Source organism: Scleropages formosus, chromosome 7 (genome assembly GCF_900964775.1).
Source record: "Scleropages formosus chromosome 7, fSclFor1.1, whole genome shotgun sequence".
Taxonomy (NCBI): Eukaryota; Metazoa; Chordata; class Actinopteri; order Osteoglossiformes; family Osteoglossidae; genus Scleropages; species Scleropages formosus.
In genome coordinates, this window is record NC_041812.1 from 28,583,293 (window position 1) to 28,705,188 (window position 121,896).

The window sequence follows — 121,896 nt, forward strand, 5'->3', positions numbered from 1 at the left end:
TACATCACTTGTCTGTGATGGTGACGCCTCGCTCCCAGACGAGTTGAATGATTTTTACTCACATTTCAAAGCACAGAACAACATGCCAGCAGGTAAGACCACCCCAACCCCCACAGACAGGGATCTTTGTCTGTCTACAGTAGGTGTCAGGAAGACTCTTTCCAGAGTTAACCCACAGAAAGCTGCGGGTCCTGAAAACATACCTGGCCAGGTACTCAGGGAACGTGCTGCTCGTCTTGGAAATGTCTTGCAAATGTCTTCACATCTTCAACATTTCTCTGAGCCAGGCAGTTGTCCCTGTGTGCTTCAAGATGACCACAATCATCCCTGTGCCGAAGAAATCATCGGTGTCCTGCCTGAATGATTACTGACCGGTTGCACTCACCCCTATCATCATGAAGTGCTTTGAAACACATAAAGAGCAGTCATCCTACCACACTCACCCATTCCAGTATGCCTACCGTCCCAACTGGTCAACAGAAGATGTCATATCTGCTGCCATCCACCTTTCTTTGACCCATCTGGATTAAAAGGACAACTATGTAAGGATGATGTTCATTGACTTCAGTTTAGCATTCAACACAATTATCACTCAGAAATTGTTTACAAAGTGGAGCCTGCTATGACTGACCACCTCCCTCTGCAACTGGATCCTGGACTTTTTGACTGGGAGACCCCAGTCCGTCAGGATTGACAACTCCACCTCCAGCACCATCACCATACTGAACACCAACGCTCCCCAGGGCTGTGTGCTCAGTCCACAGCTGTTTACCCTGCTGACTTATGACTGTGCTGCAAAGTACAGTTCAAATAATATCATCAAGTTTGCTGACGACACTACAGTTGTGGGATTCATCAACAACAATGATGAGTCAGAATACAGAGAGGAGGTGAACCAGCTCTCAGAATGGTGAAAAGACAACAATCTATCTCTCAATGTTGATAAGACTAAAGAGATGACTTCAGATGACTTAAGATGAAGAATTGACTTCAGGAGGACCAGAGTAGACCACTCACTTCTGCACATCAATGGAACAACTGTAGAGAGAGTCAAAAGCTCCAAGTTTCTTGGTGTGCACATGACGGAGGACCTCTCCTGGACTCTGAACACCACCTGCCTAGCCAAAAAGGCCCAGCAGCATCTTCACTTCTTACGGAGGCTGAAGAGAGCCAAACTCCCCACACCCATCCTCACTACATACCAGCATTGTGGACAACCCCTCTCACCTTTCTTATGGACTCTTTGCCCTGTTGCCATCTGGCAGGAGGTACAGGAGCATCTGTGCCTCCACCAGCAGACTCCACAACAGTTTGTTCCCTGAGGCAGTCAGATTGCTCAACACCCTGCTGTCTCCCAACACTCACCTGGAACAGTCATACAGCTAACCCAGCACTACATTACACCACAACTGCCTACAGCTCACAGCCATACCAGTGTCTACGTCCTGTCCTGTGTATTTATTAACTGTGTCATGCTATGTTCTGTGTTGCACCATGGCCTCCGGAGAAATCACATTTCATTCCACTGTATACAAGCTGTATAGAGGAATGACAATAAAAACAATTTGAACTTGAAATCTCTCTTTCTGTTGATGTAATGTGCTTTTTGTATTGTTCTCTGAGATACGCATTGCTTTGGAGAAAAGCATCTGATAAACGAATAAATCTAAATGTAACTTTTTTCTTTTTTTGGGTGGTGTTACCATCAAAGAAAGCTTTCAGGACATTCCAGTGTTTTTCTTTTTTTTTTCTGTTTTTTTTTTTTTTAATACAACCAGACATCATATTTATTTGTTTCCTTTTCTGGAGCACATGAGCAACCAACCACTTAGGAGAGAACAAACCCATTTTGAGCCAAAAGTCTTTCAGGGTCTGAGTTTTTAAGCCTATGAGGAGATACCCACATCATGCTTTGGTTGCATCATCAGAAACTTTTACAAAGGACTTTGAATGTCTTAAGTACATCTGATGAGCCAACAAACTCAGCTGCCATGTATCTCTGCCATTTTTAAATAACCCAGTGGAACTGGCAGTAACAGTGATGGTTTGACTTTTTTACTTGAAAGAAAAGGTTCTGCACCAGATAAATAATACTTAAATTTCTATCATGTGTATATTGTGGTATGAAAGTTTGATTCTATAGCTTTGCTATGTCTCTATGCTTATGTATTACCATGTCTAACTAGTGAAACGGCCTATGCAAGAAAGCGTCACATTCCAGGCAGCAGTCTGGTGCCAGTCTGTTCCTTTCTGTGTCAGCCTTTTCCCATAACATATCGGCAGGAATACAGATTTACGTAGTTCCTGTGAGACTGTGTGTAATGAAAATGATAACAACGGTGACGGCTGGGAGTGTTTTCATCAAAGGATGGGGGACTGGGGGGCACCTTGACCTGTCTGGGATGATGAAACAAAACATGTATGTCACCATGTTTGCGAAGAACTGCCCTAGAATACGTATAAATATCTGTTTGCTTAACTGCTGGGGTGTGACTCTCTCTGGGAGGCTCACCCATGTGCACATGAATAAATGAACTTTTCTGCAATCTGACTCTCTTGCTGAACTGAGTCTTTTCTTCCTACCACAGTATTTACACACACACACATTTTCTGAACCGCTTGGCCCATACAGGGTCGCGGGGAACCGGAGCCTACCCGGTAACGCAGGGCATATGGCCGGAGGGGGAGGGGACACACCCAGGACGGGACGCCAGTCCGTCGCAGGGCACCCCAAGCGGGACTTGAACCCCAGACCCACTGGAGAGGAGGACCTGGTCCAACCCACTGCACCACTGCACCACTGCACCCCCCACCACAGTATTTAGTAAATGCTTTTTCCCATTTCATTATTATCACTTGCTTTTTGCATGAGGTTGCTGATGATAAAGTTAGTTTTGTTTCTGGGCGAAAGCTCATTGTCGCACAGGGACTCCAGTATTCCTTCCACTAATTTAATGTCTGGATGTCTTCAGTATCCAATCAATTACCAGTAGGAAAAAGAAAGGCAAGAGCAGGCACCCCTGACAAACTCTGGTTCTGACTGTAAAGGCATCTGTGAACTGTCCTCCGTGGATCACTCTGCAAGTCACCCTTTCGTACAAACAGCTCATGATCTTTACAAGCTTGCCCAGCACCCCATAGTGTCGAAGTAGCTTTCACAGGGTTGTCCTGTCCACACTGTCAAATGCCTTTTCATTGTCAACGAAGTTGATGTAGAGAGGAGCTCCACTCAATCAATTCCTCAGCTATGATGCGCAATGTTGCAATTTGGTCCGTGCAGGATCTGTCCTTACAGAATTCAGCTTGTTGGTCTCTTGGTTGGGTGCCTACTTGGTCTTTCAGTCTATTCAGGATGATTCTGTTCAACACTTTTCCCAGGTACCGAAAGAAGAGTTATTCCTCGGCAGCTGTCACAGTTGTTGAGGTCTCCTTTCTTTGGAATCTTCACCAGGTATCCTTCCATCCAGTCTGCTGGTACGTCAGCGGGTGGAGCATGTCTACCATAATGTCTATATCTGTCTTCAGGGCTTCTGCTAGGATGTTGTCAGGTCCTGCAGCCATGCCATGCTTCTGATGTCTGATAGTTTTTCGTATTTCATTGCTTGTTGGTGGGCTTCAGTCAATGGGTAGGTCCTGTTCTGTTGGTCGTATGTTAAATGTCTTGTAGGTGGATTTTCCTGTGAGACGGCGGTCAGAATAGTGGACAGCAAAGGCACCAACTCAGGTTCTTGCCCAGTGGAAAGACAAGGCAGGCAAGACAAACAATCCACAGTGTGGTTTTTGGATCTGGCACGGCACTGAACAATGTAATCAAAGTAAAGGAACCAAGCAGCCCAGCTTGTTATGTGCATGCCAGCTCTATTGGTTCCTTTTGTAATCAGCAGGGTAGTTAAGGCCTGGTGGTCAGTCCACAAGGTAAATCTGTGACCCTGTAAGTATGTCCTCCACTTTTTGACGGCCTGAATGAATGCCAAAGCCTCTTTCTCAACAATGGAATACTTTCGTTTAGCTGGGGTGAGTGTTCTGGATGCAAAAGCAGCAGTACGTTCATGATCATCAGCACGTAACTGTGAGAAGACAGTACCCAATCCATAATCAGACACATCAGTAAAGCTGACAGCTGGCAGGTCAGGGTCAAATAGTGCTAGAGCAGGACTGTTCACAAGAAGCTCTTTGACTTCAGCTAAGCTGTCTTCAGCCACTTCAGACTAGCAAAATCCACTTTTATCCCAGAGGAACGAAAGCAAAGGCACCATTATAGGAGCAAAATTGGGAATGAATTTGTTGTACCAAGAGAGGAGACCCAGGAGAGAACACAACTAAACAGCATCCGCTGGCACATTGATTATTGCAGATAGGTGTTCCTGGTCTGGATGAATACCCTGTGCAGTCATTGTATGTCCTAGAAATATCAAGCAAAGCTTCCTGAAGTGACACTTTGACTCATTCAGCAGCAATCCAGCATCTTTGAGATGTTGCGGCACATCCTAGATAGTTTACAACATTCTGGAGTTCCTTAAGAATCACAGCCATTATCTTCTGAAACACGGACGGAACAGAAGTCAAGCCATAAGGTACCTGACAGAACCTGAAAAGACCCTTGTGTGTTATCAAGGTTGTGAGGTGCCTGCTGTCTTCATGGAGAGGTACCTGATGATACGCACTTTCTCAGTCTATGGTTGAAAACACAGTCGCACCTCGCAGTAGTGTCATCATCTCTTCCATATGCGGCAATGGGTAGCTATCCACTATAAGTGCCTTACTGGGCCCTTGCAAATCCACACACACACGAATTCCCCCCATTTTTTTCTGAACCACTACAACTGGAGAGCCTCACAGAGAGGAATCAATCCTTTCAAAGATGCTGGCATGCAGAAGTCAGTCAAGTTCTGCAGAAACAACATCCCTCACAAAAAAAGGTAAGTGACACAATCTGTGCCTCACAGGAGGCACAGAGTCAGAACTTTTAACCTTGTGTGTGAAATTTTTCACACAGCCCAGTGCAGTATGCTGTGATGGAAGGGTGGAAAGCACACCACCCGGAGCAGAGTGTGGTGGCAGCAGCACCATGTGTCCGTAAAATCGAAGCTGTCGTTTAATCAAGTCCATGCCTAGCAAAGCTGTACCATCATCAATGGTGAAAAAGTGAGCGGGACAAGTAAGGCCATATTTAGGCACCGTTGCAGGTAAACAGCCTAGACTGAAATTGGTTCTCGAGAATAAGTAAGCAAACGGATGGTCAGAGGCTGTAAAGACACAGTGTGAAAACACTGATCATAAACTTGTTTTGGTAAAATGGACACTATGGAACCAGAGACAACTGTGAGTTGAAGGGACATGGGTATAGCAGCAGGTGAAACTTATATGGCCACATCACGCAGCAGACGGTCCGTTGATCCAGACAGGTGGAGAATACAAACCTCTGGTAATTCAATTACCTGCACTGAACAAGGAGCAGAACGGCAAACTCACACAAAATGTCCAACCTTACTGCAGTTCCTACATTTAGCAGATGCACATGGACAGTTTCACGTGTTTGCAAGATGTCCATCAGAGCCACAACAGAAGCATATCCAAACTGATGGAGCAGGAGCAGGACCCTTTTATTGAGGCGCGTGCCTTGTAGTTGGCTTTGGTATGCTGTCGTCCGGATGCATGAGTAGCGTGTACGGCTTGTACCGCAGTAGAGTTGCTGGCAGACATCACTTTCGCCTGGGCATTGGCTGCCTCTAGCTGCGTGGCAATTGTAATTACAGTCTCCAGTGTCAAGTTAGATTCCAGTAATAATCAATTGCAGATATGAGTATTATCAATATTTTCGACTACCTGGTCACACAGCATATCATGCAGTTTATCAGCAAAGTCACAAGTAGTAGCAAAATCTCTCAAAGCAGCAATGTACTACTGTTTCACCAGATTTCTGGGCACATTTTCTAAAATCATGTTGTTCCACACGCAGTGGCGCAGTGGGTTGGGCCACAGTCCTGCTCTCCGGTGGGTCTGGGGTTCGAGTCCCGCTTGGGGTGCCTTGCGACGGACTGGCGTCCCGTCCTGGGTGTGTCCCCTCCCCCTCTGGCCTTACGCCCTGTGTTACCGGGTAGGCTCCGGTTCCCCGTGACCCCGTAAGGGACAAGCGGTTCTGAAAATGTGTGTGTGTGTGTGTGTTGTTCCACAACCACATTTCTTTTTCTAATGTAGTGGTCTTCTAAAGCTTTAATTGCAGCAGCCAGATCATCACCAGTATTAGGCAATGTATAAAACAGTCTCTGACCTTCAGTTCCAAGGCAGTGAAGGAGAAAAGCCCGTTTTCTTGCTTCCGGCCAGGAATGTCATTGACTAGCATGTAACTGTTAAACATCTTGAGCCACCTTAGTAGCAGTATGGCGGGCTTAGTGGGACAAAGGCAAACAGGACTTGGACACAAAGCATTCACGGATGCCATCCTCAGTCCTGTAGAAAAAACTGTCCTCGTCACCAATTTTGCTGTGTCAGTAAGCAAGGGAAACAGGAGAATTATTCCTCAACGATTTTAATAATGATAACAAACTAGCATGGAATCCACCATGTGCACACACTCGCTTCTCTACTATCTCTCTAATCACACTGCAAAACCCCAAATGCTAACTAACGGTACACCAATGCAAGAATACCACACAAGTACCTTGCTCATCGGTACTACAGCCGGAGGTGGAGATTAAACCTGCAACCATTGTGTCCAAAGGCAGTAGCGCTAAGCACTATGCTACCAGCAGTCCCCTATTAATGATATTAACAACAGGTTCCATGAGAATGGAAACTGCGGTTTTAAGTAATATAGCGAGGATTGGGTCTAAAGGACAGGTAGTACATTTCCTCGAGCGAATTAGCATGGTAATTCTCTCTATAGTAATTAAGTCGAAGGTACTGAAACAGTGTCATGGGAAACATAGAGACCTAGGACGGCTGGACCCAAGTGCAGCGTCGTTCGTCCGGAGACGAAGGATGAGGGCAAGTCCTTGGTGTCGGGGACAGGTGAAGTGTCAATCGATTGGCGGTCAGGGTCAGAGCGAAGATCCATGGGCGAGGTCAGGGGACTTAGAGAAGGGTTGGTCAAATGGCAAACAGGACAGGAACAAGGATCTGTGGATGTGGTTGGGAAACGAAGCGAAGAGTCAAAAACCGGAGGACGTGAACGAAGAGTTAGCTATGCTTGTGGACAAAGCATCACGAGAAAGGGTGGTTGTCCCTGACGAGATTCCACAAAGGTCTGGGAGCTGCGGAGTGTCTTTTAAAGGGTAGGGAGTTAGTCAGGTGCTGGACTGGTGTCAGGTGCTGTCGAATGAGTTGTGGGGATGGACGTGAACAGTGCAGATCTAATATTAGCATCGCCAGAACACCTTACACTGGCCTGGATCGATGTAGAGGGAGCAATGGATGTCCAGATAATTCTCTCAGTTACTGTTAAACAAATTCATCAGTTAAAATTACATTGTTTATCTTGGTATTTACTGGTTAAGTATGGTATTAAGCAAACAAATATGGATTTTCTGATTTTCATCAATTAGCATTGTGTAATATTCAGATCTGGAGTTAAAGATGCACTTGTAATTTTCTTTTTTTTTTTTTTGGACAATTGGACCAGGCTACATAATAAATGTGCTCCAAACATTTACACTCTAATTTTTTACATTTTTATTTTGTAATACCAGTTGATTCATTGAACCAGAAAAAGATTCTTACAATCCAAATAAGTTTAGTTTCTGGTGGAGCCACAGAATCTAAGGCAAATTTTATCACAGAATTATATTCAAAAATGATTTAATCTATATTTGCACTTGCTGCAGAATTAGATTTGCTCATGTAATCGAAAAATTTAGCAGTAGTCTTTCCATGTTGCACGATTTTGTTCGTACTATTGTCAAAAAACAGCAGCAGGTATAGATCAAAGGATAACAAGTAATGATCGGAAAATGTCTTGTTCATAGCAACTATATTTACATTGTGAACATCTACACCGTAAATTATTACAAGATCAAGCGTATGGTTACAGGAATGAGTTGGACCGTTAACTTGAGTAAAGCTGACAGAACTTAAGAGAGGCAGAACTATTAGCAAAAATATCCTACAACATGTCTATATGAATACTGAAATCACCAATTAAGATTTTGTCATGAATAATGACTAAATCAGGTATAAAGCTACTAAATTTGTTGAGAAAACAGGAGTACGGACCAGGTGAGCGATAGATAAATCTATTAGGTTTCTGCTTCAAATCTAGCAGTAGAACTTCAAACGTGGCAAAATTTTCACCATTTCTGGGGGTTATTTGTACTTCGTTATTAAAAAGAACTTGGACTCCACCTACACGATGTGCAGAGTGAGATTTATGGAAATAATTATATCCGTCTGGAGAGGCTGCTATTAGCAGAATCATATCGGACTCACTGGGCCAGGTATGAGGTCTGAGAGCTCATCTCTGTCCAGAGTAAGGCCATCTTATGCAGACGCCCTGTCTGGAAGTGGGACATCCATAGAAGAGGGCCTCCGGACATTAATACTTTGGGAAGAAGAGAAGGAAAAGACAGACATGGACTCAGGAATGGAGGCAAGGGCTAGATAGGCCCGCTGAAATAACAGATGTAAAATCATGCCCCTACCCTGGTGGGAGTTTTGAAAAGGTAAAAGAAAGCTCCACAACTAAGGCAAAGAAGTTTGAAAGGGAGGTTACAGTGCCAGAAGGGAAACTGCTCCCAGTCGAGTTCCCTTCAGATGAAGGCTGAGAGGAGCCCTCATCCCTCGAAGATATCAAGACCATGTGGGCGCTATAGACATCCCCGTTGACGTACCCCAGCAAGTACTTCCCAAAGAGAAGGACAATCGACACAAAACACAGAAGCATATTTGCTGGATGAGGACTTGTGCGGGGGCCACAGGGATGGAGGTCTCCGAGGAAGGGCATATAATGATGTGAACAATGGTCAGTTATCTTCATTTTAGTGTTTTAAAGGATTTTATTGTTTTTAACATCATATCTCAATGGCTGATTTTAAACTTTTCACTCAACTAATTACGTAAAGTGAACTGCTGTGTTTAATCAGCCTGAGTCTTGATCCTTAAACCTGTGTCTTTTTTTGGGAGAATGCCTCCTGGACCAGCGAAATGTGACTCTCTAAACAGTAAGGTTTTTAATTATAGATTCAGGCTGGGTTTTGGGGGCGGACATCATGTGGAGAAGTCAGCACATACACTTTTGTGCATCTGTGGTCTTGGTGGCTTGGAGAGCCCCATCACTTTGCATGAGCTGTCATAGGTGCTTGGTAATATGAAGTAACATAAGGTCCCAGGGCTGGATAGTCTTCTGGTGAAATTTTATTCCATCTTTTGGGACATCCTAGGTCTTTTTATAGGTAGTCAAGGAGATCCTAAGAGGGGACAATCTTATCAATAGCATGAGAGCAGAGGTTCTCTTTTTGTAGTACAGGAAAGGTAGCGAAGCCAGCCTTGCTAAATGGAGACTCCTCATAATGCTTTGAGTAGATGCAAAGATCATTGCAAATTTCTTTGCTGCAAAGATGAAGAAGGTAATGGTTGACCCAGTCAGTTGAGACTAGACTTGTGGGATGCCAGCGTGTTTGGTGATTTGAATTTTGTACCTGCTTCGAAAACGCAATCTCCTGGGTGGAGGATCCAAAGGTACCCCCTCTTGATCAGTCTGGACCAGGAGAAGGCGTTTGACCGAGTAGACAACTGCATCTTGTTTAACACCTTGAGCAAGCTGAGCTTTGGTCCCCATTTCCTGTGGTGGCCACATATAATGAAGTTACCATCAACAGCTCATATTCAGAGATTCACAATGTGCTCTTACCACAGAGTGGTGATGAAACAGCAAAGAGTGTCCAGCACAGCACAGTGTGCTGGGACCAGTCACTCAGCTAGGGCCTGGTTTGGGCATTTCAGTGTCCCTCTGGTACAGCACTGAACCTTGGCAAGTTACTTATTGAGTACTTTAGCAGCTGGAAAGATAGGGATGACTGCATCAGAAGTTTTTCACAATGTGCCTTCTCAAAAATTTGGGGGTCAACATCCTTTCGTAAAATACCACCAGAGCTAACTGGGAAGAATTTCTGACCAAAGCCAGAGAGAAAATAGAACTATGGAATACCAGGACCCTCTTCTTGATAGGAAAAATGTTTCGTTTGAAGGCTGACATCCTCCAAACATTGCTCTACTTTGCCCCGGTGTACTCCTTGCGCTACTTGATGCAAACAGGCCTTACAAAAGATATTTCTGATCACATTTGATGGGGGAGGTATGAATATGTGAGATCATGTACGTGCGGTCATGTACCTTTCAAAGAAGGAAGGAGGGATGCGCCATACCTCTCAAACTAAATTCTCTGCTCCTCTCCCAGCTATATCTAAAAGCTCTGATCAAAAATCCCCACCAGTACTTTGTGCATCTTTCGTTAGCCCTGCTGATGCATCATTTGGTGAAGTCCTGGTTAGACACCAGGCTGAATGCTGTTACCTGGCCTGTTCACTACAGCCATGCTGTAAAGTGGAGTAAGGCTATGGCAGCTGGGGTTGAGGTATAGAGCCATCTCCAGCACAGAGCCTTGTACAAAGCCCTGGTTGGGAGGAGAGCAACTCAAGTTATTTTAGGGCTTAAAAAGGGTATGTGGTTCAGGATTATGCCAAACGGGCTAGACCACCATCTGCAGGACTGGCACTGGCATTGTTTGCAAAGTAACTTAGCAGTTAATTTAGTTTCAAGTTTATTGTCATAGATACAAGTACCATGTACATGTATCATGAAAATCTTCCTGAATGCTTCTCCACAGACTATGGGCAAGGAAAATAGAAATACTGCACAAACAAAACAATGACAAACAAAACAGTGTCAATGACAGTGAATAACAACAGCAGCAATGACAGGAATTGTCACGTCCCACGGGGTCACTGCCCCTCCTGGTCAGAGGCGGCGCCACTCAGTGCCGCTAGTTAACGCTTACCTATCACCTCACAGTCTCGTAGGACATGTAGGTATAAAAGGAGCCAGCGGAGCAGAACTACTTGCGGATTCTTAATCAGCGGTTCTATTGTGCTCTCTTGGCGATTCGTAGTCTCTTGTTCCCACAATCTGTTTCCTAGGTGTGCATGTTCCATCAGTTCCTGCCTCTTGTTCTTCAGTCCTGGTCCATCGTTCCTGTCCGGTATTTCGTCACGTCTCGGGGTTGCGGTCATACTCACAGATTAGCGTTTCACTGTTCACCGTAGTTCAAACACCGTGTGTGTTTCCTGGTCTCGTGTTTCCTGTTTCACTTCCACCGTGTGTCTTACAATACGCACAGTACACTTTTAACATCACACTGCACGTGAAGTCATTTTATATTTCGTCTGTGTTTGGACGTAATAGCAATGCGCGTCCGTGTCGGACTCCCATCCGGACGCTACGGGAATAACAATAGATAATGGTAACAGTAGAAACAATAATGGTAACAATTAGAGAACTTAGAACGAGAGAATGAGAATGCTTAAGGTGATAGAGTAATTTATCAATGTGCTTGGGTGGAGCAGTCCAACTCTAGTTACTAAAGGTGACACATTGGTTAGTGTTGTATAGTCTTACAGCAGTGGGGTAAAAGCTGTTCCTGTACCTAGCTGTGCGGGTTTGAATAGACCTAAGCCGTTTTGCAGATAGCAGGGAAGAGAAAAGTGCTAGTATGGGGTGACTATGATCTCTCATGATGCACATCGTCTTTCTGAGGCAGCGTGTGATGTAGGTGTCCTCGACTGCTGGTAGCTGTGTGCCGATGATTTCCTGAGCTGTTTTGACCACCCTCTGTAGGGATTTCTTGTCCTGTACGGAGCAGCTGCCATCCCAGAATGTAATAAATCCTGTGAGGACGGATTCCACAGCACACCTGTAGAAAGTGGTGAGGACTGTAGTGGACATCCTGGCTTTCTTCAGATGCTTGTGGAAGTGGAGGCATTGGTGGGCCTTTTTGATGGTCGATGCTGTGTGCTCAGTCCATGTGAGTTTAACAGTGAGGATGACCCCAAGGAATTTGAAGCTGTTGAACCTCTCTGCCATGTCCCCTCCTACGTAGATGGGTGCCTGAACCGTATCCTGTTTCCTGAAGTCAATCACCAGCTCCTTAGTTTTACTGACATTGAGAGACAGGTTGTTGTCCTGGCACCACTCTGCCAGGAGCCTCACCTCCTCTCTGTAGGCCGTCTCATCGTTGTTGGTGATCAGACCCACAATGGTGGTATCCTCAGCAAACTTTACGATGATGTTGGAGCTGTGACTGGCCACACAGTCATGTGTGAACAGTGAGTATAGCACTGGGCTCAGGACACTTCCCTGTGGAGTGCCAGTGTTGAGGATCAGTGGGGAGGAGGTATTTCTGCCAATCTGCACATGCTAGGGCCTGTTGGTGAGGAAATCCAGGATCCAATTGCACAATGTGGGATGACAGTGTTAAATGCTGAGCTATAGTCTACAAACAATAGCCTTGCATAGCAGTTTTTATTATCCAGGTGAGCCAGAGTGGTGTGAAGTATGTGATATTGCCTCTTCAGTGGATCTGTTGTGGCGGTAGGCAAACTGCAGTGGGTCCAAAGTGTCTGGGATGATGCCCTTAATGTGTACCAGCACCAGCCTCTCAAAGCATTTTATTGCAATGGGGGTCAGTGCCACTGGGCGATAGTCATTAAGGCAGCTCACCTTGTTTTTCTTAGGAACGGGAATAATGGTGGTGTTTTGAAACAAGTGGGTACAGTTGAGCTTTTCAAGGAAGCGTTAAATATGTCTGTGAAGACAGAAGCCAGTTGCTCACTGCATGTTTTTAAAACTCGCCCTGAAATTCCGTCCGGTCCAGTAGCTTTGCAGATGTTGACTCAGCTAAAAGTTTTTCTCACCTGTGCCACAGAAACGGTGAGACCGGCGTTATCATGTACTGTGGGGATGCGCAGTGGGGGGTCTTTGTTCTTGAACTTGAAGCAGCCATAGAACGCATTCAGTTCGTCTGGGAGAGACGCAGCGGTAGCTGTCAATGACCGCCTTTGTGGTTTATAATCTGTTAATGTTTGGATTTCCTGCCACAGCCTACATGCATCTTGAATGCAGTTAAACTCTGATTCCACCTTCCTGCTATATTCCCGTTTCGCACTAGCGATGGCTTTGCGGAACTCATACTTGCTCTTTTTGTACACGTCTGTGTCTCCAGACTGAAACGCATAACTTCACGCGTGGATTTTATTTCAGATTTCGGCGGTAATCCACGGTTTTTGGTTGGGGAATAAGGGGACTGTTTTATGTGGTATGCAGACATTTACACAGAACCCGATGAAGTCCATGACCACTGTGGCATACTCGTCCAGATTGGAGGAGGAGTTTCTGAACATGTCCCAGTCCACGGAGTCAAAGCAGTCCTGGAGCCTTTCCTCCGTTTCTGGTGTCCAGCGCAGTACAGAGCACATCACAGGTTCCTCTCGCTTCAGTTTCTGTTTGTAGACCGGAAGAAGCAGAATCGAGGCGTGATCTGATTGCCCGAGGTGTGGACGCAGCAGGGAGCAGTATGCACCTTTGTATGAAGTATAGCAGTGGTTGAGGGTGTTTGAGCCTCTGGTGGGGCAGGAGATGTGCTGATGGTACTTGGGGTACACGTTCCTGAAATCGGCTTGCTTAAAGTCCCCAAAGATAATGAACAGTCCATCTGGGTGCTTGTTCTCGTACTTAGAGACGACGTGGTACAGTTCGTTCAGCGCACTATGCATGTTCCCTTAGGGTGGGATGTAAACTGCGGTCATGAGTACAGCCACGAACTCCCTGGGCAGGTAGAATGGTCGGCATTTGATCAGTAGGTATTCAAGGTCCGGAGTGCAGTTCTGTGCAATCACTTCCACATTTGTGCACCATGGGTTGTTAATAAGAAAGCATACTCCCCCTCCTCTCTTTTTCCCCGATGAATCAGTCCGATCTGCACGGTAAATTGAGATGCCCTCGGGTTGGACCAAGTGGTCCAGTGTGCTGATGGTGAGCGATGTCTCCGTAAAGCAGAAAACACAGCAGTTCCGTAAATCTCATTAAGTCGCCCGCTGAGATCATCCAGTTTGTTGTCCGGAGACTGAACGTTGGACAGGAAAATGCTGGGCATTGGAGGTCATAGCATGCGGCGTTTCACTCTCACCTGAACGCCAGTCCTGCGTCCCCGTTTCCGAGCTCGTGTCTTCTGTGTGGTCTCAGGTGGGACGCGGTCATGATGTTCTTCGCGGCAGAGCGAAGGTAGAGAGTTTGGCTCTCTAACGCTAAGTATTGCGTCTAATCGCACTGTTTCACGTATTTGCATTAAGTGTTTGGCGGTTATAGGTAATAAGAGAATAAACTGGCCGGAAGGACAGTGACACAAACAAAATAATATACACTTAACTAACAAGTCTGCAAGGAGAAGCAATAAACAGATCGCCTTGCGCTGGCACCATGTTACACAGTTAAAGTAGACCTGAAGAGGTACAAACTCACCAACCAACCACTCTGTCTCCAACTCCAGTGTGGCAAAAGTAAACTTCTTACACGCACATTTTGGGACTGCAGACAGGTGCAGGTGGACTAGCTTTCAAGACCTGCCTGAGTCGAAGATTGATCTACAGGTAGTTTTGATGTATAATGAAGTCCTGATGGGATGGGACTTCTATAAGGCAGTAGCCACCCAAGTGTGGTTGATGATCAGCATGACTGAGCAAATGCTTTGAGAGAACCAACAACCAGAGAACCAAGTTCATCCAGACAAGGGTAGAACTGGGCATCTACGCTGTGTACTACAAGACATTGAATAAGACAATTACCTCAGAAGCCAAGGAGAGGTGGAAGAGCTACTTTCAGCTGTAACCCCGCAGGTCTGTGGCAAACTTTCTATCCTGTGATAAGTAACATGTCCTTTAATGCTTACGGGACACCACAACTCCCGTTTTTGGTGTTTCTAGGTGTTTTGTTTTGTGGTGTCTTGTATTTTGTGTTAGGTCTATGGTTTAAATACTTTCTTTCTGTGTTTCTGTATTTTTGCTTCCTGTGCAGGTCCATTATCTATCATTGGTTTCTATCCCTGTCCTTCATCATTTACATTTACATTTATTCATTAGCAGACACTTTTCTCCAAAGCGACATACATCTCAGCAAAAATACAATTTGTACAATTTGTACAAGAGAAAGAGACATGGCTGCAGATATGTGATTCTTAAGTAAACCTAGTTTGTTACTTTCCACTTGATGCACCAATGTTCATCGCTCCAGTAGGTGTACAAAATGCAGAATAGATGAATCCTGGTAACCTCCCACCAATTTTTTTTTTTTTTTTAAGAATAAGGTACAAAAACAAACTATCACATACAGTGCCTGTGCCACGCCCACACCTCTGGGCCAACACGGAACACCTGGGACGCAACGCAGACTGCAGCATAAAAGGTTGCGTTGGACAACCAGCTGATGCAAAACCTTGATCTGCCTCCTCGTTAGCGACCTTCTCCAGCCATTTCCTGTTCCAGAACGCCTTCCCCGAACCCGTCCCTTGTTCCCCGATCTACTGCCTCCTTCGGATCATCGACCTCTTGCCTGTACACTGACCTCGCCTTTTGGATCCTCCCTGTTACGACGTTCGCACCTCGAAGACCCTTTGCCCGTTCTCTGACCTCCTCTCTTGGATTTCCCCGAAGACACCACGATTACCGCTCTGCACTTGGGTCTGCCGCTTCCCTCAGACGCGACCATGACAGCCTGGAGTAACGGCTGTGTCAAGGCCTATCTGGGGAAGATCATGAAGTTACAGTACATGAACATTTACACCACACATGAGCTGCAGAAATCCTGGGCGAAATTGATCCGGAAAAGATGAGTTTTCGGACCCTTCTTGAATGTGGAGAGAGTTTCTGCAGTTCTGAGTGACAGGGGAAGGTTATTCCACCACAACGGAGCCAGAACCAAGAACCTCCGTGCTTTAGCTTTCATGCACGGGGCCACCAATTGAGCAGAAGTAGAGAAGCAAAGGGGTCTGGCTAGAGTGTAGCAGTTGATCAAGTCCTGTAAATAGCTGGGAGCAGTTCTATTGATGCATTTGTGGAGAATAACCAGCGTCTTGAATTTGATTCGGGCAGCTATAGGAAGCCAGTGCCAAGAATTGAGTCATCATCAGTCCTTTTGTCAGTTCCTCCATTTGGACCAATCACCGTCAAGCTCCACCATCTTAAAAACCCCATCATTTTCCAGGTAAAGCCAGACTTCTGTCTCATGGTGCTTTTTTGTGTTTGCTTGGTCATTCTTTGTTTGGTTTATTGTTAGGATTAGCTGTTTATTGACTTTGTGGCACTGTCCTGGGGAAAAACTAGATAGATAAACACATCACGTGACCTACATATAGGGTTCAGCAGCCTGTCTAGACACAATTAGGGAGGAGACAGGCATTAGCCCCTGTACTTTTGCTTTATGGTTGATAGAGTAGGTTAGTTTCCGTGTCATAGACACTGAAAACCTGTTTCTTTTGTTGTACTTTGTTTTATAGCTAGGCTAGCCAACCAACTTGAGATAGTTAATTTGGTTTTCTGATGTTCTTTGCTTTGTTACCATCTTAGTTCCTTTTTCCCCAGGAAAGTGTCTTTACGTTCTGTAAATATTGTAAAGAGTCATCAAACTATCTGCAGAAATAAGCACAGCAAAAAGAAATTACACTTAGCACTTCTTATGTGTAATTTTGTTGGCCCCTTGCTACCACCGCCCACCTTGATGCTACACCCTAGCTACCCTTGGGATTGTACCATCCACTTTTTTTAATTGTACAGTTTAATATAACTTATAACACTTTTTTGCACCTTTAAATTCCCTTTAAAATAAGGCAACTGGTGTAGTGTGTGTTTATTATGTAATTTTAATAATGTTTTAGTGTAGTTTAGTTTTTATTATGCATGTGGGTGTTTCTTTACTAACCTTTATTCTTAATTTTTGTGTGTTATTTGGTTAGTTTATTATACCAAAAAATGTTCTAGTAGGGGCAGACATGCTCTTAAGGAACAATACCCAGAGGAAATGATAGGTAAGTGTAAGAGACGAGGCAGGAAACAGGAGAAGATGCAGTCGCCCATTGCTGTGGGCTTTTATTTGCCTTAGACAGCAGAGAAGTAAGGAGACAGGAAAGGGGGAGCAGGGAACAGGTAGAGAGAGGTTTTGTGCTGGTCGGGGGGCTGGGAGAGTCGGGTCGGTCGGGACGCGGGCATCGTCTCAGGGTTCGGGTCTGTAGTCGCCTCTGTCTGGTTCTCCTCCTCGGTCTCTTCCCCCTATTGCTGGGCACCGGGGAAGAAATAGGGGATGAAATCAGCCCCAGCTGTGGCTGCTTTGCCCCCATCTCCGCCCCCTCCCTGGGTGGCCTCGGTGTGCTACAGTAAGGTATACAGCAATACTCTAGGAATAAGGCATGGGACCATCCCTCTTGAGCAGCTAAATTGTCATGTGTTTCCTTTTCTTTACTTTCCTTTTAATATTTGAGCCTTAGGGTATTTTTTATGGAGGATTTAAGTATCCACTGTGCAGTATCATATTGACTGGTTTTAGTAAATTGATTATATCATATTTTACAGTATGCAAGATGGATTTCTTTATTGAAAAAGATTTTATTGAGGCAAAAGTGATGAATGGAGATAATACTTGTTGGGTTGTACAATCTGTGTCACCAGACATTTTCAGTGTCTTGGCAATCCATTCTGATCCATAGGAAAAAAAAAAACTCCCGGAGGCCAGTATTGTAAAACCATTTGGCGCCTCCCCATGGATATTTAATCTAGTGGTGGCCAGGAAGAAGTCAGGGGGGCTGTGATTTTGTGTGAACCTGAGGGCATTGAATAAGGCAATTATCTCATCCCCATAGTGGAGGAACTAGCCGCACAGTTTTCCAGATCCACCATTTTCCCAAAACTAAGCTTCAGACAGGGTTATCTACAGATCCCCCTCTACTCCAACAGTCGGAATCTCACAGCTTTCATCATGCGCACCAGTGGCCTGCTACACCAAAATGCCTTTCAGACTGAGCTCCAGCTGATTCCAGAAGATCATGTCTGCTATTTTCTCAGGCATCCCAGTGATGGTTGTATACTTTGATGACTTTGTAGTACATTCCCCAGTTGTTGCCTGTCTTGATGAGTACTTCTGCAGGGTGCTTGAGAGGCTGAATAGCCACCATCTTATTCTCAACGGTGACAAATGTATCTTCACCTTCATAAAAGGGCACCTTGGGTCTAGACACCAGCCTGTACTGAGGCCGTCTGCCTCCTGAGGACCCAACTCAATTTATTTTTATAGAGTGCTCTTCTCCCCTCCGTGAACCGCCACCTTACCGAGGTGGAGGGGTTTGAGTGCCTGAATGAGTCCAGGAGCTATGTTGCCTGGGGCTATATGCCCCTGGTAGGGTCTCCCATGGCAAACAGGTCCTGGATGACAGACGAGACAAAGTGCAGTTCGAAAAACCCCTTATGAAGAAAATAAAAGCAAGGCTTCCGTTTACCCCGCCCGGTATTGGGGTCACCGGGGCCCCACACTGGAGCCAGGCCTGGGGGGGGGCTCGCATGCGAGTGTCTGGTGGCCAGGTCTATGCCCACGGGGCCTGGCCGGGCTCAGCCCAAAGCCATGACGTGGAGCCGCTTTTCGGTGGGCTCACCACCTGCCGGAGAAACCGTAAGGGGCCGGTGCATTGTGATTTGGGCGGTGGTCGGGGCCGAGTGCCCGGCCAACCCAAACCTCGGGTGCCAACTCTGGTTTTTGGGACTTGGAATGTCACCTCACTGGCGGGGAAGGAGCCTGAGCTGGTGCAGGAAGTTGAGAGATACCGTCTAGATATAGTCGGGCTCACTTCCACTCACAGCTTGGGTTCTGGAACCACTCTTCTCGATCAAGGGTGGACTCTCCACTATTCTGGCGTTGCCCAGGGTGAGAGGCGGCGGGTGGGTGTGGGCTTATTAATAGCCCCCCAGTTCAGCCGCCATGTGTTGGAGTCTACCCCGGTGAATGAGAGGGTCACCTCCCTGCGCCTTCGGGTCAGGGAACGGTCTCTCACTGTCGTTTGTGCTTATGTGCCTAGTGGCAGTGTAGAGTACCCGGCCTTTTTAGAGTCCCTGGGGGGCGTGCTGGAAAGCGCTCCCACTGGGGACTCTGTCGTTCTACTGGGGGACTTCAACGCCCACGTGGGCAGCGACAGTGACACCTGGAGGGGCGTGATTGGAAGGAACGGCCTCCCTGATCTGAACCCGAGTGGTGAGTTGTTATTGGATTTCTGTGCTAGTCATGGTTTGTCCATAACAAACACCATGTTGATGCATAAGGGTGTCCATCAGTGCACTTGGCACCAGGACACCCTAGGTCGGAGGTCGATGATCGACTTTGTAGTCGTTTCCTCTGACCTTCGGCCATATGTCTTGGACACTCGGGCGAAGAGAGGGGCTGAGCTGTCAACTGATCACCACCTGGTGGTGAGTTGGATTTGATGGCGGGGGAAAAAGCTGGACAGATCTGGCAGGCCCAAACGCATAGTGAGGGTCTGTTGGGAACGTTTGGCGGAGGCCCCTGTCAGAGAGGTCTTCAACTCCCACCTCCGACAGAGCTTCAACCAGGTCCCGAGGGAGGTGGGGGACATTGAGTCCGAATGGACTATGTTCCACACCTCCATTGTCAGGGCGGCGGTTCGGAGCTGCGGCCATAAAGTCTCCGGCGCCTGTCACGGCGGCAGTCCCCGAACACGGTGGTGGACACCGGAGGTAAGGGATGCCATCAAGCTGAAGAAGGAGTTCTATCGGGCCTGGCTGGCTCATGGGACTCCTGAAGCAGCTGACAGGTACCGACGGGCCAAACAGAGCGTGGCTCTGGCAGTCGCCGCGGCAAAAACTCGGGCTTGGGAGGAGTTTGGTGAGGCCATGGAGGAAGACTTTCGGTCGGCCTCAAAGAGATTCTGGCAAATCGTCCAGCGACTCAGAGGGGGGAAGCAGTGTTCCGCCAACACTGTTTACAGTGGAAGTGGTGCGCTGCTGACCTCAACTGAGGATGTCCTCGGGCGGTGGAAGGAGTACTTTGAGGATCTCCTCAATCCCTCCGACACGCCTTCCGTAGAGGAAGCTGAGGCCGGGGACTTGGAGGGGGACTCGTCCATCACCCTGGCTGAAGTTGCTGAGGTAGTCAAAAAACTCCTCGGTGGCAAGGCTCCGGGGGTGGATGAGATCCGCCCCGAGTTTCTCAAGTCTCTGGATGTTGTGGGGCTGTCTTGGCTGACACGCCTCTGCAGCATTGCATGGAGTTCGGGGACGGTGCCTCTGTGCCAGACCGGGGTGGTGGTCCCTCTTTTTAAGAAGGGGGACCGGAGATTGTGTTCCAACTACAGGGGGATCACACTCCTTAGCCTCCCTGGGAAAGTCTATGCCAGGGTACTGGAAAGGAGAATCCGACCGATAGTCGAACCTCAGATTCAGGAGGAGCAATGTGGTTTTCGCCCTGGCAGTGGAACACTGGACCAGCTCTATACCCTCACTAGGGTGCTGGAGGGTTCGTAGGAGTTTGCCCAACCAGTCCATATGTGTTTTGTGGACCTGGAGAAGGCATTCGACCGTGTCCCTCGTGGCATCCTGTGGGAGGTACTCCGGGATTATGGGGTTCGGGGCTCGCTGCTACGGGCTGTTCGTTCCCTGTATGACCGGAGCAGGAGCTTGGTTCGCATTGCCGGCAGTAAGTCAGACCTGTTCCCGGTGCATGTTGGACTCCGCCAGGGCTGCCCTTTGTCACCGATTCTCTTCATTATTTTCATGGACAGAATTTCTAGGCGCAGCCAGGGAACGGAGGGTGTCTGTTTTGGTCGCCGCGAGATCTCGTCTCTGCTTTTTGCGGACGATGTGGTTCTGTTTGCTTCATCAAGTCAAGACTTGCAGCGTGCACTGGGGAGGTTTGCAGCCGAGTGCGAAGCGGCGGGGTTGAGAATCAGCACCTCCAAATCCGAGGCCATGGTTCTCAGTCGGAAAAAGGTGGATTGCCCCCTCCGGGTTAGGGGGGAGTTGCTCCCTCAAGTGGAGGAGTTTAAGTATCTCGGGGTCTTGTTCACGAGTGAGGGAAAAATGGAGCGGCAGGTTGACAGACGGCTCGGTGCGGCGTCCGCAGTAATGCGGTCATTGTACCGGTCTGTTGTGGTGAAGAGGGAGCTGAGTCGTAAGGCGAAGCTCTCAATTTACCAGTCGATCTACGTTCCTACCCTCACCTATGGTCATGAACTCTGGATCATGACCGAAAGAATGAGATCGCGGATACAAGCGGCAGAAATGAGTTTCCTCCGCAGAGTGGCTGGGCGCACCCTTAGGGATAGGGTGAGGAGCTCAGTCACCTGGGAGGAGCTCGGAGTAGAGCTGCTGCTCCTCCGCATCGAGAGGAGCCAGTTGAGGTGGCTCGGGCATCTGTTCCGGATGCCTCCTGGACGCCTCCCTGGGGAGGTGTTCCGGGCTTGTCCCACTGGGAGAAGGCCTCGGGGCAGACCCAGGACACGTTGGAGAGACTATGTCTCCCGGCTGGCCTGGGAACGCCTTGGGGTTTCCCCAGAGGAACTGGAGGAGGTTTGCGGGGACAGGGAAGTCTGGAGGACTCTGCTCGGACTGCTGCCCCCGCGACCCGGCCCTGAATAGCGGAAGAAGATGGATGGATGGATGGACGAGTGCTCTTCTCACACAGTGACACAGAGCTCTTTAACACAGACATAAGGCAAGAAAAATAATACATCAGATAAAGAAACATAGACGACAGCTGACTACTGACTACTATAATATAATGCTTTTATAGAGCTAAAAGTATGCCTTCTGGCTATGGAGGAAAGGAACAAAAACTCCCAACTGAAAATCGACTGAAAAAAAACCTCTGGGGGTCCAAGGGCCAGTCACTGTCCACCCTTCCTGGACATTCTAGATTAAGTAACAATTCTAAGCCAGTTTACAAGTAATAATGATATTGTTGCTATAAGGTAGCTTGAATTCCCAGCTCAGCATGGTACATCTTGTCCATCATGGCAGCTGGTCATCATCTTCAGTCAGCATGGGTATTGTCTGTGACCACCGGCCAGCCTCCTGAATTCTTATGTAGGGAGATAATTCTCAACAAGAGAAAGAGCAGAGTTAGTAATTTGTAACTTAAACAATTTAATATGCATCCGTATAAAGGTGGTAAAAACAAACACAGACAAGTGGAATTACATTTCGAGGTGAAATGCCAGAGTAAACATGTAAGTCTTTAGTCTGGATTTGAAGACAGAGACAGACTGGGCATTTCTGACAGTAACTGGTAGAGTATTCCACAGTTTAGGTGCTCTATAACTAAAGGTGCAACCTCCTACTGAGGTCTGATTGATCACAGGTGCTTTAAGGTAACCTGCATCCAATGAATGAAGATATTGTCCTGGGATATAAGAATCAATAATCTCATGAAGGTAAACTGGAGCAATGCCATGTACTGCCTTATAGGTCAAAAGTATGATTTTATAATCAACTCCAAATGCAACTGGGAACCAATGCAACGATTTAAGAGACGGTGTTATATTGTCAAACTTCCTAGGTCTAGTGACAATCCTCGCAGCAGCATTTTTTACCAACTGTAGCCTGGATACAGTCTGGTATGGACAACCCAATAATACAGCATTACAGTAGTCCAGCCTGCTTGAAACAAAAGCATGAACCAATTTCTCAGCATCCTCTCTACATAGGAATTGTCGTAATTTAGCTATGTTCCTTAACTGAAGGAAGCACAGCTTAGTCAAAGCATTTACTTCAGATACAAATGACAGCTTTCCATCCAAAAGGATACCTAAGTCCTTGACACAATCTGTACACTTGAAACTTCTACCATTTGTTGTAAAGACTGGCGTGATTATGTCGAGAGCTTTGGCATCACCACCCACCACAAGTACTTCTGTTTTACTGGCATTTAGTGAATAATGTCACCCAATGGTGGGGGCGCGGTGGCGCAGTGGGTTGGACCGTAGTCCTGCTCTCCGGTGGGTCTGCGGTTCGAGTCCCGCTTGGGGTGCCTTGCGGCGGACTGGCGTCCCGTCCTGGGTGTGTCCCCTCCCCCTCCAGCCTTACGCCCTGAGTTGCCGGGTTAGGCTCCGGTTCCCCGTGACCCCGTATGGGACAAGCGGTTCCGAAAATGTGTGTGTGTGTGTGTGTGTCACCCAATGGTAACATATACACTGAGAACGGTAATGGACCCAACAAAGACCCCTGTGGCACACCATACTGAACCGTAGTTGAGATAGAGAGGGTGCAGTCATCAGATTTCAGTAGAAATTATTTACAGTTAGCTAAATACGAGTCAAACCACTTCAGAACAGTACCCCTTAGTCCAAACAGGTTTTCAAGTCTACTCATTAGGATACTGTGGTCTACTGTATCGAATGCAGCACTCAAGTCCAGTAACATAAGAATAGAAATCTGACCAGCGGCAGAAGAGATAAGAGTATCATTAACAACATGTGTGAGTGCTGTGACCAGTACGGAAACCAGACTAAAATTATTTCCATCTTTGTCACATGTGATGCATCCAACAGAACATTTGGGGGCTATGCTGTCCTAGCTTTACAATGGAGTGAAGTGGCTCATTGCATTTCTCTTTTGCTCCCTAAGTCCTACAGAACAGAAGTACTTAGTGAGTGAGCAAGAGGCCCATGACCTGTGTCTGAGTATGAAAGATGTCATATGTATATACCTCTTTGAACATACATTCATGCTGTGGACAAATCATCAGTTTCTCACATGACTGCTCTTCACAGCAGGCATGGGACACCACCCATTCAGGCTCCACTGCTGGTTTTAAAGGCTTTACCAGTACAATTTCATGCTGCAGTTCACTCCAGGATGCAACAACATAGAGCCGGATCTTTTGTCCTGGTCTACTTCCATTCAACTTGCACAGCCTTACCCTGAAACTCTTGAGCCTGATCTTGTTCATATGCTTCACACTAGGATGTCCCTTATTTTGGAAGTTTCAAAATTTGTAGCTCTCACTTCTCCATTCAAGCCTTCTTGTTGGAAAAATAATTTATGCAAAAATTAGTTTGTTTTCACTATTTTTAAAGTGTGCTTAAACACTGTGAAATTTGTACCTTTATTTTTGTTGCTGCTATAAGTTGTCGGCACATTGAAATGCATTAATGATGTGTAATATTCACATACAGCACTTGATTATTCCTGCAACATTTCAGTTTCTATTGTTTAAACAAAACAGCAACACCCTTTTCTTCATTAAAAAGAAATACAATGCAAACATTTTTTTCCAACATTACTTTTTAACTCAAATATTGTGATCAGGTAATCTAATATAATTATAGTACGAGATGAGATCTATTACCTGTATTCATGAGTCAGTTTGTTCCATGTTTAACTGAAGCAATGCAAATACTGCTAGTACTATTATTCACATTAATGGTCTACAATATTCATTCACTGGCACTGGCAGAAGTGCCTGGACTCAGTGAACTGCCTGCGCTAAGTCCTTGGACAATAGTGGACTTTGTGCTGTCTGGATAGAGTTTCCTGTGTTCACTGATAACCTACAGAGTAAATTGTGTCTGTTCCTCATCTTTGGTCATCTTTGGTCAATTACGTTTCTGCATCCCAGCAACACCCCTTTCAGCTGTATTATTCAGGACACACAGTTCAAGCACAATTTCTTCCGCCATCAGTTAGTTCAGATTTTCTGCCCATGTCTCTGGATCATCTTGAAGAAATGAGTCAGGAATGGATAAAATATAGAAAAATTCTTTGAGTCCTTGGTAACAAATTCATGCAGTTGTTTACTTTAAATGCAAGCTACATCAATACTTATTCTCTTTGAAGAATCTTCTGGTACCTCTCTTTTAAATGCTGTAACCATTAACCTTTTTCCTTCTGCATGCAGCTCTCGGTTGAAGAAAGAGAGCGCAACAAAGTCCTCACTCAAGTACCAGAGCTGTCCACTTTTCATCATCAGTCAAGTTCATCATAAGTTTGCCATCCAAGTGAAAAGTTAGTGTATTGTTAGGGTCAAAGTAAGCTTTCAGCTGTTTCAGCTGACAACACTTCCTGTTTTGTGTAAAATAAGTAAGTTGGTAAGTTACAAGTAAAATAAGTAAGTTAGTAAATCAAGGCATAGCATTTATTTTAATACCTATTTTGCATGCACAATTGCACATTAAAATGTGGATGCATTAGGCACACCCTGAATGCAATCCAAATTGAGTCAAATTTGCAAAACATTTTTTCTACCACAAAGTCACTTTTTAGGGGGTGAGTATGATTTGGCAAAACTTTAATTTTCAAGTGCATATTAGGGACACACTTCTCCACACACTCCTCTGGTTTGATGTGGGTCCCACAAGGGACCTCCAAAAAGCCCCAGAATGTGACCCAGTACTCTTTCAGTTCTGTACCTTCATTACTCTGAGCTGATTCTCCAGTATTTCTGCTGACCTGGCTCTGTCCCACTGTGCTAAACATGAGCTCTCCTACTGCATTGACTTTGGTTTTGCCCAGGGGTCCTGAACTGTTACTCCTGTCTGCTTCCAGCACAAGTGTTACAAATGGCACATGAGGCCCAAACAGAAAAATTTGCCAGGATTTGGTGTGGTGACCTGGAATTGACAGGAACATCAAAACATTGTGAGGCCTGCCTGCTCAGAGGGAAAACCAGGGGCTCTGCATTACCACTACTATAACCCTTGGACAGGCCAGCAATGCCCTGGAAACTTCCACAGATGGGTATCTGTGGGAACCTGCATGGCATCTGATCCCCTAAGCATGTCCTCATTATATCCTATGATCTGCAGTCAAAATGGCCTGAAGTAGCCTCCACAGAGTCAGTTACCACTCGGGTTGTCACTACCAGGAAGTATCAAGCACCATTACCATTGACAGTGGTCCACAATTTGTGTCTGTTAAGTCTTTCTTGATTGACTGGGGCACCTGATATATTCACACCACCCTTTAAAATCCTAAAGTGAATAGAGGCATGCAGAGGCTGAACCAGAACCTCAAAAATGTTGTCAGAGCCCACCAGGCTGAGGGCTGCTCTTTTACAACTGCTCTGGTTTGCACCCTTCTGCACTACAGGACCATGCAGCATGCTACTACTGGTAGCACCTCTCACCCTTCCTATGCTCAAGCGACAGCTTCAGGTGCTCCTGGACAGGCTTAGAGCATACCAGGCTCCAACTCCTAAAGCGTGTGCCCATGGTAGAGTGGTGGAATGAAGAGACAGCTTGACAAGTCACACAGGCTGAAGCCATTAGAAATTATTGTCCAGGATCAGGTCCAAATCTGATGACCCAATCAGGAGAACAAGTTCCTGTCTTCTTAGTTTTCCCTCTACAGGTCACCCAGCCACTAGACTCATTCACCTTGCATTTCTCTGACAAGTCCCGATGGCATGCCAGCTGTGGGTGCTAGTGCCCACACAACCTGCTGCTGAGCCTGATGCTGTCCCCAGGAGACTGCCAGATGGTGTCCACTTTCTTGTGCAGGGTCCTGTTCCTGTGGGGGAGCAACCCATTACACCTTCCCCATGGCCAATCAGAGTGTGCTCCAGACCTGCCCGATATAAGGACTTTGTCACAAACTTCTAAAAAAAATCTCTTTTAATTCTGACTTAGTGTATTTAGTTTATCTTCTTTCCAACAGTCATTCACAAGGATGAACAAAAAAGACACAAGGCTGGAGGGGTTGAGTTCATTTTCCTTTTTTTCTGAGGAAAGAAGTGGTATATAGGCACACAGTGCCGTGTTTATGTTTTGGTGGCATTGTGCTATGGCACTAATGTGATTGCATTGGTGTTTCAGGCATTTCAAACAATCAACAGCAGATGTGTGTTAAACTCACCCACAAAGTCCTTGTCTTTTTGTGACACAATGCCTAGCACTAGCCCTGCCTCCACCCTCCAAGGTCCTCCTCCAGACCCTAATGGTGGCCATGATACACATTCAGTTTGCCCTGCATCCTTTTCAAATCATTTCAAATGATCATCGGTAGAAAACCAACAGATGACAGAGATCAGAGCTGTTCACAGGCATGTGCATGCCCTCCTGAGCACTTTGTCTCAAGTTCCATAAATGGAATCCAATCTCTTCTATCTTCCCACATCCTGCTCTCTGGCTACATTGATTTCTTCTAATGTAGGTTTGGCAGCATGGGACTAAGTACAACAAATGCTAACCACCTATGTTTCAGGCTTGAGTTCTTCAGCAATAAAGTACCACTGTAGCAAGTCTGTCAAAAACAAAGGTTGGGGGCTTTGACCTGATACAATCAAAACCACAGGCTTTTAATTGCATTTTTAAAACTGAAACAGTCCACAGTCCACATTAAAAAAAAAAGATACTTTTGAAAAATACAATGAACATACACCTATAACTATTGCGTGGAACACATATAACAGGAAATTAGCTTAGGAAATTAAAAATGCATGACATGAAAATGGTGTATGTCACGCCCACAACCGCACAACTTGCCTCCGCACCTGTAGACCATCAGGGCACGCGAGCATAAAGGTGTGTGACCAGAGTGGAGCAGATTGCAGAACCACCACTGAGTGACCGCAACCAGTGCCTCGTGTCCTGTGCTATTCTTGTCAGAGTTTCCCTTACCTCCTCCTCATGTTTCCCCCCTGACAATTCCTTTGGCTCCCTGACTTGTGCTAATTTTCTCAACTCTGACTCTAGCCTAACCCTTTTCGGAACATGTTTGTGAATCGCTCGAACCCAGACTGTCACCGACCACGCTTTTGGATTTTGGCTTTTGGATCCCCCGTAATAAAGCACCTGCATCTCAGTCCACCATGTCCATCTCCTAAATTCGGAATGCAAGTTTACTCCTTTTCAGTGGAAACTGAGATAACTAAATTAATTTATTTGCTTAATAACACTGTTTTAAATCTTGCTATGGACTAAATACAGGCAGCTCCCAGATTATGAATGAGTTCCATTCCTAAGTCTGTCTTTAAGTGGGATTTGTACGTAACTCGGAACAGTTAGGTACCGTTCGTCTCTAATGTCAGTTAGTCAAATGTTTTAGTATATAGTATATCATGTACCTTTCTATGCATAAAAAAACATTAAAAAAAAACTCCCAAATACACTAAAACATCTTTAATATAAGAATACACTAATAATAATAATACAATGGAATGATGTAATGATAATAATGATAACAATAATAAATATAACTATATACAGTATTTACAATAGACAGAAATAAATAATAAATGTTACTACAGTATTTATAATAGAGAGAGTGACTGTGTGCATGTGTGTAGGTATAAAACAACATTAAAGAAACTTTAACGTTTGCTTTTTCAGCGTTCATTTCCGTGGCATTTCACCATTTTCAGAGCGCTTTATTATTTCTGCTTTAGTTGCAGTCATGATCATTTTCCTTTTCTTTACTGCATCACATCACTTGCATCACATTTAAGCTTATGTACCATGGTTAGGAGGGTAAAAACACACACACACACACACACATTTTCAGAACCGCTCGTCCCTTACGGGGTCACGGGGAACCGGAGCCTACCCGGCAACACAGGGCGTAAGGCCGGAGGGGGAAGGGGACACACCCAGGACGGGACGCCAGTCCGTCACAAGGCACCCCAAGCAGGACTCGAACCCCAGACCCACCGGAGAGTAGGACTGCGGTCCAACCCACTGCGCCACCGCACCCCCTCAGGGTAAAAACAATCAGCAAGAAATAGATCTCCCATGGCACCTTGAGTCAATGACCCTGGATTTGTTTTTCTGAGACAGTCATGGTTAATATGGAGTGTGTTTAAGTATTAAGTAATGCTCTTATTTAAAATAAGACATAAATAACTCATCTTGTTGTAGGGAGATGTTGTCCCAGTAACCTCTTCTGGTGCAAGACAGTGCTTTCACAAAAGAACTTGTGTCGTCAAACAGTTCACAAGATCAGATATGTGTTAACTGGTATCTTTCTACACAGAGTAAAGAAGTCACTTCGACTAGCACTTTACAGAATGGTCTGGTGTTTTCTCAGCATTATAGGCTCAGTTGCACTTTAAAATGAACAAGCAGATTGAATCCAAACAAAAATGAAACCACTAAACTGTTTGTGGGCTGCCTGCTACAATACTGCTACAGTATAAGCAACCATAATCTTATCAAGAGATTCTGATCCGACTTTTGAAATCACAGGGTAATTAAAGTTACATCAAAGGGGACACTTTCAGGCAATACAGGATTTTAAAACTGAGAGAAATGTGTTTTCTGGATAACCTAATGATTAAATTCTTGGATCAGAGCCTTTTCATGGTGGAAAGGCTTGCATGATCTAGGGATCCCCAGAGCTATATTCTTGAGAGCAGTATGCTCCTGGTAGGGTCTCCCACGTCAACCAGTTCTGAAGTGAAGATCTAGACTAACATGATCCAAAAAAACCCTACAGCAAATGAGAACAAGGGAACGTTTATCCTGCCCAGAATAGGGTCACTGGGACCTACCCCTGGAGTAAGGGCTGCTTGGTGAGTGCTTGGTGGCCAGGCAGCCCAGGTAACCCAGCTGGGCTCAGCCCAAAAAGGCAACATGGGGGGGCCATGTGGGCTCACCACCCACAAGGTCCAACATGGGGGTTGGGTGCAATGCCTTTCAGGTAGCAGGAGGGGGCAGGGTGGTGCGTGGTATCATGACACCTCACGGCAGAAACTGATTCTTGGTACATGGAACGTAACCTCACTGGGGGGAAGGAGCCAGAACTGGTGCAGGAGGTTGAGCAATTCCAGATGGAACCAAACATTTATATTTACATTTACATTTACATTTATTCATTTGGCTTTTCTCCAAAGTGACGAACCTCTCAGCAAAAATACAATTTGTGCACTACATTAAGAGAAAGAGACATGGCTGCAGACATGTGATTCTTTAGTAAACCTAGTTTGTTACTTTCCACTCGATGCACCGATGTTCATCGCTCGAGTAGGTGCATGAAACACAGGATAGATGAATCCTGATAACCGCCTACAAAACTTTTTTTATATATAATAAAGTATACAAACAAACATTCACATACAATGCCAGAGTAGCGGCTGGGTAAAGGCTTATCTGGGGATGCTCATGAAGTTGGGGGGTGAGGTGGTGTAGAGGGTTTGACTGGGTCTTGTTCTCCGGTGGGTCTGGGGTTCCAGTCCCTGCTTGTGGTGCCTTGCAACGGACTGGCGTTCCGTCGTGGGTGTGTCTCCTCCCCCTCCAGCCTTGCGCCCTGTTTTGCCAGGTTAAGCTCTGGTTTGCTGTGACCGTGCTTGAGACAAGTGGTTTCAGACGATGCATGTGTGATCATGAAGTTAAGGTGCAGGAACATTTACATCATACATGAGCTGGAGAGATCTTGGGTGAAGTGGGTCTAGAAAAGGTGTCTTTTTCAGACCCTTTTTGAAATTATACAGACAAACTCCTCCGGGTAGGTGGTCTCTCTCCTACTCAGGAGATGCACAGGGTGAGAGGCGCCGGGCAGAGGCGGGTCTGGGAATACTCTCAAGCCCCCAGCTGGCTGCCATACAGTTGGAGGTTGTCCCGGTGGACAAGAGGGACACTTCAATGCGACTTAAGGTCGCAGACAGGAAAACTTTGACTGTTGTATGTGCTTATGCACCAAATAGCAGTTTAGAGTATTCAGCTTTCTTGGAGAGAGTGGGTGGGATTCTGGATGGGACCCCACCTACAGACTCCATAGTCCTGCTGGGGGACTTCAATGCTTATGTTGGCAATGACTAGGAAATCTGGAGTGGGATGACTGGGAAGAAACGCTTGCCCAATATAAACGTGAATGGTAAAATGTTATTCTGCTTCAGTGCTAGTCATGGTTTGTCCCTAACAAACACCATGTTTGAACACAAAGATGGTCATAAGTGTATTTGGTACCAAAGCTCCTTGGGCCAAAGGTCAATGATCGGCTTTGACTTGAGGCCACATGTTCTGGACACTTGGGTGAAGAGAGGTGCTGAGCTGTCAACCAACCACCATCTAGTGGTGAGCTGGATCAGATGGCGGGGAAAACTGACGCACAGACCTGGTAGACCCAAACATCCCTACCCTTACCAATGGTCATGAACTCTAGGTAATGACCAAAGGAATAAGATCACTGATACAAGCAGCTGAAATGAGTTTTTTCCACAGGGTATTGGGACTCACTCTCCATGACAGGGTGAAGAGTTTGGACATCCAGGAGAAACTCAGAGTAGAGTCGCAACTCCTCCCCATTGAGAGAAGTCGGTTGAAGTGGTTCCAGCATATAGTAAGGATGCCCCCTGGGCGCCTCTATTTTGAGGTATACAAGGCATGGCCAACTGGGATGAGGCCCTGGGGTTGGCCCAGGACCCGCTGGAGGGATTATATCTCCTAGTTGGCCTGGGTGCGGCTGGGGATCCCCTGGGATAAGCTGGAGGAAGTTGCGAGGGACAGGGACTTCTGGGCTTCTCTCCTCTCCCTATTGCCACTGCGACCCTAGAAGGACAAGCAGGCAAGAAAATTGATAGATGGATAGACAGCATGTATTTATTTTATTTTAACTAAAATCTCAGTATAAAAATCTTGCAGTCAGTAGACAATGGAAAACATGAAATAGTTGTATGGCTCTGGTTTCTATTTTACCTGCAATTCAAATGTAATACATTTACTTATTTAGCTGACACGTTTCACCAAAGCAACTAGCAATGTTAATTTACCCAGAATTATTTACTTATATACCGTATACAGCTGGGTAATTTTACTAGAGCAATTTATGGTAACAGTCTTTTCGAACACAGGAATCCAGTTGACAGACTCAGTCACAGGTGCTTCTTTATTCAAAGGGACAGGCAAGGGTCAATTGATTCATGAAGAACAAGGATAACCAGAGGAAGAAACCAGGAGGACAGAAGCAGAATGTCAAGGAGCCAAACAGGAGAAGCACAAGGTCTAGGGAAGGGACACAAAATGAACATGGAGTGCTGCGGTTTGCTCAGATGAGGTTCCGCACTCAGGAGCTTCTGGGCTGCCGTTTTATCTTTTGCCTCCTGTTTAACTGCAGATACGGTCAATTGGGCAGGTGGTCAAAGGCTGTGACAGTAACCCCCCGCCCCACGGACAGCTGCTGCCGTCCAACGCCAAGTAGGGGGACGACCCCAGGCACCAGGCATTAGTTGGTCCAGGTGATCCCTGTGGTAGTCTGAAATGAGAACAGGGTCCAAAATGTCCCGTGCAGGCACCCAACACTGCTCCTCTGGCCCATACCACTCCCAGTCGACCAGGTACTAGAGGCCCCCATGACGCCGTCGTGAATCCAGCAGTTCAAGTACTGTATTGGCAGGTCCCCTGTCCACCTGTACTGGAGGTGGCAGAGTGGAGCTCTCAGAGGTCTGGAAAACTGACATCCCACAGAGCTTGAGCAGGGAGATGTGAAATGTAGGATTAACGTGCAATCCGGATGTTAAGAGTAGCTTGTATTTGACAGGGGTCATTCAGTGGAGTACGTTGAAGTGCACAATATAGTGTGGACTGAGCTTTTTGGACGGGAAGTGCACCTTGAGGTCTCCGGTGGAGAGCCAGAGCCTCTGGCTGGGAACAAAGGAGAGGTGGCATTGGTGTTGATTTGCTTGCTGTTTGTACCATTGGGTGCACTGCTGCAGATGTTCTCAAACAGTTCACTGGTCTTTCAGTGCCAATCATCCACAGCCAGTATATTACTGGATCCAGCATGCCATGGGAAGAGGGTAGGCTGGTAGTCCAACAAGCATTGGAAGGGGAACATACATGTTGATGCATGGGTCAGGGCATTGTGCGCATATTATGCCCTGGTCAGAAACTGGGCCTACTGGTGCTGCTTCTAGGAGCAATAACTGTGCAGGTACCTGGCAATGTCTTGTTGAAACCATTCCACCTGTCCATTGGCTTAGGGGTGATATCTAGAGGTAAGACTGACTGAAATCCCCAGCTTGTCCCAGAGTGCCTTCCATACGCAGGATGTAAACTGGGGGCCCCGGTCAGACACGATGTCCTTAGGCAGGCCAAACATGCAGAAAACCTGTTGGAACAATGTTTCGGCCGTTTCCAGGGTCGTGGGCAACTTCGACAAGGGGACAAGGGAGCAGGCCTTCGAGAATCAGTCCACAAGTGTGAGTATTGTGGTTTCACCGTCCAATGGGGGTAGGTCCACCAGGAAGTTTACAGCCTTGTGGGACTATGGGCTAGAGGGCACTGGAATGGGTTAAAGGAGCCCAACAGGTTTCTGTGTCGGGGTCTTGACCTGGGAACAGGTTATACAGGTTTCTACATATTCCAGGATGTCATTCCTCCTCGAGGACCATCAGCATCACCCTTGTAGGAGAGGCAGTGTCCGGCGCTCGCCCGGATGCCCAGCCGCAGGGGAATCATGTGCTCACTGAAGGAGGAAGGTTCTCATTGCTGTTGGCACATATTCTTTGCCTTCGGGCTTTTCGGAGGGGCCAGGCTCAAGTGTCTGAGTGGGCCGGAGGTCTTGAAAGAACTACCACCGGATCAGGGCCACCACGCAGTTTTTAGGCAGGATCAATTCAGGTCTCTTGGGCAGTGGGTCAGGGTTATGCAGTCGTGAGAGGGCATCAGCCTTGGTTCTAAGACCCAGGCCGGTAGGATATGGTAAACTGGAAACAGGTGAAGAATAGTGCCCACCTGGCCTGGCGAGGGTTGAGCTGACAAGCGGTCTGGAGGTACTCAAGGTTCTGGTGATCGATGAGGACGAGGACAATGTGCAGCCCCCTCCAACCAGTGTCTCCACTCTTCGAGGGCCAGCTTGATGGCCAGCAGCTCCCGGTTCTCGAAGTCGTAATTCTATTCAGCCAGAGACAGTTTACGTGAAAAGTAGGCGCAGGGATGGAGCTTGGGAGGATCACCTTGTCTTTGGGATAGCACTGCTCCCACCTTTACTACTGAGGTATCTACCTCCAGTGCAAAGGGCAAAGTGGAGTCTGGGTGGCAGAGAACCGGTGCAGCTGTGAAGCGGTCCTTCAGCGCCTTAAAAGAATGTTGGGCTCTGTCAGTCCAGGCCAACTTATCTGCTGTGAGGGCTGTCAGGGAGGCTGCAATGGAGCTGAACCCCCTGATAAACCTTCGATAAAAGTTAACAAAGCCCAGGAACTGCTGAAGGGCCTTCACGGTTGTCAGTCTCGGCCATTCTAACACTGCCCTGGTCTTCTCAGGGTCCATGGCCACCCCCTCCCTGCTGAGGATGAATCCAAGAAAAGACACCTGTGGCTGATGAAAAAGGCACTTTTCTCCTTTCATGTAGAGGCTGTTCTGGAGTAGTCACTGTAAAACGGCCTGTACCTGCCGCATGTGCTGTTCCTGGGTCCTAGAGAAGATATCAGGGTATCATCGAGATACACTTAAACGCAGTCATTGACCAGGTCACCGAGCACATGGTTTAGGAAGGCCCGAAACACAGAGAGCCCATTTGATAACCCAGAAGACATAATCTGATACTCATAATGCCCCAGAGTCGTGCTAAAGGCTGTCTTCCACTCACCCCCCCCCCCCCATGTACCCAAATCAGGCTATACGCACTGCGGAGGTCTAGCTTCATGAACACTGTGGCTCCCTGCACCCGTTCCAACGTGGCAGTGATCAGGGGCAGAGGGTGAGGGTACCTGACTGTGATGGCGTTAAGGACTCAATAGTCTATACATGGACGCAGGCCTCCATCCTTTTTGTATCTAAAAAAGAATCCTGCGGAGCCTGGAGACATAGAGGGGCAGATGATGCCTGTGGACAACTCTTTGGTGATGTAGTCATTCATTGCTTTCTGTTCTGGAAGGGACAGGGGGTAGATCTAACCATGGGGTGGTGTGATGCCGAGGAGGAGGTCAATAGCACACTCCCAGGGTCTGTGAGAGGGAAGAGTCGCCACCCGGGTCTTGCTGAACACCTCACTGAGATCACAGTACTCTGGGGGGACCACCACCGGTTGTGCCCCCTCTGGACTTTCTACTAAAGTGGCTCGGAAGGGCAGAAGCAAACACTAGCACGTGCACTGTCCCCCCCCAAGAGACGAATTACCCGGTGCTCCACCTGAACACCAGGTTATGTCTGATGAGCCAAAGGAAGCCCAGGATGACAGGCGTGTCCAGCACTTTAATTAAGAAAAATGCAAGCTCCTCCTGGTGGCACACACCAACCGTCGGTTGCAACATGTCCATAGAAGACGTCACAACAACAATGACACGTCACAGTACCACTTTGGGATGTTATGGGTCCTAGTGAAGCAGATGTCCATAAAACACCCTGCTGCCCCAGAATCCACCAAAGCATGAGTATGTATCTTGTCCCCCTCCCAGGCAGTCACCACTAGCACAGTTAACTGTGATTCAGGTCAGCAAGCAGCACTGACTTGAACACCCAGGTGTGCTACTTGTAGGGGTTGGATGGGACAGGAAGCACGAAAATAGCTGGGAGCACCACAACAGAGGCAAAGCTTGTCCTGAAAGCAGGGTCATGTCTCATCGGGGGTGAGACAAAACTGTACCAGATCTACATCGGCGCGGACGTCACCCTGATGGTTTCTGCGACTGGGGAATCAATCCATGGTTGGGGGGTCTGTTCCCTGGCAAAATTATCAATAGTAACGGCCACTTCAATGAAGCGGTCGAGGTCCCAGTCCTCCCCGTGGTAAGTGAGCTCAGCCTGGATACGGGGCGAACAAAGTGGATGGAACACCACGTCCCTCCTGACCAGTCCATTATGGAAGCTGCCCAGCAGGGCGGTGGAGTTTCAACCACTTTTTTTTCACCCAGGATCCAGAACTCCAGAGTGTAGTCAGCCACCATTCCATTGCGCTGCTGGATCTGCATCAGGTGGTCCTTGGCAGCTTGGGCAGAGAGCAGGGGCATTTTGAACCGCTGCCTGAAGACTGTATATGTGGTGTCAGTGACGGTCCTCCAGACAGCGATGGCCCATTTGCATGCAGGGTGAGTTAAGAGGGAGAGCAGGTATATAATCCAGTCTCGGTCTGTGTAGTACATCTGTGGAGCACTGAAAAACACTAGTTTACATTGCATTAAAAACCCTTGTCAGTTGTCAGGCGAACCATCATACGTATCGGGTGCTGTTAAGCAGAGGTCGGCAGGGGGCGAGCGCGGAACATCACTGTTGGCGTCAGGCTCGAGTGCTGTGTGTGCGCGGTCCCAGCTTTGGGAATTCCCCTCTCTCAATGCATTTGTGTGAGCCCCCAGAGAGTCTGAATGATTCGGCACAGGGATTGTTCATTCGTTATCAGGTAAGGTAGAACCTTCTGTCATTGTGAACACAGGAATCCAGCCAACAAATTCAATTACAGGTGCTTCTTTTCTCAAAGGAACAGGCAAGCAGATGGTCAGACACAGGCAAGGGTCAACTGATTTGCGAACATTGTTCTGAGGGATAGGCAGAGGAAGAAACCAGAAGGACAGAAGCAGAAGGTCGAGGAGCCAAACAGGAGAAGCACAAAGTCTAGGGAAGGGATATGAGATGAACGTGGAGCACTGCGATTTGCCGAGACGAGGTTCCATACTCAGGAGCATCAGGGATCCCTTTTTCTCCTTTGCCTCTTGATTAGCTGCAAGTGCAGTCAGAAGGCATGACAGTAACTATCTTGTTCAAGGGTACCACAACCAAAGGTGAAATTTGAACCTGAAACAGTGTTAACCACTACATTTACATTTATTCATTTAGCAGACGCTTTACACCAAAGCAGCTTCCAATGAACTCTATGTAGTGTTATCAGCCCACACACCTTACTCACCAAGGTGACTTACACTGCTAGATACACTGCTTACAATGGGTCACTCATCCATGCATCAGCAGAACATACTTTCTCTGTCATTCATACGCTGTGGGTGAACCTGAACAGTATTCCTTTGGACTGTGGGAGGAAACCCACACAGACACTGGGAGAACATACAAAATCCACACAGACTGAGCAGGGATCAAACCCATATTTTCTCACACAACCCAGGTGCTATGAGACAGCAGTGCTACTTACTGTGCCACTATGCTGCCTACCACTGCACTACCAGCTGTCCCTGTATGCTCATGAGAACCTTCCTCAGCACTTGTGCTTGAAGATGTTTCAATGCTTTCCTGTCAAAACACTGCAGAATTTATGCAGTTTACATTTATCAAAGTTAAATATCTTCCTGTATGGAAACTTACATGATAATGGCCTCAGGAGAACTTCTGCTTTACAGTAGCACCATTTAAGTGCTGATAATGGGTGGTGTAAAGTGGAACACAATTTTAATGGTGAGGTAATTTAAATTCCTTTGCAAATGTTCTGTTGCTACAACATTCAAACCTATGAAGTGCCCCAAAGTATGAGCTCTGCATGGCAAACTAATACTTCAAATGGTGAATAATGTTGTAATAATGCAATTGTATTGTTTGTAGGGCCTCTGTTTTATAGCAATATTTAAGAGGTGAACTGATGAATCCAAATTTGTCATTACACTTCACCAAGTCAACTTTGAACAAAAGTCTCCCCTAAAAATTGTTGATTGCTTTGGTGAAAAGCTACATCTAACGTGCATAGAAAAGCCCCAGTATCTTAGCTTCTTGCCTTTGATTTTTCTTTATTTTTTTTTTTTTGAAAATGAATACATGTAAATAAGAATGAAGCTTTTGTAGAACAATAGATAGGAATTTTAGAAATAATCATCCTACAAATTCTTAAATTAAAAATTTAACGGCTACAGTACAGTGTCTTTTGTAATTTTGACTAAATAAATAATAAAAGAATCACAATGTACTACAGGGTGTGGTGGCGCAGTGGGCTTGGCTAGGTCCTGCTCTCTGGCGGGGCTGGGCATCGAGTCCTGCTTACAAAGGCCAGATTAGTTGGTTATGAATTTAATAGTTCAGGGTTCTGAAAAGAAATGTTTGACATGATGAAATGTGTTTATTTATATAAAAAATAGCCAGCCAAAAGGAAGTTGTTAATAGCTGTTCCAAACGTTTAGACGATTAACAGAATGTCGAACGGGACTTCTTGGCTCTGTCCAAGTTTTAATCAATGGAAGTCTTTTCCCCTTTTTGTGAATGAAAAACAACTGGAACATTTCGGATAAAAACTCTGGGGATCTGACGCTGTGATTGGTCTCAAGGCACCAGCTCCGCCTACGGTTGCTATGGGCCCTACTTTTCTTGAAGCGGATTGGTGGGACAGCGCAAGCCGAGATTTCATTCACAAAGTCAGGTCATTCATTAAGACAAAGGGAGAAATCTGAGCTCTTGAAAGAAAACGAAAAAAGCAACCAATGAGCAACTCCCTTGAGCAAACAACTGCCTCAAAGCAAGAAAAACGAGTCTTTTCCAAAGCAACACTTAAGTCTGGAAAGAATTTACATCAGCGTTATTATTATTGTCCAATAGGCACCATTTTACACGAACCAGGAACTGTGTAAAGCAGAACATTAGAATAACAATAAGGTGAGATGTGAATAACTCATACTTTATTTAGTCGACTACAATCCATCTTGTTCATCCGAAAAGGCTGAGATTGAAAAACATCATACTATGAGATCTTTCCTGAAATCTGAATAATGAGCAGGCTCAGTTTTGCTATAGAAACACTTCGATCAAGTTACGTTTTCATAATCGAGTTGTTTGTTATAAGCAACAAAAAAAAATGTGGAAATTATATGAAAGGGTGTTTACGATGTGGTGAACTTGTTCTGCTAGTTAAGATATGTGAATATATTGTTATTGGAGATGCTTATACATGCGGTTTACCGTTACGTATCTCAAGACTGAAACTTGCAATGCTTCAGATATTGTTAAAACATTTAAAACGTTGCACTAACATAGGACGGCGTTCGCTTTTGTGTGTGAATGAAGAGCGCATTTGAGCGCTAGATGGGAGGAGTGGCGGTGCTCGCGCTCCTTTGCCTTCTCTACGTTTTTGTGAATGGAGCTCATTACGTATGCAGCGTTCCTGCCACTGCATTCACTAAAGTGTAGGGCCCCGCTGCTCGTGTCGTTCGAGCCTCGCTCTCTCGCACCCCCAGCCCCCATCACCACCACCATCTCTCTCCCTCTCTCTCTCTCTCTCTCTCTCTCTTCAGGCTGCGTGGATTTAATGGAACAACAGTTTAAATGACCGCTAACGGTTAACGCATGGACTATAAAATGGATGGATATTTTGACCAGCAAGTGCCTTATACTTCAGCAAATGTAAGTGTGCAAAAAACGCCTTCAGAAAACTGTGTGAGCGAGTGTGTGTGTAAAACGCTTTTGCCCCATGTTTGCCTCTTCTCGCTGTCCTCCCGTGTGCTCGATCATGTTTGCGAACGAGCTGCTCCCTCCACGTTGTGTCCTCCCTACTTTTCAGTCCTTCGCGATCCACTGGGATGCCCTCGTCATTTTTCTTTTTTTTAAGCGCCGCCGTCACTGAAATGTTTTAATGCGCCGACTTCTCTTGTTTACTAAAAAATACTCCAAAAACCTGGAAAAAATACATCGTAGTCTAGCTGTGCAACATTAAGACGTGTTTTTATCCTATCACTACTTCCATATGAAAATCCATTTGTCTATATTTGTACTTTACATATCCAATTTTTAAGTAGCCTCTGCACTTGTTTTGACATTAGGAATTAGCAAGAGAAGGCAAGAATCTCAACAAGAATGTAATGATCCAGTCAGTGATGCATGAAACACATTTCTCTCCATTTTAAAATCCTGCACTGCCTGAAATATTTCCATTTACACCCAGTTTCACTATGTTTCAGAAGTCACAGGGAAATGGGGCCCAAAACAGACTTTTGATGGGCACAAAACGGAGATACATGGACACGGAATTACCCCCTCAGGAATCTGAAGGTAAAAATATGTCTTTTTTTTTTTTAATTTCTGCATTTTGCAAATTGAAAAAAAGGAAAAGGGTTCACATAAATTGAAGAAAAAAACGTTAAACTGGTTGCAATTCTGAAACTGAATTTAGAATTTTGATTTTTGGAAATATTCAATGATAATTAGTATGAGAGGCCAAACCCGTGTATAATATGTGCAATAACATTGATATTGGCAACCAGAGTGATTAACCAGACATTTTTGTGTACTTCCTTAGATCTTTTTCAGGACTTAAGTCAACTTCAGGAAACATGGCTCACAGAAGGTAAGGAGGACGTTAATGAGTGTTTTCAGTTTTCATGCTCATGTGATGTAGGTGTGCACCACCCTTATAGAGTTTTGAGTGCAGAAGACCAGTTTGTTATTAACTGCTTTGATGCTATACATGTGCAAGTTCTCTGAGGTAGCAGGAAGAATTTAATAATTTTGGGAAAAAAAAAAGAAAACAATTGACTTCTGGTGCAGGAAAGGGTTTTTTTATTATTTTTTTCAATTTCCTTAAGTAACTGTGTTGCATTTCTTATTAGCATTTAACAGCAATACTGGAGTCTTTTGAGCTCTTACTGCAAACAAGTTGATATATCCATTTTCCCATCCAGTTCTCTGGTTAAAATTGGTTAATTAAAGAATTATTTGAATGGCCAAAGGAAATTTGTGAAATTATTCACCTTGTAAACTTGCTACCAATTTGTGAATGGAGAAATGCTTGATTTTGTGCTTCTAAAGATCTTATTAAATCAGGGGTTGATCTTAACCGTCTGAAGCCTTAATCTCAATAAAGCTTTGTAGGTGTCTGGATTATAGCACATAGAAAGGATTACCTGATTAAGTCTCCTGGAAGAATACTCATTTTTGTCACAAGTATACAGTTTTGTATCAGTTTTCCAGATTTGAATATATTTAATGTAATAAAATCTTAATGTTGAGTGTAAATAATGTGGCTACTTCCAGAGAGAATGCATTTATATTTGAGTGTCCTATATATCTGCCCTGTGAAGCTCTTAGTTTTGCTTATAAGCATATTACATGAGCCACATTATGAGAATTGCATAATATAGATGCATTGCATTGGAACGCAACCCTTACTTTCATTTGTCATAATTTCAGATGTCTTTTACCAATGCCAACTTGGGTATTGTGTGTCTGTAGTATGTTACTGCTTGAAATTTGCTGGAAAATAGTAACTTGTGGATTGTTCTGGTTTTCTCATCGATCTTTTCAGAGTCTCTATGCCCTTTTTTATATGTGACAAACTTAGCTGACAAGCAGCAGGGAAGTACTTCTGTCAATTTGGTGCTAGTTGCTGTAACATCTGTATCAGGAAAGTACTTTTTTTATAATTGGTTTTATTGCTCAGTGCCTTTAGCTCACACAGTACTGCAAAGGTTGAGGTGGCAACTACAAATCTGGAGCACTGGAGTAAAGAGTCAACCTTGTAGAGTTCAAATTACATTAAATTACTGACGTGCAGTGGTGGCAAATAGAGTGCAAAGGTTGCACTTAAAAACAGATGTATCTAAAAATTTAACACTGCAAGATTTGATCAGTTAAAGGAATAGCTTTTTGAAACTGGCCTGTGTTTCCTGGTGGTTTAATTGAAGATATTATTGTGCCATTGTGGTTATAGATGATTCACGGACAGAGTCAACACAACCCTGGGGCGCCTGTGCAAATGACTGGGAAAACACAGGGCTTGGAATGTGTTTTTTTAAGAGAGAGGGAGAGTGCAGACAAGTTTCAATGCAGAACTTCAGCAACCTGTCCCGTCTTGCCCTTTCATTTTTCTTTATTTTTATGACTGAGACTTCCTAGCTCCACCCAGGATCTCCCCTGCTAAAGAAGTCATCTGAGGTTCTTCCTAACAAAAAAGGAAATGTGCACCCACAGACAAACAGACACGCTCTTGGTCTTGTGCTGACTTGAACTTTTGAGTCTTCAACAAGGCTGGAAGCTAACCACCAACACAAACATAAACTAAGCCTGGATTACGCATGGGGCTTGTCTTCTAGTCATAAAGGACTGACACAAATGAGTAAAGGACACTGTCTCCTAGACTGTCATTCACATTTTTCTGAAAACATCATATATTGTTTCCTGCATTTTGAAAGTAGTTATGGTTATTTATTGTTTGGAAGATGAGTCACACCAAGTACTGGAACTTAATCTAGTATCTTAGGTAAAAGCAAAAAGAAAATGAGGAAAACAAGTAACGATTTAATTGCAAACAAAGTACTTAATTTAAATTAGTTTAAATGTTGACTTTGTAAAATTGCCATGCTTCTGTACCAGAAAAAAGGTGGTAAAATTGTGAAAACCACATTTATATTATTTCCTATTTACCTGCCTTTTAGTTTTCCAGCTTCAGTAATGTTTTCACATTAGTTGGGGAAAATAAGGAGAATGCACAGATTTTTAATGATAACCAGCACTGTACTTGTCTGGATGAAGTCAGAGACACCAGACTCTGGCTCCCTGTGGGTCCAACAGGTACTATGTAACTAGAACTGTAATCTGGAGAAAAAAATGGAACAGCACTAAGTAGCAATTATAGTTTCTCTGATATCTCAGATAACAACATATACTACTTAGATAGATCATTTAGATTTATCTAAATACTATATAATACTATTTTATATTACTGAGATATATCAAAATAGCTATTTTTTCCTGTGGTGGAATTATTTACACCATCACATTTTTATTCTAGTTGGAATAAATGGACAAGCAGTTATTGAAATTGGATGGATCAGTTAGAAGTATTTGGAATGCCATGTCCCAGACAAGTAATAATCCCTGTGACAATAGGAGGCGTAACTCTGTCTCATCAGCCCAAACCCCCCCACACCTGTTCATAATCTGATAATCAACAACCAGCAGCTATAAAGTAGCAAAGAACATACCCAAGGTTGCAGATTCTTTATGAGCACTCTGCTGCCTTTCTTGCAATAGCCTAGCAATGCTTTTTTATCACTGGTTTCCTAAGTCTTGTTCCGTGGCTGCTTGTGTTTGAGTCCCAAGTTCTGTGTTTCTGAGCCATTCTGTACGCCTGTCCAGTTCCCTCGTTCTAGTCCTTTATGTCGTCACGCCTCTGTGCTGTAATCACATATTCATATTTCATTTATTGATGTTTGATGTTTATTATACCACATCTGCACTCTATTTTCCAGTTTGCACCATACACTTATAAATACACTCTGCATCTGGGGTCATTATACTTTACGTCCATGTCTGGACTTTACAGCAATACGGTTCCGTGTTGGTGTCACCTCCAGATGCGACATAGATCAGTTGTGTTTTTCAGTAGGGTTCACACCTGCCAATAAACAAAGTCTGGGACACTCTGTACAAAATATAGGTGGATGTGAGGTGTTGATGGAGTGTGGTGGATGTTAATGGGTGTGTATGGATTGTACATGACTGAAAACTGGGCATAGCCAAGGGTTAGATTTAATATTTCACTCCTGATTTTTTTTTTTTTTTTTTTTACAAGCTCCAATTCAAGACCTAGAAGTATTATACTGCTTTTGCATTTGAACGTATGCTTGGTGAACTCCATATGGCTTAGAGTTGAAGGACTGCCATCGATGTAGACTGGTGATCCTCCCAAAAATTTTGTTTATTACACTAAAACTAAAGAGAGGTTAAGCACTTTGCAAGTAAAGTAAAGGTTTACATGTGCGCATATTCACAGATAGTTGAGCAGCAGACAGCAAAGGTGGTTGGGAGTACAGTAGAGTGTAAGTGGGCAGGCTACTGAGGGCATGTTCAGATGTGAACATCATATAGAAGGTGTATGCTTTGAAATGCATATGGTAAATTGCTTTATGGCACCAGCTGGGATGTTTCAGTTTATTTTTTATAGGGTACTCTTCTCAGTTGAGTGACACAGCCCTGAACAATAAATATAAGTAGTACAGTTATAGAAATAGAGGTGATGTATTACTGAGTTGGAAAAGTAGGTCAGGCTGACAGCAGAGAAGATGAGGAGAGGAAACAAAAAAAATTCACAGTCACAATGAAGAAGAGACAAATTTCTGCAGGTTGAAGGGCCAGTGCAGCACAACCTCCCTGGGCATTCTGCAGATGTTAGTGGTGGTAAAAGCTTGATTTAGATGGATATTTCAAAACATTTGCGGCAGAATTGGTTCCTCATTGATGGGAATTAAAAGTTTGGAGAGTAACAAGTAGTATTTTGAATGGACTGTGAAATGGAAGAATGAAAGGTAATATGATCAAATGCTAAGAGAAATGAGCCAGAGGAGCTGCCCCAAAAGCCGAGCAGGAGGAGGGGGATTCCGAGTGACAGGAAAAAGGGAACTCAAAGCAGGACAAGAGAGAGCAGCGCTGTGGTGAAGATGCACATTATAACATCTGCAAGTGGAGCTGTCCCAAAGAGGAACAAGAAGGTAGCAAGGAACACACATCACACAAACAATGTCAGGAAGAATTGGGTGTGGAACCATTTTACAAGCAAGGTATTTGGGGAGGCAGTTACCAAAAGCATCCTGGTCTGTGAGGCAACGTAGAGTGCAAAACAAGACAGCATGCATGGTATGCAAGAAACAATAAATCACACTCACACACTGGCTGAAACCACTTGTCCTGAGCAGAGCTGTAGCGAGCCAGTGCCTAACCCTGCAACACAGGATGCAAGGCTGGAGGGGGAGGGAACACACCCAGGATGGGATGCTAGTCCAGCACAAGGTACCCCAAGTGGGATTCAAACCCTAGCCCTGCCAGAGAGCAGGACCCAGCCAATCCCGCTAGGCCACCATGCCCCCGCAAACAAATGCAAACTGAAAATAAAGAGGAGGTAGCTGAAGTAAAATGGAGAACAACGTCATTCAGCAGCAGACAAGCAAAACTAAATTCGCCATTTGTAGGCAATTGGGAAAAATAAAACCACATGGGTGTCAGTTGCTTCCGACCTCACCAGGGTGTCCTAAAAAACAATATAGCCAAAGAACGTGGGAGACAGGCCACACTAGTGAATTGGACTGGGTGACAAACATTAAGTGAGAGAAAATGTGTGGATGTGAGCCGTGATACCGGGAAACAATGGAAACCCCGATGAGCTACAAGTGGTGGTGAAGATAATGACAGCTATGGAGATGGCAGTAGAAAGCAGTTTGGGGGGCTCACAGCAGTAGGATCCCCTGGCAATGTGTGCAGAGGGGGAAGCACCGATACCAGGGCTGCCAGAGTCTCACCAGACCAGAAGGTAGGCAAACCAAAAGGATAAAGCACAAGTGACACCATGTGCAAGACGTGTCAGTTTGCAGTAAGGAGCACACATGGGGCATGGACGTTACTGCACATTTATATGTATTGAGCATGATTGACAGCTGGACATTGTCAGGGGTTTGCCTAATACTTCTGTCCTGAAGTTTTGTTTTTACAAACTCCAAGTGCATGCTAAGCTTGTCTTTTAGGATGTCTATTGGAGTGATTTGAGAATTTTAAATGTTATGCTTTGAGAACAAGCTCTTTTTTGTCCTTTTGCAAACACAAACACTGAAAGTTGTACACATGACATCCTTTCCATGTTGAAGACACTGTAAAACTGTATTATGTTTCTTGGATATCTGTTCATGGTTTAAGGACAGAAAAGCACTCTAACCCTTTTCTGATTTCATTTAAAGTAGCTCAGACCAACTGATCCAATGCCATAAATAAGTAATTTTATTTTTTAGGGCCAGGAGACTGTGGATGAATGTTTTCCTTACACGTACTTTATCTAAGGCTTATTTTCAGTTCTTGGTGTCAACAGTGAAAGTGTCTTGCTAAAATGTACTAAAATGTTTAGAAACCACACCGAAGTATTTGCAAAGCCCCCTTCTGCACTGAAACAGTTGCCTGTGCCTGTGTGAAAGGCAGCCCTGATTCAGTAAAAGAAGATGGTTTTATCTATAAAATATTTTTTTCATGTCACTGGGGCTGTAGGTAGCATAGTGGCTTGTACCACTGAATTTGGAATTGAAAGATCCAGATTTGAATCCACTTTTTAGTATAATACCTTTCTTCGACTACAAATGGTCCAGCTGTACACACACACATTTTCTGAACCACTTCTCCCATACGGGGTCGCGGGGAACCGGAGCCTACCCGGCAACACGGTGTAGGGCCGGAGGGGGAGGGGACACACCCAGGATGGGATGCCAGTCCGCCGCAAGGCACCCCAAGCGGGACTCGAACCCCAGACCCACTGGAGAGCAGGACCCGATCCAACCCACTGCGCTACCGCACCCCCCGGGTCGAACTGTATAAATGAGAAAATTGTTCAGAACTGATTTGCAGAATAAATGCAGTGATTTATTTTTTTTTTCTTGCCCAATGGTTTGGAGACTCCTCCGTGAACCGCCACCTTATCGTGGTGGAGGGGTTTGAGTGCCTGAATGAGTCCAGGAGCTATGTTGTCTGGGGCTACATGCCCCTGGTAGGGTCTCCCATGGCAGACAGGTCCTGGATGACAGACGAGACAAAGCGCGGTTCAAAAACCCCTTATGACAAAAAAATCAAGGCGTCCGTTTACCCCGCCCGGTATGGGGTCACCGGGGCCCCACCCTGGAGCCAGGCCTGGGGGGGGGGCTCGCATGCGAGCGCCTGGTGGCCAGGTCTATGCCCACGGGGCCTGGCCGGGCTCAGCCCGAAGCCACAACGTGGAGCCGCTCTTCGGTGGGCTCACCACCTGCCGGAGAAACCATAAGGGGCCGGTGCGTTGTGATTTGGGCGGTGGTCGGGGCCGAGTGCCCGGCCGACCCGAACCTCGGGCGCCAACTCTGGTTTTTGGGACTTGGAATGTCACCTCACTGGCGGGGAAGGAGCCTGAGCTGGTGCGGGAAGTTGAGAGATACCGTCTAGATATAGTCGGGCTCACTTCCACTCACAGCTTGGGTTCTGGAACCACTCTACTCGATCGAGGGTGGACTCTCCACTATTCTGGCGTTGCCCAAGGTGAGAGGCGGCGGGCTGGTGTGGGCTTATTAATAGCCCCCCAGTTCAGCCGCCATGTGTTGGAGTCTACCCCGGTGAATGAGAGGGTCGTCTCCCTACGCCTTCGGGTCAGGGAACGGTCTCTCACTGTCGTTTGTGCTTATGCGCCTAGCGGCAGTGTAGAGTACCCGGCCTTTTTAGAGTCCCTGGGGGGCGTGCTGGAAAGCGCTCCCACTGGGGACTCTGTCGTTCTACTGGGGGACTTTAACGCCCACGTGGGCAGCGACAGTGATACCTGGAGGGGCGTGATTGGGAGGAACGGCCTCCCTGATCTGAACCCGAGCGGTGAGTTGTTATTGGATTTCTGTGCTAGTCGCGGTTTATCCATAACGAACACCATGTTCATGCATAAGGGTGTCCACCAGTGCACTTGGCACCAGGACACCCTAGGTCGGAGGTCGATGATCGACTTTGTAGTCGTTTCTTCTGACCTTCGGCCATATGTCTTGGACACTCGGGTGAAGAGAGGGGCTGAGCTGTCAACTGATCACCACCTGGTGGTGAGTTGGATTCGATGGCGGGGGAAAAAGCTGGACAGACCTGGCAGGCCCAAACGCATAGTGAGGGTCTGTTGGGAACGTTTGGCGGAGGCCCCTGTCAGAGAGGTCTTCAACTCCCACCTCCGACAGAGCTTCAACCAGGTCCCGAGGGAGGTGGGGGACATTGAGTCTGAATGGACTATGTTCCGCTCCTCCATTGTCGGTGCGGCTGTTCGGAGCTGCGGCCATAAGGTCTCCGGTGCCTGTCGCGGCGGCAATCCCCGAACACGGTGGTGGACACCGGAAGTAAGGGATGCCGTCAAGCTGAAGAAGGAGTTCTATCGGGCCTGGCTGGCTCATGGGACTCCTGAAGCAGCTGACGGGTACCGACGGGCCAAACGGAGCGCGGCTCTGGCAGTCGCCGCGGCAAAAACTCGGGCTTGGGAGGAGTTCGGTGAGGCCATGGAGGAAGACTTTCGGTCGGCCTCAAAGAGATTCTGGCAAACCGTCCGGCGACTCAGAGGGGGGAAGCGGTGTTCCACGAACACTGTTTACAGTGGAAGTGGTGCGCTGCTGACCTCAGCTGAGGATGTTCTCGGGCGGTGGAAGGAGTACTTTGAGGATCTCCTCAATCCCTCCGACACGCCTTCCGTAGAGGAAGCTGAGGCTGGGGACTCGGAGGGGGACTCGTCCATTACCCTGGCTGAAGTTGCTGAGGTAGTCAAAAAACTCCTCGGTGGCAAGGCTCCGGGGGTGGATGAGATCCGCCCCGAGTTTCTCAAGTCTCTGGATGTTGTGGGGCTGTCTTGGCTGACACGCCTCTGCAGCATCGCGTGGAGTTCGGGAACGGTGCCTCTGGACTGGCAGACCGGGGTGGTGGTCCCTCTTTTTAAGAAGGGGGACCGGAGATTGTGTTCCAACTACAGGGGGATCACACTCCTTAGCCTCCCTGGGAAAGTCTATGCCAGGGTACTGGAAAGGAGAATCCGACCGATAGTCGAACCTCGGATTCAGGAGGAGCAATGCGGTTTTCGCCCTGGCCGTGGAACACTGGACCAGCTCTATACCCTCACTAGGGTGTTGGAGGGTTCGTGGGAGTTTGCCCAACCAGTCCATATGTGTTTTGTGGACCTGGAGAAGGCATTCGACCGTGTCCCTCGTGGCATCCTGTGGGGGGTGCTTCGGGATTATGGGGTTCGGGGCTCGTTGCTACGGGCTGTTCGTTCCCTGTATGACCGGAGCAGGAGCTTGGTTCGCATTGCCGGCAGTAAGTCAGACCTGTTCCCGGTGCATGTTGGACTCCGCCAGGGCTGCCCTTTGTCACCGATTCTGTTCATTATTTTTATGGACAGAATTTCTAGGCGCAGTCAGGGAACGGAGGGTGTCTGTTTTGGTGGCCGCGAGATCTCGTCTCTGCTTTTTGCGGACGATGTGGTCCTGTTGGCTTCATCAAGTCAAGACTTGCAGCGTGCACTGGGGAGGTTTGCAGCCGAGTGCGAAGCGGCGGGGATGAGAATCAGCACCTCCAAATCCGAGGCCATGGTTCTCAGTCGGAAAAAGGTGGATTGCTCCCTCCGGGTTAGGGGGGAGTTGCTCCCTCAAGTGGAGGAGTTTAAGTATCTTGGGGTCTTGTTCACGAGTGAGGGAAAAATGGAGCGGCAGGTCGACAGACGGATCGGTGCGGCGTCTGCAGTAATGCGGTCATTGTACCGGTCTGTTGTGGTGAAGAGGGAGCTGAGTCGTAAGGCGAAGCTCTCAATTTACCGGTCGATCTACGTTCCTACCCTCACCTATGGTCATGAACTCTGGATCATGACCGAAAGAATGAGATCGCGGATACAAGCGGCAGAAATGAGTTTCCTCCGCAGAGTGGCTGGGCGCACCCTTAGGGATAGGGTGAGGAGCTCAGTCACCCGGGAGGAGCTCGGAGTAGAGCCGCTGCTCCTCCGCATCGAGAGGAGCCAGTTGAGGTGGCTCGGGCATCTGTTCCGGATGCCTCCTGGACGCCTCCCTGGGGAGGTGCTCCGGGCTTGTCCCACTGGGAGGAGGCCTCGGGGCAGACCCAGGACACGTTGGAGAGACTATGTCTCCCGGCTGGCCTGGGAACGCCTTGGGGTTCCCCCAGAGGAACTGGAGGAGGTGTGCGGGGAGAGGGAGGTCTGGAGTACTCTGCTCGGACTGCTGCCCCCGCGACCCGGCCCCGGATAAGCGGAGGAAGATGGATGGATGGATGGATGGTTTGGAGAGTAATATTGGGTAGGGCTTGTACCTGTGGTTTGATCATATGGGTATGCTGGTCTCATGGCAGTGCCTGGGACAGGTGTGGTTAAACTTATCACCCTTTTAGGTGTAACCAATCCAGGGAATTCTCCTCTCTACTTGGGATAGAGTTTTTGTCTTACCGGTCTTCCTGTTGTTTGCCAAGCAATTCCAAGACCTATCCTTGAATTGCAATGATTTTTTTTGGCCTTTCTCACTGGGGTATAACCCTCACCCATCTTTGTTGTTATTTCGTTTGGAGAAACGATCTCCAAAGAGGGATTTCTTAAAAATGTTCCTGAATGACTGGACCCATACAATCCGGAAAATAAATATCCATCCATCCATCTTCCTCCGCTTTTATCCGGGGCCGGGTCGCGGGGGCAGCAGTCCGAGCAGAGTCCTCCAGACTTCCCTCTCCCCGCACACCTCCTCCAGTTCCTCTGGGGGAACCCCAAGGCGTTCCCAGGCCAGCCGGGAGACATAGTCTCTCCAACGTGTCCTGGGTCTTCCCCGAGGCCTCCTCCTAGTGGAACAAGCCCGGAACACCTCCCCAGGGAGGCGTCCAGGAGGCATCCGGAACAGATGCCCGAGCCACCTCAACTGGCTCCTCTCGATGCGGAGGAGCAGCGGCTCTACTCCGAGCTCCTCCTGGGTGACTGAGCTCCTCACCCTATCCCTAAGGGTGCGCCCAGCCACTCTGCGGAGGAAACTCATTTCTGCCGCTTGTATCCGCGATCTCATTCTTTCGGTCATGATCCAGAGTTCATGACCATAGGTGAGGGTAGGAACGTAGATCGACCGGTAAATTGAGAGCTTCGCCTTACGACTCAGCTCCCTCTTCACCACAACAGACCGGTACAATGACCGCATAACTGCGGACGCCGCACCGATCCGTCTGTCAACCTGCCGCTCCATTTTTCCCTCACTCGTGAACAAGACCCCGAGATACTTAAACTCCTCCACTTGAGGGAGCAACTCCCCCCTAACCTGGAGAGGGCAATCCACCTTTTTCCGACTGAGAACCATGGCCTCGGATTTGGAGGTGCTGATTCTCAACCCCGCCGCTTCGCACTCGGCTGCAAACCTCCCCAGTGCACGCTGCAAGTCTTGACTTGATGAAGCAAACAGAACCACATCGTCCGCAAAAAGCAGAGACGAGATCTCGCGGCCACCAAAACAGACACCCTCCGTTCCCTGGCTGCGCCTAGAAATTCTGTCCATAAAGATAATGAACAGAATCGGTGACAAAGGGCAGCCCTGGCGGAGTCCAACATGCACCGGGAACAGGTCTGACTTACTGCCGGCAATGCGAACCAAGCTCCTGCTCCGGTCATACAGGGAACGAACAGCCCGTAGCAACGAGCCCCGAACCCCATAATCCCGGAGTACCCCCCATAGGATGCCACGAGGGACACGGTCGAATGCCTTCTCCAGGTCCACAAAACACATATGGACTGGTTGGGCAAACTCCTACGAACCCTCCAGCACCCTAGTGAGGGTATAGAGCTGGTCCAGTGTTCCACGGCCAGGGAGAAAACCGCATTGCTCCTCCTGAATCCGAGGTTCGACTATCGGTCGGATTCTCCTTTCCAGTACCCTGGTATAGACTTTCCCAGGGAGGCTAAGGAGTGTGATCCCCCTGTAGTTGGAACACAATCTCCGGTCCCCCTTCTCAAAAAGAGGGACCACCACCCCGGTCTGGCACAGAGGCACCGTTACCGAACTCCACGCAATGCTGCAGAGGCGTGTCAGCCAAGACAGCCCCACAACATCCAGAGACTTGAGAAACTCGGGGCGGATCTCATCCACCCCCGGAGCCTTGCCACCGAGGAGTTTTTTGACTACCTCAGCAACTTCAGCCAGGGTGATGGACGAGTCCCCCTCCAAGTCCCCAGCCTCAGCTTCCTCTACGGAAGGCGTGTCGGAGGGATTGAGGAGATCCTCAAAGTACTCCTTCCACCGCCCAAGGACATCCTCAGCTGAGGTCAGCAGCGCACCACTTCCATTGTAAACAGTGTTCGTGGAACACCGCTTCCCCCCTCTGAGTCGCCAGACGGTTTGCCAGAATCTCTTTGAGGCCGACCGAAAGTCTTCCTCCATGGCCTCACCGAACTCCTCCCAAGCCCAAGTTTTTGCCGTGGCGACTGCCAGAGCCGCGCTCCGTTTGGCCCGTCGGTACCCGTCAGCTGCTTCAGGAGTCCCATGAGCGAGCCAGGCCCGATAGAACTCCTTCTTCAGCTTGACGGCATCCCTTACCTCCGGTGTCCACCACCGTGTTCGGGGATTGCCGCCGCGACAGGCGCCGGAGACCTTATGGCCGCAGCTCCGAACCGCCGCCCCGACAATGGAGGCGCGGAACATAGTCCATTCGGACTCGATGTCCCCCACCTCCCTCGGGACCTGGTTGAAGCTCTGTCGCAGGTGGGAGTTGAAGACCTCTCTGACAGGGGCCTCCGCCAAACGTTCCCAACAGACCCTCACTATGCATTTGGGCCTGCCAGGTCTGTCCAGCTTTTTCCCCCGCCATCGAATCCAACTCACCACCAGGTGGTGATCAGCTGACAGCTCAGCCCCTCTCTTCGCCCGAGTGTCCAAGACATATGGCCGAAGGTCAGAAGAAACGACTACAAAGTCGATCATCGACCTCCGACCTAGGGTGTCCTGGTGCCAAGTGCACTGATGGACACCCTTATGCATGAACATGGTGTTCGTTATGGACAAACCGTGACTAGCACAGAAATCCAATAACAACTCACCGCTCGGGTTCAGATCAGGGAGGCCGTTCCTCCCAATCACGCCCCTCCAGGTATCACTGTCGCTGCCCACGTGGGCGTTGAAGTCCCCCAGTAGAACGACAGAGTCCCCAGTGGGAGCGCTTTCCAGCACGCCCCCCAGGGACTCTAAAAAGGCCGGGTACTCTACACTGCCGCTAGGCGCATAAGCACAAACGACAGTGAGAGACCGTTCCCTGACCCGAAGGCGTAGGGAGACGACCCTCTCATTCACCGGGGTAGACTCCAACACATGGCAGCTGAACTGGGGGGCTATTAATAAGCCCACACCCGCCCGCCGCCTCTCACCTTGGGCAACGCCAGAATAGTGGAGAGTCCACCCTTGATCGAGAAGAGTGGTTCCAGAACCCAAGCTGTGAGTGGAAGTGAGCCCGACTATATCTAGACGGTATCTCTCAACTTCCTGCACCAGCTCAGGCTCCTTCCCCGCCAGTGAGGTGACATTCCAAGTCCCAAAAACCAGAGTTGGCGCCCGAGGTTTGGGTCGGCCGGGCACTCGGCCCCGACCACCGCTCAAATCGCAATGCACCGGCCCCTTACGGTTTCTCCGGCAGGTGGTGAACCCACCGAGGAGTGGCTCCACGTCATGGTTTCGGGCTGAGCCCGGCCAGGCCCCGTGGGCATAGACCTGGCCACCAGGCGCTCGCATGCGAGCCCCCCCCCCCAGGCCTGGCTCCAGGGTGGGGCCCCGGTGACCCCATACCGGGCGGGGTAAACGGAAGCCTTGATTTTTTCTTCATAAGGGGTTTTTGAACCGCGCTTTCTCTCGTCTGTCATCCAGGACCTGTCTGCCATGGGAGACCCTACCAGGGGCGTATAGCCCCAGACAACATAGCTCCTGGACTCATTCAGGCACTCAAACCCCTCCACCACGGTAAGGTGGCGGTTCACGGAGGGGGGAAAATAAATATATAAATACAAAAGTTCTTGGCATTAATTCACACCTGTAACACCTGTTTGCATACAAGATTTAAGTCAGAATTCCATGTTCTAAGGACAGTGGCAGTAAACAAAGAGTTCTTGTATTTATTTAGTAAATGCTCTTCTCCAAAACAAGTTACAGTAAGCTACTTACTGCCATGTCCCCATTTCACATATCTGGGTATATTTTTTGCTACAACAATTCAAGATAAATGCATTGCTCAAAGATAGAACAGTAGGAGGAGGGATTTGAACCAGGGTACTTCGAGCATGAGGCAGAAGCTCTTCACACCTACACAGAACTCATCTGATCCATATTGTTTTGTGATGTTTCTTTGGGAAATGGAAGAAAGGAATTCCATCCCTCCATTTTCATTATGCACTTTTCCTCAGCAGTGTACTGGTGGCCCAGAGCCTATCCCAGGATCACTGGACGCAAGGGGGTATATCCTCGACAGGATGCCAGTCCTTCACAGAGTAGACACACACACGACAGGCAATTTATCATCACCAATTTTTCCATACTACACATCTTCAAACTGTGCCAGGAAACCAGAGCACCCGGAAGAAACCCACACAGACATGGGAGAACATGCAAAGTCCTCTTAGACTGAACTGGATTCAAACCTATACCCAAACAGCCCCAGTGACTGTGAGGTGGCAGTGCAAACCACTGCATACTGTACGGCCCGCAAAAAAAAAAAAAAAAAAAAAAAAAAAATTAAATTGTACAAGTTGCAATATAGGAAAATGTTTCAATAGACATGGCTATTCTGACAAAGGTCTTTTCAGTAACTCTGGATGAAGAGAGAATGAGGAAACAGTTGAAAACCCTGGTCATCTAGCAGGACAGGATATTGTAGCTCTCACCTTTGTCTTACCCACACACACACACAAACACACACACACACACACACATTAAACTGCTTGTCCTATTATGTGGGTTGTAGGGAGCCTGAGCTTAACCCAGCAACACAGGGCATAGGGCTGGAGGGGACACACCCAGGACAAGATGTCAGTCCGGCACAAGGCACCCCAAGCAAGACTCAAACCCCAGACCCACCAGAGAGCAGAACCCGGTCAAACCCACTGTGCCACCACCCTCCCTCTTTTTGTCTTCTCTTCAAATACAATATGAAGTCTTTTTTATTATTTGTTTTTTTTTTTTTGGTAGTGTTTCTATTGTTCATGGGTGTTCTGTAGAAAGGTGTTTTGTAATAAGGAGTTATTTTTGAACTGGTGGCTATACTTTGTTTAGTAAGTGTTACTTCACAAGAGGTGTGGTGGTGCAGTGAGTTTGACTGGGTTCTGTTCTCCAGTGGGTCTGGGGTTCAAGCCCTGCTGTGGGGTGATGTGTGATGGACTGGCGTCCCCTCCTGAGTGTGTAACCTCCCCTTTCAGCCTTGTGTGCTGTGTTGCTGAGTTAGGCTCTGGCTTGCTGCATCCCACCCTTGGGACAAGCGGTTTCAGACAATGTGTGTGTGTGTGTGTGTGTTACTTCAGCTGTGTTAGCTTCCATAGTTTTAGGAATGACACATTTGTTACACTTAGACATGTGTTTCAGTTGTCACATTTTTTCGTGCCCTGAGGAGAATTTGGTATGTATTTGCTGCTTGCCATTGTAAGAAAATACAATTGAAAATGGTATTTTTAACAGTGTAACCCCTTTAATTAACTGGGAAAATTGGCATAGGCATGCAAAGAAGGGCTGTTACGCGTTTGTAGTTATAATCTTAGAAATAAAATGGCAGAATCTACAGACTGTCAGGCTACATTCAGGTATTAAGCTGATAACAGGAAACTCTGTGGAAACTGTATTTTTCTGTTTAGGCATGTTGCTTATTTTAGCTTCTCAATGGCTTCCTCTTTTTAGGTGTGGTCAGACTTTTATGGCAAAGTGACCGCTCTTCTGGTGTTTTTAAAGATTTGGTAGCATTTAAGATTGTTATGTACATAAAATGCGTTACTTCTTTCATCCTCTTTTCCCATCTGTCTTTAAACATGTAAAACTGCAGACTATACCTCTGGTACTGAATCCATTAATTTTGCATTTAACCAATTCCCGATGTTAACACAGACAGCAGTATATTTTGTCAGGGGAGGAAGTGCAGATGGCCATTTGTCTTGTGATTGTTTTTGTTTTTGCTGGGTTACTTTCGGGCAGAAAGCACACAAGATCTGTGAAACAGCTGAAACAATTCCCTCTGAGGACTCAGGTACTGAATTGCAGTAATGCAGCAATCTAGGCAGACGATGTGAAGAATTTCTATCTACTCTGGAGCAGAAAATCCAATTATTGGATGTAGAGTGCATTTGTGTAGATTACCTCATTTGTCGTAACCTCTCTAAATTTCAGACACAGTCTTAAAAAACTTAAAACATTGTCAGTAGTTGAGGTTAAGCAAAGAGTGTATAAGTATGAAGAAAACTGACTTGCTTTAAAGGGTATGTAACCTGATGCACATGAAAAGACAAAGGTAGTTTGCACTCTGCTCCATAACAGGATTTTTGCTGCCATAACAGTTTTTAGATTGGTTTCTTTTTCAGTGCTTTCTAGGTGAGTCCTGGACCGAATGAAGCACTAAACACATGAAAAGCATATCCCATACATCTTCTTTGCCCCAGCTGGAGTTTGCCGAACTGGCGTCTTAAAATGCTCACTCTAGCAATGTCATTTAGACCTTGTTCACCAGATGCAGTTCCGATAAAGGACTGGATTCCTGTCCCACAGCAATCGTGCAGCTATTTCTGTATGCTTACACTAGTGAGTAGGATAATGTGGCCTACTGTGGGACAGAGGTGGTTGAAGGTGAAAGCACAGTAGGTCTGAAAATTGAGAATGACTTTATTGACACAAATTTCACCAAAGGAACTGGTGATATGCCTCATCAAAGGATAAAAAAACAAAACAAATAGGAACTCAGGCATGCAAAACCAGTCAACATGAATGGAAGAAACAGCCAGTATCACACCCTGGCCAGCTCCAGGGCAGCCCTCAGGCTGTCAGCCAATACTCCCCAGAAATCCCCTCTAGTCTCTCTGAGCAGTTGCCTTAAATGTCCTTGCTGATTTTTAGTCAAATGGTACCAGCCGGTCATCATTCATCCACTGAGGCAAGGAAGGGGTAGGCAGTGGGGAACTGCCCATCACAATCTAATCTGCACCCGATCATCTGCAATGATTTAACATGGACATATCCTTTTGCCATACAACCCCTATTTCCTGTCCTGTCTATTCCCAGTTTCTCTCACACCAGCCATGGCTCCCCACCCCCAGCCCTTCTCCTTTGCTGAGGCTTCAAAGGGCTCAAAGCAGATGACACATTTGTGAAAATTTCACTAAACTGCAGTCTGTCCAGCACCACTTGGAGAGCATTTACTACCAGACCCGTTTCAACAAGTAGTGGGGAGTAATGCATAACGGGGGTGTACTGTATATAAGGGCTTTGTGCTGTCTTTTTGTAGTATAAAATAACCTTATTCAGTCTAGGAGAACTTGAAATCATTTACAGATGAATGAATTCCAGCATTTGCTTTCTCATTTGATTTCCATTCCTCTGTGTTCTTACAACGTCAGTGCTTGGCATGTGAAGGTTCTCTTTGTAGGCACAGGCTGCAGCTCAGAGTTTATGCTGTGGCATTAGATCATTGCAGCCCACAGTTACATGGCACAGGAACTTAACTGGTAGAGCTCCATATTTATCCAGGCCACTTAGTGGGTGCTGCAGGTGAATATGTGACTACATGTGCCGTTTTACATGTCCTGTGTAAAGCAAACAGCTCAATACAGAGCATAAGGGAGGCAAGTACTTTTGTCCATTACGACACTGGATTGCACCTGGTAGTGGTCAGGTGAATTGAAGATGAATTATGATGAGAATCAAAAAAAGCAATACTGAAGAAAGGCCTCCTTTTCCATTTTTCCACCAAAGTCAAAATAATGTAAATATCCAGGCGCTGCAGCATAGGACTTTTTATGAGACTGAATGTGTTAGCTGATATTGCCAGAAGAGGTGTGGGTTTTTATTTTCTGATTAAAATAACATGTTAATAAGGTTTTCAGTGTTGCATCAGCCTTGGACTCATGCTTTATTTCACCTTTATTGATGCCTGCTACATGGATCACTAAATAGTCTTGCTGAAAAACGACTGACGGCTATACAGACCAAGGGTGTCTCTAGTTTCATACCACATGCCTGTGCTTACTTCCCTGCTGTAATGTTGGCTGTGGGCCTTGTACTGTAGGTGTTGCATCCTGTTCTGATGGAATCCAGCAGCAGCCTGCCGACCCTTTTGTTTACTCTCAGATACTTGTCTCAGTAAGAATTTTGGGGGTTTTCACACACCACAAACAGTGCCCCCCTCAATATCTAATTAAAGTCTATACAGACCTTAAGATACTAGTTATGTATTACTCACCAAATCTGGAGTCATGCTGAAGATAGGTGTGATTTCTCGAAATAATCCTCCACTAATTATAATTCAGACCCACAAGTTATGTTCCCATTGTCTACACAAGGTGGTTCATTCATTTTCCAGGTCAGAGCCTATGAAGTATTACACACTGTATACAACAACAGAAACAATTTGAAAATACATTCTCAAAAGTGTATTATTTGTTTGCAGAACTTACTGGCTGAAAACTTTCATAGAATATTACTTAACAGGTGATTAACACTGCCATGTAAAGTCAGTCAGGTTTGGTAGGGAGTTTTTATTATTTTAATTTCTGATTTACTGTTGTACAGTCTATGCCAAAAATATAATTGTCTGTCTCTCACTTCTCATTGCAAACAGCTCAGGTTCCAGACAGCGACGAGCAATTTGTCCCTGATTTCCATTCAGAAAACTGTGAGTACACATCCAACTTGTATGTGTATGTGTGTTTGTGTGTGTGTGTCTATCTGATTTTTGTGAATGAAGGATGATTCAGCAGAGGCCATTGAGAGAAACTGCTGGAAGCTTGGGGGTAACAATTATTTTTGTACTACTTACTGTAATCTCTGTAGTTCAGGTAAGTGGTGTTTGAAAGTTTGCGAACCCTTTAGAATTTTCTCAATTTCTCCATAAATATGACTTAAAGCACCATCAGATTTTCACACAAGTCCTGCAACTAGATAAAGAGAACCCAATTAAACAAAAGAGAAAAAAAATTATACATTTATTTATGAGGGAAACTGATCCATTGTTACACACTGTATGTGTGACTGGCAAAGGTATGTGAAGCTTTGCTTTCAATATCTTGTGTGACCCCCTTGTGCAGCAATAACTGCAACTAAACATTTCCGATAACTGTTGATCAGTCCTGCACATCGACTTGGCAGAATTTCAGAACATTTCTCCTTACAGAACAGCTTCAAACCAGTGATGTTAGTGGGCTTCCTCACATGAACTGGTCACTTCAGGTCCTTCCACAACATTTCCATTAAGGTCATAGCTTTCATTCGGCCATTCCAAAACATTAACTTTCTTCTGCTTTAAACATTTTTTGGTAGAATAACTTGTGTGTTAAGGGTTGTTGTCTTGCTTGAGTTTTAGTTCACGGACAAATACCCTGACATTTTCAATTCAAAATTCATAGTTCCATCAATGATGGGAAGCCATCCTGGTCCAGAAGCAGCAGCAGAAGCAGATCCAAATAATGATACTGCCACCACCATGTTTCACAGATGTGATAAAGTTCTTATGCTGGAATGGTTTGTCTTTAGCCAAAAACTCTCATTCAAGACAGTTGTATTTTTTACTAAACTGTTCTATTTTGGTCTCACCCACCGAGAGAAAATTCTTCTGATAGTCTTCTAGTTTATCCACGTGGTCTTTAGCAAACTTTAAACAGGCAGCAATGGAGACTTTAGGCTTTTGACAGTTCTTTCTGGAAACTATTGGCTTTCTCCGTGCAATCCTGCCTTACGCTCTATTGTTATTCAGTGTTCTCCTGATGGTGGACTCATGAGCACTGACATTTGCCAATTCAAGAGAGGCCTTTAGTTTCCTTAGTTACCCCTGGTTTCTCTGTGGCCTCCTGCACTGTTACATGCCTTGCTCTTGGTGTACAGAGACGACAGTAAGTACTACAAAAATAATTATTACACCTAAACAATTCTGCCATTTTTTTAACAAATAGAAATTTGTACAGCTGTACTGCAACAAAATTTTTCTCATGACTTTGGATGAATCTATAAAGAAATTGTTGATTTAAATATGTCAGGAGCACCTACATTTGCATAAATATTATTAATTCAGATAATAAGAAAATTTTATTGACCTCACTAATAAACACAAATGTCCAATACACCTGAAACACAAAAGATACTTTTAAATGTAGACATTGTTAGAGATAAAATGAAATCAAGTCAATGAACAATGCTGTTAGGGTTCTGTGTCTCTTTTCATATAAGTTAAGCATTTATGCAAATAGTGTCTCCATTTCAAACTGGTGAAAACATAATGGAGACACAGTGGGATAATGTGGGAGAAAGGATGAGGCTATAGAGAGCTCAAAGAAAAGCTGGAATTTGAGCCTGAAAGCAGGGAGGGGTGGGACAGTGATTGTGTAACACCTCCAGGTCTGGCAAATCTATCTAGACTGCTTCCCTTTTTTACTTGACAGGAAACAAATGACTTTCTGCCCCTACTTGTATTTTAAGCTGTGCAACTGGTTTTTTTTTACTAAATTTATTTATTATACAACTTGATTAACGCCGGGGCTGTGCTGACTAAGAAAGTCAAAATGCAGTTTAGCTCATAATCCGCTGCTTATTTATGTTTACATAGTTTTGTGTGTACTGAGAACAGTAGTAAATGGATGCTTTTCGAGGCTACCTTTCACCACAGTCATGAGGCTGTTCCCGTGTAGGGATAGGAGCTAAAGGCCCTCACAGCTGGAGACATTCTTTTCCTCACTGTCTGCACCATACTGTCCTTACTCTCAGTAAAACTTCCATTATTTGCCAGTACACTGTCCCTCTCCCTTTTGCACTACTGAAATGGCAAACTGAGCACTCTGTCTCCTTCTGCTGAATTGTGGCCCCTTTTCTTACCTTTACAGCACACAAATTTCAGGTGGATGCTGCCTTGCCCCCCCCAACCGACTTTTTCTTATTCTTCTCTTCTTCTCACATATAACTGAGTTTAAAAATACCTTTTATTCCTCACTACCTCAGTTTAAAGATCTTTATGGGCTCTCCAACATAGAAGTATATCCAGCAATGGTTTCTCTGTGTGGGCTGACTGTTCAGTGTGCTGCTTTGCGCTAATTATATAGGAGACAAAGAGGAGAAGAAATGGGCAGAGAGTGAAAGCAACATTCACAGCACTTGCTGCGCTGCCAGTTGGTTTTTACATCTCCTTGTCCTTCCTTGTTTTTTTCTTGCATCTCTCTCTGACTACTGACGTAGTTTAAAATTTAAGAAGACAACATACTTTACTTCTGCACAAGTCTTAAGCGCCACTCAAAATAGAGAAATATGTGGTTTTGGTGTTTTCAACTTTCCAAAATACAGCTGCCGCGCAACAAGTCTGCAAAACAGGACCCATCGCGAGGCGCCAGTTGTGCCACAGGGATCACATCTGTACACCAGGTTTACAGGCAGAATTTAAAAAAATACCTTAGGGGTTTTAATAATTATCAAACCTGTTGTTGGCTGGCAACATCTCGCTCACTGGATAAATGAAATACTTTCTCAGATACTTTCCCTTGCTTTCTTTGTAACACTCTCACACATACACAGTCACACACGTTTTCAATGTCCTCCGCTTCCTCAGGTGACCTTTCATTTGTGCAGTGCTGCAGCTCCACACACATTCAGATATTCCCTACGGTTTTTTTATGAATGGGGTGTTTGTAAGAGACCAGCTGAAGCAGCGGTTGGGTTGCTGGAGGGAATCTCCATTCATAAGTTTTGAGGCCTTAGAGCAACACAGTGAATAGGCTAGTGTGTGTTTTATTAAAAGGGCATGGGAGGGGTTAGTGGAGGAGCAACTGCAAACTGACCAGAGATTTTTGCGCCTGGATTTTCTCCTCAAAGGGAATTTTTTTCCTTCTCTTTAGGGTAGTACAGAATGAAAGATATCAAATTGTTTGCAAGGAGAACTAAAAATAACAGGGCAGTCCAGCACTGAGCAATAACTAACTACCAAGTGCAAAAGAGTAAATAACCAGTGCTATCACAAATGGTAGAGGGTTATAGTGATTGTTTAATTAGAAATGATAACACACACACCATCTGAAACCGCTTGTCCCAAGCAGGGTCACAGCAAAGCGGAGCCTAACCCAGCAACACAGGGCGCAAGGTTGGAGGGGGAAGGTGATGGGACACCAGTCCCCTGCAAGGCCCCCCAAATGGGACTTGAACCCCAGACCTGCCACACAGTGGGACCAGGCCAAGCACACCCTATATATTTGTTTGTTTTGTTTGTTTGTTTGTTTTATGTGTATATGTTCTGCATCAGAATACCAATTAGTAACTGTATTTCATTCATAGTTGAGTGTACAATTATATAATTTCAGAAGTAAACAAGAAGCTGATATGAGCATTAAACATTAAAAATAGAGAAGCTATATTGGAGACTTAAGGATTTTGAGCAGAGAGCTAATCCTCTTTATTAATTACTTTGTCTATGTCAAATCCCCTTAAAATTGTATTTACACTGGAAATTGACTGTTTCGTTACTTGGAAATCCCTCTACACCAAATCTACATTGCTAAAGTTGGAGTTAAAAGAAGTTTGTACTACAGAGGAAGCTTTGGACATCCTTCCTATTACATGTTGCGCAACTTACGCAACTGGAGACATTATTTTCCTCACTATCTGCACCATACTGTCCTTACTCTCACTAAAACCTCCATTATTTGCCAGTACACTGTACACGGTGGGTTGGCCCGGGCCCTGTTCTCTGGTCGGTCTGGGGTTCGAGTCCCAGTTGGGGTGCCTTGCAATGGACTGGCATCCTGTCGTGGGTGTGTCCCCTGCCCCTCCAGCCTTACGCCCTGTGTTGCCGGTTTAGGCCCCAGCTCCCCACAACCCCCACATGGGACAAGCAGTTTCAGATAATGTGTGTGTTGAAAATATTTTCAGTCTTATTTCTGTCCTTCTGTTTGTTCAGGCTTGTTACTATTAACTTTATAAGTGAAAACTGCCAACACTGAAAAGCTGAAATCTTGGAAAGTCCACACATTGTTATTTACTGTTTTTTGTTGCCTATTCATTTTCTTTACTTATTTTTTAATTTGTAGTTCCCATATTTAACTCCAAACTCATTTTATACAAAAGTGCTATAGTACTAAAGTACATTTTCTGTTTCTCTTGGCAATATTGGCTGTAGTCGCACCACTCCTCTTCTGAGTTACTTTTTTCCTCCATTTATTTTCCAAGAAGGATTCTGAAGTACAAATACATGAAATGAGTCTGGAATTGAAGTGAATACAATGATGAAACAGTGAAAAAGCAGAAATGTTGACAGCTTCAAGTATTTTTGAGGTCATTTTGCAATAACATCTAGAGAATAGAGAAGTGAGATTTTAAATGTGCAACAGTTCTCCTGTCACATGAAATTGGTGACACGTGTAATGAAGCACATGCAGGCTCGCACAACTCCACCTTGAGCAAACCCAGACTGAGAACTTGATTTCCACACCTCCCCCAGTCAGCCAAAGAGCACTCCATTCATTCATAGCTGACTGAGGGCCATGCTGAATCTTATCATTTTCCATATTCAATAGGTCAGCTTAGTTAATGGGTGACAGCATGTGATGAGGTGGTAAAAACAGGTTTGTAACCAAATTGCTGGCAGTTTCTGTTTTGAACCCTTGAAGTACATCATCCAGACTCATCCTAGACATTTAAATTGATAAAAATGTGAAAATACAGCTCAATGAAGTCACTTTGGATAGATACATCTGCTAAGCAAATAATGGAATGTAAATGAGATGGGAGTATGGGAATTATGAAAGAAATGACATGAGAAGGTGCTTAAATTCTTAACACTGAAGTGTTTAGCTGTTTTCTAGTCATGTTGGTCAGTTTGCAGGTAAAATATTCTCTGTCATACCCTCTGTCATTTTTATTTTGTGTTAAAGTGTGTTGCATGTGGGGGTGCGGTGGCGCAGTGGGTTGGACCACAGTCCTGCTCTCCAGTGGGTCTGGGGTTCAAATCCCGCTTGGGGTGCCTTGCGGCAGACTGGCGTCCCGTCCTGGGTGTGTCCCCTTCCCCCTCCGGCCTTACGCCCTGTGTTGCCGGGTAGGCTCCGGTTCCCCGTGACCCCGTATGGGACAAGCGGTTCTGAAAATGTGTGTGTGTGTTGCATGTATTCTTTGCATATTGACATAACTGTCACAAAAGTATTTGCGAAACTTGGATTTTTTTTTCTTCTACATGACAGAAATTTCTACAGTACTTGAATGTAGTCCAGTGTTTTAGTCCATACGCCAGTATGTAACAGTTCAATTCATTTTTATAGCGCGCTCTTCTCACACAGTGTTACAGATCACTGAACAAAGGCATAAGACAAAGAACCAAATAAGACAGTTGACTATACACTAGAGTAATTTTATTTTATTACAACATTCTCTACATGTGAAAATAGTGTCTCAATTGAATTTTTGCCACAGTTAACAAGAAGTGTCAGGAGGTCTTTGAGCATTATTTGTGGGGTGTCAAATAAATGTGTACAGAACCCACCCTAATGGCCCCTCCACTTCCTAAAACAATCAGTCACGACCATCACCTCTCACTTGTTTTTGACCACTCTGTTTACGTGTGTAACATTTATCTTGCTATCCCTCACTCCATTTTGGTTTGGCCATTCTTTGTGCTGTGGGAATCTTCAGATTTAATTCCAGTTGCTTCATTTAACTAATCGGCATACACCTCACATCAAGTGAAAAGCTAAAATACTGTGGTTATTTTTTTATTTATATTTATACTTTTAATACTTAGTAAAATGCTCCAGGTTAGATTAGAAATTAAAAAAGTGAAGGAAGATAAAATATAAAGGAAGCATAGAGTATATAAGTTTATAAGTATAAACATAAAATCACTGCCAGATTTTTTTTAATGCTTGGCTCACCAAACATGGGGAGGAATGCACATCCTGGTTCTTCAGAATTCTGTACACATTTCATAATGTGTATAATGTTTGTCCTTCAGTATCTAAACATTGTGCAGTTGTTAACTTCTGCATTTAACTTGTCAACCTTCATCAGACAAAAAAGCCACAAGGTATTTTACATTAGAAATGCAGTGATGTAGTTCGGAAGTGTACCATAAAGAAGATCCAGAAACCAGAATAAGTCGTCAAAAATAGAGCAATTAAAATGTTGAAATGACAAAAAGAAGAAATTTACTCATTACACTGCTAGAATTTGAGTGTAACTATGGATTAGCTATAAAATAATGTTTCCCTCAGAATGGTTGCAAATTTCCAGGTATATTTTCCTCCAGTGCTGGCAATCGGTTAATTTAGAATTTAATGCCTTGTAATGTCATGTTAAATGGATTGCCAATTATTCCAATGAATAATGGCGGAGCACTCACAAGTATGGCCATGAGCAATCCAATAAGTCATGCCAGTGAGTATTCTTGAGTCCATTCATATTCAACAGCAAAGTTTATTGGAATAATATGCTTTGTACATTTTCAGTGTCCTCTCCTGATCTCAAGACTCAGCTAATATGACAGTTTATTTGCAAATTTGTGGATGTGGAAAATTAGAAAACTTCAGCTATATACAGTATATTATCTTCCAGAGAGCAATTTGCGTATGTTCCCACATCCCACTGTTAGCTGGCAGCAAAATGCACTCAAAAGGAATAGAAGCCATAGCACTAAAGTACCACCTTCATTTAACTCTGCTGTTTCTGGGTGTTGGTGATCAAGATGATGAATATTATTCATGGCATAAATCAGTAAACAGCATTCACTAGGAGTTTGGAGAATGTATTTTTATTTTTAATAATTTCAAATTAGTTTTATTTGCAAATTAACTCAAAATTAATACAAATGTTCAAATAAAAGTCTTACTGTATATTTCTATTATAGCAATATTCAAGACATTTACAGAACAGATACAGCAAATAATTTGAAATGTGTTGCTGCAATTATTCTTTTATTGACCGTGTCGATATTAAGGCAAAGTGAAAGTAGGTACAGTGTCTATGAAAGTCTTCATCCCTCCTTGTATGCAGTGGAAAAAAGTGAATTCCTGAATTTACAAGAGGATTGAGTTATGAATAGACTTCCAGTCCCAGGTGTGTTTTGAAATTGGGGATCCAGTGTAAAGGTATTGAAAAATAATGTAAATGGTACACAGTGGTTTACTCTTTTTTAGAAATAGGAAACTAAGCTAGTTACAAAGCTATGTTATTTTTGCTATTTATTCATTTAGTAGATGTTTTCTTCAAAGAGAACTGGTAATGTTAAGCTACGTGCAATTATTCAACCATTTCATAGAGCTGTTTTTTTTAAAAGGCACAAATCATGGTAAGTACCTTGTTCTAGGGCACAATGGCAGTTGGGAGAGTCTGAAACTAAATTACACCTCATAGCACCTTTACTGTTTGGGATGGTGACATAAACTGGGAACTCTGACAAGTTCTTCTAAAATGGATGCATTCAGACAGCCTTTACAGATTCAACCTATACCCACTGTAACATACTAACAACCTTTGCTCCACAGCAACATTCAGAAAACTTTATTTTGATGTTCTTTAATAAGGCATTTGATATGATACTGATGAAAAACCAGGGCCAGACTCTTATTACTTTTAATGCAAATTGCTATGTATTTGCATTTCTTTTTGCGAGACTGGAAGACTGGATCATTTTAATCTTTGTCTCTCCAAAGTAACTCCTGTTAAATGTTTTCTAATCCATTTAACCTGGTTTCTAAGACAATTTTTCCTCTTCTCGCTCTCCAACAAAGAAGAAAAATGAACAAAAAGTTGTTGGCTTTTGTGGGACACTCCCCTTCCTGAGAAGGGATATAGGCACTGTCACAGTATTACCAGTAGGCCAGACTTTTTTGTGAATAAAAGATGTAATTACTTGAGTTTGTATTTGAACCTCTGACTGGGGACCTGCCCAGTCAGATATGCGCCCACTGCAGGCAAGTCATAAACACAGCTCTCCATGGCTGTAAATGAACAGCTGCTGCTGTTTACTCTGTAAGGCATGTCAAAACATCCTGTACTGTAAACTCGTTGAAATTTCCCCTCAAATAATAAACATTTCTTCAGCTACATTCGCGTTTCCACCTTGGGTGGATTTGGGTGGGCAGTGACATCAATGCTGAAGGAGTCCTAGGAAACTGTACCGAAGATTTAAATGATCCAAAACCTGAGGTGGGGGTGTTTTAGGAATTGGGATTGATGCTTGGGGTGAGAAGCATCATCTGACAGTGTCTCTAATCCACTGGTAACTAATATTGGTACCATGACTTTTCCCAGTTCTGCACTGTTCATTTTCAATTTGTTCTTCTTCCTTGAAGGCCACAGTGGTTTTTCAAGTTTATGTTGTTCCTTAGCAAGGAGGAGAAAATTCTGTTTTGGTGAGACACTTTTAAAGTCAAGCCATGCCCCTGCAGCATTAGACAATATGCCTTTTGCCTGGGAACAGACCTTCTGACAATAGCAGGTTTTGCCATCGGAAGGGGTTTGCCTATGCGAGCTTTGTAGGAGAACTGGGTCATTTTGTGTCCAGCAGAGGAGAAGGAATAAGTAAGGCCCTGCTGTTCTCTGAAGAAGCCTGCTGGAATGTGGTTTTTTTTGTACATGTGCACACATGTATATACATTTGCCTTGCTTTGAAATGTATTTCTTGATTCATTTAATTGATTTGACCTTTTTTGGTTTGTTTTTTTTTTTTTTTCTTTGCTCTCCTCCCTTCCCAGATGGCTTACAGTACTTAAGTACTAATTGCAAACCATTATCTTTCTTTCCTGGTTTCCTTTCATCACTACTATATTACTTGTGCTCTGCCGCTGAGCACTCTGTCACTCTGTTGAGAAGAGTCCTTTATAAAAAAAAACTGAATTGAACTGAGCTCTTCCTAGGGAAAGTGTTTTTATTTGCTAGTAGGATTGAAGTTCAAAACTTCTTCTATCATGGGTTTATATTGGGGGATGATGGGGGACATTTTCTTTTTTTTTTCAAAGTTCATGGGTGGCCTAAAATATCTATCTTACTCCCATTCTGAATGCATGAAATACTCCTGTAGGTGCAGATATATGATTCTGAAACCCTCCTTTTTTCTTTGTCCCTCTACTAGCGGTAGCATTCCATAGCCCTTCAGTGAAGATCAAAAAAGAGCCCCGGAGTCCTGGTTCAGACCCCAGTCAGTCCTGCAGCCACAAGCAGTCCTTTACCTATCCTAGTAGGGAGCAGTGCCTTTACACCAGGTGAGTCTGATGTTTGATAAGAAACGTAGTCTATGGCCCTGTATTTCACTGATCCCCTGGTCTTTAAGGGTATAGATTTAAAACCTTAAAACTGTGATAAATATTCAACAGGCACAGTTGTAGTTGTAAGGTGTGTGAATTGTGTTGGATAGCAAAGTTTGATGACCAATTATGATTTCAGCTTCAAATTCAGTTTATTTTTTACTGAGCACTCTTCTCACACAGTGACACACAGTGCTGAAAAAAAGATTAGGAGATATAATACAAATAGATGTATACTGGTTTGGAGAAAAGCATCCAGTAAATGAATTAATGTAAATTGAAATGTAAATAAAACATTAAGAGCTATATTAGTTATTAAAGCTGTAAGGTAAGAATAAAGTTAAAACGTTGCAAACTACATTGAACTAAACTACGTTTATTATGTAATCTGGTCTGACTGTCTAAAAAATAAAGAAAAACCTTATTAACTGTATACCTACATCTCCAATCTGCCATTTCTATCCAAAATTTTAGAAAAATATTATAGGTTCCCAAATTGTAAAATACCTTATTCATAATAATATATGAATATGGTTTCTGCTCTGGTTATGGGTAACAACAGCCTTTACCCATTTTCGAATAATATTTTCATCTCATCTGATGCCTGTCATACCTCAGTTGTTATGTTACTGGACTTATAACTAAGTGCTGTGTTTGATAACGTTGACTATAATATCTTACTCAGTAGATTTGAATCAGTGGTTGAACTAAATTGCACTTTTCTGAAGTGACTCTTGTATATATCTTACTGTAAACAGTTTTTGCACTAAAATCTGATGACTGCATCCCTTCATTTTTGTCTATGGTTGAATATGGTGTGCCTCAGGGCCCATTATTATTCTCCCTGTATATGTTACTACTGGGTGATATTATTTGTAAGCATAATGTAAGTTCTCACTCATATGCTGATGACACTCAGTTTATATGTTTGCGTTAAGCCTGATGATCCATCATGTATTGTGTCTTTAGCAAACTGTTTTACCAATATAAAATTATGGATGAGAATTTTTTTTTGTCTCTGAATACCGGTAAAACACAGACACATGTGGTGTGTGGTGGTGCTGAAACAACCCAGTGATGTCAGTCTTTACCACCCCATGGTTTAAGCTTCATACATAAATAATGTGTTAAGAATTTTGATGTTGGACAGAAAGCTGTCATTTGTGGGTCATGTTCCTAAATTTACTAGGTCACCCTTCCTTCAGTTAAGAAATATCGCTAAATTGAGGTGATTTTAATGTAGGCAGGATGCTGAGAAATTAGCTCATGCTTTTGTTTAAAACAGGTTTGACTATTGTAATGCTCTGTTATTAGACTGTCATTACAAGCCCATTTCCAGGTTACAGTTAGTACAGAATGCTGTTGCCAAAATTGTTGCAAGAACCAGGAAGTACACCATATAACACCGGTACTTCAATCACAACACTGGCTTCCACTCAATTTTAGAGTTGATTATAAAATCTTATTTTGACCTAGAAGATAGTAAATGGCATTGCTCCTGCTTAACTTAGTGAGATTATGATTATGTCCCATGAAGTTGTCTTTTTTCATTTAATCCAGGTTATCTTAAAGCACCTGTGATTAATAAAATCTCAGTAGGTGGGCATGCCTTTAGCTATAGTTTGCCTAAACTTTAGAATAGTCTGCCAGTTATTGCCAGGAATGCCCTGTCTGTCCCACCCTTTACATCTAGGTTTAAGGCTTAAATCTTCAGTCTGGCGTATCAATGACCAGTGTATTTCCTGTTTGCTGTGTTGTTTCTTCATTCTGTATACGACTCTCTAATCTCATTAGGTTATCAGTTACTAACCCTTTCTTTGTTGTTGAGTATTGTTTCCCCATGATGAGACCTGAAGAGGCTAGCCGTGATACCAGCACTGTATGTTGACAGAAGCTGATGACTACCTTCCATCGTGAATGTGCCTATGTGAACAAGGACATCAAGTTATTAGGACTTAGCTACAATGTTATAAACAGCTGTTAATTGACTCAAAAGTTTTTTTTTTTTTTTAATCTAGATTGTTTGGAAGGAGTGGCCAGCCACTTGCAGTTAAGGTTTTTTCTTCCTTTACCTTTTGGTTAGAAATTTTTTGTTCCTCTCCTCTGTGACTAGTAGGCTTACTTACAGTTTTAATAATTACAATGTTATTGTAGTAATTTAATGTGTATCCAACAATCTATTGGTCCTACGCCTGTGTTCAGCACTCTGTGTCACTATGGGAGAAGAGTGGTCTATAACAATAAACTGAATTGAATAAGTTGATGTCCAGGCTCAGACATGCTGTACCATGGCATGCAGTCATCAGCTTCTATAAGCATAAGTGTTGGTAACACAGTTGACCTCCTGCGGTTTCTTCATGGGGAAACAATGGTCAAGAAAAAAGAAAGGGAAAGTAACAACATATGGAGTGGCTAGATGGTTTTATACTAAAAGACAACACATAGAGGTACAGTAAACAGGAATTTCACATTAGTTATGGATTTGCCTGAGCAAACATGAGTCTTTAGCCTGGATTTAAAGGCTGGGACAGAGGAAGTGTTTCTTGAACAAAGAATTGACAACACCTGGCAGACTATCCCAAAGTTTTGGTGCTCTATAGCTAAAGGCACACCCTTATACTGAGATCTTATTAGTCAAAGATGCTTTAAGGTAACTTTCACATGATAGAGGAAGACAATATTCTAGAAAATAAAAAGTAAGGTGGAGTGATGCCAAATTTCAGTAAACACATTCATACTTACACTGTCTGAAACTGCTTGTTCCAAGTGGCGTCATTGCAAACCGGAGCCTAACCCGGCAACACAGGGCCCAAGGCTGGAGGGGGAAGGGGACACATCCAAGACGGCGGGGTGCCAGTCTGCCGCAAGGCACCCCAAGCGGGACTCAAACCCCAGACCCACCAGGGAGCAGGACCTGATTCAACCCACTGCGCCACCGCCCCCCACTATAAAAAATATAATTTGGTATTGAGCATGCCAACTGACAACTGATTAAAGGAAAACCTTCCGGCTACTGCCATCAAACCTCTGCAGCTTCTACAAAACGCTGCTGCATGAGTTGTGTTTGATTTGCCAAAGTGTTCCCACGTATCTCCTCTTCTCATTTCTCTGCACTGGTTTCCTATAGCTGCCCGAATCAAATTCAAGACCTTGGTTATTGTCTACCAATGCATCAACAGAACTGCTCCCAGCTATTTACAGGTCTTGATCAACCACTACACCCCAGCTAGACCCCTTCGCTTGTCTACTTCTGCGTGCTTAGTGGTCCTACACACGAAAGGTAAAGCACGGAGGTTCTTGGTTCTGGCTCTTTTGTGGTGGAATGACCTTCCCCTCCCACTCAGAACTGTGGAAACTCTGTCTACATTCAGGAAGGTTCTGAAAACTCACCTTTTCCAGACCCATTTCATCCAAGATGTCTCCAGCTCATGTATGGTGTAAATGTTCATGCACCGTAACTTCATGAGCATCACCAGATAAAACTTTTATTCAGCCACTACTCCAGCAGTGTTTTTCTTGTTTGTGTATCTTGTAATATTAAAAAAAATATATAAATTTTTTTTTTTTGGTAGGAGGGTATCATGATTTGTCTATCCTGTGTTTTCATGCACCTAATTGAACGATGAACCTCGGTGCAGCAAGTGGTAGGCAACAAACTAGGTTTACTTGAGTCACGTGTCTGCAGCTGTGTCTGTTTCTCTTAATGTAATGCATAAATTGTACTTTTGCTGAGATGTACGTCGCTTTGGACAAAAGCATCTGTTAGATGAATAAATGTAAATGTAAATGTAAAACCTAAAGCTGAGGAGAAAAATAATACTCTGGGGTACTAGAACTAGTGGCTACCCATCCTTCCTCCTCATTCTATTTAGTGACAGAGGACCCATGTGTATAAAACTGAAGCCATTAGAATCTATATCTTGGTTCGTGTTTGCTGATCCTTTTGGTGGCAGTTGGCAGTCACGGACTTCTGGCTGCTGATCCCAGATGGTGAAATTAGCTGTTATGACATGACCACAGGACAGCAGGACTGGTGATCTATGATGCCAAGAGAGGCCAGTCCAAGGGACAGCAGCATTAGGGGCTAGTTGTCCAGGATACTTGGGCACTTCAGGGAAAAATAGAGAGAAGAAAAAAAGAGGGCAACTTGTTAATACTTCAGCTATGATCAGAATCAGCTCTTGAAATACAAGGTTAAACAGGAGGATTTTATTTGGTTTAAAACACTGCAGCTGTGGCAGGGAGAGCATTCCACAATTTAGGGACATGGGGGCAAAATTACCTGGTTTTCATACAGACCTTTGAGACCCTGAAGAAAGTCTGATGCTGATCTGTTCCACTAGTTCTGAGCATGATCAGAGCAATTGTGTTTACCTATGATGTGAATCCTTCCCTTCTACCAGTGCCTATGAACAGAAGACAGTTGAGGGGCCCAAGACCTCTAGCCCTGGGACTCCCATGTCTCCAATGCAGCATTACTCCTCCAAACCCCCCTTGAGCGTTCAGCCTGACTTGGGGTACATGAACCTCGCAGCTGGCACCCAGCGCCTCCACAGCCACAGCTTCCCTATGGAAAACAGGTAGTTTGTCACAGCAAACAGGTTTATCAGGTTACTTTATTTTCAGGTTGTACATTGTTTATGTTTTGAATTTTAAAGTTATATCACCTTCAAATTTTGCAAGCTGTTTTTGTTTACTTGCTATAAATCTACGTTTTTTCTTTTCGTGTAAAATTTGATGATTTGGCAGCAGTACCTTAAGCTTAATGGTAATATTTTTACTGAAATGTTTCACATGTCATCTATCGGTCTGGGTAGGTGTTGAAACAATTTTTGTTTTGTGTCTCTATCAGCACCAAGTACTCCCAGCCTCCTGCAGAGATGTGCCCACAGTATCCACCCCTGGGACAGAGCCTTCAGCGGGCCCTCCCAGCCCCCAATGGAGGTGGAAGTGGTGGAAGTGGGGTATACCACCGGCAGCTGTCAGAGCCCTGCATGCCATACCTGCAACAGAACTTCAAACAGGAGTACTTAGACCCCTTGTATGATCAGGCTGGTCACATGCCGGGACACCTGCCCCAGCGATATCCGTCAACTCACATGATGGTCAAACAGGAGCCCACTGACTACCATTATGATCCTGGTGAGTTGATGATGCACAGACACTGAAAACCTTGATCAAACCACACAATTCAGCATGGTGAGTGGTCAAATTAAAAATAAAAAAAAAAATCATGTTATGAGGGTAATTTTTAGTTAACAATATCAATTTAAAACATTTACTTATTAATAGAACTGGTGCTGTCCTATTATTGCACTATATACATACAGTTTATTGTGCAATTTTTCTTGTGCTGATCATATGAATAAACTAAACCCCCTTTTTTCTAGTTCTAATACTGATTACAGTCATACACTACATAGTACAGAAACTACTAATGTAGGGAGATACAGAAAGGTATTTTCTTACTAATCAAGTTGATGTCCATTTACCTATCACAGGTTTCTACTTTCGATATTTGGTCACTTCTCAACAGTTGTCACTCACACGCTATGAGTGACTCAGAGTCACTAATCAACTTAAGCAGCATGTCTTTCAACAGTATGAGGAAACCCACACAGACACAGGGAGAACTCCACACAGACTGAGTGAGGAGTCAAACCCATGTCCTCTTGCACCACCCACCAACTGTGCTGCGCAGACTTTTTGATTTGAACGCTAAGTTTCTCTGAATTGCTTCAAAACAGTTGAGAAAAAAATCAGTATACAGGCAGACCCTGCTGTTCACACATATTCTGTTCCTGAAAATGGTTTAGATGACAAAAAGTTGAATAGCAAGAGTCCATTTCCCATTATTCCTTACCGGGGAACATTATAATCGGTTCCCAGCCCATCCCTACATCCCTGACTAACTTTGACAAATGTCTCTAAAGTGCTGTAAAATGCCTGTATAAATCAAAAAAAATTATATAAAACATAACAAAAAAAACAACAATAATAATGATAATAACATTATATATTAATATAGCATTATACAGTGTATGCAACAATAGAATTTAAGTTAAGCTCCCAGAATGGATTACAATGATAACTTGAAATGAGAAATGATGCACAACTAAGAGAAAATAAAGCAATAGGATGCTGAATACCTACCAATGCTGCTCTAAAGGTATTATCAGTGAATAGATGGTGTTATAAATACAGTAATATGGTATTTATTATAATGTGGAAATAAGTGGGGGTGCGGTGGCGCAGTGGGTTGGACCGCAGTCCTACTCTCCGGTGGGTCTGGGGTTCGAGTCCCGCTTGGGGTGCCTTGTGACGGACTGGCGTCCCGTCCTGGGTGTGTCCCCTTCCCCCTCCGGCCTTACGCCCTGTGTTGCCGGGTAGGCTCCGGTTCCCCGTGACCCCGTAAGGGACAAGCGGTTCTGAAAATGTGTGTGTGTGGAAATAAGTTTTCTGTCTGCTTTCTGAGAATGTTCAGAGGAAGAAAACATGTTTATAGAAGGTAAATTTAATATTTTTTCAGATGCTTTGACAAAAAGGCTGTGATGGTGGAAGGGATCAGGGAGGATAGCAAAGAAGGGTATTAATTTCTTAAGAGCCACCATACTGGGAGGATCTGTATTTTGGAAACTTTCAGGAAAATCCCATAAGTTTGCTATTTTTCCAAAACTATATGCATTCTCATTGCTTGGATGCAAAATATATAAGTCAGTAACTAATTTTTCACATATCATTGTACATTGCTCAGCAGTAAACAGAAGAAAACAGTTGTGTAAATTGTTTTAAATTAAACAGAACAGTGGGTTCTTATTTGTAAGCAGCCCATCAAACATGTTTCCAACTTCACCTTGTTGTATAAATCAACTGCTGCAAAGCACTAAATCAAGAGTCATGAGCACTTTATTTAGAGGGTCATCGGTGTATTGGAGAAGCTTCAAAAATGGAACAACAGGAAGAAAGGCAGCAGCAATGTACTACTGTCAAAAGAGGAGGTGTTTATAAGTAGGAGAAGGGAAAGGTACAGTGAAGGGCAATACGTATTTCAAATGATGATACAGTAGGATCACTGCAGATGACTTATTTTGAGAAACACAGAAGTCATGATAGTGTAATCTATTGAAAAATATATGCTCAGTGAAGTATTTTATATGTGTAAACTTTTACCTGTATCTTTAGTCTGCCTTTTTTTTTTTTTTTGCTATTTTAATTACTTAATTACTTAAGTCCCATTTTTGTGCAAAGAATGCAGTAAAATATATGGAACTCATCAGAGAACTTATTTAAAACATTTATTTTGTGTGGCATTTGTGTTTACTATCACATAAAATTGTACCGTTCTTGAATCATTAATGATCAAAAAGGTTTGGTCGTTAGGAATCATTATCTCAATTGACTGTCATACTGAAGCAAGGCATTTATTATTTTACTTCTTATTATTTAAACATTCATTACATAATAATAGTTGAATTTTACAGTGGATAAAATATTTTCTTTCAAGGATGGTGTGAAGTATTTTAAGTATATTAGTCATGTTATAGGTAAATTGTTAGTTTTCGCTAATATCATAAACGGTTTTGCATTATTTGTTTTGAAAATGTGAACATTGTTTTCAGAATTGAATTTAAACAGCTGAGAAAACTTCCTAAACTAAATTAAAGTAAACTAAAGGTGATTATTAGAGTTAGTGACCTACGGGGCTGGCACGAATAGAGGTCTTCAGTAGATCAGGAAAGATTATTATTTGTTACATTTTTTACTTAAATCTTACGTGAATATTAAGTGAGAGGAACTTAGAGCAGTAATAAAAGTACTATAAGCATTAGGACCAGTCTTTTCTGTTAACAAACTGAGTCTTTGGTTTATGACTAACCACACAATTGTCTCGTACCTTGCCCGAGGCTCTCAGTTCCAGTGTTCAGACCAAAGGCCATGTACTTCCTCCCTGTCCTGTGCTAGTTTCCCTCTCAGCTGCTTGAAGCTCCAGGGCTGCCTAATCGTTCCCTTTCTCTGGGACTGGATCGCCTCCTCCTCTCTCTGTGAATGGGAGCCTAAGGAATTTCATTCAGAAAATGGAGGGCACTGGAAAGACTAGAATCCCCAGCAGACAGCTCCCGGGTGTCAGGTTGCAGCAGCGGCTTCCTCTTTGTAGGCAGATGAAATCATAATGGAAAAATGAGCGTGGCCGCAGTAACTCGAGCCACACTCTCGTACAAAAACAAGAGGGAGGGGGAAAGGGGGCAGGAGAAAAGAGAGGCTAAAGGGCACAGTAAAAAGTCCACATTCTGGAGAAGAGAAAAAAAACTGATGCTGTATTTTGGCCCATACAAGTTTGAAGGAGATATGTTGGATGTTGTTTTTAAAATGGTCAGCAGAGCTGCATTGCCCAATTTCAGGCTCACCCTGAAACAACATAGACATAAATCTTATGGTGCTAAAGGTGTTTTTTAATAGTTGAATCTAGCTTTTGTGCCAGCAGAGTAGGTCAACTCACAGGTGTGTTAAATACAGTATTAGATTTTAAATCATTAGCCTAAATGACTCAGAATTACAGTCATACTCCAAGATACACCCAGCTGAGTTATTAGAATTCGACTTTATGAGAAGTTTCACAATCATTTGCACATTTCTATAATTCAAACTCCATGGTGACAAAACTCAACACATAAAAAAATCAAAAGAAAAATCTATAAAAGGCACAAACAACTAGCACAAAATCACATGCACACACACTTTCAGAACCACTTGTCCCAGACGGGGTTGCGGGGAACCGGAGCCTACCCAGTAACACAGGGCGTAAGGCCGGAGGGGGAAGGGGACACACCCAGGACGGGATGCCAGTCCGCCGCAAGACACCCCAAGCGGGACTTGAACCCCAGACCCACCGGAGAGCAGGACTGCAGTCCAACCCACTGCGCCACCGCACCCCCTCATCACAAAATCACAGTTTTGATTAAATAATATATTATCCATCCATCCATTTTCCTGACCGCTTGTCCAAGTAGGGTCGTGGTGGCAATAGGGAGAAAAGAGAAGCCCAGACATCCCTGTCCCTTGCAACTTCCTCCAGGTCAACCTGGGAGATCCTCAGCCACTCCCAGGCTAACTGGGAGATATAATCTTTCTAGCGGGTCCTGGGGCAACCTCAAGGCCTCGTCCCAGTTGGCCATGCCTGGTATACCGCCAAAGGGAGGCAACCAGGGAGCATCCTTATCAGATGCCCAAAACACCTCAACTGGCTCCTCTCAATGCAGAGGAGTAGCAGCTTTAGACTGAGTTCTTCCTGGATGGCCAAACTCCTCACTCCGTCATGGAGAGTGAGTCTGACCACTCTGTGGAGAAAACAAATTTCAGCGATCTTATTCTTTTGGTCATTACCCAAAGTTCATGACCATAGGTAAGGGTAGGGGCGCAGATTGACCGGTAAATGGAGAGCTTTACCTTATGGCTCAGCTTCCTCTTCACCACTACAGTCCGGTACAGCGACCGCATTACTGCTTCCGATGCTCCCAGTCTGCAGCTAATCTCACGCTCCCTTCTCCCCTCACTTGTGAACAAGATCCCAAGATACTTAAACTGCTCCACCTGGGGAAAATTCTCTCCCCTTACCTGGAGGGGGCATCCCATCCTTTTCTGTGAGAGAACCATGGACTCAGAATGGAGGTGCTGATCCTCATCCCAACCACTTCACACTCAGCTGCAAACCATTCCAGTGCGTGCTGGAGGCATCCATGTGAAGGTGCCAAAAGGACAACATCATCTGCAAAAAGCAGACACATCACCTTCCAGCCCCCACATATAATGTCGTCCTGACCTTGGCTGCGCCTTAATATCCTGTCCATGAAAGCCACAAACAAGAGTGGGGACAAGGCACAACCTTGGCGAAGTCCAATACCCACACTGAACGGTCTTGATTTAATGCTGAGTATGCAGACACAGCTCTCGCTCCGAATGGCCCGCAACAGTGACCCTGGCACCCCATACTCCCGAAGCACCTCCCACAGAATTTCTCCGGGAACATGGTCCTAGGTCTTCTCCAAGTCCACAAAACACATGTAGTCTGGATTAGCGAACTCCCATGCCCCCTCAGTTATGTGTGAGAGGATGAAAAGTTGGTCCACTGTTCCACAACCAGGACAGAATCCGCATTGTTCCTCTTCAATTCAAGGTTCAACTTTTGGCCAGAGCCTCCTTTCCAGTACCCTGGCATGAACTTTCCCAGGGAGGTTACTCCAACAGTTGGTGCACATTTTCTGGTCGCCTTTCTTAAAGATAGGAAACACTACTCCAGTTTGCCAGTCCAAAGGCACTGTCCCCGAGGTCCATGCAGCATTGCAGAGGCGTGTCAGCCATGACAGCCCACAACATCCAGGGTCTTAAGTAGTTTCGGGCAAATTTCTTCCACCCCCAGTGCTTTGCCACTCTGGAGCTTTCCAACTACCTCAGTGCCCTCCACCAGTGAAATGAACTCTGATACCCCAGAAGCCTCTGGCCCTGACTCCTGTAAGGGAGGCATATCTCTCGGGTTTAGGAGTTCCTCCAAGTGCTTCTTCCACCTCCCGACAATGTCCTCATTTGAGGTCAGAGTTTCTCCTCCTTTGCTGAGCACAGCATGAGCTCCTCAGACCACTCCTCAGCCGCCGGATGGTTCTCCAGAACCTCTTTGAGGCTGACCGAAAGTCATTTTCCAGGGCCTCTCCAAACTCTTCCAACGCTCCAGATTTTTCTTCTGCAGCTGCAGCCCCTGCCGCCTTTTTTGCCTGCCGGGACCTATCTGTTGAGTCAGAAGTCCTCAAAGCCACCAGGCCCTATAGGCCTCCTTCTTCAGCTTGACAGCTTCCCTCACCACAGGTGTCCACAAGTGGGTTCTTGGGTTGCCACCGTGACTGGCACCCACAAGCTTTTGGCCACAGCTGTGGCTGGTTGCTTCCACAATGGAGGTTTTGAACAGGATCCATTCAGACTCCATGTTCCCTACCTCCTCCAGGACCAGGGAGAAGTTAGAAATCATTCCAGATAGGGTCCTCTGACAGTTCTTTCCAGCACACCCTTACTATATGCTTGGGTCTACCAGATCTGTGTGTCAGTTTTCCCTGCCATCTGATCCAGCTCACCACCAGATGGTGATTGGTTGACAGCTCAGCACCTGTCTTCAGCTGAGTGTCCAGAACATGTGGCCTCAAGTCAGATGAAATGACTGCAAGGTCAATCATTGACCTTTGGTCCAAGGAGCTCTGGTACCCAGTACACTTATGAGCATCCTTGTGTTCAAACATGGTGTTTGTTATGGACAAACCATGACTAGCACAGAAGTACATTAACATTTCACCATTCGGGTTTAGATCGGGCAAGCCGTTCTTTCCAATCACCCCACTCCAGATTTCCCAGTCATTGCCAACGTGGGCATTGAAGTCCCCCAGCAGGACTATGGAGTCTGTAGGTGGGGCCCTGTCCAGAACCCCACCCACTGTCTCCAAGAAATCGAACACTCTGAACTGCTGTTTGGTACATAAGCACACACAACAGTCAAAGTTTTCCTCTCTGCAACCTTCAGTCTTATTGAGGTGACCCTCTCACCCACCAGGACAAACTCCAACCGTACGGCGCCAGCCAGGGGCTTGTGAGTATCCCTACACCCTCCCGGCACCTCTCACCCTGTGTAACTCCTGAGTAGGAGAGAGACAACTGTCTATCGAGGAGCGATGTCATGCGTCATCCTACCCCCTTCTGCTACCTGAAAGCCATTGCACCCAACCCCCATGCTGGACCTTGCAGGTGGTGGACCCACATGGCACCCCCACGTTCCCTTTTCAGGCTGAGCCCAGCCCGGTTACATAAGCTGGCCGGCTACCAGGCCCTCGCCCAGGAACACTACCACCAGGCCTGACTTCAGGGGTAGGTCCCGGTGTCCCTGTTCCGGGCAGGGCACGGGTCATACTCTTAATCTCTTTCATGGGGATTTTTGGACTGTGTTAGTCTGGATCTTCTCTCTAGACCCGTTCGCCTTGGGAGACCCTACCAGGAGCATACTGCTCCTGACGATATAGCTCTGGAGATCCCTAGGTCATGCAAGCCCTTCTGTCACGACAAGGCCAGATCCAAGAAGGGCCCAGATACAGGAATGATTTTTCAGCTAAATGTAGTTGAATAATCTCACAACCAATAATTTCACAAAACACACATTTCTAGAAACACTACAGAGCTTCTGTTAAACACTGGTGTGCTAAATGGATAGACTTAAGTTTGCAAGAGACCGATATGATGTCGTGGTCACGGCATCGTTTAAGAAACGGCAGACTAGCGATGTGGTGCATCAGATGATGCAGAACTTAAGTTGTTTAAAAGTACTCTAAATATTAGAAAATGGAACAATAGATGGATAGTTCACAGTTTTTTATTTACACAATTTCAATGAATTTATTTATTCAAACAAAAGTCAGGCAGTGATTCTCTTATTCATCCACATAATGTCATTTACATTTACATTTGACGCTTTTCTCCAAAGCGACATACATCTCAGAGAAAATACAATTTGTGCATTACATTAGGAGAAAGAGAGACATAGTTGCAGATATGTGATATTTAAGTGACCTTAGTTTATTTCTTTACACTTTATGCACCGATGTTCATTGCATGAGTAGGTGCATAAAACTCAGAATAGATGAATCCTGATCACCTTCCTACAATTTTTTATTATTTTTTTTAAAGGTGTACACACACACACACACACACACACACACACACACACACACACACACACAAGCTGAGGCTGCTCATCCTAAGCAGGGTCGCAGGAGCTAGAGCCTAACCCGGCAACACAGGGCATGAGGCTGGAGAGGGGTCACCAGTCCATCACAAGGCACTCCAAGTAGGACTCGAACTCCAGACCCACCGGAGAGCAGGACCTGGCCAAGCTCACTGTGCCATCTCACTTCCACTGGTACATAAGCATTTACATACAATACAGGAGTAACAGCTGTGTAAAGGCTTATCTGGGCATGATCATAAAGTCACGGTGCATGAACGTTTACACCGTACATGAACCTGAGAGATCATGGGTGAAGTGAATCCGGAAAAGGTGAGTTTTCAGACCCTTTTTGAATGTAGACAGAGTCTCAGCAATTCTGAGTGAGAGCGGGAGGTTATTCCACCACAACAGAGCTAGAACTGAGAAGCGTGCTTTACCTTTCATGTGCAGGACCACCAAGAGAGCAGAAGAATACGAGTAAAGCGGTCTGGTTGGGGTGTAGCGGTTGATAAAGTTTTGTAAATAGCTAGGAGCAGTTCTATTGATGCATTTGTAGGCAATAACCAAGTCTTAAATTTGGTCCGGGCAGTTATAGGCAGCCAGCGCAAAGAAACGAGTAGAGGAGATACCTGGGAACGCTTTGGCAAGTCAAACACAACTTGCGCAGCAGCATTTTGTATCAGCTGTAGAGGTTTGATGGCAGTAGCAGGAAGGCCACACGAGAGAGTTGCAGTAGTCCAGACGGGATCTCACCATAGTCTGGACAAGTAGTATTTCTGTCAACATTTCTTGCATTTGTTTTGGTCAAACAAAACATTACTCAACCCTTTCTATACAAATGTGCTGTTGTGTGACTAGCGAGTGAACAATTAAATCATTTGATTGCTTTTACCTAATTGTCTGACCTTTGCACATTGATGTGCTGAGCTCAATGTTACAAATGCCAGTGTTTTCCATATGAAAGCATGAGACTTTATCAGCGAGAATTCTGTTGAATGACATGTTTTAGCGTGTCATGTTTTGAAAATTGTTACTGCTGCAGTTGAATTATCAGCAAAATTTGTTAAATTTAACCTAAATTACAGATGTACTTAAGCACAACTTTAATCCAAAGGATTATTGGTTTAATGGAGTTAATTAAGAGCTTGCCAGAAACAAAATTCTACAGTCACAGCGGTCCCAGTGAATTAGGGCTGAGCGTCCACGTACACACAGACAGCACTGCATCTTGGACCAGTACATCCCTGATCTAAAAATAACAGTACAAGACATATAATATTATAATTAATGGAGTTTTTGTCCTTACTCCTCTCCAAATAAAGATCTACACCAATATAGTTCCAAATCTGATCGGCTATTATTTTTTCCATTGTCAATATATAAACACATATTAGAACAACTGACATCTTTTAATAAACTTGCAAGATGTTTGATAGACAAAAAGGAACTCTTACCTTGTCAACAACAAAGACCTTTCCATCAAACATGAGTGTTTACCTGTTTAAAGTCGGGTGTTGTCTGCTACAGAAGAAACTGCCATCATTATAATGCAAACTGCAATTTTTCCATCTATAGATGTACCGGGCTGCCCTTCCATGTACCAGCACAATGAAGGCTACTCAAACCCCCTGCATGGCAACGAAGGTAAGTGCCTTTCTTTTATTAAGTCACTTTCCCTTCTGACACACAGTGCTTTTATGGTTTCAGTCAAGAACAGTCAATAGAAATGGTTTCTTCCTGAGCTGTGCTAACACATAGGAATGTCCTGCATCAGCTGACTTGTTAAACTACTCAGAGGATCTCAGAGTCCATCCCTGCACAAGTTTCTCTGACATTTTCCTGTGAACAGACACAAATCAGAACAGAAATGAACAGAAATAATCATAGAAAAGGCAACATTTCATATTTCATTTATCTTGAATGCCATGACATCCAAGACCCAGAATTGATGTTTAAAGTTCTTCCTTTGAGTTTATTTGAAATATTTCATTTAAAAAAATTCTTACTGCTTATCAAAATACACTGGAGCTATAAATGACTACAAAGAGATCAATATTGAACCTGAGTAGAAGACTAATCTTTTGTGGATTAGTATATACACCCGCACACAATGTCTACAAGTGCTTATCCCAAGCGGGCTCGTGGCAAACTGGAGCCTAACCCAGGAACACAGGGCACAAGGCTGGAGGGGGAGGGTACACACCCCAGATGGGATGCCACTCAGTGGCAAGGCACTCCAAGCAGGACTCAAACCCCAAACCCACCACAGAGCAGGCCCTAGCCAAACCCACTGCGCCACCACACCCCCCTGGATTAGTATACTAATGGGGAAATAATATGAGCATTTTGTATTTGGATTGGGGGGGGTGCGGTGGCGCAGTGGGTTGGACCACAGTCCTGCTCTCCGGTGGGTCTGGGGTTCGAGTCCCGTTTGGGGTGCCTTGTGACGGACTGGCATCCCGTCCTGGGTGTGTCCCCTCCCCCTCCAGCCTTACGCCCTGTGTTGCCGGGTTGGCTCCGGTTCCCTGTGACCCCATATGGGACAAGCGGTTCTGAAAGTGTGTGTGTGTGTGTATTTGGATTGTTGTCAGGTTTTAATGACCAAAGTTCCTTGAAGCAGTGTTGGTAGATGGCTCCCAGAAGGGAGTTCACTACTTGTGTTTCTTGAAGTTTGGTGCGGTGCCACCTATTTTCACAGCCATTGATTAAAGCTGTTATTCTTTCACTGTATTTGATTACTACTTCAGCCTGCCTCTCAGCATGAACAAGTGAATAAGTTAAGCAAATATTAACTTGTACAAGAAAAGCTAATATCTGACTGTGCTCTTTTTGCTGTAGGCTACCCGTTTGAGAACGATTCTCGTGTTGTTCCCGAGAAATTTGAAGGTGAGCACTGGATTGTATTATGCTAAATTCCACAAGAGACAATGACCTACAGTATATAATGACCTACATCTTTAATGCCTTCATTCATCTTCATTTCAGTAAGTTAACATGTGACTGTGACAGCCTACTGCACAAGTAACTGATAACAATAAGGTATCATAATCTTTAGAAGGCTTTACAATAGAGACCAATGTGTGTGGCTGATGCAACAAGTTTTATTTCCTCAGCTGAAAGGATCTTCAGGGAATCTCCAAGGGCATTTGATGGAAAGAGACATCTCACCTTCTTATAACATTTATTAACGAACAGGTCTGAGTCAGTTTTGTATAGGACTGTAACCTGTTCTTCTGGTAATATCTGGTCAAGCTTTTCTGGGCCCAGCTCAACAACATGTTGAGAGTTGTTTGAATAACATATCGTCAAGCTAAGTGTCCTCAAATCTGTCAGCAGATTTTTATTTTTTTTTGCTCTGTATAGCTGTATACAAAGGTTTCAGTATCAGATAAACATTTTACATTTACATATATGTTTATTCATTTAGTGGGCACTACTCTCAAAATACGAGAGTAAACACGAAGGCACTTCTCAAGAGACAAAAGAATTATAGATGCAATCTTGGAATTGTCGAAGTACAGTCAGTTTGTTCTGTACTGCACTTTTAGCCCATGTACAGGCTGCTTGTAGGACTGTAGGGGAAATGGATCTGGGAGAAATGGATTTTGAGACCCTTCTTGAATGTTAACTGAGATTCAGCAAGTCGTTCAAGAGACATTTGAACTTGAGCTCATGACCTCCCGAACAGGTGACCTGAAGCAAGAGGCAGGGAGTGTGTTCCGAGAGAGTGCCCCCTACCAGCGCCGTGGATCTCTGCAGCTCTGGCAGTTCTTAGTGGCCTTGCTGGATGACCCAGGCAATGCTCATTTCATTGCTTGGACTGGCCGTGGCATGGAGTTCAAGCTTATTGAGCCAGAGGAGGTGGGCATTTGAATCATCTCAAAGAGTATGAGATTCCAGGTGCACAACCTGCCCAAACTACTACAAACTACTTCAAGACAAGACAACTGAATTACAGTAATTTCAACAAGTACTTTTTTCAAGATAATATCTGTTGCATTTGAAATATTTGTGAATATAGATACTGGTTTTTTGCAAGGATACTCTTCCCATTTTCAGAGTCTGCTCTAAGAAAATTTTAAACCAGAATAATCTGTCTACTCACACTTTTTAAATGATTAAATTTGTGCCTTAATCAAAAAGCCCAGGGGTATTTCTCGTTGGGCTAGAGGGACAATGAAAGGACTCCTCTTGTACTGGCACTGAGGGTGCTGGAGTTTGCCTGAAGGTTGAGGGTGTACAGACTGGAGAAACTATATTTAAAATTCACTTTTTAACAGCTAACCACCATGTTTTCCTGTCTGTGGCATTCTGTTCCAATAGTGAATACTTTCATAAAGATGAACAGAGGGAGTATGTACTGTAACTCCCATGGTACACTATGAGCTGAGAGGAGAGTATGTATGTCAGTAGCACCCTCTCGAAATGCATACAAAATTTCAAAGGTAGTCAGGTGAGTGCAGACTTTATACTTAATACTATAGGAAAATATAACTTTGTGAAAGGACTGTGTAGATTTGTAGCAAGGGTTCTGTCTTACTGTGGTCAGTCTTGCTCATTGAAACTAAACACTTTACAAGAAATACTAAATAATGCTCCCTTGATAAGTTGACCTACTTCTGATCTTTACGGTCTGATTTTGAGCATGCCAGGGATGGACTAATGTCTCAACATTTACCTGATGCTTTTCTCCAAAGCAACTTGCAGTATTGAGCTACCTACACTTATTTACCCATTTACATAGTTGGGTAATGTTACTGAAGTAATTGAGGTTAAGTACATTTCTCAAAGGTACTAAATCTAGAGGTGTGATTTGATCTAGTAACTTGGGGGTCCAAAGACAGCAGCTCTAACCACCACACTACTAATCTTGAGTTTCCGTAATTAATAATAAAACGTGCTGATGTATACATGTAACTTACTGAAACAGTTCCCAAATTGAAACTTTAGATTTCTCTATGGTGCTACTTTTATGATTTCAAACATGTTAAACAAGATTTTTTTCTTTCTCCAGTTTCAAATATACTTAGTCAACTGAATGATCCAAAATGCACTTTTGTAATTCTAAAACATCTGCCTTTTTCATGTTCAATGAACCTTTTTCCTGTTCTCCTGAGCTCTGAGTGTATGAAAACATTTGTTGGCATGCGATAGCAGAACTTTCCTTCTTCCTCAACCTCTGTGTCAGGTGGCCAGGCTTTGGGGGATGCAGAAGAACCGTCCAGCCATGAATTACGATAAACTGAGCCGCTCGCTGCGCTACTACTATGAGAAAGGCATCATGCAAAAGGTGAGATGAATTCAGAATAAACACAGATAAGGATTATTTTCATGACAGGTTTTATGCATTGCATATGCAGCTAATACTGCTGCAGTTAGAACTGATGCCTCTGAGAGATGTCTCTCTCATCTTCTCAGATCACCTCTCTCTCATGGTGGCTCTTTTGATCAAGCACCTGTTTCTGTCTTTGCATGCTCACAGGTTGCTGGCGAGCGCTATGTGTACAAGTTTGTGTGTGAACCTGAGGCCCTCATCTCTCTGGCCTTCCCAGACAATCAGCGACCCAGCCTGAAGGCCGAATTTGAGCGCTATGTCAATGAGGAAGACACCGTGCCTCTGTCTCACTTGGACGAAGGCATGGTCTACTCCTCTGAGCAGGTCGCCAACCACATGGGACCCCAACCGTATGCCAAAGGCTATATGTATTAACATCCCGCGTCCTGCCTATCTTGCACATGCCTACCCTGCCCCTGTTGTATATATGGCTATGGTGTCTTTTTTTCTTTATTGTTTTAAATTAACCCTGTTAGGGATTCCCATGGTTTTAAAAGCTGCATTTTTCTCACTTCTGAGGCCTGTCAAGTCCAAATCCATGACAGTGACAAATCCGATTGCTTAATAAACGCCCAATATTAATACTTTTCAAAGGGTCAGAACTTTTTATTCATCTTCAGTGAGATACATGAAGCCTTGCTTGTGCATGGGTCTGAAGTATGTCATACTTCATATTTCCATCTCTAGCTGGAGCAGAGGCCACCAGCCCTTGTCTGGTCCAAGTATTTTCCAGCTGTGACTCATTATATACTAACCCCATTTTTTTACAGCTTAATTGCCACATATATATGCATATTGAGACAGGTGTGTCAGGAATACTTGTGTGAAATGTTAAAGTTGGTTTGTTTTTATACTTAATTCATTAAATTTGTTTGTTTTTTAATTTAATTGATTCTGCAGTAAAAACCACTATTCCAGTGCAGCCAAGCATGATTTAAGTGGCAGTTAATCTAATTGTAAAGAATGTTTTTCCACTGTTTATTTTTTGTATCACCTCTGCTGTGGAAATAATAGTTGAAGCTATGGTTATACATGCCCTACTGAAGGAGAAAGCTTTTAGAAAAGTTTTATCAGGGACCCCTTTTGACAGTTTAAACATGCTTTTGTATACAGTATGTCTTCTATCCACTACCTCTTTCTGATGCTGTAAACCTTTGGCACTTCACTACTGAGTTCAGAAGTATATTGCCTTTATCACTGTCGCATTAAATATGGCACAAGGTAAATGGCTAGTCAGCAGAAGAGACGAACATCAGTGCACAACAGCAGAATGCAGAAAGACTGAACTAAAACAAAGAGCATACGATACCCTGGCTGCCTGCGTTGTCACAGCTCACCAGGCCACTGGGGCCATTCCAGACCTGTTTTTGGGCTCACAAGGACCATGGGGAAAGCCTAGCATGAGACAGCAGGTCCAGAAGGCATCCAGATGGCTTGGAGAGCACACTATCTGTTCACAGTTGGAAACTTGTCAAGAGTTTACACTGTTAGAAGAGCTTCTGCAGACAGCAGCTGGACTGTCAACAACACACTTACTGGGCCAGCCTTAATGGGTTTAATGGGGTTGTTGTTCTTTTACCTGGCTTTCTAAATCAAGCACTTTCTCAGGAAGCACAAAATGTTAGCACAGTTTTTTCACACCTGAATTGCCACTGGCAGGTTATTATTAGATTCATTTTTTAGGTAAATTTGTAACTTCAGGACAGCTAAATATGGCCCATCAGAGTAAAGAAAATAGTGACACAAACATCTGTAGTTGGTTAATTTGGTTCAATGAGGGACAATGAGGGACAATGAGGGAACAGGATTCCTAACATTGAGTAGAGTACAATATAAATTACACATAAACTTGCTTAATTTCCTATAATTACAAAAGCCAACAGACTCAGTGGGTGAAAAATTCTATACCACCAGAATTCTGTCAATAAATTCTGTCAAAATTCTACAGATGTGCAAAACCAAGTTGCTTTGGATAAAGAACCCAGTCATTTGGTTAGGAAGTGAAACTCAAATCATGGAATCCTTTTGTTTGCTCCAGGCAATAGATAAAGACTGGGGATTTGGAACAGCATACTCTGAAATACAACCCATTGAATGGAATTGGGTAGACCGTGACCTCAACTGGCAGGCACCCAAGATGTACATCTGCACTGGTTGAGTACAGAGCAGCATGTTCATTCACTCCAATGGGGCTGCAGTTCAAAAGCCACAGCTGACATGGAATAAAACAATGTTATATTAAATAATGAGATGCTTGTACAATTAAAATGGTTGTGGGGTGTTCATTTTGTAGATCCTAGTTTTGTATTATACAGATTAACCCACTGATCTTAATAGGCATCTGAACACATAAAATTATCAACAAAGGTTTAAGTTAATTTTTGGTGTTTTTTTCAAACTTTGTACATCTGTGGTGTTTTTGCTCAGATTTGATTAACCAAAGGAAATGAGTGGGTGAGAGTATAATAAAGAGTACAGTATCTTGCTGGCGAGAAAGAGGCCAGGAAAAATGAACATAAAGAATAAGCAACAACTCTGAATATGATCCACACCTTGAGTCAATTGAAAAGGAAGAATTAGCTGGAGAGGAAGAGGCCCTACTCATCTGAAGAATGGGAATTATTTGTGGCCTTCATCTGCCTCAGAAGTCATGACAGAATTGGAGGGTAGATGTGTGTCAAGCAATAGCTGGAGGGGCTGGACCACTGAGACTTAGAAACATACATGGATCTATTGATTTTTTCTGGTGTATACAGATCAAGGAAAGAAGTCACCACCGTCTTATGGCATGCCATGTCTAGTCAGGCAATTTTTTTGGACAATGCCACGTAGACATTTCATATCCTCTCAAGAGTCACTCACTTGACAATCAAGGCCCACAGCCTGCATATCAGTGAGACAAACTTGTTGTAGTTAGAGATGTCTAGGACATCTGGGTTGAGTGGCACTTATTAACAGTCCATCGGGGGTGCAGTGGCACAGTGGGTTGGACCCCAGTCCTCCTCTCCGGTGGGTTTGGGGTTCGAGTCCCGCTTGGGTCGCCTTGCGATGGACTGGCGTCCCGTTCTGGGTGTGTCCCCTCCCCCTCTGGCCTTACGCCCTGTGTTGCCAGGTAGGCTCCGGTTCCCTGCGACCCTGTATAGGACAAGCGGTTCTGAAAATGTGTGTGTGTATTAACAGTCCAGGTCCTGAAGTTACTGTAGAAGAGTACCTGATCCCTTTTGAAAATGCTGTCCTCTCAAATAATATATAAATAAACCACGCAGTACAACATAATAACACAGAGAGCACACAATTCCAGAACCAGCTACACCTAGAATATATAGATATACACTGGGATACCTGTTGGTGGATGGCCAGAATAGAATCAAGATATGTGTCTCTTGCTTGAGATGACAGCTAGTCCAGAAAAAACTGACCATGGTACAGACAGAAAAACAACCCCAGAGCTTCTCCCTGCACTGCTAGCAACAAAAGATAAGGCTTGACTTTGATTGAAGTTTGCCTTCACAGAGATACACACACATGCATTATATTATCTAAAAAAAATCCTGTTGATGAGGACACATCAGATGGATGCCTCTGTAAGCACTATGGAGGATAAGAAGTCCAGTGAAATCCTAAATTACAGCTGCAACAAAGTGGGAGGTGACAATCTGAGTAGAGTTATTAGCACATAAACAGTAGCACTCAAATATTTGGAATCACCAAGACACTTTCATGTTTTTGAAGGAATTGATCCTTTTCATGAAGATACCATTAAACTGATTTAAAAATATAGCCAAGACATCATCACTAATGTTACAAATGGCTATTACTGCTTGAAAAGGCTGATTTATCATTTATTATTCACATATGATTGCTGAGCCCCATTTTCAGAAGTCATTACTCCAGTGTCCTAATAGTAAACTCTAATGGTAATGGCCCTAATGGTAGAGAAACCTTTGTAATTGTGTTAGCACAACTGAAACCTATTATTAATAGGTATAAACCAGAATCATGTGCCACAGAGACAGTAAATACCATTGCAGGACAAATGCCAAAACTTGTACTCTGCCACTCATGTACTTGAATGCACATACTGTATATATAAATTTTTGCAAACAATACAAAAATGTGAAAGTCCATTTTCTCTTACAAGATCTTTAGAGATTGCACTTGAAATGTTTAATTCATCAATGTTCATTTTAAAATATATTTTGACATTTTTATATCTTTATAGATAAAATCATGTTGGTCACTTTTGACCAGGAACACAGCAAGCAGAACACAACACAATGAATAGTAGGCTGTATAGATGAAGGACTACATATTTTCACCAATGTAAAAGTTTTTTTTTTTTTTTTTTTAAATCAATAACCCACTAAAAGTGATCATCATGGCTTGGCTTCATGAATGAAGATTTAGGAAGGGCGCTGCCCACTGCTGCTGCAAGCTCACTGGTGGCTGACAAGGCAATACAGGACAGACAGATCTGACCGCAGTGGCTGCAAGGGAAAGTCTGTTCTGAGTTTGGTGCTGCAGTGTCACATCTCTTCCTCCATCTCCTTTTGTCCTCAAGACCAGCCCTGCGTGTGTTCTCGAAGGAGGAGACAGCCTCATGAATGGTGTGTCTCCAGGCCTCGTGGTCGGAGGCTAGAGCAGACCACTGGCAGTGAGCACCAAGGGATTTATTAGAGAGTCCTTTACCTCTTCTTCGGTGTCTCTCTGTCACGGTGGCCAGTGGTGAGTTCACCATACAGCACAGTCTTGGGCAGGTAATGATCCTCCATCCAGGAGATGTGCCCTGCCCAGCGCAGCTACGTCTTGAACAGCATGGCCTTGATGCTGTTGACCTCCGCCTGTTCAGGGACTTCAGTGTTGGTGATAAAATCATTCCAATGGATTTTGAGGATGCTGCGGAGGCAACACTGGTGGGAGCGCTCAAGGAATCACAGGTGGTGACGGTCGGTGACCCACGACTCGGAGCCGTATGGGAAACAAGGGCTGCATCATCGGCAAAAAATATCTCTCGGATAAGATGCTCCACTGTCTTGGTGTGGGCCTTTAGTCACCTCAAGTTGAACAGGCTGCCATCGGTGCGGTATAGGATATATACACCATCCTCATCATCAAGGTCTACTGTGGCCCTTTGGAGCATCATGCCAAAGAAGATTGTGAAGAGAGTAGGCACAAGGATGCAGCCTTGCTTTCACCATCGCCTATTGGGAAGGGCTCTGAGAGGTCGTTGCTGTGTCTGACTTGGCCACACTGGTCTTCATGTAGCTGGATGATCATGTTAAGGAATTTTGGAGGACATCCTAGTTATTCCATGATTTGCCACAGACCTTTAATGCTCATAGTGTCGAAAGCTTTGGTAACATCGACAAACATCACATTCAGACCCCTTGTTTTGTTCCCTATATTTCTCTTCTCTCTGAGAGCAAATACCACGTCAGTGGTGCTCCTGTTGGCTCTAAAAGCCACACTGGCTCTCTGGGAGAAGTTCTGTTGCAATGGTAGGTATCAGTCTGTTTAGGAATACTCTTGCAAGGGTTTTCCCTCCAAGGGAAAGCAGAGCTATCCCCTGATAATTGGAGCAGTCTGACTTTTCCCCCTTGTTCTTGTACAGATTCTACTGCATCACGGAGGTCCTGAGGTAGTTTACCTTGTTCCCAGCAGCATACAAAGAGCCTGTGGAGTTTGATGTGTAGTGCTGGGCTCCCATGCTTCCAAATCTCATATGGGATTCTATCTACTCCTCTTGCCTTGCCACTTTTCAGCTGATTAATGGCTTTGACAGTCTCTTCTACGGTAGGGGTCTTGTCCAGTTCTGTTTTCTCTGGCTGTTGTGGGATGTAAAGGATTGCTGAGTCTTGGACCATGTGGTTGGCAATGAAGAGATTCTGGAAATGTTCCAACCACCGGTTCAGGATGGACGCCTTCTCTGTGAAGAGTGTTTAGCCATCTGCACTGTGCAAGGGACTCTGGACCTGGTGTGAAGGGCTGTACACAGCCTTCAGGGCTTCACAAACCCTGTGTAGTCACCGATGTCTGCCCAAAACTGAGTTTGCTCTGCAAGGTTGGTCCACCACTTGTTCTGAATCTCTCATAGCTTGTTCTGGAGGTTGCAGGATGCAAGGCAGAAGGCTGCTTTCTTATCAGGACAGGATGGCTGAGCAAGGTGTGCTTGGTGGGCACATCTCTTCTTTGCCAGCAATTCTTGGATCTCCTGAAGCAGTGGAAAATGTGAAAACCCTAAAGTTTCTAGGAGTAAATGTGTCAAGCAGCTGACATGGACCTGCAACACCTCACACTTGGTCAGAAAGGCCCAAGAAAGACTCTTCTTCCTCATGAAACAAACAGACTCAGCTTCCACAGAAACTCCTGCTAAACTTTTACAGGACCGTCATTGAAAGCATCCTGACTAACTGTGCCGTTGTGTAGCATGCCAGCTGTACAGCCACCGAGTGGAAGGATCTGCATTGTGTGGTGAAGGCAGCCCAGTGCATTGTCCGGATGGAGCTCCCTAACTTCGACACTACCTATGCTAGTCGACTGAGGAAGAAGGCTGGCAGTATCATGAAGGACACCAAACACCCACGTCACCCTGTTTGAACCGCTGCCGTCTGGCAATTGTTGCCCATGCTCTTGTTCATGGGATGACAATATGTAGGAATGAGACAAAAGGCAGAGCAAAAGCTGAGCTGCTTCGCCATTGCTTTGATATTCAGAATGTTGAGAGAAGAAAATGGGTAACACATTCAGGTAATTCAACTGTACTGTACTGAAAGGCAGACAGCCAATGGTAGTAGACCACAGATCTTTTTGCAAGAACAGGAGAATGCTCATGTAGACATGGTCTTGCCAATAAATGATAAGGCTACGATACAAACTTGAATTATTGAGGAAAACTTGTTCCGAGGAACTGAAAGCACATGAAACAAATTTGTCCCATTCAAACATAACGCTGAGTAAAACACCTGCATTTTCAATAAATTTACATTTATTCATTTAGCAGACGCTTTTGTCCAAAGCGACGTACATCTCAGCAAAAGTACAATTTATGCATTACATTAAGAGAAACAGACACAGCTGCAGACACGTGACTCAAGTAAACCTAGTTTGTTGCCTACCACTTGCTGCACCGAGGTTCATCGTTCAATTAGGTGCATAAAACAGGATAGACAAATCATGATACCCTCCTAGCATTTTTTTTTTTTTAATATTATTATAAGATACACAAGCAAACAAGAACAATTCCGGAGTAGTGGCTGAATGAAGGCTTTATCTGGCGATGCTCATGAAGTTACGGTGCATGAACATTTACACCATACATGAGCTGGAGAGATCTTGGGTGAAATGGGTCTGGAAAAGGTGAGTTTTCAGAACCTGCTTGAATGTAAACAAAATTTTTGCAGTTCTGAGTGAGAGGGGAAGGTCGTTCCACCATAATGGAGCCAGAACCGAGAACCTCCGTGCTTTACCTTTCGTGTGCAGGACCACCAAGCGAGCAGAAGTAGACGAGCGAAGGGGTCTAGCTGGGGTGTAGCGGTTGATCAAGGCCTGTAAATAGCTGGGAGCAGTTCTGTTGATGCATTGGTAGACAATAACCAGGGTCTTGAATTTGATTCGGCCAGCTATAGGAAGCCAGTGCAGAGAAATGAGTAGGAGAGATATGTGGGAACGCTTCGGCAAATGAAACAACTTGTGCAGCAGCATTTTGTAGAAGCTGTAGAGGTTTGATGGCAGTAGCAGGAAGGCCACACAGGAGAGCTGCAGTAGTCTAGAGGGGAAGTCACCATGGCCTGGACAAGTAGTTGGGCAGAGTCAATATACACGCACCCCTTGATATAAAAGCTCTCTTTATCCACAATTTTGGTATACTGGATCTCGGGCTTTTGATTCTCAATTTTGAATTTATGGAACAAAAATGAGTAAACAAAATTTATCCAAAGCCTGTCCAAAAACATTTGAAAGTCCCGCATTGCATGAATGAAGCACAAATGCAGTAATGGACTGTTGTCTACTGGATATGAAGAAAGCACAATTCATTTCCAAACCTTACCGCCTGCAATATACCCATTTATAACCTCACTGTACTTCACAATTATGAAGTGTTTTATGTTTTGCTTCTATAGAAGCATGGGTTGCTAGTGGATAGTTACTGTAACAATTTTTGGAATGGATTAATTCAGGATATCCAAGGATACCTGTTTACAAGTTAAGACCTTTTTCCAAAAAATATGGGTTGTCTACAGTGAAGTGTGTCAGTAACATTTTACTGTACATTGTTAGTTGTGGCCTATCTGATAGGGTTCACTACCATAAAATTTTGTACTGATTACAGTATATCTGTTACAGTTACTTATATAAAGTTACTGAAATCACATCCTTGTTCCAGACACCTTTTGAGCTGGAGTCTATGGACACTCCACAGGAATTTATCTTTGCTGTTGAGTGTATGGAGGACTGACCCAGTGTAAGTAGTGTATCTAGCAGTGTTAAGTCACCTTGGTCAATAAGGTGTGTGGACTAACAGCACTACGTACAGTGCCGTGAAAAAGTATTTGCCCCCTTCCTGATTTTTAATTTTTTTGCACATTTGTCATAGTTAAATGATTGAGATCATCAAATTTTAATATTACACAAAGATAACCCAAGTAAATATAAAATGCAGTTTTTAAATGATAATTTCACTTATTAAGGGAAAAAAGCTGTCCAAACCTACCATGAACGGCCTGATTAAGGTCATGCCACAGCATCTCAATCGGATTAAAGTCCGGACTTTGACTAGGCCATTCCAAAACCTTAATTTTGTTTATTTTGAGCCATTCAGAGGTGGACTTGCTGGTGTCTTTCGAATCATTGTCCTGCTGCATAACCCAAGTGCGCCTGAGCTTGTGGTCACAAACTGACGGCCGGACATTCTCCTTCAGGAATTTCTGGTAGAGCGCAGAATTCATGGTTCCATCAATTATGGCAAATCATCCAGGTCCTGAAGCTGAAAAGCAGCCCCAGACCATCATGCTACCACCACCATGTTTGACTGTTGGTATTATGTTCTTTTTGTGAAATGGTGTGTTAGTTTTACACCAGATTAACTTTTTGGAAGGTGTGCCTCCCGTTACAACTTTTGTCTCATCAGTCCACAGAATATCTGCCCAAAAGTCTTGGGGATAATCAACAGTTTTTTGGCAAATGTGAGATGAGCCTTTGTGTTCTTTTTGGTCAGCAGTGGCTTTCGCCTTGGAACTCTCCCACGGATGCCATTTTTGCCCAGTCTCTTTCTTATTGTTGAATCATGAACACTGACCTTAACTGAGGCAAGTGAGGCCTGCATTTCTTTAGATGTTGTTCTGGGTTATGTTATGAGCTCCTGGATGAGTTGTCGTTGCGCTCTTGGAGTAATTTTGGTAGGCCGGCCACTCCTGGGAAGGTTCACCACTGTTCCAAGTTTTCACCATTTGTGGATAATGGCTCTCACCGTGGTTCGCTGGAGTCCCAAAGCCTTAGAAATGGCTTTGTAACCCTTTCCAGACTGATACATGTCAATTATTTTGTTTCTTATCTGTTCTTGAATTTCTTTAGATCAGGGCATGAGGTGTTGCTTTTTGAGATCTTTTAGCATGCTTCCCTTTGTCAGTAAGGTTCTGTTTAAGTGATTTCTTGATTCAACAGGTCTGGCAGTAATCAAGCACGGGTGTGGCAAGTGAAATTTAACTCAGCATTCCAAAAAATGTGGTTAATCACAGTTCATTAATGATTTAACAAAGGGGGGGTGGGGCAATTACTTTTTCACATAGGGCCAGGTAGGTTTGGACAGCTTTTTTCCCCTTAATAAATGAAATCATCATTTAAAAACTACATTTTGTATTTACTCAGGTTATCTTTGTGTAATATTAAAATTTGTTTGATGATCTCAATCACTTAACTGTGACAAATATGCAAAAAAAATAAAAAAACAGGAAGGGGCAAATACTTTTTCACGACACTGTAGTATCCCTTGTAAGTCGCTTTGGAAAAACAGCTCTGCTAAACAAATAAACAATGTAAATGTAGATAGACTTTAGCCTCACAAAGAGGAGGAGGAGAGGACTCATCATCCACTGTGCCACTGTGGATGCCCCTGGAATGCGTGGAGGCAATAGCATCAATTGGCTGTTGTAGAATCCTCCACCACCATGGCACCCATTGGACCGTATAACTTGGAACATTTAATAGCATTGCTCAGTGGTCTTCGGGATGACGGAGGAAACAAAAAACTCCCAATTGAAAGGCAAGGACAAAAACAAACCTTAGGGGGTCCAAGTCCCAGTGGCTGCCAACCCCTCTTGAGCATTCTACATAGATAGAAATACTTCAAATTAATAAAAGACAAAAGTCCTGTAACAGACTGGAAACCTGTTAATAAGCAGATGTAAAGAATAATGTGGCCACTGAGTCTATACATAGTGATGCTCCAGAACTCCACAATATCTTAGTTTCGTTAACTGTGAAAGGGCAGGAGAAGGATCTGTTTTGATGTACATTAGGGTGCCAGTAAAACAAATCAAATTTGCAACATTGTTACTTTTGATACAATGTTCAACCAGTAAAAACATTACTGCAGTAGTTATATGTATCATTTGTTCATAGCTCAAGAAGATTTTTTTCTTCATTAATGTTTTTCCCAAACATTGTTCTTAAAGGGAAATCTAAATAGTCAGCTGCTCAGCAAGATGTCATACTACTACTACTGCACAATATTCATAGACACCTGCCACACTATAAGAAGTATTTTACTTGCACACAGTCGATGCAAACATTATAAATACTAGTGGCCTTACCTAAAAGCAAAAAGATAGTCCACTGAAAATGCCTAACTTTCAAACTCATCTAATGGAGGAAAGTTAGTTTAGTACTGCCATGACATTGGAAGCAGGTGCACTTTATATAATTACCTGTTTTCACAGTAAAATTGCTGACAATAAGAACAGAAAAAGTTTTCCAAGAATAACTACCAACACACTCAAAATAAAAACTAGTATATATCACCAAAAGTCAGTTGTGAAGGACACAGATATAGAATCTTATTGCGCAACCATCAGCCATTTAAATATTTCGTAGAAAAAAAAAAATCCAGTTGATCGTTACATCAAAAGGATCAAAATCAGGTAAGACCTGAAAAATGCTGAGCTTTAATTTTACCACACCCGTCATCAGCACAATAGTGTACATCTGCAATACCAAAATCTTTGCAGTCAGGCTTTGTTTCATTCCAGGGTGCTTCCGACTTTTTTTTTTGGGCGAGACAAGGCAGTATTTCCAAAATCTATGGGATAAAAATGTAATTTTGTTTCAGTGCTAAGAAACACGATTTTCACCACGAAAAGATATACAAGAAAAAAAAAAAAAAAGCATCAGGAGAGCGATAACTGGCATATTACGTAGGAAGGAATTCTTTTTCACTGTTCATAAAGATTTTAAAATTATAAATTTAGATTCAACTGTAGGCCCTTATGAGCCTTTTCAAACCCCTCTTCTTTAAGCACTGCCTGCCAGTTTATTCATGATACCGATGGTTCATGAACACATTACAGGTATGCTTTTTACATGTTAATGTATGTAAGAAGCAAGGCAGTTTCCTGTCAAAAAAGAACTGCTTTTATTAAAAATACATTAAGGATAGTTAACCCATGCTCTGTTTTTAAGAACAGATATGAAAAATACTTCAACAGTTCTGTATGATGGTTTAAACTATGAAAACAGGGACTGGTTCGGGCAGTATTTACATCATGTGGATTTAAAACTGAGGAAACTGTCATGGCAACAATAAGGGAATGTTACTGCAGGGATCAAATAAGACAAATGCCACAAGTCTGAGTTGACGTCTCCCAAACAGTTGAGAGGCCAGCTAGCGGCGACGGAAAGCCCGTGAGATCCTCCAGGCATTAGGCTCCTCATAGCGATTGTAGAGTGGCTCCAGACGCTGCTGCTTCTTCTGCTTGCTGAGGCGGGTGGGGTCGGACACCTTGAAGAAGGCCGGTGCAAACTCCACCAGCCACCGCGGATCGATAGTGGTCACCTCTCGCATGTACTCCTTGGTGGTCAACACCAGTTCATGGTACACCACCCTGAAGCAGGGGCGGAACATCGAAAAAGGAAAGAAATGGAAAAGAATGATGTCATGACAGCAATCAATGACAAAATTTAAAATACGTCTACATGGTGTGACATTCAAACATTACACATCTTTTCCATAAATCATGTAATTTTATAGATTACTGAAAGGGAAAAATGTTGTATTTAATTAACACAATTGCATTACTTCTGTGGTATATGGCCTCATTAACCATAAGAACCCTGATATATCAGTAAGAGTTAAGAAGTCCCTCACCCACCATACATATACTGTCAAACTAGTGTTGTGCATGCTTCATAATGGGGGGATTATGAAAATAAATAAACTGTTAGCCTTTGTACTGGTTGCCTTCTACATGAAAACTTTGCTGTCCAACACATTCATGGTGTACAAATTTTCTCTTTAAGACAGACAGCTGAGTGTACAAAGACTTACAGAAGCTAGCTTTATTCACAGTGTGTACATCAATAAAAAGTGAAAACGAAAATGTCTGTCAGTCCACCATACTTATACTCTTGTCCAATGCAGGGTCATGGTGGTCTGAAGCATATCCCAAAAACAGAAGATACATGAACACCACAAACGACAACCTATCACAGGGTAGTCTTTCTCTTTCGCTCACACACAAAGGGCAGTTTAGAATAAAAACTGAATCAAATGTCTTTTGGATTCTGGGAGGAAATTGGGAAACTGTAGCACCTAGAAAAACCCCATCTATACATAGAAAAAACACGCAAATTCTGGACACACCAAGCTGGATTTAATCCCAGGTCTGAAACCACAGCTCAGAAGCTGTGTCCCAGTAGCACTAACTCACTTTGTCACTCGGGATATTTCCATTTAAAACTGCTTTTTAAAAAAAAAAAAAAAAAAAAAACTTTCTGAAGTGCATCTTTCTGTGTCCTTTACAGCAGTTGCATAATGACACACAAACTTAGGTGAAGATCATATAGTGAATCAGTAATATATCCCCACTGTACTCACCACTCAGGCTGGCGATTGAACAGTGCACTGGATGGGTGGATGTACACAACTTGCTGGTCAATCAGGGTGCGGTAACCCTCCTGGGGGTCCTTTTTGGCTGCGTTGCGAAAGAAGCCACTACATATGGCCTTCTGCACACGAACAGTAGCCTTTCCACAGGAAACCACATCTAGCTTGTGTCTGTAAGAACAACATGTTCCAATTGTAGACCTGGCAACTCATATTTCACATGTGCAAGTAATAATAAGTCCTTTCTCTAATACACTTACTCATAAGTATGTATAATGCAAAAAAAGAATAATTTACCACATAATTTATCACCTTTCCCTGGTGGCCAGTAGGCATACTTATAGCTCTATAAAAGTACTTTATTATGGTAGCCATTAGTCGACTGTCGTCTTTGTTTGTATCTGTTTTTCTTGTGTTATGCCTGTGTTAAAGCGTGCTGTATCACTGCGTGAGAATAGGGCTCTATAAAAATTAATTGAATTATTATAAACACATACAAAAGGGGGATTTTTTTTTAAACTGGGAGGCATGGTAGAATAGCAGGTAGCATAACAGGTAGCTCTGATGCCTCACAGTGTCTGGGCTGTGCAATCAAATGTAGCTTTAATCCCTATTCAGTCTCTGTGCAGTGCTAGCGTAGAACTCCATGAAGCTGGCCCTCCTAAACACAGCACAAATAGGGGGGAGGCATGACTGGTGCTACATTTTTGCCGTTATTGTTTTTGAGATATTCACAATTATTTTTTCCAGGCTATAAAGTCAGTCAGCCCCTTATAACTACTATACAGTACAAGTGCACAACTGAAAAGAGTATATAATAAACATTCTACTTACCGATCCATGATGCCAAGCATTTGTTTGCGAATGTCCTGGGCACGCCGCAGAGAGCGGGCCTGGATGAAGTTCTCGTAGCACCAAGGGTTGGAGAATTTGTTGTTTTTCCACGAGTTGTAGACGGCCAGTAGTGTGAGGTGATCACCTTCTGGCTGGTGGAACTTAGCCTTCTTTTGGTCTGCTAAGGCTTGCTTGTCCTGGCATGCACAGAAGCACAACCATGTTATACACAAAAGCTTTGTTTTGTACCAAATGTAACAAACAGGTAAAGTGACTGATCTGAGTAAAAAATACACTGTGGACACTGGTCTCTTTCAATTATCTGCAAGTGTATATAATAGACTCAACTGCTCAGGAGCTGCCTACCTTGGGCCTGTAGAACACATTTTGTACAGACAGCATGGACACGATGGTCAGCATTTCTTCGCTGCAGCCCAGGTGGACAGACATGATCAGCATCTTACACAGCATAGGCTCCAGCGGGAATTCCGCCATCTAAGACGGCAGAAACCAGAGAGTATCGATGAATTAACCTACGGTTCCCTGTTACATTGTAGCTTTCTCATTTAAAAGGTAATGGCACTCTTTTAGAAACATGGCAGGGACTTAACAGACTAGTAACAGATGTGACAGATACTCACCCTGCGGCCGAGGCGTGTCAGCAGTCCTTCATCATCTAGTGCCCCCAAGGTGTACAGCTGCTCCATAGCTGTAATCAGGGTCTCCATTGGTGGTGCGTCCATGAAGTCAAATGAAAGGAGGTCATTGATACCCATGGCCTGTGGAAAGGGGAGAGAAGCTTAGTTCTGAACAACTGACAGGTATACAACTCTTGTAACTCAAAAAACACGTAGGATCTCTGTTACAGCTTCGTGAACATGTTTAAGCCAGACCCAATAATTTTTTTTTAATGTAATCCTAAAACACTGAGCAACAAGCCACTTCAGAGAATTTTCAGCTGAAGAGCATTTACCACTTGGAAGGGGTACTGACAGAGGTATAACCTGTTACACCTATAGCTTAGTCTTAAACCGAGGTCACTGCCTGGATTAGTTCTTCTAAACATAACGATGAGAATGTCCCACCTGGAAAAGGATTTTATCTGTTCTTATCCCTATTATTAGCCCATTACCCCTCCCAGGCATTCTAAATTAAAAAAAAAAAAACAGACTTTTAATCCAACTTAAACAGTTACAGTATTAAATTTACCACACTATTCACTATTTCTTCTGCTGATGTAATGCACTCATATTGTGCGTCACTTTGAAGAAAAAAATCTCAAATAATTAAACGTATTGGTCATTTTGATTCCAATGAATGGCACAAGAAGCTTGTAAGCATGGACAGGGAATGTATAGAGGTAGGACTGGGATGATGAGAGAAGACACTACCTTCAGAGACAGCACTGTGCTGGCCAAGTTAGTCCTCTGAATCTCAGGCACATTGGTGGTCAGCATTTCATCTCTGTAGGCACGCTCAGTGTACAGCCTGTAGCACTTGCCTGGGCCCGTTCTCCCGGCACGACCTGCTCTTTGCTTAGCTTGAGCCTGTCAAAATGAACATTTAGGATTTTAGCTGTGCACCCTATAAAAACTGCCAATGTATTTTAGATATTACTTGTAATGTTTCAAAGGAAATCAGCTATATTACATTATCTATATATGGGGGAAATCTAATAACATTGTAACAATGTTTAGTAACTAAATCACATTTAGCAGTGGAGCTCTTAAGATTACTGAGTTACAACACGCCAAACACACTGAGCCCATGTGAAAAAAACCTGAAGGATTTACCTGAGAAATTGGTGTGACAACCAGCTGATCAATGCCAGTCTTGGAATTATACACTTTCTGCTTCACAAAGCCTGGGTCCACCACATAGTAGATCCCATCAATAGTCAGGGAAGTCTCTGCAATGTTGGTGGCAATGACAACCTGAAGAGCAAACAGTTTTACTCACACTGCCCATTTTATGGTGGAAAACAAAAAAATGGCCTGTGGCTCGCAACACGCAGCTGTTACCTTTCGGCTGCCAGGTGGGGCAGGGTCGAAGATCCGGGTCTGCATCTCACTTGGTAGGGCAGAGTAGACAGGTAGGATGATAAGCTCAGGGACGTCTGGCCCAAGGGATTTCATCCTTTCGTACAGGATCTCGCAGGCTGTATCAATCTCTTCTTGGCCTGTGAGGAACACCAGGATGTCGCCTGGCAGTGGAAGACAGTCATTGGTTTTTGGACACCAGTGGTAAAACACCTCACCCCATATTTAAAATAATGTACATTTCACAACCATAACCTTACTGTAGTACCCTTGACCTTGAATTACTTCCGTCAGAATATCCACTTGTATAAAAATGTAAATCTGCTTTTTCTCTTTGTGATCATTCCTACGATGCTTTGGAGAAATGCTAAATAAAAATAATTCTGATGAAGAAACCAGAAGTCTGTGTTACAGTACAACAGCCATATTTATATAGCAAGTGATCACTGCATGCACAAAGGCCACTGTCAAAAGACAAGGTTTATTCAATTCATTTTTTTGAGCACTATTCTCACACAGTGACAGTACTGAAGAAAGGATCAGAGACATAATACAAATAAAAGGTTGGCTATACATTAAATTAGTACACTATATTAATTATCAAAGTTATAAGTAAGCCAGGAGGAAAGCAATTTAAAAAAAGAAAAAAAAAACTCCCAACTGAAAGGGAGGAGAAAAAACACAACTCCGGAGGTCTAAGTGCCAGTGGCTGTGCACCCCTCCTGGGCATTCTAGACCAAACAAAAAAAAAAAAAAAAGACTTAAGCCAACTTAAACAGCTATAAAATAGATGCCAAGTCTATTTTAACAAATATGAAGCTGATGCTACATCCAAAGGCATCTAACAGTGACCTGCTTGCATATGCAAAGGTGATGAGGATTGTACCTGGTGGCTCAGTGAGGTGGATCTGCATGACTGTTATAAGGCTGGCATCCAGATAGTCGGTCTCTGGCTCCTTGGTATACAGCACCTCAACAGGATATGTGCGACCCGGAATGGTGAAGATTGGGGCCTCGTAGAAGTACTGGGAGAATTTTACTGCATCCAGTGTGGCAGACGTTACAATCAGTTTCATATCTGTACGTTTCTGTACAGTCTGAAAGAGACCAGGATACACACAGAGACCCATTGTCAATATTTTAACTATGAAGTGGCCACAATTTACATTTATTAACTGAGCAGGCGCTTTTCTCCAAAGCGACTTACAATGGATACTATGTAGCGTTACCAGCCCACACACTTTATTCACAAAGGTGACTTACACGGCTAGATACACTATTTACAATGGGTCACTCATCCATACATCAGTGAAACACACTCTCTGTCACTTACACACTATGGGGGAACCTGAATAGCATGTCTTTGGACTTTGGGAGGAAACCGGAGCACTCGGAGGAAACCCATGCAGACACGGGGAGGACATGCAAGCTCCAGACAGACCGAGCGGGGATTGAACCCACATCCTCTCGCACCACCCAGGCTCTGTGACACAGCAGCACTACTTGCTGTGCCACTGTGCTGCCCAAATTTCCCTCAAATCATGCTGACTGATGGTATACAGATGCCATCCACCAAACACAGAATTAAATCCTTAGGAGTCTGGAACAAGAGAGATGCTGGTAATGCAGGAGAAAGCAAAGCTCAAAAGAGAATTTCACACACTGAGCCAGATTTGAACCTATGTCTGAACACATAGCTGATGAGAACTGGGGGGGGGGTCCCGTACGTTTGGTTACATACAGGGAAGGTGTTACTACCATGTAACATGTTACTACATTCTGGTGGGCCAGGGTCGGGCCACAGCCATTGTCACTCCCACCCATACTGACAGCTACACCTTGAACAAAGTCTTCAACATGAAACAAGCAGCATTTGTAGCTAAGGAATGAAAACAAGAGACTGGCAGGAGCCTAGGCGAGATATTAGGAGTTTTTGTGCAGACTTTGGAATGTCTGGAAGGATGTCTTGCATATTTGATGCCTGAGAATCGTAGATGTTTAGTTTAAGGAAAAGCAGAGTTGTGCTGGATGCCTGATACTTCCTTCTTACAGTGAAGTCCCAGTTGTTTAATAATCGTCTGATGGCTGGGAAGCCACTTCTGTTTCTTTTGAGTAGCTCGATGTCAGGTACTTTTGTGTGTCTGACTATACAAGTCCAATTCCAAAAAAGCTGGGACAGTGTGGAAAATGATAATAACAAAAAGGAGTGATTTATAAATTTACTTTGACTTGTATTCAAACAAAAACAGTATAAATTCAAAGTATTTCATATTTTACCTGATGAACTGCATTGTTTTTTGAAGATATAAATTTATTCTGAAATTGATGTCTGCAACACGTTCTAAAAATGTTGGGACAGTCGAGTGTTTACCACTGTGTAACATTACAAAGTCTTTTAATAACACTGATTAAGCGTTTTGGGCACTGAAGACACCAGCTGGTTAAGTTTAGTAAGCAAATTTTCTCCCCATTCATCCATTATGCAGGTCTTCAGCTGCGCAATTGTAGGGGGTCTTCATTGCTGTATTTTGTGCTTCATAATGCGCCATACATTCTCAGAGACAGGTCAGGACTGCAGGCACGCCATTCTAATTCCTGCATTCTCTGCTTACACAGCCATGCACTTATATTCCAGGCAGAACGCGATCTGGCATTGTCCTGCTGGAAAATGCAGGGACGTCGCTGGAGAAGACGGCAACTGGATGACAACATACATTGCTCCAAAATTTGTAGAGATTTTTCTACATTAATGCTGCCCTCACAGATGTGCAAGTTACCTATGCCATGGGCACTGACAACCCCGTACCATGACAGACACTGACTCTTGGGCCTGACGCTGATAACAGCTTGGATGGCCCTTTTCCTCTTTGCTCTGGAGAACTATTTGAAACGTTGAATTGTCGGATCACAAAACACGATTCCACTGTGCTACTGTCCATCTCAGATGAGACTGAGCCCAGAAAAGTCGGTGTAACTTCTTCACAGTGTTGACATATGGCTTCTGCTTTGCATAATAAAGCCTTAACTTGCATTTGTGGATTCATTGGTATGCAGCATTTAATGCAGTATTCCCGAGCCCAGGTCATGAGATCTATTACAGACACACAATTTTTAAAACAGTAACGTCCGAAGGATTGGAAATAATGTGCATTAGGAAGTGGTTTTTGGCCTTGCCCTTTACGCACCGAGATTTGATTCCTTGAATCTCTTTATTATATTGTGCACTGTAGAGGGTGAAATGCCCAAAATTCTACCAATTTGACTGTGAGGATGTTCTCAAAGTGCTGAATTACTCATTGATGCATTTGTTAGCAAATAGGTGAGCCTTGACCCATCCTTGCTTCTGAGCAACTAAGCCTTTTTTGGAGGCTGTTAAAATACTACAACAGGATTGCCTTGCAGTATTTAACATCACCTGTTTCACATCACCTTGTAATTTCCATTTGTCACATCGTTATTAGTCTTAAACTACCCCATCCCACCTTTTTTGGAACGTGTTGCAGGCATCAATTTCAGAGTAAACATATCTTCAAACTATGCAGTTGATCAGATAAGACATGAAAATGTCTTAGCTTGTCTGTATACTGTTTTTGTTTGAATACAAGTCAAAGTAAATTTACAATCATTCCTTTTTATTTTTATTAGCATTTTCCATACTGTCCCAGCTTTTTTGGAATTGGGGTTGCACATGGGGAGGAGGAATAAACCTGCATTTAAATCCACCAACCATCATTCACTTCCTAAAGCTGACATAACCCTGAGTGTAATATATAAAAGTCAACACTTTGTCATGTGGAGACACTGAAAATGAACTAATTCTCTAAGCTCAAGATGTAAGCTCTTCCTGAGAAGACAAGCAAAGTTAAGCTGCAGGGTGATGGACATACCTTTTTGAGCAATCCAAAAAGGACATCTGTGTGGATAGTTCTCTCGTGGGCCTCGTCCAGCATGATGATGGCATACTGGCCCAAGTCCGGGTCAATCAGGCACTCCCTTAGCAACATACCATCTGTCATGTACTTGATCACAGTCTCGGGGCTAGTGCAGTCCTCAAAACGGATCGTGTATCCCACCTGAGGGAGAACAGGGGATGGGAAGTCGGCTGTTTTGATCAGATCAATGAAGGGCAAATCAACTCAGGTCTGTACAGTTTCACCTTTATGTCTGTGACAAAATGATGGACTCACTCCCAGAGGCAGAAGAAACATGGAGAAAAGTTAAAAGAAACTTGTAAATTACATACATCCACAACAAAGTTGAGAAGATCTGTTCCATAAGACTAACTAAAGATTTGACGGTTGTCCCATAAAACATAGATGCAGTACTATTACAGTGCAGATACGCAAGACCTATGTCCTAAGCATTTATTTTCCAATTATAAATGCAGTAATTATTGCACTGCTGCTATAGTGGCACTGTAGAGATTTTTTTTTTTCTGATCAGCCTACAGGAATGTAACAGAAAAGGTACACTCACCTCCTGCCCCAGACAACAACCATACTCCTCAGACACCCTCTTGGCCACAGACATGGCAGCCACACGACGAGGCTGGGTACAGCCAATCTTGCCACGGGTGGTATAACCCGCCTCTGCCAGGTACTGAGTAATCTGGGTGGTTTTTCCAGAGCCTGTTTCGCCAATCACAATCAGAATCTGGTTGTCGTGAACAGCCTGTGAAGTAAGAATATATTTATAGACACATGTATGTATGTATGTGTATAACATGTGTATGTATGAGTGTCTATAACATCATTAATCTCAAATGAAACTGAAGGGGTGCTTTCTTCCATTCAATGGATTATATTTTCATTGCGTAGGCAACTGGACAGAAAATTTTAAGTAAAGTCTTCAGTTCTGTCAATAGGCAGGAAAACATGTGCTTGGATCAGCAGAATTGGGGACAACTTTTTGTTCTTACTACTACATGAGACTCCCTACATTATTGCATCTAGTTAAAATACTTATATTTATTACAGATTCATGTGATACATATGTATAATGCATATTCTTTCTGCCTGACATTAACAAAATACTGGAGCATCTTAAATATCAAGACTGGGTATATTAAAATCATTAAAATATTAAGAATATTGTAAATATTAAAACTATCAAATATAAACCAAAGCATTCATCTTTGGTGTTTTTCATGCAGTTTTACCTTTTCATGGTTGATTCCTAGGAAAATATTTAAGAATTTTTCTTAAAATAATTTAAAAAAAATCTATTTCTTCAGCAAATCTTTTCCGTAATGTGCACGGTTTAGTACCAAAAACAGGTCTATAAGTAAAAGGCTTCCTTCACCATTCCAAGAGTTATTTTAAGCCTACATTTGTAATCAAGGTAAGAACAACTAATTTTCTGTTCCACTAGATTTTATGTTGAACTTTTTTTTGTCTATAAGGCAAAAATCGAGTCATTTGAGAAAATTTCATTTTTGCAGACTGACCGCAGACAGAACCCATACAAGCACAAACAGACTAGTGTATTTCGGAAGGGGCAAAAAGTGCTTCAGAAAAGACTAGAAAAACAAAAAAAAAAAAAAATTAATGATCAAATAAGAGCATTCAGAAACCAACATGAGACACAAAGCAGGCCCCATCTGAGACAAGATGACCAAGCAGGACCATTTAAGTGAGGGAGTAGATTCCTACTGACCTGGATGAGCTGCTCCTTCAGCTTATAAATGGGCAGGCTCTCCCTCTGCTCTAGGATAGACAACTGTGTCTTCTTGCCATAGGAGGCCTTGTTGCCACCAAATGCATGCTTCTTCCATTCAGGGATGTCATTAGGCATCATGCCAATGCCTCTCATGTTAGCTGCAATCTGCCGTCCATCAGCTGCAAGTATGTGAGAGAGGGATAAGAAAGGGCCAGACCCAGGGTCAGACAGGGAAATCAGTCCAACACTGGCGCCTGGGGACACAATGTGCCGCCATGGGCTCTGATAGGACGGTGACTGACTACTTCTGCCTAAGACTGGCCTTCCGGAATTCAAATCCCCATCTCCAGTCCATTTCCACCACAGTTACTACACATTTGGAGAAACACAAAAAATACATTCCAGTTTTATAAATAGTGAGCAAAAATTGTTGTTGTTCTTCAATGGAAATCCATGTTCCCTCATGAAGGCAGAATATTTAACTGAGAAGGTAGATTGCTACTGACCTGGATTTTTTATTGCATAAATGTAATAATACTATGCCCAACACATAAATATCACATCAAAGTCTGTATGAAGAACACAAGAGCACAAAAAAACTGCATACTATCATAATGAACCCTTACATTTATAATATTCTTCCTTTATCTAGCATTTAGTGTGAAGTACTATGTACATTAACAGTACTTTTAATCTGTGTACACCAGAAACACATCACTCAGTATTCGGAAAACTACTGTAAGGTAAGTGGATATGCAACTGGGACACAAAATTGTCTGCTTTCCTGTTTGGAATAACGCCTAAACACAGTATTTACAAACAAAGGCTGGTGACTCAAAAAAAATTGGGAATTAAGTAACTGCCTGCTGACACATAATTAAAATAAGCAAGAAGTGAACAGTACAGTCTTAAAAATATGTATTACAACAGATTAAACTAAATCTAGCATACCAGAGTACTATCACATGAGATGTCTGAGGCAATACTCATCATTCATTGCATAAGTAAAAAGAGTCAAAGCCAAAGCCTCACCATCGGGCAGGGGATCCACCCAGTGTTTGTTGAGGCCCATGGGGATGGAGTCCATCTCAGCTTCTCTCTGGGCCTGCTTCATCTCCCGCCGCTCTTTGGCCAATGCACTCTGCATCATGGCTGCCTGGGACAAGGAGCCATCTGGGTTCTGAGAGAGAAAAATCAGTACAGAACATCGTGGCTCATCAGTACACATCTACAAGGTTGCAATGAAAAAATCTAAGAAACACAGGCTTATTAATTATTTAATAAGACAACTGCAAAAGTTTTCTAAAACAATAAAATAACTGCATTAGTGTATCACTCTCAAATATTAATCTAAAGAACAATCTGAAGAAAAATGTGATGTCACAAAAAGTACAGGCAAAAATTTGCTGGTGTTTAAGTTGTCCTGACCAATATCCTCTAAAACCACCAATAACTAATTTTGTACCTTAACAGTAAACGTCTGTCAATTAAATTAATCACACAGCAATCTTCTCCAGAAGTTTAAAAAAGTAATCACATCGACTACATCGAGAACTTCCATGCTTTGTGCTCAGCTGTGTGTGAGGAATCAGCTGGTGATGCCAGTGAAGAGAAAGGCCCACCTTCACAATTTTCACAGGGCTCATATCCATGCTCTGTTTGGTGTGTCCCCGCAGAAAAGGGGGTTCCTCCTCCACCAGCTCAATCTCCAGGTCTTCATCTGTAAAAGGACCAAACATGTGGGTCCAACAGTCATAACACTATTATACATTTACATACATGGAGATGAATCAGTACAGGAGGCTAATGAAAGACCCTGTCTTGTGGTACAGGGAGACATCAGAAGGACAAAAGTTGGTGGTGGATTTCTGCCACGTGAGGAGCACCAGACACCTGTCAACATAAAGGAGGAGGAAGTGGAGATGGTGCAGAACTACAAGTACCTAGGGGTCCACCTCAACAACAAACTGGACTGGTCAGACAATACAGTAGTCGTGTACAGGAAAGGTCAGAGCAGACTGTACTTTTTGAGGATGTTCAGGTCCTTTGATGTGTGCAGCAAGCTGCTGGAGATGTTCTACCAGTCTGCTGTGGCCTGCTAAAGAAGCAGACTTAGTGAGATCAAACACCTGAATAAATTCATATAGAAAGTCAGCTCCATCACACAACTGACCATGGATCCTCTGGAGGCAGTGGCAGAGATAGATAGTTATGCCAACAACCCCTCTTGGAGCATAAGCCACCGACCGGTACTCTCAGGGCGTCTCTGACCTGAGTCAGTCTCTCCAGCCGCCCCAGGTATGGCTCATCCTCTTGACATCTGCCTCCAAGTCATGGTGCCAAGTATTTCTTACATTTACATTTATTTATTTAGCAGATGCTTTTCTCCAAAGTGACTCACAATGAACTCTATGTAGTGTTACCAGTCCACACACATTCACCAAGGTGACTTACACTGCCACATAGACTACGTACAAAGGCTCACAACTAAACATAAGTGGAACACACTCTCTCTGTCACTTACACACTATGGGTGAACCCGAACAGCATGTCTTTGGACTGTTCGAGGAAACCTACACAGACACTGGAGAACGTGCAAACTCCACACAGACTGAGCGGAGATCGAACCCATGTCTTCTCACACCACCCAGGTGTTGAGACAGCAGTGCTACTTGCTGTACCACCGTGCTGCCCATGGTGGGGCGGACTGGAGGGTCACAGTTGGACGGCCTCTTCTCCTCTTCCCCTGGAGATTCCATGTGAGGGCTTGTCTAGTAATGCTAGAGGCTGGTCCACAAAGGGTGTGGCCTATCCATCTCCAACATCAGTGGCAGGGAGGATGGTGAAATTGAAGGGCATCATGACCAATTCTGCCCATACCCATTATAGACAACAGACATTATAGAGTGGAGCATTATAGACATTAACCTGGAGCGCCTCCTCCGCAAACTGCCACCTTAACGTGGTGGAGGGGTTTGAGTGCCTGAATGATCTCAGGAGCTATGCTGCCTGGGGCTACATGCCCCTGGTAGGGTCTTCCAAGGCAAACAGGTCCTGGGTGACAGACGTGCTGGAAAGCGCTCCCACTGGGGACTCTGTCGTTATACTGGGGGACTTTAACGCCCACGTGGGCAGCGACAGTGATACCTGGAGGGGCGTGATTAGGAGGAACGGCCTCCCTGATCTGAACCCGAGTGGTGAGTTGTTATTGGATTTCTGTGCTAGTCACGGTTTGTCCATAACGAACACCATGTTTATGCATAAGGATGTCCATCAGTGCACTTGGCACCAGGACACCCTAGGTCGGAGGTCGATGATCGACTTTGTAGTCGTTTCTTCTGATCTTCAGCCATATGTCTTGGACACTCGGGTGAAGAGAGAGGCTGAGCTGTCAACTGATCACCACCTGATGGTGAGTTGGATTCGATGGCGGGGGAAAAAGCTGGACAGACCTGGCAGGCCCAAACGCATAGTGAGGGTCTGTTGGGAACATTTGGCGGAGGCCCCTGTCAGAGAGGTCTTCAACTCCCACCTCTGACAGAGCTTCAACCAGGTCCCGAGGGAGACTGGGGACATTGAGGCGGTTCGGAGCTGCGGCCGTAAAGTCTCCGGTGCCTGTCGCGGCGGCAACCCCGAACACGGTGGTGGACACCGGAGGTAAGGGATGCCGTCAAGCTGAAGAAAGAGTTCTATCGGGCCTGGCTGGCTCATGGGACTCCTGAAGCAGCTGACGGGTACCGGCGGGCCAGACGGAGCGCGGCTCTGGCAGTCGCCGCGGCAAAAACTCAGGCCTGGGAGGAGTTTGGTGAGGCCATGGAGGAAGACTTTCGGTCGGCTTCAAAGAGATTCTGGCAAACCGTCCGGCGACTCAGAGGGGGGAAGCAGTGTTCCGCCAACACTGTTTACAGTGGAAGTGGTGCGCTGCTGACCTCAACTGAGGATGTCCTCGGGCGGTGGAAGGAGTGCTTTGAGGATCTCCTCAATCCCTCCGACACGCCTTCCGTAGAGGAAGCTGAGGCCGGGGACTCGGAGGGGGGAGTCGTCCATTACCTTGGCTGAAGTTGCTGAGGTAGTCAAAAAACTCCTCGGTGGTAAAGCTCCGGGGGTGGATGAGATCCGCCCCGAGTTTCTCAAGTCTCTGGATGTTGTGGGGCTGTCTTGGCTGACACGCCCCTCGTGGAGTTCGGGGACGGTGCCTCTAGACTGGCAGACCGGGGTGGTGGTCCCTCTTTTTAAGAAGGGGGACCGGAGATTGTGTTCCAACTATAGGGGGATCACACTCCTTAGCCTCCCTGGGAAAGTCTATGCCGGAGTACTGGAGAGGAGAATCCGACCGATAGTCGAACCTCGGATTCAGGAGGAGCAATGCGGTTTTCGCCCTGGCCGTGGAACACTGGACCAGCTCTATACCCTCACTAGGGTGTTGGAGGGTTCGTGGGAGTTTGCCCAACCAGTCCATATGTGTTTTGTGGACCTGGAGAAGGCGTTCGACCGTGTCCCTCGTGGCATCCTGTGGGAGGTACTTCGGGATTATGGGGTTCAGGGCTCGCTGCTACGGGCTGTTCGTTCCCTGTATGACCGGAGCAGGAGCTTGGTTCGCATTGCCGGCAGTAAGTCAGACCTGTTCCCGGTCCATGTTGGACTCCGCCAGGGCTGCCCTTTGTCAACGATTCTCTTCATTATTTTCATGGACAGAATTTCTAGGCACAGCCAGGGAACGGAGGGTGTCCGTTTTGGTGGCCGCAGGATCTCGTCTCTGCTTTTTGCGGACGATGTGGTCCTGTTGGCTTCATCGAATCAAGACTTACCGCGTGCACTGGAGAGGCTTGCAGCCGAGTGCGAAGCGACGGGGATAAGAATCAGCACCTCCAAATCCGAGGCCATGGTTCTCAGTCGGAAAAAGGTGGACTGCCCCCTCCGGGTTAGGGGGGAGCTCCTCCCTCAAGTGGAGGAGTTTAAGTATCTCGGGGTCTTGCTCACGAGTGAGGGAAAAATGGAGCAGCAGGTTGACAGACGGATCGGTGCGGTGTCCGCAGTAATGCGGTCATTGTACCGGTCTGTTGTGGTGAAGAGGGAGCTGAGTCGTAAGGCGAAGCTCTCAATTTACCGGTCGATCTACGTTCCTACCCTCACCTATGGTCATGAACTCTGGATCATGACCGAAAGAATGAGATCGTGGATACAAGCAGCAGAAATGAGTTTCCTCCGCAGAGTGGCTGGGCGCACCCTTAGGGATAGGGTGAGGAGCTCAGTCACCTGGGAGGAGCTCGGAGTAGAGCCGCTGCTCCTCCGCATCGAGAGGAGCCAGTTGAGGTGGCTCGGGCATCTGTTCCGGATGCCTCCTGGACGCCTCCCTGGGGAGGTGTTCCGGGCATGTCCCACTAGGAGGAGGCCTCGGGGCAGACCCAGGACACGTTGGAGAGACTACGTCTCCCAGCTGGCCTGGGAACGCCTTGGGGTTCCCCCAGAAGAGCTGGAGGAGGTGTGCGGGGAGAGGGAAGTCTGGGGGGCTCTGCTTAGACTACTGCCCCTGCGACCCAGTCCCGGATAAGCGGAGGAAGATGGAATGGATGGAACCTGGAGCGCTTTTAGCCACCGGTTCATTCCACCACGGTGTGCCAGGTAGTGCTACTGGGGTCTTTTCTGCTAGCTACCACCAGGGAACATAATGCCTCTTCCTCCTGATGCAGCTCTCCAGCCCAAATTTGAGTCAGAATAGTTTGTCAGGTGTTAATTGCAGTTAATGGTATACTGTACCTGCTAATGTGCAGCTTGTCGCGAGTCTTTGTGTAGTATCTACATGCCTCTGTATGAAACTGAATTTCCCTCCAGGGATCAATGAAGTACCTATCTGAAAGCACTACAGCTCACTCTTTTCACTGTTATTCATAGACTGTCTCTCTTTAGTCCTATATTTAAAGTCATCTGGGAGTGAAAATTTTCTGTAAGGCCACACCCACCTTCTTCATCGTCCACTTTAGGGAGAATGCCAGTCTCCTCATCAAAATCGGGGAACTCTTCCTTAGAAAGGACGTTGGCAGCAATCATCTGAAGACAGAGATAGCAAATATAAAACAGTCAAGCATTTAATTATTCACAACTATTTCGACAAAAAGAGAGAAGCAATAAAATACTGTAGTTGAAGGACAATGTCCCAATTACCAGAGTTGGCGCCCGAGGTTTGGGTCGGCCGGGCACTCGGCCCCGACCACCGCCCAAATCACAATGCACCGGCCCCTTACGGTTTCTCCGGCAGGTGGTGAGCCCACCGAAGCCGAGATACTTAAACTCCTCCACCTGAGGGAGCAACTCCCCCCTAACCCGGAGGGGGCAATCCACCTTTTTCCGACTGAGAACCATGGCCTCGGATTTGGAGGTGCTGATTCTCATCCCCGCCGCTTCGCACTCGGCTGCAAACCTCCCCAGTGCACGCTGCAAGTCTTGACTTGATGAAGCCAACAGGACCCCCTCCGGGTTAGGGGGGAGTTGCTCCCTCAGGTGGAGGAGTTTAAGTATCTCGGGGTCTTGTTCACGAGTGAGGGAAAAATGGAGCGGCAGGTTGACAGACGGATCGGTGCGGCGTCCGCAGTTATGCGGTCATTGTACCGGTCTGTTGTGGTGAAGAGGGAGCTGAGTCGTAAGGCGAAGCTCTCAATTTACCGGTCGATCTACGTTCCTACCCTCACCTATGGTCATGAACTCTGGATTATGACCGAAAGAATGAGATCGCGGATACAAGCGGCAGAAATGAGTTTCCTCCGCAGAGTGGCTGGGCGCACCCTTAGGGATAGGGTGAGGAGCTCGGTCACCCGGGAGGAGCTCGGAGTAGAGCCGCTGCTCCTCCGCATTGAGAGGAGCCAGTTGAGGTGGCTCGGGCATCTGTTCCGGATGCCTCCTGGACGCCTCCCTGGGGAGGTGTTCCGGGCTTGTCCCACTGGGAGGAGGCCTCGGGGCAGACCCAGGACACGTTGGAGAGACTATGTCTCCCAACTGGCCTGGGAACGCCTTGGGGTTCCCCCAGAGGAACTGGAGGAGGTGTGCGGGGAGAGGGAAGTCTGGAGGACTCTGCTCGGACTGCTGCCCCCGCGACCCGGCCCCAGATAAAAGCGGAGGAAGATGGATGGATGGATGGATGGATGGATGAAGGACAATGTTAACTACCCTCAGGTTCTGAAACTAAATGCTGTCCTCCAGTGGACAATGACAATTTATTTTAAATTTCACTATTTAGCATTTATTTTATATTTTAGCTCTTTCCAACAACAAAAAGTATTTGCCACTTAAGACAAATGGATTTTAGAGAAGTAATAAAGGCAAAGTATATGATCAATGTTATAATAGCAAGGATTCTTGGGAACCTTGAATCTGCAACTTTTTTCTTTAAAACAAAGTGGATTCTAGTCTGACTGACCTGCTTGATTTCCCATTTCTCTGGATCCGAGATCTTGGTGAGCCTCTTACGTTCCAGGGTGTCATCTTCCACTTCAGGAGCATGGCCAAGGTTGAAGTTGGTGGGCCGGTCAGGGTTCCTCATGGCAGTCTCCTCACTACCCTCACTTCCCATATTGCGGCGTCGGTTAGGATTCAAATCCTCCCCCGTGTCCTGGTCCACATCCTAGCAGATTGAACAAATGAATTGTGTCATAATCCACAGTGAAATTCAGGATGAAAACCTGCTGAGAGAAAAGTGTAGATGCATGTCTTTTAGCTACATATACATATGATCACACAGAAACATCAAGTGAAGAAAACTGTTTGATAGAATGTGGTTTTTTGCATTCTCATTTCATTCTGATTTTTTGCTAACCCTGACCTTAAGGACCTTACTGGCATGAAATTAGAATAATTTTGCCAACTGTTGTACATTGTGTTGCATGTTTTGTTTTTTGGAATTAGAATGTCAACTGATTCTTTTGAATCTGTCAGCCACTATGGTTCTTCTGTAAGCCTCAACAAGAGTAGGGCACTGGAGGTTTCCTTTTACTAAAACAGTGACAAATGATAATGTTCAGCTATGATAATGTTATAGCATTTTTTTCTATTTTGTGAACTTATTTGTCATGTATTATAAATGTAACTTCTAAATACTGCCTACATATTTTCTTAATTATATACGAAAGACTGATTTTTTTAGAATTTGCTAATTTTCCTCCTTATGGCTCACAGGTACATCTTACTCAAATCAGCATTCTGGTTTAACAAACCTGAAGTCTGTGACTTTTACAACAGGACATGAAATCGAAACGGCTGAATAATACACATATACTTTCAGTTTTTAAACGTTTAGGCTTTAAAAACTAAAAAAGTGTTCTGTTGCATCCTGGAAGTATAGGGCAAATGCGAAGGTAAATCCCCCAGACAACACTGTATTACACTACGACCAAGAACCACAAGAACGACCCGCCCCAACTAAAAAACAGAGTAACAAACAAAATACAATTTATTACAAAAAAACTGGAAATCGTTTGTGTCTTTGAAAAATTGTAAGTTGAATGTTCCTAGCATGTGAAATCAGGGTACTTTTGGCACATCCACCCTGACCAAACCTTTTAACAGGTACACACACTATACTGCCTACACAAGCACCTTCACTTCACACATCTGTTGTCTTTCTTTTGTGTCGAACGATGTCAATGTAACCCCCAGGTTTGTACCCAACCTCTTGCTGCAGTACCCTTCATTCAAGCTTAACTGACAACGCTTTTTACTTTTACCCAGAGTAACTTTACGGACAAAAACTATTGCTTTTATCTGAACATTCTCTGTTCTGAAAATGAGTGGGAAATATGCAGTCAACCCTTCATGTTCACATACTTTTCACATAGTTTAATTCCCAGAGAAGTTTCTTATTTTGCCATTTTCTTTTCAAATTTGATTTGCGCTGGCAGCACGTAGGGTTGCAATAGTAAACAAAGGCTTATGTCAGGACACCCTGTGCTATAGCTTTTCTTCCATTAAATGTGGGGCTGCTGAAGGTCAGCAGTGCTACAGATATGGTTAAAATTAATGACTCACTGGAGAGGAGCATAAATATGATAGGGGAATTACAAAATGTCTTTGAGCCCTAACAGCAACTGTATAAGGAGCTGAAGGAGCAGAGGAGTCAGTGTTACAAAATTTTTGAGAAAGCTGCCTCACCGTTCTAAATCGAAGACTTAAACTCAACCTTTGGGACAAGTTTGTGAACCTCTCGGAATTACCTGCATTTCCACATGAGAACCTGTTGAAGAATATTACAAATTCCAGAGGGTTCACAAACCTTTTCTCACTAGTGCACTAAAAAAAACAGCAGGTAGTGTTGTGGTTAGAGCTTGTGCCTCGCACTTGCATGAGCCAAGTTCATGCCCCACCTATTGCTATGGTATCCCTGAATGAGATATACCAAAAATTGTTCCAGAAAAAAAGTTACTTAGCTGTATAAACTGAACAGATCATTTAAACCATAAAATTTTGACAAAAACACCAGCTAATTGAAGAATGCAAATGTAACATCACGGTTAATGTTTTTTACCCTTTGTGGACTCAAAGATAGTGCTCAGAACTTAGTACTTATGCATAAGTACATGTTCAATAACTCAATACTTAAAATCCACTTGGGGGGAAAAATGGTTTAAGTGACTCACCTTCATGCTAAGGCTAGTTTTGGAGCCAGTGAAAGACAGAACTTTAACCTTGACCCTTTGTCCTTTGCTGACAACATCTGCTACATTGGCCACACGTCCTTCTCTCCTGAGCTCTGAGATGTGCACCAGCCCTTCCCACCGTTTCCTGCCATGACAAAAAGGTACATGTACTCTCAAATGGATGCTGCCCTAAAAGTAAGATGAATTACTATGAATTTTTAGCAGACAGAAACAGATAAAAAAATGTATTAAAAACATGTTTAATTCATTTGCCTAAAAGGAAACAGTATCTTCAGAGAGAGCAGAATTTCCCACTCATTTTGAGAGCAGCGAGAGGGACAGGGACATAGTAAACACACAAGCACCGAAGCCCTGGCCTACTGACCTTAGACCCTCAAGCTGCACAAAGCAGCCAAACTGCATGATGCTGGTGACCTTGCCATTATAGATGTCACCAACAGAAGGCTCCTCAGGAGGGGGTCGGTCCACGTGCTTGTCCTTCCAGCGGTCCACAACCCTCTCCTTTTCCCATCGTGGGCTGGGGGAGCGGCTGCGGGACCGCCTGCGGGAGGAACGGCCCTTGTATCGGTCCCGAGAGCGAGACCTAGAGAATGAGCGATGACGGTGCCTCTTGTCATGGTCTCTGTCACGGCCTCGACTCCTGCTTCTGCTCCTGCTCCTTCTCCTCCTTTTACTACCTTCATCAGACCTATACAAAAAGAACACAATATCAGATGTGCAGATAAGATGTTACACTGAAAGGTACTCTACTGGCACTGCTTACTGAGCCCATGCTTTCTACATAATGTGTATATAGTTTGGGTAAACAATACGAAAACAGGAGCAGACAGCCTATGCAGGAGGGTCTATGAACATCACTGGCCTGTTCCCTTCACCTGCGCTTGCTGGACTTGGTGTTGGTGCTGCTTACACTGGGCATTAACATCTCCAACTCCTTCATGGCATCAGCAGCCACCTTCACGTCATCCTCATCCAGCATGGTCTACAGTAAGCACAACAAAGGGCAATACTCCCAGCTGCACCACAATAACAAATGCAAGGTATAATACAGTATTAACACCGTTATTAAACTCAAGATCTGTAACATTCCAAAAGGAAAAATACTGTGTGATTAAGACTGATATTTGTCTTTTTACCACATAAATGCTCTAATACATTATCACTCACTCTGGTCAGAGGATTGTCTGGCCGGCAAAGTGCAGGAAACATCTCCTTCAGCTTATCCCTCTCACTCTTTGGCCTGACCATGGGCTCTTGACACACAGCAACACAGGAAGAGTTCATTTAAAATGTATGACGTGAGCTAAGTGCTTAGTTTGTTACTAGTCTGAAGACACCATAGATCCCTTCTCTCTCAGGGGAATCCTTACACAAAACAAAAAGCTAAGAGATTAGATTAAACAAAGCAATTCTGTCAGTTCAGATGGTAATATAAAAAAAAAGTGAGGTAACATCTGCGCAGCAGACATGCCTACATTTCTCAAAGAATGAAGAATAGCGTTGACTTTCAAAAATATTTATTTCCTAAGAGATGACCCATTTACATTGTTCAATATTTAATTGTGCGGTGAGTTACACTCATGACGTAAGGTTCCACCCTTTAACCCAAAATTAAAGTTGTCGTGAATAGATGGATTTAACCTGAGAAAAACCACACAGCCACTTTAATAAAGATTAATAAAATGTGACACAGTTGCAACCGTTACTGAACATCAAAACCTTAAATATCAAACGTCCCAAACCCAAAAGTACAACCAACACCTGTCTAAGTCTGAAACATTATAAGTGCACCTTAAAAGTTACTAAAGAACAGTTACTAGAAAACAGTTTACCTTTGCTTGTAGATGCTTTTGCTGGCGGTCTCATAGTCTGAATGAGTCTAAGCAAATTGCTGATTAGAGAATCCTGTAAATGAGCAATTGAAGTGTTTATTAAACACGAGCTCCATATTGCAGGGAAAACATACATCGATGTGCACCTACTGTCAACAAGCACATTCCCTAAACAGGTGCACGGAGGTCCCACACCAGTCTGAGAAGCACACCATGGGTGCAACGCCAGTGTTTTGCAGGGCAGCCAATCGATTGCACACACTTTACAGGCAATTTATAGTCACCAGTTAACTTGCAACCAGTGCTGTGGAGTTGAGTCGGAAGCAAGCATGGGGTTACTGGAGTTGGAAAAAATGTACCGACTCTGACCAAATGTACTGTATATGCCGGAGTAGAAGTCGACCCCCAAAAATCAGAGATGTAATATATGTTTAGACATATATTTCCAGGATAAGTCAACCCCCAAAATAATGTGCAACTTTTGGGCAGTGCTGTGGAGTCTGAAGCAATTGTTGGATTACTGGAGTTGGAGGTTTTGTGTACTGACTCCACAGCCCTGCCTGCAACGCGGATCTTTGGACTGCGGGGAGACACCAAATCAGTGGACGTGTATAACGCCCAAGTGTACAAGATATTGGTAACACTTTAGAATAGTGTTCCATACTTTCTAGGTAGTTAATAGGTAGATATGCAGGAACTAATGCAGAACTAATGGGTAGTACTACATTAACACTGCAGTTACTACTGATAACGAATAAGGAAGAGTGATTAATCAGTAGATGTTTGGGGAAAATCACAATTAGATAATTATTAATAACTATTAAATGCTGTATGCCTCCTCCAGTACACACATTAACTGAGGCTCATTAAAAGTAACTATGAATTAACTACTAATCAAGTCACATACAATTACCTATGGCAAAAAACAGGCAATATATGGTCCTGTTAATTAGTAATAATACAATTTTAAGATTACTCTTTTACTTCAGGAAGTTGGTCAGAGTATTTTGAACCTTGTATGTCCCCATCACCAGACTAAGGGGGGTGTGGTGGTGCAGTGAGTTTGACCGGTGCCTCGCTGTGTGACGGGTCTAGGGTTAAAGTCCTGCTTATGTGTGTGTGAGCAGTAACTGCAGTGTTAATGTAGCACTACCAATTAATGTTGCCGGGTAGGCTCCGGTTCCCCGTGACCCCGTATGGGACAAGCGGTTCTGAAAATGTGTGTGTGTGTATGTACTGCATAACAACCTATTGACTACCTATGAAGTATGGAACAGTATTCTAAAGTGTTGCCAACACATCATTCCTTGCGAGATGTACAACAGGATGTGACACATCAGAAGGAAATACTCACTGTGAATTCAGCTCCATTTTTCAGCAAAGCCATTTTGAATGCATCAAAAGTTGGGTTCTTCTCAGCAAGGCTGATTACAAACTCAGCTGTGGGTAGAGCACACGCACGACACGGTTAGTGAGAGGAACACATCCAAAACAGAAGTGCCAGTGAAACGGGATACACTGTTTTTCTTTTTTTATTGAACAATTCAAACATTCATAACACAAAAGCTTTAATCCAGATCAATCAAACCCAGCCAAGGGGAAGTAAACAAAAAAAAAAAAGTAAATAAAAATAAACACACAAAACATTAAAACACTCCAATAACCAGACATATGAACAGCTTAAAAATTACAATAATGTAGTCTAATGGCCTTATTACACTCCGATAATGAATTTAAGCAGTATATACACTAAGAAAAAGAATTTTTTTTAAATTAGCAAATTTGGACCTGTGTATGATATTTGACTAAAATTATTAACAAATTAATGATATTAAATTATGTTTCTCTGTCCTTTTCAAAATGTAAATATACACAGTTACGTATTCATGCAGTGCAAACTAAGCAAAATCCTTACACAATTCATCGATGATAAATAAACTGAGACATCTCTCGACCACAGCTTTTTGGTGTAACAACAGTGCTGAGTGCCAGGTGAGCCACACACGACACGGTGTCTGGATGCAGGTTGTAATACACAAAGAACAACTGACATCATCCCTCAATCAATGATCTCATGATTTTTCCAGAACGCTGGTGGCACTCAGGACCCAGTCACCACCATCACACAGTGCAAGAAGTACTGCTTTTTCAAAGCCCAGAGCATTTTACTCTCTTTCCCTCACTAGTCCAGGGTCAGAGGAAGATCTGATGTTTTTTTTCCCCAAGATGATTTCCGACAGCACTCTCTGCTCTGCGGCCCATCATCAGACCGAGCTGTGTGTGTGTGTGTGTGTGTGTGTGTGTGTGTGTGAGAACCTGGCCCGGCCCCTGCGCATACTGTACTCACCGAGGTCTTTATCGTTGATTCCCAGGTGATTATCCAGTTCCGTACACACTTTTGAGACTAAAGACAGGTATTCCAGCTTCTTTAGCTCATCTTCCCCCACGTCCACCATTTTTGCCGTCACGCTCACGGCTAACCAGACCTAGCTTAACCGTAACTGCTGTTCTCTTTACTAACTGCAGCACCAAGACGTGCTTCTGAGACCAAAACTAAAAACTTCGTTTCACCACATATATAGTCATATTTAGATTAAAGCGACTCTCGTTTTGTAAACTGAACTTCAACTGTATATATAAAATAACTACATCTAAAGCTATCGGCGGTTGTCACACTAACTTACGCATTGAGCGTAACACGTACAACGTATGATGCGTAAAGTATCGCGAGTGACGTAAAATTGGTGTTTGAAAAAAATCTACACCGCCATCTGGTGTCTCGGAGTCTCTCGTTGACTCGCTTGCAAAGAAATGATTTTAATGGTTCTTTTTTCGGTTTTCCCTGTACCTGGTTTCAAAAAGGAATTTCCCCTGTTAAGGTTTAATATTACAGCATTTTATTCACTCTGAAAAATGTATTAGCTCT

The 121,896-nt window shown here is 44.3% G+C and overlaps 2 protein-coding genes across 2 annotated transcripts; one reads left to right on the forward strand and one right to left on the reverse strand.

The window, feature by feature from the left end:
• Window positions 1–39,060: 39,060 nt before the first annotated feature.
• On the forward strand, window positions 39,061–86,436 carry etv4 (ETS variant transcription factor 4). The gene is made up of 12 exons (XM_018739758.2): window positions 39,061–39,223; window positions 39,778–39,868; window positions 40,116–40,163; window positions 58,142–58,195; window positions 67,610–67,739; window positions 72,185–72,361; window positions 72,634–72,923; window positions 82,108–82,176; window positions 83,371–83,418; window positions 84,221–84,393; window positions 85,721–85,822; window positions 86,015–86,436. Exons 1-12 carry the CDS (start codon window positions 39,167–39,169, stop codon window positions 86,240–86,242), a joined length of 1,467 nt encoding a protein of 488 aa, XP_018595274.1. The 5' UTR covers window positions 39,061–39,166; the 3' UTR covers window positions 86,243–86,436.
• Window positions 86,437–95,977: 9,541 nt separating this feature from the next.
• dhx8 (DEAH (Asp-Glu-Ala-His) box polypeptide 8) lies at window positions 95,978–121,658 on the reverse strand. Its single transcript, XM_018739757.2, has 23 exons — window positions 121,318–121,658; window positions 120,325–120,410; window positions 118,971–119,043; window positions 118,306–118,391; window positions 118,014–118,120; window positions 117,503–117,826; window positions 117,118–117,262; window positions 114,906–115,109; window positions 113,455–113,542; window positions 109,117–109,214; window positions 108,527–108,674; window positions 107,492–107,673; window positions 106,313–106,507; window positions 105,724–105,909; window positions 102,723–102,933; window positions 101,819–102,000; window positions 101,591–101,731; window positions 101,189–101,344; window positions 100,439–100,576; window positions 100,164–100,292; window positions 99,798–99,994; window positions 98,955–99,134; window positions 95,978–97,962 (listed from the first exon to the last, which is right to left on the reverse strand). Exons 1-23 carry the CDS (start codon window positions 121,424–121,426, stop codon window positions 97,743–97,745), a joined length of 3,585 nt encoding a protein of 1,194 aa, XP_018595273.2. The 5' UTR covers window positions 121,427–121,658; the 3' UTR covers window positions 95,978–97,742.
• Window positions 121,659–121,896: the final 238 nt, after the last annotated feature.

Bases quoted from the DNA above. Each gene is read 5' to 3' on its own strand.
- dhx8 (XM_018739757.2), bottom strand. From the start codon at position 121,426: ATGGTGGACGTGGGGGAAGATGAGCTAAAGAAGCTGGAATACCTGTCT. The intron at 102,001-102,722 runs GTACAATCCTCA...TTCCACTGCCAG, and splicing joins CCACCTCACTGAGCCACCAG to GCGACATCCTGGTGTTCCTC. The intron at 101,732-101,818 runs GTAACAGCTGCG...TTTGCTCTTCAG, and splicing joins CCCCACCTGGCAGCCGAAAG to GTTGTCATTGCCACCAACAT.
- etv4 (XM_018739758.2), top strand. From the start codon at position 39,167: ATGGACTATAAAATGGATGGATATTTTGACCAGCAAGTGCCTTATACT. The intron at 72,924-82,107 runs GTGAGTTGATGA...TTCCATCTATAG, and splicing joins TGACTACCATTATGATCCTG to ATGTACCGGGCTGCCCTTCC. The intron at 85,823-86,014 runs GTGAGATGAATT...GCATGCTCACAG, and splicing joins AGAAAGGCATCATGCAAAAG to GTTGCTGGCGAGCGCTATGT.